The following is a 144,179-nucleotide window of genomic DNA, read 5'->3' on the forward strand; positions in this document are numbered from 1 at the left end:
CAGCTCTGTATAAAATTTGCAAATTAAAACTAAGTGTAATGAGGATTGTGCTGACGAGTTATCACATGGACATGATTGTAACTCACTTGCCCAGTCATTCGTGTTGGGGAAATGGACAAATCTATGTATTGTCCCCAATCTAAATCTTATTAATAAAAACCTATCAAAGCCACCAGGTACGAATATTAAATATGGCTGCAAACTAAAAGTTGTTAGAACCATCTGGTGCTGTAGAACGCTAGGCTTAATGATTCCCCCCGATAGTCTTAGGCTATCCAGGAAAGAAAGAGCCTCTTTTCTAAGATTTTTCCTGGAAATCAAGGTGATAGTGCTTGGGTTAGTAAAATATTCCGGAATGCCCATATCTTTAGTAAAAACTTAACCTATTGTATTTTTTGCGCACCATCCAGCCTGAGACTGTCCTGTAATAGGTCCCTGTTTAATTTAGTCTCATCCCTTGACCAAATACTGTGCCAAAAAAGCATTGGCTCCAATTTTATGAGGTCGGATATATATGGGAGACCCAACTCGGCATGACAGGCATAGGTGGAGGTACTAGAGGATGCTGACAAAATATATTTTAAAAAAGAATTCTCAACTAATTGAAATAAATTTGTGTTGGCAAAACCCCAAATCCCAGCCCCATAAATAACAGTCGAAACGAATTTTGCTTTGTACATTTTCAGAAGTTCCAATGGTGATTTCCCAATTTTTTGACAAAGCTTGCAAGAGCAGTCGTTGTTCTAATTAATGCCAGCTTTTTAGCTGCAACTGCTTTAGCCCAGGTGTCATTATGGCTAAACAAAATGCCTAAATATGAAAAGCTGTTAGTCGGGGCTATTGGATTTCCCTCCACAAAAATATCCCTGCACTTCTGGTTCCCACAACCACATCTCATTATAAAGGTTTTTGAGATGTTAATTCTGGGATCCAGATCCTTAATAAAATTAAAGAAATTGTTTAAGGCCTTTTGTAGGCCAATCTGAGTATGAGACATAATCACTGCATCGTCCGCATATAGCAATGCTGGAATGGGACGATTACCTATTTGTGGGAAATCTTGGGCATCTTTAAGGAGTGCCTGTCCTAACCCATTAATATAAAGGTTAAAAAGGAAGGGGGCTATGACACAGTCTTGCCTAACCCCCCTCCTGATAGGGAAAGAGGCACTGCACTCTCCTCCCTGGCCAAATCGCACGCGTGATTTTGCTCCATTGTAGAGGCGGCGGATAAAATACATAAAATTTTTATCAACCCCCAGCGACTCTAAGATCTCCCAGAGCTTTGAGTGCCTCACACAATCAAAAGCAGCCGTGAGATCAACAAAGACTAGATACAAATTTCCCTTTTTGGCCCTAATATACTTCCCCATAAAAATCGGTAGATTTAGGCTCTGCTCCACAGTCCCTAGTCCTTCACGAAAACCGTATTGGATATCAGATAAAATTTGGTTTTCCTCTGTCCAAAGCTGTAGGCGTTCCAAGATGATACGTCCCACAACCTTGGCATCTAATAAAGAAATGGGCCTGTAGCAGGTGGGGTCCTGAAGGTCCTCCTTTTTAAAGATGGGACAATAATGTATTCCACCCAAGTTAGTGGGAAAGCAACCTCACAACTTGCATTGATTATTTGTGTAATTATGGGTGCCCACAAGGTGACATTGGACTTATAAAAGTCCACATGAATCCCATCAGGGCCCGAGGCTTTCCGGCCTGCACTTAGGGAGCGTGCCCTGCTTACTTCGTCAATACTAAAGTGTAAATCTAGTGACTGATTAATGATTCAGGGGTTGTCACTATCAAGGCCATTAATGGTGCATTGACCATTATATATCCTGGAAAAATGTTCGCTCCATTGACCCTCTGTAATGGCTACTTCAATGGTTGGAGCCCCACCCGAAGACAGAAATGGTGTTTTAACCGCTTTCCAGAAGGCGGCACTGTCTTTCGTTTGTGAGGCCATAGTAAGCAGCTCCCAGGCTTCTTTTCTAAGGACATTCTTCCTTTCTAAAAGGGCCAATTTGTAGTTCTTTCTGGCCAGTCTGTTTTTGGTGATATTCCTTGGGATATTGTGCAACTCATGTTTCAGGGAAGAATGTGCACGGGTGCAGTTTAAGTCAAACCACCGCTGGGGGACAAACTTTTTGCCACCTTGTTTAAGTTTACATCCCATACCAGGACTACTACATCTTGAAATGAGGATAAGATACTCTCAGGGGATTCTAATTCATTCAGGCAAGTGTCAAAGACCGATCTACACCTTGTAATTAGTTGTTTATGTACTGCGTCAGGATCCATCATGTTCCAACGAAGGGTATATCCATTGACTTTAGCAAGTTTTAAATTAGCTAAGGCCTCGTCTACCACCTGTTAGTCTCATCCCTTTCTACTCACAGGGAGTGTAAACGTAATACATAGAGGAAAGTGATCACTCACTAAGTTCATATCGACTGAAAAGGTGAGCAGTCTAGAAGCAAAAAGGTTTGATAAAAAAATATAATCCATTGTGGAACAAAGGCCTCTGCCATTAAAAGTCTGTGGCATCAAAACGGGTCGAATGCATAAATCATTGGCAAAACCTAGATCTAAGTTAAACACAAGTTTGTTGAATAGATCCCCTGTGCTTGAATGACAGGAATTAGTATTACTCATGCCTTCTTCCACATTAAAACCACATATCCTATCATCCTCATGGGGATACAGGGCACAGTTAAAATCCCCACACATAGGTGCCTATTACGATGGCGGAATTCCCGCATCCACCGGGCCGGCGGAAGCCACCGCCGGCCCGGAGGATGCGGGAAATCCACCGCGGAGCCTTGAAAGACCCACCGCCATATTAGTATGGCTGGTGGGTCTTACAATCTGTCCTCCGCTTTTCCGCCGCGGGCGGATTCTGCCCGCGGCGGAAAAGCATTAACATGGCTGGCGGTGTCTATCAGACACCGCCATCCATATTATGATGGAGTACAATGTGTGCTTTTCCACGGCGGCTTTTCCGCCGTGGAAAAGCATACGGAGCTTCACTTCGGGGGCCCGTTGCGGGCCCCCTGGGTGAAGGGGGTGTGGGGGGTGCACATGGGGGGTACCTATGGTACCCCCCTGCATTTGCGTGGACAAAGCGGCAGGCACCGCGCGGTACCTGCTGCTTTGTGCACGCAAATGCCGTGCATGCACTTTTAACATTGCGGCGGGTGCAGCTTGAAGCTGCACCCGCCGCAATGTTAAAGCTTGAGGATGTGACCGCCAGGGTGGCGGTCACATCCTAATTGCACAGGAGGGAACTCCGCAGGCAATGCGGAGGTTCCCTCCTACGCTATGGTGGCGGACGGACTCAGGTCCGTCCGCCATCATAATCGGCCCCATAATTAGCATTTTCTCAGTGCCATTTACATTACACATAGTTCTTAATTCATTACACAATGTTTTAACCACCTTAGAGACGTTGTCAGGTGGAATATTATTATAAAATCTACCAATTTCATAGAGTGAGAAATAGTTAAATAGAGTTAGCAATTGATAATAGGGCGACTCAATGTGGGACTCAATCTTAACAAAATTGAACTTATTAGATACGTATATACAGAGCCCACCTTTGGCTCTGCCATGAGAACCCCCTATTGCTTGGGTGTTAAATGTTCTATAGCCATTCATATGAATTGAGTCCTTCAGCCATGTTTCCTGTAGACAAATAATTTCATATTTTAATATATATTCATACCATTGGGGATTGCTGATCTTGGTTCGTAAACCTGATATGTTCCAAGATACGAGGCTACACCCAGTATTCGCGTTAATAGAGGAATAGCTGGCTACCCCCAGATCAGGAGAATTGCTAGCTTCATAACTGCTCTGCTGCCGTGCTTTAAACCGTAAGTTAGGTGATACTTGTGGTAATATCTGGGCCCGAGGAGTGGAGCCAATAAGTTTGGCCTCATCCCCGGTGGTATGCGCAATTAGCAAATACAAGGATGAGGTCTGCGCCCGAGGACAAAAAAAACATTATCCTGGGCTTCATCCACAATACATTTCCTGGGAAATATAGGATTTGGCTCCTCTGCTAGTGTCTGAGGTCTATTTACTTGCATTAAGGCCCTACCTCCCAGCTGCCCAACTTGCCCATCAGTAGATCTTTGATAATTTCTTTCATGGGGGAGTCAGTCAATATCGTCCAGCGTGTTAAAGATATCAAAATGATTCCTAATTGGGACTGTATAGCTTGACTGACTACCATGGGTATACTCCTGCTCCCTAGAGACTTACCATGGATAAATAGATGGAGGATGGAAATACCCCAGGGGTAATATTGCTAGCTCATCTGATCTAACTGGCTCTTTATCCGCACTGTCCAATATTAAGTGGACAAAGACCGGGACCTAAATGATAAGACAATACAATCCCCTTTAAGTGACTTCCTGGATTGACCCACCCAACAAATTCTACGTGCCATCTTATATTCAGAGAATAAAGATTTGATGTTGATCTCAGTCCTAGCACTAACAAAATGGAGAGATTTATTCCGCAGAGTTGACCAGTACTCATTATTACTAGTTGGCATCATAGGGACATTTGCCCACACCACGGTATAAGGGGTTACTTCTGGGGGTAGATGTTAATTTGTAACTGGATTCTGGGCAACCACATGAACAAGAGACTTTCTCCTCGTCGGGTTTAAGAGCTGGTCTCTCTCAGATTGAGTACAAATATCCCTACTTACATTATCACTAGATGGTTTCTGTAACGATAAGACATGTCCCTGTGCTACACCACTCATGGACGAAGAGGACACTGCACTTCCATTCTCCATGTTACCAAGACCTGTAACGGGAATATTGGGCCCAGAGGACCTGAGAGAGAAGCCTAGATTAGAAATTGGTTGACCCTTATTGAATCCACTACTCCTTGGTTAACTACTAAGCGAAGTATCCTCACTCCTCCTCCCAGGGTTCTCCAATGATAGTTGCGAGGGAGTCGATATAATAATTTCAAGGCTAACTAACCTGGCTTCAATATGGGTGAGTTTTTGGACTACGGGATCTAAAAGAATGGATAACATTAGTTCTGGCTTACGTAGAAGATCCTCTTTTATCGGATTATGTGAAGATTCCAAGCTGGCACCCTCAATAAGGGCCGATATCTTGCCTTGGGTCTGCTCACTATTGGATAGGCAGGGTTTCCGGCCTGTGTGTTTCAGCGTGGACTGAGCTGGTTTATAACTACCCTGCCCTTTGCTTTTCTTGGATGGGGACACAAGAGTATGACCCTGCCCAGTCTTAGCCTACTGGCCCCTATTTGTGACTTGAGACCTATGCATTGTCTCATTGATAGCCGGTGCCGTCACAACCACTGGCCCAGAGTCTGAAGAACCGGGTTTTAGAACCCAGCGGCGCCAGGGACACGCCCAAAGTCTTCGGGTTCTCCTGTCTTGGCAAACAGAGACACAGAATACTTCTAGGTGGCGTCAGAGATCAAATTTATTAGCTGCAGCTAGTAACAGTAACCCCAGCAATACAACACGGTGTACAACTCAAGAAACTGTTCAATTTTCATAGAGCAAGACATCACCTTTTATACACAATATTCTCATTATAAATGTACACCCACTGCGCAAAATTCTGACCAATAGGACACATTTTCTAACTGAGTATCACATTAACAAAAACCCAATTTGCAGCAACCCAACCCAAAAGTTAATTATTAGGACTGTCCCAAATTCAATTTCCTCAAGCCGGACAAACCCATAATTGAAAGCACTACCCATGTAATGAAAAGTCGTAAGGAAAGAAACAATTCAGATGTTGATTAGGATAAGATATGTGCAAGGAAACTAAAGGTTAACGAGGTCCTGAACATTAAGGGGCAATCTTAGACAAAGATCAACCAGAGAAATTGGCTTTGTGAAGGGTCAGTTTCAGGTGAAGAGGTCAGCGTCCTGCAGTTCACTCACAAGTCAGAAAAGGGCCTGTTTAATGCATACATGAACAATGAGGCCCATGCAACTTTGTTCGTTCGGTTACCTCCACGGCCTACGTGAGGGCAACACAAAATGGCGTTATGAACAACGCAAACAAATGGAGTCCGGTCCCGAAAACCACGGAACCTCAAGCCCATAACATCCAGTCCATTTGTGAGGGACGGAGTTTCCTCAATCTCCTCCACACTAGATGTTGGCAAAGTGGTGGGAAGGGCATTTCGCCTGAGTGAGCACTGGGGATACAGAGATAATCTCCTTTCAGTAAATTCGATATCATGAATTAGGACAGATTCAGCCCTTAAGAGGAAAGCATCCAGGGTCCCAGCAACCCCCTGCCCTGTTATTGCCTTTTTACTCATGTTAAAGTGCCGAAATTGAGAAACCCCTAAGTGAGTCAGGGCAACTCTTACAACAGTACCTTATCAGTAGGGCCCAGCGATAAATCTCCAGTCACTTTGAAATATGATATAGCCCTGCCCGGCCTCCTTCGGTATTGGACGGGCCCGCCCCTGGCCCGGGCACGCCTGCACGTGTCCCACGCTGCGGGCGCCCCTGGAAACTTTTAACGGCGCCTCCTGGCACTGTGGTGATGCTGACGGCTGCACGACGACGCTGGGCACCGCAGAGGACCCTGGGGAGGGTAGTTCTTACTCCCGCTCCACACCAGGTCCGCTCCTCCGTCTCCCGTGCTCTGGTTCCATAGGCAGGTAAAGGTAAAGGCAGGTAAAGCTAGCTCCAATTGGGCGATGACTCATTTCAAGAAGGGTGATCAAAAATAGGAAAGAAAAGAACTAGCATGCCTGAACTATTTATTGCATACATACATACAGTGATATTTGTTTGCTGTGTGTCATGACACTGGGGTCTGATTCACGAAGGTAAACTTCCACTTTTATGTATGTTTATGATATTTTGCTATTCACAAAGGTATATAACAAGTATTATCCTTATGACTGCAGAGTCTCTGCATTCCTAGTGGAGACCGCACAGAAAAGATAGGACAGTCCAATTTTTTTATCCGTGGATTTCTGTCATGAGTGGGGAGAAATCACAGTCATTAAGGATACTGCTCGTAAAATACCTTTTTGAATAGGGAAATAAATTGTAAATTTAAGCAAAGTTTTTGTGAAACAGGCCCTGTGTTTGAAAGGTTAAGGCTGGCCACAGTGATAACAGCTTATTTATTTATTTTATGTCATTTATATCTCATAATCTCACATAGGACAGGCATCATAGTCATTTCCAGGGGTCTATGATGTCATTTCCAGTAACAGGATCAGTGCGCTGATTAGTGTTTTGAGGTATTAAAAAATTAAAATTTTGGGGGGTCACAGATTGTTGGCAAATAGACAGTTTAAACATTTAAATAAACTTTAAAAATAAAAGCAGCCCTAAAATATGTGTGATACTTATATGCGTGTGAGCGTTCCATCCAATAGACAGATATAAGAATTACATGGACCAAGTATTCCATATATCTGTATGTTTGCATTTTTACGTCGAGCATCAGCACGCATGCGCTGTCTGCAAGACATGGGGTAATCATTTGTACTGAGTGTAATCCCGCCTGCTGCTCGTCATAAATTTGTTACAAAACAGAAAAATGATCTGAAAACTGTGTTCTGCTTTTTTTAAAAAAATCTATTTGAATGGATTCCCGGCAACTGGTGGTATTTAAAGGCCCTCTGTTCGCCTCTCGGGTGGTCATTCTCTTTTCCACTCCTCCACCATCCTCTCCTTCTGAAAGGTAGGTTTGCTTGCTTCACTTTGTCTCCATAGGCACTAGAACGGATTGAGCGTGCTCTGAAAATGCAGACACAGATATTGGCATTTTCTGTTCTTTTTTTTGCATGGCTTAGGCTCCGTTTTCCCGTTCTTCTAAAATGAAGTTCTGACAAATAGAATTTCCGCCGAACTTTCATTAAAATAATTCTAACTAACAGTGTTCACACGAAGCCCCTTTTTAATACTGATGCATTGAAGTTTACCACTTAATAGTATGACTGAGAATTCGAATCAAACTAAACGTTACAATTTGCACTAAATTAGTATGATGCAGAGGAGAGTAACGTAGGTGCAGTAAATCTTTTCTCAGAATTGTAAAACAATTCCATTCTTAACACAGCAGATGATTTCTCTATAAAAGGCGAGTTTCAGGTGAGTGAGACAACAGAGTGCCAGGTGATCGTGCACAATTTAAAATCTCAGACTTAAAAAAATAAATTAGTAAATTAACATGGCAAACCTAAAACAGAGCAACATACCTTTGCCAGTCTGAAATGCAAAACCATTGCAGCATTTTGAAGTCAAATTTACTTGTTTTATTTAGCAATGAGGGACACATTTCTGTTTTCTCTCAAAGCACGCTTGTTTCATCAAATGCAAACTTATTCTTTCAGCAAGGCCAACGAAGAATATTTTGCGATGTATATCCATAAATTTTTACCTCCAGCGCAATGTCCATGACAACCAGATGGGCGCCGAAAAGCCGTAATATGTTGTGGCAGCTGTAGTGTCTTGCATAAAATTATATTTAAATCTACACATCTCTGTATGTTCAGCTTCGAATCAGGTTTTGGAGGGTAGCAAGTTACACCGTGAAGCAGTTCAAGGCTGGGATAGTGTCTTATTTCTATTGCTGCTTTATGCAAAATGTTTTGGTGTTATGTAGGAGTGACCTGGGAGATGCTCTTGTCTTAGGGTGCCGTGCATAGTAATATGATAGTTATAGTCAGGGGCACTATATTTATGCGATGCTGCAGCATTTTCCTCTTAATTTAAAATTTGCCACATAATTCCTCCCCGCTACACCGTTTACAGATTTCAATAAGATACTTTCTAGTTATAATGCAACAAAAATTACTAAAAGCCCTGCAGTGGTAGGCCCTTTGCAATCCTTAACTGGTCATCTTCCAATTGCTGAATACTGTGGTAAATTGATAATAGTGATGTTAAACTTTAGCCCCAATATTGTTAAAGTTAACACAAAAGTGAAGCAGTATGGGACAAAATGTGATGCACTGCCACCAGATAAACGTCCAATCTCACGCTACTAGGAACACCAATGCCTCCCATTCCGGAAGAATCAATTGTTCAATTTAACTGCACTTCCTTAATTTGCCGTGTGACTGCTTCTTTACAGGCATTTCTTATTTAATGTGCAAGTTTAGTGCTTATTTGCAGGTGTCATATAAGTGTGCCAATTAATGTGCAGTACTGGTACTGTTTCATTTGCAATGCCAATAGCTCAAACATTCACTAATGCGAGACATATTGCATTGTAAATGCTTGTTTTTTAATGCTATCACAAGCACTAGTCACATCGCACAAGGAAATATAATTTTACGTAGGGCCAAGAGACAATGTGAATTGCTTAGAATCACATGATGTTGAGCGGACGCCTGACTCGAATCCTGTTCCCCAGTCCCAAAGTTGGCAGCGCTGCTTGTTACGCCACATTCCTTACTTGGTACGCCACATTCGCTAACTACTAAACTCTTGTAAAGAAAACTGACGTTTTCAAACTTAAATTGGCCTTCTCAGTGTACGCAATTACTGGCGTACCTTACAAATGAATGTCAACAAAATGTCCGCAGATGCCCCTTTTCAATTGCATACATGTAGGGGAGGCAACAGTGGTCGAAGAGCTGGACGCGGACAGCAGAGTGTGTGAGCTCCTGGTGGTGTGTGTGTGCTTACTCTAGACACACGTCAGCGCGGGCCCCGCCTCCCCCTGGCTCCAACCCAGGACGGCGCTTTGCGGCAGCTGCAGTAAAATGAAACGCCGCTGACTGCACGAGGAGCACCACTGCCGGCCAGGCCCAGGAGAGAGAGCAGACAGGCCCGCTGTCAGCCGCCCTCGCCCGCTCAGCTGACTGCCTCCCTGTCGCTCTCCTCCTCTGCTGGTCTCTCTGTCCTCGGCCCTCACCCCCGGCTGCCATGTCTCTCCCCCGCGGGTGCCTGCTGCTCCTGCTCTGCCTCTGCCCGGCGCTGCTGCCAGCCCGGGGGGAGCCCGAGGACTCCGACCTGGCCAAGGAGGAGGAGGAGGACCCCCACGGAAAGCACCTCTACAACGGCGAGATGTTCACTCACGCCATTACCGAGGCGCCGCATTTCATCATGTTCTTCGCGCCCTGGTAAATATGAACAGATACGTTGATGCGAAAAATAGCACACCTCCTTTAAAAACAAAAATAATCTCCCACGCAGGGTTGCTGACTGCAAAGTACATGCATTCCTTAGCTAACGTGACGCCTTAGAAAGTCGCTCGCAGAATTTCAGCCGAATTGCAATGTGTTAAGTAAGAACAAGTGCCCCCTCTATTTATCACTGAATTAAGTTGATTTCGAGTTGTGTTAAACTACTTGGTATACTAGAAAACTAGCTGTAAAGCATATAACTGTCTGATTGTAGGGCTCCTAGGCGAACCAAGGTGTAGTGTTAGTCGTTAAGCCAGGAGCTACACCCCTGCGGGGTTTGCTCGGGCATTCGCTGCTGACGTGGCGGCACCACAGTCACTTCCTCTTCAGGCCAAAGGGGGACTGGGGTCTGAGGGAGCGTCGAAAAGGTTCCCTAGACCATCGCACTATGATGAATACTTTAGTCCAAGTCCACGCGCACACCTCCACGTCACAGCATTCCCTGTTAAGCCGGAAGAGACTTCATTTTTCGCCTGACTTAGATATTTCTCAACCTTATTTCAACTTTCTCTGCTAAAATATCCCTCAACGCAAGCCAAATACTTTTCACACTTTCAGTACTGCTAACACCTCTCACATCCACCTTTTGCAAGGATCTCAACATCCAAGTGTGCAGCAGTGGGATTTAATCTCTTGCCCAGGGGATCATTTCAGAGGCTACTAGGCTCTGAAATGATCACCTGGGCAAAAGACATGCTAAGTACAGTTATGAATTGTCATTGATCAATAACGTATAAAAGAGGGCGTTTATACACTCACAATGTGGTAGACTTTCCATGTGAAAAGTGCCGTAGGAACATTAAATCTTGGACTGAAGCAAATATGGTAAGTTAATGGTCGTGTGCGACTGTCGAGATTTGTAAAATGGGACACTGAGTGAAAAAGTTGCCCTAGCTTCGAATGACATTGAGACCGATCTATGGTGTGGAATGTTTTAAGTGAGTTTCGAAATCTCTGCACCTAGCTATTGCTGTGTACGTAACTATGTTACCATAGCCAACATGCGTATTACACGTTTATACATTTAACAAAGGAGATCTTAATATATTGCCGAACCCCAGAGGGCAACTCGTAAAAACATAAAAGTAACAGGTTGTGATGAATTTTTCAGTTTTTGTCCTTGGTTTCTGCAGTGATATTACAGGATTCAAGCTTGAGGAATAAAGTTACTAGACTATTTACGTTTTGTCCATGCGTTCGAAGTACATCCTGTTGCGTTGGGCAATTTTAAGTGAGGCAAACTGGCAGGCCTTCCTCTGTGGCTTCCACCAGGAAGTTTCCTCTCTTACTGGTAGATTATAGATACCCCCCAGCTCGGATTGGACCAGCTGCATTTGACTGCTTAAAATGTAGTGATTATGTTTTGAGAGTGTCTGGCTACCTACTCCAGATTGTACCTGCCCCCACCACACACACTCAGCTATGATCTGTTTCTTTCGTATGTGAGGGCAGCTTGTATTTACGTTCATGCTACACATTCTGTGCCCATTGGAAACTTTCTGTACTGATGCCCATTAGGCATCTGTATCAGAGAAGAACTCATGTAACTGTTTTGTGATAGGGGGCGAACATTTGCTGTTGTATGCACAGTGCTTGTTCAGTGTGCGCAATGGATATGCCTCTGATCAGTGCTTGGTTTGAAAAATTGCCCGCAACCAATGCTGATGTATGTCAGTCTTGTTGAATACCAGTGATTCAGTCTTGATTCCACCTCATGCTTCTTTCTTCCACCACAACATAATTCATGCCCCTTTATTGCACCCATTCTGGTTCTGCCGCATCCCTTCTTCTTTCTCCCCTTTTCAGTGAACTTCGTTATTCTCTTCGTCCTCCGTCCCACCCCCTTTTTGTTTTTTTTCTTTCTTGCGCTGGGTCAAAGTCTAATGAGGAAAAGTAAGTGCCTGTTCCCAAAAATAAGAGCTGGTGGCCCCCATCTGCAACCACTGGATTAAATTATAAACTGCCCCTGATGCTATCAATCATTTTGCCTTTTGATTAGTGACAAGCTGTTTACAAAACTTAAACGTCTTAGAGAAAAAAAGGATAGGACAGGTGACTGAGTGTTCTTCCTCATACAGAGTTTTCAGACCAGTGACCTCTGCAGTGCCAGGGCAATATTTCCTATGTTTGGTAAACGAGGATCCCCTATTTTTACCTTGTGCTATCTCTTCTATTTATTAAACTAGCGCACACGTGTTTTTTCTTACATACAGAATTAGAAATGATTGGCATTGCCAATGCTTTTTTAACGTGAAAATACCCCCTATTAGAACATTGGAATGTTGGGAGCTCCATTGAAAACAATGGAGTGCTCGGGGCTTATAATGGCTGGTATAAGCCTGGAGCTTCAACATTCCAATGTTTCTTTGTTCACAGCTCTGGCTGTGAACAAAGGCTTCTGGGAACTTGAGGGGATTCCAATCCCCTCACGCTCCCAAAAGGCTTTGGTTTTTTTTGTTAGAACATTCTGTTCTCTAGTGACAGAATGTTCTAATAGCCCTTCGTAGATGGGCTATACCGCTATTAAAGTCCCTCTCCCTTGTTAAAGGCCCTCGCCTTCGGCTCAGGGCCTTTAACGCTGGAGAGGGCCTTTAATAGCCGGTATAGCCCTCTACGGCGGGCTATAAGGCTATATTAGAACATTGGAATGTTGGGAGCTCCATTGAAAACAATGGAGTGCTCTGGGCTTATAATGGCTGGTATAAGCCTGGAGCTCCAACATTCCAATGTTTCCTTGTTCACAGCTCTGGCTGTGAACAAATGCTTCAGGGAGCCTGAGGGGATTCCAATCACCTCACGCTTCCAAAAGGCTTTGTTTTTTTCTTAGAACATTCTGTCCTCTAGTGACAGAATGTTCTAATAGCCTTATAGCCCTTCGTAGATGGGCTATACCGCTATTAAAGTCCCTCTCCCTTGTTAAAGACCCTCGCCTTCGGCTCGGGGCCTTTAACGCTGGAGAGGGGCTTTAATAGCCGGTATAGCCCTCTACGGCGGGCCATAAGGCTATATTACAATTTTGAAAGGTCAACATCTGCAGTGATAGTCTGCGTAGATGTGTTGACCTGATGTTTCTAGTAAACCCCAGTTAAGTGTAGTATAAATTATCAAGTAGATCTTGATAGGACTGTGTACCATACATCTGGTAGGTTTTCCAGCAATGCATGGGTATGCTTCCAAGTGAAACAAGCAGGGGCATCTCAGGACATGAGTTTTTAGGTCTTCCTTAGGCTGCTTTAATTTCTAAATGATAAGGTAACAATCTTCATCAGTTTGTTTGTTCATCTGTCATTCACGTTTTGCTTCTGCCCACTGCTGCATACTTCATGGCACAGTTGGCCCGCACACAACAGCAAGTGGCTCTAGTAGTGGTAAAGATCGTATTTTTCCTGATCACATGTGCCCATCAGCCTAAAAAGTTTGCTTCAGTGGGCCAATATTTTACTTTGCCAATTTTTTTTCCTTTACTTTGTTAGCACACATTTAATTTATTTTACCCATCATTGTCTATTCAACCTGTGTCAAGTAACCTGTTCTCAGGTTGCAGTGTTTAAAAGTCAGTAGTACCTTTTTCTTTGTGTGATGTTTTCTTGTGATTGCTGTAAAACGAAAAAGGGTTTCTAAACCTGTTTAGGAAGTCCCCATACTATTCTATAAAATGTTTTTATTTTTTATGTATATAATCTTTTTGTTTAATTGCTAGCATGTGTCCACCATGTTTAGGTGGTAACATATTTTTTATTTTTTTGTGGCACATGCTTACATAGCAAAACATTGAAAGAAAAGATTAACCATCACATTGTCAATATCAGATCTTTCGGGTTCCTGGGCTTGAAGCTACTAGGTTTCAGTTGAGCTAGAGCCAGGACACCTTCGGGCATACCTGTGCTCAAGAAATTAACATAACACTTATGTCAATTTCTGTTGTATCCTTTGGGGCATGAACTAAGTACTGAACGTTTTGGTTTGATTAGTGTCTTTCCAAGTCCATCCACTGCTCGCTGTGATTCAGGTACTATTTTTTTTTTTCTTTCATCCGTGTTGCTGCTTACTCTCCCCACCCTCCCCACTCATCCCACTCATCCCACCCTCCCCACTCATCCTAAGACGGCTGGCCAAACCGACATGCACCTCCGTAACTGCTTCCGCGATGGCCCCGCTCCCAAGACTCTGCACTAAGAAGTTGTAAAATAAAATGATAATAAACCTGTTTATATTATAGTTTTATTTTCCATTTTTTTTAAGCTTCTGGCAGAAGGGTGTGGGGCTATGCTTCTTTGCCTTAGCGGAGGATCTACAGATGTCCTCACAACAGTGACGGATATCCCGTCTGCTGAAATATAAATCCCATTATAGCATATGGGATTTAAATTTAGCAGATTGGATATGCTCACAATTGAGATGGGGTAACCCTTCCGCCGACATCTAAATCTTGTCCCTAGTGTGGCCGTGCTGGCCCCGGATACTCATATTTCTTAACTTCTCCAAAGGGCCAAGTATTTGGGTAGGCAGTCTTCATCCAATTGACTCAAACATGTTGGAGATGCATTTGTTAGCCACATTTTCCCAAGAGAGACGTGTCCTGGTACCTCCTGGCCCAGAACTTGTTGCAGGCTGAAGCATCGAACACCGACAATGTACTCTGCATGCGCGAAATGTATTTCGTGAAGTTTTGTGAAAATTGCTTTCTTCATATATGAAAAATATACACATTTCGCACAACCCCGGCATTAGCCTTCCCACGGTGGCCTAAGTCATTGGTTCTTGTTGCTTAATTTTATGCTCCAAAATAATTACCAACTTGGAGTACGTCCATTATCAAACATTTTGCAGGAATAAACGTTTTTTTGTATCCGTCCACATTTTGGTAAAAGCAGACTTTCTTTCTGAAATTGCGTTCCTTGAAACAAATAAAAAGCCACACATCTGCTGAAAATTGGATATGACAAATATCTGTTTGGGTCATGAAATGTGCAAACTGAGGAAACATCTTGATACTGCATCTAGAGTGGAGGAAGTCCTATAGTTGTTTACACTTGGTAAACTGTGCATCACAGGGCTGTTGGCAAAAAACAGCAGGATACGCAGCCTTATATTAGCAGTTGTTTACACAAGGAGGTGTCTGAATGTGGAATACCGACGCACTTGAGAATGATTCCCGGCTTTGAAGCGTTCTCATCGTGTTCTCAAGGGAAAAGGCCTATTTCTTTTTCCTGTTCTTGCTCCCGTCTCAAAGGCGCGCACCTAGACTCAACAGAAATGGCCTTTATCTCAGTAAACATGTTTTTCCTCTAATAAGCTGCAGTCGCTTGCGTTTAAAACCCTTAAAAGTTATAAACCAGTAGCTATTTAGACTTTTTGTGGCGTATGTCTCATATGAGGCATAGCTGCATCCACAAAAGTGGTATTGTAATTGCATGTGTATTTATATTTCTTCGTGTGTGTGATAAGTAGGAACAACGATCCTATACATAAGAGTTCTTCATACGTCTCATGGGCTGCTAATGTGCTTTGTGACTGGTAAGTGTGATACTCTGTAGGATGTACAGTGAGACCTTATGGGAATGTTTCGGTGTTGTGCTAGATGACTAAAGCTGTGGTCAGGTGTTATAAGAGTGGATCCAAGAACCAGTGGGAGTGGGGACACTGATGCTCTAGGCATGAGATGGAGCGGTTCAGAGCGTTATTGGTCTACGAAGCATATGAGGGTAAAACGCTCGGGTGTTGAGTGCAGGTTAGTTCAGAGAGTACCAAGTATGAGCCTCCACAAAGGAGGCTTTTTGCGCGAATGTTCGTTCCTAGGATGTAGAGACCTCTGGTGCTGATTCCTGCTTAGGACAAGTATAACTATGAGCAAAAGAGAAGGCAAAGTAGAGTAAAAACGAAGAAGAGTGATCTGTGTGCTGGGCCATTGTGAAGAAGGGCATTTACGAGCAATTTCCCAAGTTTCTGGAAAGGGTGGCTTGGTGTCAAGGCCATAGGAAGGAGGGGTTGTCGAGTTAAATTGGCCTACATTTTTTGGAGGCAAATTATTTTACTGTTTAAATTTGTGTCGTCAGAGAGCCTGTTATCTTTGTTTAAGGAACTTCGGGATAGACCTCACCTTTACTTAGATCCTAATTATGAGTGGGCTGGAGTTTTCGGACCCTCGCGCAGGGGTTGGCATTTCAAGTTGTGCAGAGCTTATCCATAAAGGGTGCTCCCTTTGTTACATTTGAGCAGGTCAAACCTATGGAATTTAACTGGGGAAAAGAGTACAGTACTTGCAGCATGCAGGTCATGTTATGGTAAGCCCAAAAAGCCATATAATATTTCACCCAAAACTCGATATAATTAGAGCGTATCTCCCCAGGTAAATTCTGAATCCTGGGGAGATTCAGAATTTCGCTGGGGAGATTCGCTTTTACCAGGTGTGATAAATACCCCCCAACCGCTGGGGCAATCCTAATCCCCGCTTAGTTGTCACCTCTCAGGAGGTTCCGATTGCCCAGCTTAGGTATTAATCTCAATATGGCTCTTTCCCTCGTGGCTTCAACTCTAGACGGTATGAAACTTGCTTTGTTTGGTGCACCATTAGGAAGGAAGTGATAAAAGCATTACCTTTCAAGAGTGCTATATTTTGAAAGCCCTGTACTCTGAAGTATTGTAGTTGCTGCTTGTAAAAGACACCGTATGTGAGCAACCTTAAGCAGTACCTTTGTGTAGAAATGGGCACATTGTTATTCGGATAATGTCTATATTAGAGGACTGTATTAATTATCCCATAGTTTAGTCTAGTCCTAGTGCCTACTTTTGCAGTGATTGGTTTATTGTAGTCAGTATCCATCAGTATTGAGTGACATCATTATGATTGCATAGGATCAATTTGTAGCATAAAGCTCCACAGATTACTTCACTTAGACTGGGTATAAGATATCTCGTATGTATCAGAAAATGCCAACTTGTAAGTGGCTTGATGCCAGCCTGGGTGTATACTTGTTAGATTAGTACTCAAGAATAAGGAAGTTGTATAGCTCTGCCAGCTGCTTATCTGATTTTACTGGGAAATAAACACCCAAGCGTTGAATTCGCTTTGGAAGTTCATGGAGGCCAAATTGAATGGGAAACACTTTATCGGAGTTCTAATAAGTTTGTTTCCACTGTTTTATAATTCTGCCTATTTATTTCTAACATTGTCTCTTGTGGTGTTTTGCTTTACGTTTGTCAGCTAAAGAGTATCTTTTTTTATATTTCGAAATTGCACTTGATTCTTTTAGAAGTTAATTTATGCTCACAAGGAACTTGCAAACATCTAAATTGTGTTCTGCTTCTACCAAGCTCCTCCCCTAGGGCCCTTTTGTGTATCACCCCCAAGCTGTCTTTCACATTTACACTCTGGGCCTAGCATTAGCCTACACCTTTTTGATTTTGCTGAAAGTGTTCACTTCCTTCCTTCAGCACTGTTCGCAGCAAATTAAAACCAACTCCTGTCTCTCGAGGCAAACAAGTCACACTTGGGGTCCCGTAAGCATCAATCTTCTCACCTTCCCTCTTCAATCTCTTCATGGAACCCCTGGCAATCATTCTGAAACAAGCGGGAGTTAACTACCACCTAAATGCAGATGACACTCAAATTTACTACAAAAAAAAAAAAATACAATCACCTCAATATCACACTAACCAAGATCCAATCTTTGTTCAATGCAAATCACTTAAAGCTGAACCCAGACAAAACAGAACTAATACTGTTCTCTCCAAAAAGTAACCACCGACCAATCCAAGTCTGGCTCAAGAATCTTGATGCCCTAAACTGCTCCCTCGTCCTATCCGGTTAAGTCACTAGGCATTACCCTGGACAAGAACTTATCAATGAAAGACCACAGCAAAAACTCAGCAAAAGGTGCACTTTACTCACTTAAACACCTCAAGAAAATTAAACCTTTCATTCCCAAGATGATCACAATACAATAGTACAATCCCTAGTCCTCTCCAAAATGGACTATGGGAATGCCATCCTAACAGGAACACCGAAAGCTTACCTAGCCCCACTAAGGTCAGTCCTCAACATGGCAGCCCGACTCATTACTGGTGCAAAAAGATTTGATCACATCACACCAGCTCTCAACTCCCTCAACTGGCTTCCCATGGAAGGTAGATTGTGTTTACAAACTGGCCTGCTTCACACACACAACCCATCACTCACTTTCCCCCAACTACCATAACAGCAAACTAGTAAAAGCTGGAAAATCCAGAACTCTGAGAAGCTCCAACTCACTTCTTCCCATCCCTCCGAAAGCGAAAAGGAAAACCACTCCATGTCGATCCTTCTCTGGTAATGTACCCAGGATGTGGAACTCACTCCCTAGAGACCTCCGATGCAATTCCTGCTTCAAAAGGGACTTGAAACTCCATCTCCTCAACAAATTCTTTACTGTCCAAGGTCAACCAACCGAGACTCTGATAACCTAGTTGACTCCACCTCACTTGACCATCAAGGATAGGTGGTTACCTGACTGTCCCAACCACCTACTTTATTTAGTCTCCACCCCCCACCACCGTTTGCCTAATTATTACGTTTTTGTTATTTTTTTGCTTATACTTTCTTGCTTCCTTAGTTCATGCTATATAATGCAACCTTTATCTCACTGTTTTTGACTAATTATGCTTTTGCTTATATACTTTTTGCTTCCTTAGATCATGTTATGCAACCTTTTTTCTCCTGTGTATATGTAAAGCGCTCTGATAGCCCACGAGTCAAGCTAGCGCAATAAAAAACTTTTATAATAAATACAAATATTCTTACTTGTGAGTACTTTCAGACCGCCCTGGACATCTTGTTGGTTTTCATTCACATTTTATTTCTGCCCACTAGAGCTTGGGCACTTGGTCGGCCAACTTCAGCCATTGGTGTAGTACTCTTTGAGTGACGGCAATCTGCCCTTTCACAAGGAACAGTTCCCTTAATAATAGAGACTTCAATGCCAATCTGTGCTTTTCAATACAGAAAACCTGCGTTGTTTCCTGTTTGCAACGTTTTAATAGGATTCCCAGCAGGAAGCATGCAGACTCCTCATTAATGTGTTATACACTATAATGGTACTCCTATCAGACCCTTCAGTAGTGGTTGAAGGGCGTAAGCAAGTGACGGAGTGGGGGTTAAAATGCCAGCTAGGCCACAAATCGACTTCGTGTTTAACTGTGTTTAACATTGAAACCCTGTGTGTATTTGTTTTGGTGGTGGAAGTGTTAGCTTGGAATTAACACTTGAAATAATCACTGCTAAACCAGGCATGTATCTCGTGTCATGGCTTTTGAAGCTTTCCTTACTCCACTCCACCCGAAAATAAGTCCTCTTCTGACCCCTGGACAGAACAATATTGCATAACGTTGGTTTGCTTACTCCACTGGGCTTAAATGAGAAATTTCATTCAACATACATTATTTCTCAATATTCTCTGTATGGCGCCTACAATCTCAAACTCTTGATCGTGTGTGTGTGTTGTGTTTTTTTTTTTTTGTTCCTTTCATTGGTGTGTTAGTTTTCACATCTTTATATCCAGATGAATCGCCTCTTCTAGGTGCCATCTTCCCTCGGATCAAAACCTTAACAGTTAAGATCCAAAACGTTTTGAATAGTTAAACAGCATGACCACTCGTGGATCAAAATTGCTGGAAAGTCTCCGGTGGGTATTTTTGGTTTCACAAACTGTTTGGGACAATATTGAACACAATGAGCTGCTGCTTACTCTGCGCTCCCAAGTAAATGCTTACAATCTTATCGGCGCCGTGGTCTTCCATAGTTCATGCTAGTAATGTGTTTCATTAAAGAGATTGTATGCTGTAAAGCCATTTACAGCCCTAATTGTGTGGCCTTCTACCCAAAGGTGTGGCCATTGCCAGCGTCTTCAGCCAACTTGGAATGAAATGGGTGACAAGTACAACTCCATGCCGGAAGCCCGGGTTTACGTTGCAAAAGTGGATTGTACTCAGGACAGTGCGGTATGCACGGAGCACGGTGTTCGAGGGTACCCCACGTAAGTACAGAAGGATATGGAGCGATGTTTATTTTTTTAAATGTTTGTCTTCCTTCATATTACACAATCCAAACAGGTTTTCACTTGACGCGTGATTTCATTTTTTTGCTTTTATTTTAAAACCTCAGGCTGCATTATAGGAAGAAGGCAGAAATACATGTTGGTCGAAGAGTGTGTTACACCATCCCTTCCGTACACCTAGAGTAATTCAGTGAAGCCAACGGCATTTTAGTTCTCGCACTATCCACAGAGGAGGGAATTTTTGATGGTGTTTTCAACCCTTAACAGAACACCAGCAAATCGGAGCATTTTAGGCCACTTCTACAAACCGCTTTTAGCTGTCTGTTATTGAAATACCTATTGCTGCCAGAGCATTTTTGCGCAAGGAACACATTTATATTCTTTTTTTTTTTTTTACTACTCTAAGTGGCGTCTGCCATCTTGGAACAGTAAAAAACAAATAATAAAATGGTACACGCATCATTCTGTAGGTGTGCCTATACTGTGGTGCACCTGCAAAAATCCATAGCAAAGTTAATAGGTCACCAGTGCAGGAACTACAATCTTTGTCAATTCTTGTTTATTACCTCTGAGCACCAGAGCAGACACTTGGCTTTTTTGGAAATACTTCCCGAATACTAAACCCATAAAAGGGTTCAGAGCGAGTAGCTGGGCCCTTGTAGGAAGGTAAACTGGGTTCACACAACTCTGGGATGTGAAATACCACAGGCCTCCCTTCATTCCCTTAGTGAACCCTTACTTGTTTGTCCTTCTTTGAGCTATAATGATAATGAAACTCGTGTTGGGATTAATTGTGGATGGTATTTTACCAATACAGAGCTGTAATACTGTGCCTGGAGTGGTAACGGGCTTTTGTAATTTTGCGGTTCGGATGGCACTGTCAATCCTATGCTTAAAGACTTTGCTTTACAAATGGCAAAAGATTTTGTCCCTTTCTATATCTGGTGGATGGCACTGTGCTTATCCTATACTTAATTTTTTTTAATGGAAAAGCGGACCTTTGATGTGACCAAATTCAGTGTCGCTGGTGTTGTAGGATGCTCTATACAGGAGCTGCTTGCCACTAAACTTGGTAACTACTAACCGAGTGTTCTGTTTTTTTTTTTTTTTTGTTTTGTTTTTTTTTGCATATAAATTGTTAGAAATGGAGGCCTCTAGTGGCAGTGGCTTGCACCTTGTCCAAGTAGGGACCCTTTCTTCAAGTCAGGGTAAGGAGATTGCACAGCAAAGAATAACCGCTGCTCATCCCCTTGGTAACTTGGCACAAGCAGTCAGGCTCATATCCGAAGCAGTGTGTAAAGCGTTTGTATGTAAACACACATTAACACAGTGAAAACACTACAAAAGGTCACCACACCAGTTTAGAAAAATAACCAATCTTTTATCGAAGACAAAAACAACGACAATCCAACATACATAAGCAAAGATAGCACTTAAAAAAGGTTTAAAATAGTTCAGTCATCGAAAACTTTGGATGCGTCACTTTTATCACAAAGTACCTGTGATGCGTCAAAATCAAAGACTAAAACGGCGCAGTGGAGGTGAGGGTCCAGAAAAGCAAAACGTTGCGTTGATTACTTGCTCCCAGACGAGGTGATGCGTCGCTTCCATACTGCAGCACAGAGGTGGTGATGCGTCTATTCTTTACTGTCACGGGAGGTGATGCGTCAGTTTCTGGACACGTGGCTCCTGTTTCTTCCTGCTGGACTACGTTGATGAAGAATTGGTCGCACTAGTGTGATGCGTAGAAAATCCGGACACACTGGGTCGATGAGGTAGTGAAACTGCACGGTGGTGGTGCGTCAGGAAAAACAGGTGGATGCTTTGATTTTCTTGAGTCCTTTGCAGCAAAACCACCTCCAAGGGTCCAGAACTGGTATTTGGCACCAGTTGGCAGGACAGAACTCTCAGCAGAGGATTATAGGGGCTGCAGCCGAAGTCTTTGATGGCACTGAGACTTTACAGGAGGTAAGCACACCCAAGCCCTTGGAGAACTGTGGCAAGCAGGATACAGAAAGCAAAAGCCAGTCATTTCACTGCTTAAGACAGAAGCAGCAGGCCAGCCCACCACAGCAACAAGTAGAATGGCAGTGCCCCTCCTAGAGCTTCTCCAGGTCTTCTTCTTGGTGGAATCTCCTCTTAGTCCTCTTAGTCCAGAAGTTTTGGAGTCACAGGTCCAATGTTTATACCTCTTTATGCCTTTGAAGTAGGAACACTTGAAAGGAAAGTATTTTGTAGTGCATGAGAACCTGCCTTTTCCTGACCTGGCTCCAGACACAGTACAGGGGGGTAAAGACACCGTTGTGTGAGGACTGGTGCAGCCCTAGTCAGGTCTCATTGACATCTCCTCTCGCCACTAGAGCTCAAGAAGACCCATCAGCCTGGTGATAGGCCTTCAGGATATGCAGGGCACAGCTCCGCTACCTTTTGTGTTACTAGAGTGAATGCATAAACAGCCCAGCTGTTACCCTCCCTTAGATGTGGATTCCACAAGCCGACAGACACAGAATATTAAGGCAAAAAAAATGCTCACTTTCTAAAAGTTTCACAAAAGGGTGGTGGTGAAGGACAGAGTATCTGAATTAAGCAGAACACTCCTACCCATGTCAAAAGATCAGGGCTTGATCCATCACCGTTTTTTAGCTCACTGCACCATCCCAGCTCAGAACCTGGCTACATGCAAATTAGTCGTGACCCTGGCCCAGTGCATCATGGGAACAGGGCAGACCAAACTACCAAGCCAATTCTTTACTGGAAAGGAAACAAGCTTCCGGGGACCGGTTTCTGGCATTGCAGCCGTCTTCGGCCCGGCTTGCTTGAACCCTGATGGTGCAGTGAGCAAGGGACTCACATCTGAGTATACCCTACCACACTTATGGTGGCCAAAACGATTCACAAAAGGGGGGTGGTGATGGACAGAGTATCTGAATTAAGCAGAACACTCCTACCCATGTCAAAAGATCGGCTGTAATGCCAGAAACCGGTCCCCGGAAGCTTGTTTCCTTTCCAGTGAAGAATTGGCTTGGTAGTTTGGTCTGCCCTGTTCCCATGATGCACTGGGCCAGGGACAGACTAATTTGCATGTAGCCAGGTTCTGAACTGGGATGGTGCAGTGAGCTAAAAAACGGTGATGGATCAAGCCCTGATCTTTTGACTGGGTAGGAGTGTTCTGCTTAATTCAGATGCTCTGTCCATCACCACCCCCTTTATGTATCACTTTCTAAAAGTGGCATTTTCAAGCACACAATTTAAAAACAAACTTCACTAAAAGACCTATTTTTAAATTGTGAGTTTGGACTCCAAATCTAGACCTATTCCCAATTGGAAGTTAGACTTGTAAGAAGTTACACGGCCCTTCCAATGATAACCTATGGGAAAGATAGCCCTTGCAATAGTGAAAACGTAAATTAGCTGTATTTTACTATATGGACATGTAAAACACACCAGTACAAGTCCTTCCTTTCAAATACACTGCACCCTGCCCATAGGGCTACCATGGGCCTACCTTAGGGGTGCCTTACATATAGAAAAGGGGGTTTGGGTCTGGCAAGTGGGTGCACTTAATTAGCTTTTGTTTTAGAGGCCCCCTAGTAGCTTTTGTTTTACAGGCCATGGCCACCCAGAGTGCACTTTACTAGGGACTTGCCAGTAAATCAAAATGCAATCGTGGACAAACCAATCCCCATTACAATTTAGATCAGAGAGCATATGCATTGTAGCAATGATCAGCAGTGGTAAAGTGCCCAGGGTCCTAAAGCCAACTAAAACAGGGCAGAAAAAACAAGGAACAAGGCAAAAGGTTTGGGGCTACCCTGGCAAACCGGCCAGGTACAACATCTATATATATGAAAATGGTAATCTGCTAGCTTTAGGGCATGGTTGAGTATAAATGAGCAATTATTTCGACTTTTATTTTTTATTTTAGTAAATGACCACATTTTAGATTTACTTTCAGCATTGAATTTTGTGGGGCATGTATTTGCCATAAAGCTGTTGAAAACATTGCGCAGACTAGATTACTCTTGGGACCGAAAACGCTAGGGACGTCAACACATTCAGGTTATTGTTACTTTCAGAACTTTTTGCCATGGATGAATCCCGCGGCCATTGCTTATTACCGACTTGTACACGAGGTCACTGCTTTAAAGCAAGCGGTAATACTGGTATGGTTTGCTACGTGAAAGAGCTGCCTGGAAGCTAAAACGAATTGCATGTGGGATTTTCCTGAATACTAGTTTCTGCGAGACAGTAATTTTAGAAGTTGCTTGTTGTGTCTCTCTAGTATATCTCATGGTTGTCTTAGTCGATATTTAAAATGGTTCTGATGCAATGCTACTGTCAGATGGAAGAATACTACTACTTGTTAACTTTGGAGGGGGTTTTATTTTCTTGGCCAAAAGGCAAGCTGATAATCTACTAAAAATAGATAACCTTTGTGTAAGCATTTTTGGGTGACTCTAAAATTAGTAAATGTGTATCTTTTTGTTTTACCCTCATTACAAAGCACTTCCTAGTGGGGGGGTTATCCCACTGAGTTGAAAGGTAATGGTTGAGTTGATTAAAGTGGCTTACTTAGTTCTGCAAGATGCATCGAAGAGCGAACATCTGTTTGCAGTATGTATAAAATGTATAAAATATTTTATTACGCGCTCTGCTACTACAGAGTATCCTGGCGAGATATGTAACCTTTAGACAGAGCCTAACCAGATGGAGAAAAAAAAATCAACTAGATACTGAGATTAAAAAGGTGGGTTTTTAGCCCCTTCTTAAATTCCGCCAGTGTGGCTGAGGATCGCAGAGAGAGCGGCAGGGCATTCCAAGAACGAGCTGCTTGGACAGAGATAGACTGACCACCCAATCTCACATATCTGACCTTAGGCGTGAACATCAGAAGGAGATTAGCTGATCGGAGGGCACGGCGAGGAGTGTAAAAAGTGAACCTCTTGTGCAAATATTGTGGTCCTTGTTGGTGCAAGGCGCGAAAGGCCAGGACCAGTGACTTGAACACAATACGATGGGCCACCGGGAGCCAGTGGAGCTTTCGAAGATGGGCAGATGCGCTAGTTCTTCTCGGAAGATGGAATAGAAGTCGAACCGCCGCATTCTGAATGATCTGCATTCGATTGATGAGGTATTTAGGGAGACCACTGAAGAGGGCATTGGCATAATCCAGCCTTGATAAAATCAAAGCACGCAAAACCGTCTCTTTTGCTTCCCTATGAAGCAGCGGAAGGAACCAGTGCCAACGATCTGTGGTAAGCTTGGGAACTGATACATAGACAATTATGCAAATATAGTAACTTGATAAATACTTTGGAGTTGATCATATTGTGTCTTTCAATTGGCTTTCAAAGTTGACAGCAAATTGCTTTCATTTAGTCTAATTGTAGCTGGCAATATCAAAGGAGTTTAATTTGCATGTCTTTATATGTGTTAATTGGGTGGTTCAGTAAGCTTATAATGTGCACACAATACTTTGTATTAGATTTTCCTTAATTGTTTTTCCATGTGACTTAATGAGCTATGGTAAAAAAAAAACTTTTGTTGATGATGAATGACTCTGCATCCATTTCATAGTACTATTCAGTCTAGTCCAGAAGCATGACCTGTAAATGAGCATCATGGCATAGAGTAAAAAGAGGCAAGTCAGGTCTAGCGTGTTTGCACATTTCAGAAGAGCTGTAAAGGGTTCTATTTGCTGATATGACATCACCTCCGTGATCTTGATCTGCAACTGGATTATCATTGGTATCTGACTACACTGTAATCTCAATGACCTCCATAAGGGTTGGAATGCACTTGTCTTATCTTTGGTTGGCAAAATTGTAATTTTGTTGCTGCTCTGCATTTCCTTTTGTTAGTACAATATTTTACACCAGTCTCCTGACGCATTATTGGGTTGCTTGCTACTGACTGGTTCCGCTAATTTTGCATGGGCTCTCAGTTGCTTTTTGGGGAGGATTCAAGATTGTATACATGTGCCATTGGTCTTTTTGTGTAGCCAATTATCTTTCTGAATTCATGTTGATAATATAGTTATCCCAACAGAAGTTGGAATGTCAAGATTCATCCTCTACAAACTGCTAGACTCCAGAAATACAGATGGGAGAAAGAGGAAGCAAATTGGGGTTTGTTGTATTTTTGACATCCACGCTGTAGAAGTTTCTCACTTTGTGACCCACAACTGCATTTTCTCTCCTAATGGAAGACTTTACTCTTTGTACAAGGTTACCCAACCTACTGGGAGTATCTGAAGCTACTATTCTTCTGGGAATTACAACTCTTTGTGTGGCATCATAAAGCCTCTTTTTGAAGCTGCACAACCTATAAGAACTGTAATGTAACAGAACTCTGTAGCATTCTGTTGGGCTTTGTTTTATTAAAAACAATGCACCGTGTTCTATATGACCCAGTTTTGCAGTCTGATCTTCCCTTTCAGCAGTGGCATCAGTGAATCTCTGATAATCTGCCGACTGGGCATCCCTGTACATTGAGCATCGTAAGAGAATGACCTGAATCGGGTAGTTCTAGCTTATGAAAAATCGCAATAACATCGGAGCCTTTTCAGTATGTCTCGTGGTTCACTGGATCACACGCTATAAATATGTCCATCACCACCAACAAACCAAATTATTTGTTGCTAGATGTTGATGTTATCAACATTTTATCTCTGTTGGATAGTAGATCGAACTTCTCCCTGGGTGGACATGAAATGCCACCGGATTTCAGGGATATATATATTTTTTTTTTTGCAACTGGGGAGAAATGAAACAGTAGGGAACGTGAGATCTTTATTGGTGTATCCACTTACCATTCGCTTATGTTTTAATCCGCCTCCTATAGAAGAGCAGATGCTCAACAAACCGAAAGAATAATTTATTTTTCTAATTCGGAGTAATTTGTGAGAGCTGGCTCTTGTCTTGTTTGTAGGTCCTGCACAATTGCCTGCCTCCCTTCTGTCTCCCTATCCTGTTATCCCACATTTTATTCTGTCTAAATCGTAGCATGTGTGTGGCTGGCCACACCATAGCAGGATTCAATTGACCAAAACTACTCTAGTTTCACAATTTTATAGATGCACACAATTTGTCATTGAATAGTATATCAGCCGTCCTTTACCCGAAGTCCCCAGGGAAACCTGCGAACTCCCGACTCAGCAGAAATCTAGACCGCCCGGTGGGTCCAGGAAGGTGCTACCTGGGCCAAAAATGCAAGACTTTCCTACGTAGGAATTCCTGCTTCAGAGACCAAAAACTGCACCCATCCCACAGGGTAAGTCTATTGGCAAACTGTCTTTCGAAAACATGTGACCTAGTTGCGATTGTGGGCTTTGTCCGTCAGTGCGTGAAGAATACTGATTTGTGAGAAGTGTGAATATACAGGTTTGAAGAACATTTGCTACTGGCAGCAACTCTAGATCAAAGGAACCCCTGATATGATCCCCCTAGTTGAGCAATCAAGGGGTAAAAAAATTCCCCTTGCTGAAAATGAAAAGTCCCATATGTTAGGGGAGTGCTGCAAGGACTTGTTTGAGGTGCAGCTCATGACAGCGCTATAAACACCCATTCTTTGATGCAAACCTCACCTGATGGTGGATGGAGAGGTAAAAATGGCAAATTTGAATTCTGTTGTAACCATTCTAGAAGAGGTCATTTGACTGAGGATTCGGAGTGGTAGATCCTGTCAAAGAAAAGTAGTATATTTGTACAGTGTGTTGAAATGAAGCTGGCTACTTACTACATTGGAAAGCATGTATTGAAATGACCAGTTATGTCATTTAATTTTGCCTCACTTCGTGCCGAAGTAGTGCTCGCAAGCAAGGTTTTACTGCAGCGTATATCCTGCTGTGTAAAGAACTTGTAGGTAGCCCCTCTGGGTATGGTCGATTAGTTTGACAATCTGTTAATTCTCTGCTATTTTGCAAGAATTGCTATCAAGTGTATTCTGGCTATTGATTAGCCTGGCTAAAGGTATCTATTTGTTTGCAGCGGACTTGCTCACTTGCCCCTCAAAAAGAGAATTTCATACCTTATGCGAGGTAGGTCAACTCACTTTCTGTGGATTCTATGTCGAACAGTAGCACTTCAGAAGGTGGTAGTTCCCAGGATTCCCCCCCCCCCCCCTCTTGCGATATTGCCAAAAAGGGGTGTTGAATTTGGCAGCCCGCCACAAATATTCAGCAAATTGGGAAGCCCCACTAAGGTCTAACAGGAGTTTGGCTGAATTGCTCACAGATTCAGCCACACCAAAAGTAATGTCAAGGCTAGATTACACAATGATTCAAATAGAGAGGTGGGCTTCATTCAGAACGTGACTTTATTACCATGAATGATAATAAGCCCCCCTTTGATAAAATTTTTCAATTTGACAGTGGCAATGTTCTCCGATGTATCTGAGAGTAACTTCCAAATTACAAAGGATCCATGAATACCAGCGAACACCGGGCTGGCTTGAGTTGAGTCAATATCCAGGCTGCTGCACCATTTGCAAATAAATCAAATCCTGGACCTAGGTGGAAAGACTGATTTGTTTATAAATTATTTTTAATCATTGCTTGCTGTGGCATTGAATTTACAAAACCTAAAAGGGCGACCTGTACGACGCCAATTAAAGCTTGTTCAATAAGAAATGTAGAGATGCCAGGAAATCCTTGCTTTAGACCCTTAGCTGGAATAATATTCGTTGTCCTCTGCTTGGTATGCCAAGGGAGGATTCGAAAGAACTCATCACTGTTACAGGGCTCTCAAAATCCCAAAAATGGTCCTAATCCTGCAGGACTAGTACCTTAAAAAATGTCCTCGACCTAACTGCAACCTACTTGACCTCAATAAAAATGCCTTTAAATCTTGTCACATTTGTTCCGTTTTCACAGACAGAGGACAAAAGTTGGTTTGTTTGCCTACTCGCCAGAAAGGGCGAGAAGGACCTAAAAACAGCTCGACCTTGTTAAATTTAGCTTGACTATGCGAGCGGTCGAGTGGAATTTTCGAGCCCTGTGTTAGAAAGTATATCGATACTGGTATTGGCTGTAAGCTGAGGTGTCGGCTATATCTGACGAAATGGACAGAAGTTTAGAAACAGGTAGCAGTAGGCATCAGATCCTCTGCCTTTACTGTTATTTGTTGTATTTTAGAGCATCTATTCTTTAGAGCACCTGTTAGCAAGCTTTTGACTTCTATGGGGTCCCACTAAATCACTACTGGCAGTCGGGAACAACGACTGAAGCAGTTTCTTTGATTTGAACCTAAAATACAAAAACAAGTATACATTAATCAAGTTTACATATTATGAACGGTTCTACGAAATTAATACAAAAAAATGGAAATTGAATTTTATTTCTAAAAGGTGATGCATCATGCTAGAATTTAGCATGCAACTTTTTTGGGTGATATTGCATGCTCTATTTGTTTAGATCCATATCCGTGCTTGATTATCCATATTAGATACTGTATGCTGTACTTGGCTGCTCCCCCAAATCAAGCTAAAGGTAACGCCTTCATTTTTGGCTTCCAATGTCAAATTCCTTTACATTTACAAAAACGTTTCAAATTTTCAATTTTTGCTTTTTTATGTATATTTACTTTATTAATTGGTATTTAATTTTCAAAATCTTTGCAGACCCCCTAACTAGGTACCGCGGACCCCCGGTTAAGAACTCCTGTTGTAGAGTAACACTGGTTTAGCTGCTAGTGAAGTTTAAACCTGAACACCTAAATTGGTGCAAATTCCTATGATTCACATGCTTAGAAACGAGTTTGTTACTCTTGACTGCTGACTATTTTCACGTTCAAAGAATTGCCAGAAGTTTTGCACTTTGAGGAAAAAAATTGAAGGCACTTGGGCATGATTTCACATTATCCTGATTTAGGGGCGGTCTCCGTTACGTATTTGAATCCTATTTTAAAGACAAGCCGACTCCCTACATCTAGACAGGAATTCTATTGCTATGCAAAAGAGGTAAAATGTTATTAAATTACCACCAAGTGTCTTTATTGGATAGCACCGGCACCCTGAATGTTAGTCCTTAGCAACGGATATAATGGCTTCATAGATCAAAGCTAGTCAGTCAAGGAAACTTGCATGGGCTTTATGCTCTCTGTAGGGTCTATAGAACAAGCCTCAAGCTGCTGGCAACAGAAAACGAAGCAGCTTTCAACAACATAGACTGGTCTCCCATTAGAACTATATGTCAAAAACATTCCCTTTGGGCATATTTCACACAGTCAAATCCACACCTCCATTCATCCAGATGTTTCAAAGACTAAACCCAAATAGTGTTGACCGTACCATATGAAATAAACCAAAAACATACATAAAATCAACCCATGGAACGTGAGTTTAAAGATTCATAATATCCTGACATAAAATTCTAAAATTCATCACCATGCCAAATCACAATCCAAGTTCATAAAAATTGCTCATTCAGTGCCCCCCAGCTAGATGAGAAGCAGAACGATATAGGAGTCAAAAGCAGAAAGACAAGAGGATGAGAAATTTATAAAATGAACAAAAAGGGCAACCACAACAATTTCTAAATAGTCTGTGTATAATGACCAATTGATTTTACCGAGTTACCACTGGCATATACTTTTTAACAAAAATAATTTTTGTTTTCAATATGCTCCTGTATCCATACAATTTGGTCTATTTCCAGGCGTCCATGCGTTTCGGTGGTATAAGCCCTATATTAACCACCTTTTTCAAGACCCTAATGAATCCTCACATTCAATTACAAAAATCTGTCCCTGCTGTGCTTGTTTCCGTGATGTTTAGTACCACGGTACCCTTCGTTTCTTTAGAAAGGGGGTTAGCCCTGTCAATAGGTGATATTCTCCGGAGGTACGAAATCCTTTTGCGGTTTCTTGGGTGAACACCTCTTTGTTTCTACACCGCAACCAAGTTGCCCACTCAGTATTAGGACTCTGAAATTCTTTAGTATCTTCCCACTGAGTATAAATAGCTAAAGGATCTTCACGGAGCCTCTGTATTAGTATTTAAATAGTCTCCTTCGATCGCACTATATTTTGAGCCTCCACTGATTGAAGGCCATCTCTCCCTCATTGGTTGGGCCCATGTATGGTGTCAGATCAGGTGGCGGTGTTGGAAACAAAATGAGTAAACTTAAAATTGCCAAGGAACTGATACTGTTACTATTTTTGTTGCCCTTAATGAATATAGCCTTAGTCACAAACATTACTCCTGGTGAGGGCAAAGACAGGTTAAGGCACAATAGGGGTTAGATTGGAGTGTACAATTGTCTGAACCCCCTGTAATATATTGAAAGCCAACCTGGTGGCTTCCCTGGCTATTAGCAAAGGTGGTTTCTATACAGGGTCGCAAGCTTTGTGCATGTTTCCTATACACTGACTGTTCTTGTTTTGAAAATTGAACATGAGTAACCCATGTAGTAAAGGGTTCCTTTTCTTTAGACCGTGCATCTTCGTTCGTATTGATCTACCACTTTAAAACTCGTGGTGGCCCAATTTCGAAATGTTTATTAGCAATACAAGCAAAAAACAGGCTTCTCCATTCTTTGGTGCAGAACTTTAAGGGTTCTGAACTTAAACCATTGATGCCAAGAAACACATTTCTCACAAAATTTAGAACCCTGCCTCAATCTGCTTCCGTTATGCTGTTGAGTGACTTGGGTTTAAACAATGTAGTGTATAGTGCTGTGTTCTAGCCTGGCTGCTCTGTGCGAGACTAGGGTCCACCTCTATGGCTGCAAAAAAGGGTTTTGCAACATATTCAACCACAAATTGCCTTTTCACTGGCCAACACCCATTACTCTATCTGTTGGAATCTGTTAAAGATCAGTTCTGCGCCCACTGTACCCCCCCCCCCCCCATTTTTCCTCCCCTGTACACGCCCTTTGGGATGACCGGTCCTCATTATTATTATTTTTTTATGTCCCTGCTTCTTACCTTCTATACGCTCATGATGACTAAATCCTTTCTCATTCCTGCCCCACTCTCCTCTAGTTGCACATATCCAACCGTCTCACTGCTGTTTGCTTCTGGTTGGGCCTTAATTCCCATTGCATGAAACTTTTCGAAAAATGCGGCTCTGTATCGATCTTCCTTCACCTGCACTTTTGTCCTTGCCTACCTCTTTTCTCTTTCTTCATGACTTTTTTTTTTGTGTGCCTCATTTGCCGATATCTTGATGCTCTGTTCAATCTCCCTGTGAGTCACTAAAGAGCTACGCAGCCCTAAATGTACAATAATTCTGCCTGCACATTCCATTCCTTGAAGGCAAAGAAGTGATCAAGTCACTGATAACTCCATTAATAGACTGATGCAGCAGTTTACTAGAAGGCCGACCTGGATACTGTTTCCGACCACTGTGCAGCAAATGCTCAATTTCACCAAGTGAAGTTTAGCCTTGCAAAAGACTTACTTCACTCCATCGTCAAGTAGCTCACGGGTTATCTGAGCTAACTGCACTCTGCTGAGTATTTGCATTGGTGTTTAAAGCTGTCTTCCCCCATATCACCAGTTTACCTTCTTGACTCTACTAATCAGAACCTTATAATTTCACCCAAAGCTCAATGCACTGCAACCTGTTTCCGTTTCTTATACCTACTAGTAAGCTTCCAGTGAAGTTCAGTTCCTGCTGACATCGAAGCAAGCCCTGAAGTCGTTTCCTACAACTAGAAAGCAAGGAATGATTACCGCTCATCAATATCCTCTGTCTCTGTAAATGCATATATTTGTTCATGTGTATAATTTAGAAATTAGCATGTTTGTCATTTGCCCAACTTTACTGTTCTGTCAAACAGCATCTCAATCCTCACCAAGTCCGATTAATGGTAAACCTTTGTAAACCAATCAGTCACCCCTTTGCTGTTTGTGCCATCTGTATAGTATGTGCAGCATTTCTGATTGTAATGCTTTGGAGAAATCAATACATTTGTAAGTGTTATAAATACTACATTCGGGTTGGTTTTAAAGTACACCTTTTATAAATATTTCCGCGGAAGGGAGCTCTGTGTTGACTGGCCTGATTTCTCATATCCACAATACCTTTACATAAGGTTTAGGTTGAGGATTTTACCACTCAATATTATTGCCAAATGGGGGACCAATCATGCCTTCCTTTGTATATGCCGCTGTCAAAGCCAGGAGGGTGAATTTAAATTCTAATTTATTTGTCTTGTTAATGATTCCTGTTGTAGTAGCTGGTGGAGACCTATTTTGAAGGATATTAGAACATTGGAATGTTGGGAGCTCCATTGAAAATAATGGCGTGCTCCGGGCTTATAAGGCTGGTATAAGCCTGGAGCTCCAACATTCCAATGTGTCTTTGTCCACAGCTCTGGCTGCGAACAAAGGCTTCAGGGAGCCTGAGGGGATTCCAATCCACTCACGCTCCCATAAGGCTTTGTTTAGTGGCAGAATGTTCTAATAGCCTTATAGCCCTTCGTAGCTGGGCTATACCGGCTATTAAAGTCCCTCTCCCTTGTTAAAAGGCCCGAGCCGCTGGAGAGGGCCTTTAAAAGCCGGTATAGCCCTCTACGGCGGCCTATAAGGCTATAAGGCTATAGTAAAGCATTCAATATGTGCAAAAACAAATCCAGTTAAAACTGCAATATTGCATTGCAAATGTATTGTGAAGTTCCTATTGCTCTAGAACTGTTGTAGTAAATTGTACGCGGCGCTATTCGTCAATTAATTAACCCTGATTTGATTTTAAATGTTAGATTTTTAGAACCATTTTAATATATTCTTAATGCTTTTTTTCTTTTAATCGACTGTTACTGTTGTGTTCCTGTAAAGATTTTATAGAGCCATCCAAAATCTTTTAAAAACACAAATTACATGAGAAATAGCAATGTGTTCATTTGTATGATGCCTAAATGGCACTTGTGTTATTCACTATTTCCTCAATACCAAACAGATGTGGTGTTTAGTGATGCACGTGAATTGATATGCTTCTAAATGCTCACAAATGATCGATTTCTTGTTAATACATACTTTCAGATTGAAGTTCTTCAAACAAGGCCAAGAAGCTGTGAAATATCAGGGCCCTAGGGATTACCAGACTCTAGAACGTTGGATGTTGCAGATGGTGAATGAAGAACCTGCTGTAAGTGTTCGTTTTTCTTTTTTAATACTGGTTTTCTCCATTCAGTCATATTTCAGAGCAAAGATCTGTGTGAAATATAGTAAATGCTCCCTCCCATCTTTCTCCCTCTTTGCCTCCCTCCCTCACACAGACATCTTACGTTTACTAGCTGTGTCTTAAAGTTGTCCTTAATAATAAAACCAAAGTATACAGATTTGAGTAGTAATACATGATTGACCAGCTGTTCATTGGCAGCAGGTGCTTATTTGCATACCAGTACCCAGATTGCTTTCAGAGCTCTACACCCGTTGTGCTGCGGTTTTCCTACATCTTGTTTCTGAATGTTAAGTCCCATAAAAAAAATGAAATGAAAGTTCGTCCTCTAGTTTTCTTGGAGATGTTGAAGGTCTCATTGCCATATATATCTTTACTCATATTTTCATAGATCGTTCTTTGAAGAGTTATCATAATAAATAATGCATACTTATTTCCTAATGTTGTTGGTTACGTTGTAATTCCATCTGCTAACATAACATCCATCCATAAACTAATTGAAGAGATGCCAGTAAATAGGTTGCATGCCTTTGATAAATTCGAGCAATTTCTTTTGACGTGGGATATGTGTTGGCCTGCGTCTACCCCCATTTCCCTTGCTGTAGATCTTTTAGTGTTTGCTAACTTGCATACAGTGGATTGTGACATTGGTAACACGGTGACTGCTTCCTGTGCCTGTTTTTACTGCACTCAACCTAATTGGCCAGAAAAGGGAAAAGTTGGTATGTGCGAGCCTTTTTGCGTTACCTACTCGCCCACTTGTATGCAGGAATATTCAAATCCTATTTATTTAAAACGTGTTTCTTTCACTTGTATGCATCTCCTGAGTTTATTAGTCGTTATACAATCTAGACTATAAAATGTATATAGTAATTTGCTAGTGACTGGTAAAGAGGCGTGGTGGCGGGCACCCTTCTCTTTAGTGATGTACACTTTTCCCCATCTTCTTTGCATTTCCAAGGCAACAGAATTTCGAAGGGAGGGAAGAAGGGAAAGTGGATCCAACTCCTCGTTCTCCAGCACTCTTACAAGAGTTTTGCTTTTTTAAATGTCTCAAAGAGATTTTACTACAAAAAAATACATCAGTCTGGCTGCCCAGGGGTCCTTTTCAGCTTTCGGGTTAGTTGTAAATTGAGGTCTATGTTGTTCGAACAACTGTTGAGGTTTAGAACTGGAGGTTGTCGTTTTTAGGTCGAGGCCTCGTCGCACTGCGTAAGCAGTGGGCGGAGTCCGAGATTTTATGTTTTGGCTACAGTGGGGCTTGAACCCGCCCCTCTTCTCCATTGGCTGGCCTTGTAAATGCTGGCCAGCCATTGGAGGAGAGAGGCGTCACTCTGTTCAAGCCCCTTCTTTTCCAGATTCAGGGGCGTTTCTCTCTCGTTTTGTAAGCCCCTCCCCTTTTCTAGTGGTGGGCGTTACATCCTCCCTCTTGCCGAGGTCCATGGATTCGAATAAATGCTTTTGACTGGAAGTGTCGTCGCACCGAGCGTTCTAGTGTACCCTGAGGGCTGGTTGACGCTGCGAAGAATGACGAGCAGGACGTCCGAAGCATAAAAAACAAGACCATTAATTCCTCACTTAGACGCACAGACACATAAACCCATGACCCGGCCACCGATGCAAGGCCTGCTGGGCTGGGTGTTTGACTCCATTAATCTCAGTCTCGCGCTTCACCACCGGCTTCCAAACCTCAGTCCCCCATGGCAAATGCTCAGGCCCTTGGAGACCCCACGGGGTGTCCCCGTGTTTGTACACGAGGCCGTGGTCTGCGCGGGAACAATTACTCCTACTTAATACTCTCACTTCCAGCCACTTAAAGCCAGACTCCTAATTAAAATCTCACTCGCTCCGCACCACTTGCCAAATGTAGCATAAACCGACGCACGAGCTTCACACCCAGGAACAGGCGGCCTCCCGGGGGCGCGTGCAGGGCAGCTGGCAGCCTGAGCATGTCCCAGCACGCTCCTGCGGGTCACGGCTGGGTGCAACACTGGCGGTGCTCCTGAGGCACCTCTGCAGCACGTGCTGCCCCTGTGCAAGGCAGGGGCCCAGCTCACGACCCTTTCACTCACCCACTTTTTATTTCCCTCCTTCCGCCCTCCCTTCCTCACCAACCTCCACTAACCCCCATTCCTTCTTTGCGCACTCCCCTCTTCTTCCCCCGCTCCCACTGTTCCTCATTTCTATCCTATCTCTTTTCCTTCCCTCCGCCTTCCTTGATTTTTCTTCTTTCCTTCTTTCCTTCTTTCCCGTCTACCTTTCCTCCATCCTTTCATCCGTTCTCGAGTCCCGTGTCCCATACCCTTCTTCCTCATACCCCCACCCTTTCCTTCTTTTTTTTATTTCCTCATTTCCTTTCCTCCTTCCTCCCACCTTTCCTTTCCTTTCCTCATTTCCTTTCCTCCTTCCTCCCACCTTTCCTTTCCTCCACAATCGCTCCTTTTTGCTTCATTTATTCTTTTCTCTGTTCAACCCTTTTCCTGTTAGTTTACATCTCCCCCCCCCCCTGCACTTTGGTTTTCCTCTTCTTTTCCCACCCACCCTTTAACACCCCTACTAGTTGTTGATTACCCGGTTTCCCCTTTCTTTTCATTCTTTCCTTTCAGATTCCTTCTGCCCCGTGCCCTCCGTCCTGCCCCCTTGTCCATTCTAATCTCTTTTACTGCCCGCCCCCTCTTCCTTTCGCCGCTCGCTCACACAGTTTGCCCTTTTCGGCAATTCGCCCTGTATTTCTTTCTTTCCACCCCCCCCCCCCAGCATTTCCAGCCTCCGGATGCCCCATTTCCTTAGGGTTCAATTCTTGGCTGATGTCCCCCCTCCCACCCCGTGTGCCCCTTTTCACCAAGCGCTGCTCTCCACCTTCCTTCGCTGCTCTTCCCACTTGTGCCCCAATGCACCGTGGGTCCCACCTTCTTTCCCTGCCCTCCCCGCCCACACCTTGTGCCCTTTTCACCAGGCGCTGCCCCCCCCTTGCCTTGGGTTCCACCTTCTTACCCCCAAGCTTGTATCTTTTTTCACCAGGCGCTGCCCCCCCTTGCCTTGGGTTCCACCTTCTTTCCCCCTCCCCCGCCCCCGAGCTTGTATCCTTTTTCACCAGGCGCTGCCCTCCCTTGCCTTGGGTCCCACCTTCTCCCCCATCGACCTTGTGTCCTTTTCACCAGGCGCTGCCCCTCCCTTGCGTTTCACCTTCCTTCCCTGCTCCCGTCCCCACCTTTTGCCCCTTTTCACCAGGCGCTGCCCCCCTTGCCGTGGGTTCCACCTTCCCCCCCCCCCACCCCCCCCCCCCGCAACACCGATCTTGTGTCCTTTTTCACCAGGCGCTGCACCTTGCCTAGGCCCCCCTGTGTCCTTTTTCACCAGGGCTGCCCTCCCTGGCCTCGTTGGTCATTCTGCGCCATCATCACAGTGCCCTGTTATGTGTACCACTGTTCCTTACATTTAGACGTAAGTATCCACTTTACAAGAACTGGGTGGCCTATAGGGCACCATTCTGTTTGCTTCAATACCCCTATGAATGTCATGGTTAAAAACAAAAATCTGTAAGCAAGCAGATGAGCAGACAGAGCAAGGTGTGTGTGATTTCGAAGCACACGTGCAGCAGTCTGGGGTACATAATGCTAAATGGAGATTTGTGGTCCAAAAGTTCCATTAGAGCTGCAGATGGCAAGTTTTTCCTTCCATTCTAAGCTTACGCACTGAACACGACTTACGTGAGTGCCCGGCCCAAACAGGGGCCACCAGGGACTGGAGGGTTAATTTAGCTGAGTAGTCAGCAGCTTGCATCACGTCAGCCTGCTCCCCAGATTTTAAGAGGAGACCGTAATAGTGTGCACACTGCACACTGAAAGGAAATGAGCACGGCGTGCAGCTGACAGTAGGAGTATCTAGAGTGAGAAAATTCTTGTGAGAGAAGCAGGCCTACAGGGTTTCCAGAGGGCCTGCAAAGCGGGCAGCTGAACAATTTAAAGGTTGGTACTTGCAGGACAACCACTAACAGCTAGGGAATAAACAAGTGATCAATGATGGGGCAGAAACTTCCAGGGAGCCTGTGCTTCCGGCCCCACCCTCAGGGTCCTCAGAATGGTTGAGGTAATGACAGTGTGTACAAGCCGTACACAGCACTCGCCGCCCATGCCCAATTGTTCAGCTAGAAGCCTATAGCATTTAGTTAAGCCTGGTAGAATGATTGATTTTGTTCTTGAGACATAGAGGCCTTACTTGCTTTAAACCACTGACCGCTCGAATGATCAACTCAACAGACTTGCATCGCTGCCATTGCAGTTTCTCTCCTTTAATAAAATTGCTACATTTGTACTTCAAGACGACTTTCCCGAGTTTAGTTATTATAATTTGTGCTAGGAGTTAGTGACCGGATATATATATATATATATATATGAACACTTCATCCAACTCCCACAGAAAACTCCATAGTAGAAGGCACGGACACGAGGCTGCATGGATAAGGCATCAATTTAATTATTTAGCACACCCTCAACCCATGAGGTAAAAGAAGAGACGCGTTTCGCCTGCGCAGCAGGCTTTGTCAATCTACTTGGCGCCTTTATGCACACATGTTTTATACTCCCTCCCTCTTGAATAAATAATAAACATGAAAGACATACTGTCAGGTAAGTTCACACAATGCATGGCAAAAAGAATAAACTGCCTGTAACATACTTAAACACTCACCAAAGCACAAGCTCGCAATATTGGTAAAGCGCATGCTGAATATTGTATAATATGCACAGTGCATATCTTAAACTGCTACTAAAAATTACCACTGTACTGGCAGACATCACGGACATTGTGCGTTAAAACATTCAAGTGGAAATATTTAAACAGCAATGTAAATGCGGCACCACTGCAATTTCTCTCGTAACGCCTGAACTTGTAAAAGAAAATAACAATAATTAAAATCAAACTGCTTAAAGTCATTTGCTAGTTTCCAAGAATCAGTCTCAAACCCACACTGAAAGTCGCCCTTGATCACAGCTTCGCCACATGGCGCCCTTTGACCTCCATATTATACGCCGGATAGACTGAAGAAAACTTTGTGAAATGCTACTATTTCTATAGCAGATCTTCGAGGGCATAAACACAGGACCCTGGTAGTCCGCACTCCAGGGTTGCATTGTGCACCAATTACGACCTGCCAAATGTCAGCATAAATGCCATGTCATCCATCACAGGAGTAAATCATATCGGGACTACCAGTCCCAGAATGCCACACGATAGTTCAGAAAGGGATCCAAAGGAGTATCCGGCTATCTTAAACAATTCGAGGTCAAATCATGGATGCAATATGACCAGGGTCAGGGCAAGAGTCTCGAAATCTGAAAGACGAGCAGTATTTGAAATACAGTAATTACCAGGCACAAACTCCGGGTTGAAGGGGGCTGAAGGAAAGAAAAGGATGAAAATGCCAAACACACCTCACCGCTTCGGCGTAGGCCTCCGCAGTGCCCAGTCACCAGTCCTCGCCAGACTCCTGGGCAAGGCTTTTCTTGCTGTGAGTTAAAGTCCCTGTGCTGGCAGTCGCGTAAACCGCCCCGCTACAGGCCCAAGTCCCCCACAGCTGCCATCCTTGTTCCTCTTCCTGGAAAACGAACTGGGGGCCCAACCCTTAGCACTCACGTACTCCTCCAAAGACTTTGCGGTCAACAGGGGAGAGCCACAGACGACTGGTGTTCCGTGATAAGCGTGAAGACCGCTCACGCTGCATAAAATGAACACTTCATCCAACTCCCACAGAAAACTCCATAGTAGAAGGCACGGACACGAGGCTGCATGGATAAGGCATCAATTTAATTATTTAGCACACCCTCAACCCATGAGGTAAAAGAAGAGACGCGTTTCGCCTGCGCAGCAGGCTTTGTCAATCTACTTGGCGCCTTTATGCACACATGTTTTATACTCCCTCCCTCTTGAATAAATAATAAACATGAAGGACATACTGTCAGGTAAGTTCACACAATGCAATGCAATGCATATATATATATAGCAATATTAATATCTTTCATCTCTTTCCGTCTGAACATCACATTTGTTCCACTCTCTCATGGATCTCTCCAGGACCAGAACTATTTGAAGTGTGACTGAAATCTAATGGCTAGAGTAATCTATAGCTTATAAACATTTACCTCGGTTCACAACACAGAAACCCTCAAATTGCCCATATTGTTAATCCCTTTAAGTGTCTAATCGCAGGGTTCAACAATTCTGATATCAATCTCACCAGGGATTCTAATTTAAATGGAATTATGTCAACCCCAGTAGATGGTCATACTGAATGGATGAACAGTCGGTGGTCTTATTCTTGGAGTGCTCCAGTGGCTCAAAAGAGATCACATGGCTGTAGTTTTGTTGAATTTACTAAGGTCATTACAACAAGAGCTTTGTATTCTGGGATTCCTTCAGATATGCTTTGTAACTATATACAAGAAGGGCCGCACTAGATTCATGCACTGCACGTGTCCTTTTTCACCAGGGCTGCCCTCCCCTGTGTCCTTTTTCACCTGTGCTGCTGTCCTCCCCACCTCGTTGCTTGTGCTTGCTCCCCTGCGCCCGTTGCTTGTGCTCGCTGTCCTGCCCCCCCTTGCTGTCCTGCTGTTGCTTGTGCTTGCTCCCCTGCCGCCGGTTGCTTGTGCTTGCTGTCCTTCCAACCCCCCCCCCCCCTCCTCGTTGCTTGTGCTTGCTGTCCTGCCCCCTCGTTGCTTGTGCTTGCTGTCCTGCCCTGCTATTGGCATTGTAAATGACAATGCCATTTACTTGTTTTAAAAAAAAAACATAAGTAAAAATGTCATGAGCAATGCCAATAGCTCTAACTTTAAAAATGCCGAGACCATTGCATTGTAAATGCTTGTTTGTTTTGTGCTGAGACGCTCTGTGTTTAAAAATAGGCTGTTGACATGCATTTCCAGGAGTTCCTTAAGACATCCAGTTGTGGTGGTCCTGGCCACTAACAGGAAGAGGATGGAATTGTAAGGTTGTAAATTTGACGGCTAAATTGATATGTGGAGTAGTAATGCAGTGTTCAACGATTGTGAGGAGCAGATGCAATTGTGCACTACCCTCCTCCCTTGTAATACTGGTAGAGCAATAACCTCACTACAAAGTCTACCATTATAGAATTTTGCCTGACATTTTTGTAGGAGATCATTGCCACGTTGTCTTTGTTCCATTGCTCGGGTCAGTGAGTTTAACAGATGCTGGTATGCCAAGAAGCTTTGAACCCAGTGCCCAGTACAGTGTTTCATTAAGTATCCTGATCAAACAAGCGATTGTTACAACCAGTTAGGGCTTGGCTGTCACAGCTGTCACTTTATTCTGTTTTAGGTTGCAGTAAATCTTTCAGGCTACTGAAGGAACTGAATAGGTTTCTGCCATTGGTAGTTCACTCTCCTTCTGCTGCACACAGGGTTACGTGTGGGTAGCTTCATCCTCTCTTATGGCACTTAGATCCTTTGTGTCATATTTTGGTGAGCCTTCTGGGTCACAGGCTATATTTGTATTTGTTGCCAGACAGTAAATACACCAGAGCCTCTCTGGTCCCATTACAATGTATCGTATGCCTCTTGTAGCTGGGTGAAGGGTGGGAAGATGGCATTTCACAGGGGCTAGTGGAATGGAATTCGGATTATATTTTCTGGCCATTGGATCAGTTTTTCCCTAAATGTTTGATAACCAGAAGAACGAGGCAGCCAGGATTTGTGTTCTTACGATAACAGCCAGTTCTAGTTAGCACTTCTCTGGCGATGGGGGACATGATGTGGCACGCTGGGAGCAGATGGCATTCAAACTGGAGCTACATTGGTTGCTTAACAATAACTGAACGTGTATTTTATTCCAGAGCTTGCCAAATTCCATCTATTCTGATATCATATATGTAGCATACATGCTTGACTTTAGCTTTCTTTCTAGTTTCCAGCTTTTTACAGTCTTAAAAAAAACAATAAAAAAAAAAAATTATGCGGTGCCTCTTTTTTGTTGTTGAGAGAATTGCAGTGGTTCATTCAGTGTAAGGTTTTTGACCGTGTTTAGTATGAATTGCCATTTTCTTCTAAATATCCTTGACCTATGCAGAAACTACTTCGAAATGCAAATTGAGACCCAGTTTCCTCTCTAGTTGTTAGACACTGGGCAAGTTACTTGTGAGCTGGTGACAGGGCTCAGTATTACTTCTCACGTAGATACCCATACACTTGACAATGGTTTCCCTTTTGATTAAGGCCACGAACAAAGACTCTAGTGTAGTGACTTGAGGAGGAAACTTTGAGGATTTGGGGAAAACGATACAGTCCAAAGATGTCCGTATGTCCTACGAAAACCGCTTCCCCGGGCAATGGTGGCAAAGCTGCATGTGACAGAGTGAAATGTCTCCACAGGGCTTCTGGGACACGTTGTAAGATTGTACTCATAACCGCACATGAATATGTTCTGTTATTTTACAGTAATGATTGGAGAGGGTGAATAATTGATTCAGTTTCGGAGCAAAATATGAGGTATGCCTGAGTTGTCCTGTTGTACGGATTCTGCATTAACTTCTGTTTTTCGTAATAGTTACCTGATTTACTGTTATTCGGTGTGTATTTTAAGGATATAACTTCGTTTTCTAATCCTTTTAGTAAGGTTTCAGATTTCGGCTTGCATTCGTTACCAGCTCTGTGTAATACAACCATCATTTTTCTCTCTACAGCAACCAGAGCCTGAAGTGGAGCAAGCTAAGGCCCCTGAAGCAAAACAAGGCTTGTATGATCTTACGGCAGCCAACTTCAAGATGCACATTGCAGAAGGTAACTTTATGGATCTCTAACTTTTGTTTGCATGTGTTGTCATTTAAGTAGAAACAGTTAATCAAACGTTTTTGTGCCTATCATTTGACTTTGTAGCGTTCTATTTCTTGTGAATTGCAGTCTTTTCAATCCCAGTAGGTGGAGTTTAGTATTTTGCTCCCTTTCTTCGGTTGTTTCCTCTGTAGAAATTGCGACGGCCCGATCATAAACCCTTATAAGCTCATAGATTGAAACTAGATGAACTGCATAACCCTTTGTATGCGAGCAACATTTTAATACTGCTTCATAAAGAGTTACTTTTTGGAATTTGTGGTGAAACGAGAAAGTACGTTGTTCCCATGGATGAGAGGAGAAAAAAGCGAAGGGGGGAGGACTGAAAGAAAATTTGGGGAGACGGGCAAGGAAAGCTGTGTTAGTTAAGAACAGGTGTTGGAGAGGACCATGCGTGATTGCACAGGGATAGCTCCAATAAGGAGCAAAGGCCCTCACACACCCCGAGGCGTGTCATGCTTCATTGTAGGGAAGATACTCGTTGGGCCGGCGCTTGTTTAGTACATTTCTCAAGGATAAACAGTACTTTGTTGCTTTTTAATATAGGTTACACTTGGCAGTCTTGACTTTTTTCCATTCTGACGGTGTCTGCCTTCTAAAGAGCTTTGCTCACTGGTACAGCATATGCATGCTGTGCTGTAGGTGGCCATCCCCATCACTGCTCGAATGCATGCCCTAAATACTTCGCTTTTTCCACCAAGCAGTCTATATCAGACTCTCCTTTTTGTGCTCAGTGCTTTTTCTTCCCACCCCCTCCCGATTTCCCCACTTCGCGCGCGTCCTACTTTCAATACATTGAGTTGCTTCCAGCATTCAGTTAGGCATTGAGGCCCCAAGCCACTGCTGTACTGAGGGGTTAAGCCAGTCTCTCCTTGGGCGTGCAGTGTTGCACATTAATCGGATCACGAAGAAGTGTCTCTTACTGATCTATGTGGACCAGGGGAATCTCGGTTTCCGCCTTCTCCAGGGACTCTTCTCGAGTCCAGCCTGCCACCTTTGGTCAGTCGGTCTCAGGTCCAGTGTGGCAGCATCGGCCCCCACATGATTCTTCTCTACCCCTATGATTGTCCGTGTGCATGTGTCAAGGTGATTGCCACCCGGTCAGTGATCCTTGGCACGTGAGACTTTATGGATGCATAGAGTACTCTGCCTCACCCCTCCTATTCTTGTTTATCTACTGCTGACTCTTCAAAGTTATGCGGATGGACCACAATATGGGAACTCTCTATTTACCTCTGTGTTTGAGTTTAAATGTGGTGAAACCGACCCAATCTTGGCTTGTCAACCAGAGCTGAAAGCCAGGGTGGTGATGGTTCACGCAGAGGACAGCAAATCCCACTTCTACATTAAGAAATCAGTGGACACTCACATTTGTTAGCTGCCTGTAGCTCTGTGGGAATGACTATTGCAACAACTCCTATTCTCCTACATAAATGCAAGCAAAAACACCTCAAGCAGGTGTCTACTCCCCACGTGGAACTCTCCACCCACTGATTCCTTTCTATCTCCCTTTAAGTACAAGTGTGATCAGATTTCTCCTTGGCTGGGCAGAGGTAAATGGTTTCTCTGTGCTGTTCCCCCAGTTCTTTATTATTAGCATCACACTTTAAATAATTAACATTCCCCATCATCTCGCACGATCTTAACAGACGTTTACCAAGGTTGTTGAAAATTGAACAGTGTATTGATGAGTTAAAAATCAATGTGATTATGGCACGTTTCAAAAGTTTTGCTTAGACAAAGTAGGCAAAAGGTCACACACAAACTTCTTTGATTCAAATGCTCTATTTGGGCTTTCAAAGTGGAGCCTGCGCTATGTGAGAGGGGAATGAGACAATTGTGTATATGACTGTTATTATTAGGGTTCAGAGAGGGGGTTGGGTATGTTCTATTGACCACGTTTGCTGTGACCTTGGGTTCAGTTTGCCTGCAGAATCCATTGGAAATTTACCCTTTGATTGCTGCGAAATCCTGCCAGGTAGTTTAGAAAGTGTCCCATCTTCAACTACTTTAAACTGCTAAGAATCTTAACTGCTAATGTTTGGTTTTGTAAATCGGTAGAAAACCTCTGTGCATCATTAGTTGGAGACTGGATTCTACAAAGGCATTGGTGCCCAACACTAAATCTACTTTTGCAATTTAGTTTTGAGTTCCTTTGGGTGTTTAAAAAAAAAAAAAAAAAAGTTTTACTTTAGGTCTGTTTGTGTCTTGCTTTTGTGAAGTCAATGTCTTGAGTGTGATGTTGTGAAATGTATGGGAGTAGTCCACCAGAGGTAACTTTGATAGCTCATTAGAGGATTGAGCTCCAGTCATGTTCCCAATGGGGTGTTTCATGTGCGTCTTATGGAAGTTGCTTACAAATAATTTCACCTGTGACTGTGGTTGAACAATTATCAAGTGCATCTACCACCTTGATGTGTTCTTTACTTGAGATGAGCAACACATTCTGCTTGTAAGGTTGGATCCTTAAAACTGACAAGTACGTTTTGTGTGAAGTGCAACTCACACAATGAATTCAGTTCTACAACCGAGTTTGCCTATGCAAGTGAAAAATCAGATTTGACCTTTTTCATGTCCCAAACAAAAGTTTAGAGTCCATCTTTTCAGAGTTCCTTTAAATGGATTTGCTGTAGAATAATTTTGGAAACATGGGATGTAACGTTGATGGAAGTAGCCATAGTGTCTCTTGAATTGTGTGTACACCCAGGACTTTGTGTTCATGTTGTATTATCTGCATTTCTAAAAATGTAGGCATTTTTCCTAAAGTTCACCTGAGCTTTTATGAAACCATTGTATTGTTTTCCAGGCAGCCATCTAATCAAATTCTTTGCTCCATGGTGTGGCCACTGCAAGGCTTTGGCTCCTACATGGGAACAGCTTGCAACTTCATATGAAAATTCTGAGGCTGTAAAGATTGGAAAGGTAGGTAAAAAAATAGTTTTCTAGTAGACTGGTATCACTTTTCTCTGCTAGCTTATGCGATGACCAGGTTGATGGTGATTATGGTCAAATAGCCCTTGCGTCTGCCAGCACACAGCTTCCTAGCCCCAACCCCAAGGTTTGTGCTGGCATTGAGATGGCTGTAGACCCTCAGATACCCATCCCTTTGACCTCAAACAGCTTCTTCGCTTTTAGTCTCCCCACACAGGTCATTGCAGCACAGGTTGTTGTGTGACTAGTTCAGATCAGCAAATTCTTAAATACAGCAAGGAGAGCTCTCGCTGTTCCTCCACTGTAGTTGAGTCCACGCCCCAATTTTAATGGTCTTGTGTAAGAACTCCAAAGCCCATTATCGGCTTACGATTGGCTGAAGGACTAGCTACATGAGATGAACCAGAAGGAATGGCTGACCAGGAACACCATAATACCATAACACAGAATGCTGGTAAAACTGCGAGTCTGCTGCCTTTTTTTATTTTTAAGTTGGTCTACCAATCCTAGTGATAAACTGGACCATCCAACTCTATTGAGGGCATTAAACTAATCCTATTTACTGACCTTGCCTTAACACCATATCACAAACTGCCATTCCCTTACCTAAAACATCTTGCATCTAGAAGGCCACCATTGGTCTCTTGCTTTACCATCTTTAGTATGCCAATGTACTCTACCGTGGTCCACCAGTGCATTTACTACAAGACTACAAAGGATTTATAACTTGGCAACAATACTTTTGTATTCTTTCTTCTACATCTGCACTCTTGGGATCACATAACAGTGCTTTGCAAATTCTCCAATGAAGTCCGTTAGTTGGCAAGATCTCACTTTGGTCTGTCAGCATTTCACACCAAGATCTCCTCTGAATGCGAGCAGATTTCCTTCAGTAAAAGCTGCACTGCTACGAACCTAGCCCGGGCCATGTTTTTTTCCCATTCAAAGTTCCCGGATGTTGCTGCCAGTCACTGAAGATGGCCATATCTTGTTACAGAGCGGTCTTAAGACGTTGCTGTTCCATCTCGTAACTTGAAAAAATATCAAGCTACAAACATGCCTGCCATCTTTATCACTCGATGCTTGAGCGTTGTATTGGACTTTTGGTCAGCAGTTTATCTTGGTGACCTATCAATATTTATCATCCATCGTTTGGCAGAGCTTTCTATGAACGCAGGCCACTTTCATTTTCTGTTTTTATGGGAGTACGTAGAACAGTTAAATAACATGTACACCTTTACAACAATCCAGTCCATTACATTCTATGCAAGCATGGCCTGGGGCTTAAGTCTCTCTGCCATCTGCCCACTCTCATTTTCCAATACATGTTTTGGTGACTTTAGTTACAGTACTGCGGGAACGAGTTTGCTGCAGCACTGTTGTAGCACAGTTTCTGCCTCCATGTGATTATTCTTCCACATAGGGCACCTTCAAGCATGCATATTGCTTTAAATAGTTCAGGAAGTGTGCCCCCTCTATTCTACTGCAACTCCTCTCCAGATACTTGAATCTTATGCCAAAACATCAACCCTACAGCAACATGATCATGGCATGCCCGTGTTTCCAAAAAAGACTCCCAACACACTCTAGATATATAAAGCTATAGATGTGTGATTGGTGTTTGCCACCTTCTTTGCACACTAAGAATACAAAAGACTCCCAACACACTCTAGATATATAAAGCTATAGATGTGTGATTGGTGTTTGCCACCTTCTTTGCACACTAACAATACTTCTTGTTTGCATATTGGGCCAATTTCTAAATTCTAACAGCTCGTGTAAGTAATTCTATTAATGTTCCTTTCCTCAAAAATAATCACATGCTAAACTCCTTTATAAGTGAGTTACAAAAGTGTATAATTGCGTTATAGAAGTTTCATAATATAAAGTAAAATGCATATTTAAAAAAATCTATTTGTGGATACATATTGCAGTCCTGTGATAGTTTTGGCCCAAGTGGTACATTGCGTATCGTTCTTAATGTATTGTTTTTCATGATTATTCCTAGGTGGACTGTACCCAACACTATGAACTCTGCACTGGGAATCAGGTCCGTGGATATCCAACCCTCCTCTGGTTTAAGAATGGAGAAAAGGTAAAGACTTAAATAAGTAGATGGCAACAAAAGTTTATGTACTAATTAAAATGTTAAATACATTGCTTTCCTTTTGTAGGTAGTTGCGCACTTTTAGAATTACTGAGGTTTTTCATTGACTAGCATTGAGGATATGGAGTCTATATTACATAGAACCGCCCTCCATCACGAAACTGCCCTCTTGACAATGTTAACAATATATATTTTTTTAAGTATTTATTTCATAGCATTCCTGCTTGCTTGCAAAATATCTACATTCCTCAATCTGTCTCTCACGGGCATTTGCCAAGACTGCAACGTCTAAAAAGGGATTGCTTTTTAGCTCTTGATCCTCAAATTTGAAATAATATTTATGAATGTAATGTTTGTTTTATAATTCTATTATCGATTATACACCGTGTGGGTTTTTGTTGCACAGATTTAAAAAAAACATTTTTTATTTGAAATTCTGCCTGAATTCTTCCCATCCCAAAAAATTATATTAAAAAAAAACTAGAGACGTCACGGCACTAATCACATTTGTAACTACCACTTGTCTTTATAGTCTGCCTGTGTCCACCACAACCATTGCTTCGCACTAAACCATGTAACATTGTTGTGAGCTCTACAAAGCAGTTAACCGTATCAGCATATTAATTACATATTCACTAAGGAGGTGATATAGCAAATTTGGTCAAAGGATGGCTCCGTGAGTCGAACACTCACCGCTCCAAATGTTGTTAAATTAGGTATTCTTAACTTGGTTGATAGTAGGACTGGTTATTTACCGCTGTTGTGAGTGACAGAAGTGTCGTGTGTAATGCTACGTAAATCTTTTTGTTTTTCTAGCTTTCACTTGAGTCCTTTTAAGGCCCCTAGGCTGACATGAATATTTATTAATGTATATGATTGTGCGTTTGCCTGCCTGGTACCATGGTCACGAAATTTCAGTCATTCACATTGTCTTGTCCTGCTGAAAACTCTAGGCTACTTGAAAGAAGGGATTAAGAATCCTCTTTGTTTGAACTTCGACATTCTATCATTTCCTTTATTGACTTATGAACAATTCTTGTACTAAACAACGGACACATAGAAAATCTTTAGGCCTGATCTGAAAATCAAGTTTCTTATTTGTATTTGATGGCAAGAAAAAAATGTTTTACATTTGATAAAACTATTTAGCAATTGATGTGTTAGTTTGTTCAATGCACATTGTAGTTTGTTTGCTTAATTTATCGCAAACTGCTATAATCTCTGGCAATTTCTGCCATTTTGCGTAACATGAAGTTAAACCATTATTGCACATCACATAATTTTTCCATCTGTTGGGGGCCGGGGGGGGGGAGGCGGGACCAAATATTTCGAGAGCACGAAGACTGCATGAATGAACAGAATGCGCTGCAGCTCTCATCATGGACGCATAAATGCATTGTGCACTAGAAAATCGGGCTAAATGCCCGGCATGCAGTATGCAGTTCACTTAATTTTTCCAACATTTTGCCTAAATATGCTAAAGGAAATTACAAAAATTTCTCACACACCTTCTACGGACCTGTTGACTCTATGCATGCCATTCATTTTATTAACCACATATTTCTGTTTCTTTGTGGTTTGCTCTGCATAAGTATTAGAACCTGTTATTGGTAACAACACACATTTTGAACTTTGAGGGCCGAATATGTTTACTCTAATTACAATCTTTCACAGGTGGATCAGTACAAAGGGAAGAGAGATTTAGATTCTCTTAAAGAATACATTGATTCCCAGACAAAGGTTCCTGAAGAGGTCGTGGAGATAGTTGACGAGCCTACTGCTGAGCCAAAACAGGATGCAGAACCTTCTCAAGATGAGGTGTGTGCAGTGACTATCTGCCAGATTTGAAGTTTTTCTGTGTATTCCAAGCACACCATGTAAGCAAAAACTCTACTATTTGTCTTCTCGAAGAATTATGTTGATTCACCCATCGATATGCCATAGTGTAATAGTCATCTCCATTGGAACATTGCTTGCCTGAAAGACAAGCCTGCTCCGCATTACTGCTGTTTGCGAAACCCTGCACTTGTGTAAAAGATGGTGTTGTGATACAGGTATCAAATTGCAGTCCTGCTCTGCAGCCCTTTATTAAGGTGCCCCTCCCAGAACATACTGAACAATAAGTAATGGTGAAGGTAACATACTGCAGCCCTTCAAAACGATCTGTTATTCAGCATTGATATGTTAAGACAATGCAATACAATGTAATGTGTTGTGAAGACGTTCTGACCAGTCATGCATTCACTTTACACTGAAGCCTTACAAACATCATGAAAGTATCTTTGAAGTTGTAAGGATATATTACCAGTAGTTTTAAGAAAGAGGAGCGCAATAGACACACAATCACATATATCTATCAGTAAGTATCTATAATGCTTGAAAATAGAAGAAATGTTCAGTAGCTTACTGCTGTCATAAAAAAAAAAAACGCAAAACAATTCAGAAATGAGGATGATGCCCAAAGTAGTCTTGGCTGATCAACAAAAGAATTTGTTAAATAAATTGCATTGCATAACTGCAGTGATAACTGCTGTACCTAGAGTTCGGTAAACTAGCTCATTCTTCTTTTTTCTTCAAATTAACGACTTCATATAGTTGTGAACTCCAAGTACCCTGCTGCTTTTTATCTACAAAGGTTGCATTATGAAGAGACTTCTTATCAACCGTATTGTTTTGCTTTTCTCAACAGTCTAAGGTGCTGACTCTTTCTGAAGCTGACTTTGACCAGACAGTTGCTACAGGTCTTACTTTCATAAAGTTTTATGCCCCATGGTAAGTGTTTACATTTTTATTTTTACAGTTCTTTGGCGGAGCTAGAAGTGCTGCATCTTTTTATTTTGTATTTTTTTTTTTTCCAAAACATTTATTGATAGAGAAAGCAGTTACAAATCAGGCCAAAAACCAATAATACAGAGTCGGGCAGAGCAAATCAATCAAGCCATAAAAGTGTATCAACCCGCCTCCCAAACCTCCCGATAGTCTATGTGCCATCTTAGCACCAGGATAAAAGAGGTCTCATTTTTAAAGTTTTTAGAAAGGAACAGGATCAGATGCCGCACAATCCAGTAACACAAAAGCATGGGGCATCACAACTCAGGATATTTACAGTCAGGACCACTGCAGGCAGGACGTTGGCGTCGACGCACCTTTAACAGGATAAACAATAAGTAACCCAATTCGCCCACCAATACAGTATAAGCCCGCTGCAACAGAGAAACGTTATAAAAACATCCACCCCTGTAATCTGTACTACTAGGACGCACGGAGAACAGCCCATCACACCGTTCCCAAAAGAAAGAAAAGGGAGGAAAAGTGAAAGACAGCCAAGAGAGACAAAGGAGAAGAAAGAGGCCCTAGAAACATAAAAAGGATTTAACAATAGTACCCCTCCCCTAACCCCCCACCCTGCACCACTGCTAATAGCTACGGCCCCCCCCTTAACAGCGTGCCTGTCGTCCGGTGTACGGAACCCGAAATATAGAAGAAAGAAGAAATATAAAAAAGGAAATAGAAGGGAAAGAAAAAAAGGGGGTATTGGGGGTTCCCCAGTACAGGTCCCCGGCTCCCCCTCCCCCCCGCATAGTCTACATGTACATCAGCTCTGCGCAAAATCTCAAGGCACCCATCGAGTCAGAACAATAATCGCCCCGCCAGTTCGCCCAATCACAAAATCTCAATAAGGGCCCACCAGTCCGCATCTAAAGGATTGAGCACTACTTCGTAACCCAGCCCCATCCGGCCCCAATCAGAGACGTGTCCCAGTTCCCACAACGTGTAGTCAACAAAACATCAAAGTACAATAAAGAAGGATATCCGAAGAAAGGCAGGAAATCTTGCCATACACCGGGACACAACACATTGCACAGCCGTTCACAGCCCACGACCGTATCCCATGCAGCAAGACAAAGTCCGATTCAGGATGAGTAGGCAGTTCAATTTATCTGGGTGACACGACGGTGTCCGCCACAAGGGAACGGGCAACAAAGAAGTCACCACACGTCGCCTATCCGATGGAATCCCCGAACACTCCATGAGTCCATGAACCAAGTCCCATGCCAACGATGCCCCTTGTAAGGATCGAGGATACCCCACACCACAGCGTCCACTCATCAGCAACGTGTAGGGTCCCGTAGAGACACCCTTCTGGGCCTTACCACAGATTGTAGAGGGAGGCACCGGACGAGGGCACACAATGAAAACATCGACGTCAGGCTCTCTCGTACCTCCACGCACGGCAGGGTCTGTACACCACACGAACCCGACCCACACGCCGTGTCGCCGAAACTCCGTGACCCTGTTGAAATGCGCATCGCCATCGCCTCTGATGGGCAGGGGTCCAAGAGATTATCACCACCAAACGGGGCGCACAGCATAAAGACCACCAGAGTTCACATCAGAGCCGCCATTATTCGCACCAGCCGAGCGACCCCCCCCCCCCCAGTCGCTCACGGTGCAACAGCCCTCTCAGCCGCCACACCGAAAATCTCATCCGTGCCACCCAATGCATACGATTGGCTCCAAATCGCCATGAAGCAATCGGCCCGGTCAACCGATGCGCGGGACACCGTCAGTAGCAAACGGGACATATCAATCCCCAGCAGAGAGATAAAGTGCTGCGTCACACGTCCACATTCAGGCAGGCGGCATTCGGGTGGGGGGGGGGCGCCGTACGATATGAGGGGTCGGCATTCAGCGACGGAAGTTAGGTTGCAGTCCAGGGCGGGTTCGAGCACTTCGGTGGGTAGCTGGTCATTTCCGGGTCTTCACGTCCGCTGTTGTTCCACTCATGGCAGGCTACAGTATCACGTGAGGTCCCAGCTCCAGGACCTGTGTAGGCCACACCGACCGGGAAGCATATCTCCGTCCCCGAAGCTCGTAGAGCCTCCGGAGTACCTCTCAGCAGGACAGGTCCTGTTCAAGCATCCAGAAAAGTGACCGCAGCACTGCACCGACAGCCAGATACAACAGCAAGGGGAGAGGGTCGACGGAGCCGGGAGCCCGGGCGACCATCTTGGCCGCCGGCCTGGCTCCGCCCACAACATAGACTGCTGTGCTGTAAGGCATGGGAAGGAAATTACATTCAGGGCATTTAGTGGCGGGAGCGGGTTACACGGAGGACACAGGTGGTGGAAGCAAAACAGAAGGCAGGGGTTGACGCACACTGATGCGGGAAAGCAACACGAATGGGACAGAAACAACGAGGGAGACAGCTGGAAAACCCATGCAAAGTCCGTGATTAAGCAAAAATAAAAAGTACTTTCCTAAAAGTGAGCAGTGAAAACAAACCAGTAAAGAGGCTATGCTTCAAGGGAGGGGCAGATCCAAGACTGACAAGGCAAGCCATTGAATATGAAGCAAGCAAATGAGTGACAATAACGCCAACCAGTGGTAATCAAGGGCAGGCTTCATGCTCAGTGTAAAATCTGGTAAGCTGACAAGAAGTCTTTTGCAGTCAGACAGCTAAGCTGTCTGTCGTGTTCAACCTAAAAAAGATTTGACTGAAAAGGCCAATTAATTCCCCCTTTACCCCAGATAAATGAAACTAATCAGAAATTTGGCACATAGGCATTGTGTACTTAGCAGGATTTTGATAGTGCAGCACTTGGATACAAAAATGAAAGCACTAATAATGTAGAAGATGCTCTAAGGGAGTCCACCCCAGATGTCCCTTATATAAACTCCAAACCAATACCTATATTACTTTATGCAGATGACACAGTGCTCATAGGACGTACTAGTTATGCACTGCATCATTTAGTGCTGGATTACACGCAATATATGAACTCCCTGGATATGAAAGTTAATTATTCCAAGTCCTTTATCATTGTGGTCGGTCCGAAATTGCGGAAACAACCCCAAATTGTCAATGAACAGGGGAAAATGGGAGTCGTTGACTTTTAATTATTTAGGGATCATGTTTGATAGGCAAATTAATTGGCAAAACATGATTGTAAATGGAGCAACCCAGATAGAAAAGAATATCGGGGCTTTAGGTTTATAAAAAAAAACAGTCTAAAACCTCTGGATGTTATAAAAACAGTGTATGAAGCAAGACTGTGTAAGCTGCCACTTATGGAGCGGCCATCTGGGGAGTCAGAGAATGTACAAAACTCCAATCAATTGAAGATCATTTTTAAAAAAAGTTACCCTCATTACCGAAGTCTTGCGCCAATTTTAAATGCCATATGGAAATGACAGCCCCCTACATTTCTGATAAAATCTCTCTGACGCCAATATTACTGTGGCACTCAATATGGCTAAAGGAGACCCTCACACTGACCAGAGATATTATAAGTGATGTCCTGAAACTTGATGGTGTGAGTAAGATAACCTAGTTACGATATGTTGAATCTACTTTAAAAGCAAACTGGCTACATCACCGTTTTTTAGATCCTATAAGCTGCTGTTATATTTCTAAGAACGATCTGAAAGCCCAGCTATTATCTAATATGCAGATTGGAAGGGAGATCTTAAATGCCAAGTTGTCAACAGTTAAAATATATCTAACTGTACCGAGTATCTCACAAATGGGGGAAAAAACCAACGTACCTAACTTTTGTAACTAATCTACAGCATAGGGACATCCTGGTGAGATTCAGTCTAAACTATATTCCTCTAATGTTGGGTATCTCTGGTAATGTTTATGTTGCTGCCGATCTCCCACTCTGTACTTGCGATAATCCGTCAATACAGAATGATATGCATTTTTTGCTTATTTGTAAACATTACCATAATGAGAGGAAAAGGTTTATCATCCCCATTTTGCAAAAAATGAACTTTAGACCATGTCATGTGACCTTTTACTATTTACAGCTGTCGTCTGACCCCTTTATCTGTTTCTCTGTGGCATCCTTTTTTAACTACTCTAAAGAAGACGTTCAATCTGCGGATCCAATTGTAATATGAACTTTATCAAGTATGAATTTTTATCATAAATTTTGAAATTGTATAGCTATTGTATCTTAACAATTATCGTACTGTAAGGATGTGGAATGTTTTTATCTTTTATCCTTTTATACATGTAGTATACTTTTATGCCTTCATCATGTTGGCGAAATAAAGTTATTCTGACTGACTGAAAGCACTATCACAGTATGCAGAGCAGCACAACTTAGCAGGTTGTTTTTTTGCTTGAACGGATCCTTTAACACAGCTCTTGACTCTCATCTGGGTTAGAACATCTATTTCCTTAACTTTTTTTTTATCAAGGAGAGTCTGTCCTGAGCTCTCCTTTAACTCACTCTGCTTGTCTTTTTGCAATACGTTCTTTCTGTGCTGGAAAGAAGTCTTGGAAAGGAGAAACATGGATTGTGAGGTTGCATTTTAGATGTTATGTTATGTTAATGGGTGTCTTATATAGCGCACGGCTACTCCGAGGAGTCTCCCGGCGCTTTCTGACCCATGGCTGAAGAGGAAGAGGAAAGGAAGGGGAGCAAGGGGACAAGGGAAGTCCAAATTATTGAGTTTTCAGGGCTTTTCTGAAGGCCAGCAGATTTGAAAGGCGGCGCAGATCAACGGGAAGTGAGTTCCACAATTTAGGGGCAAGATGTTTAAAGGAGCGGCCACCAATCCTGGCTTTACAGACGGGTGGAACAGATGCTAGGCCAAGAGATTCCGATCTAAGAGATCTAGTAGGCTTGTAGAAGAGAAGCCGCTACTGAATGTAGTGGGCTCCTACCAAGTGGAGCGCCTTATGGGCCAATGTAAGGGCCTTAAATGTAATCCGCTTCCTGACAGGAAGCCAGTGGAGGGAATGAAGCAACTCCGATGCCCTAGCGTGGCGGGGTAGGCCAAAAATGGCCCTGGCTGCAGAATTCTGGCCTACCTGGAGTTTGTGCAAAAGGAAGTCAGGCAGAACAAGGTAGAGGACCATGGCGTAGTCGAGCCTGGAGCAGATTAAGGCCTGTACCGTCAACTTCCTGTGGACCAAAGGAAGCAGAGGGAGGAATTTGCGCATGTTATTTAGAAGTCAGACATATATCAGACAGATACTTCTAAAAAGGCTGAAGAATAGAGATGGAGGGTAAACAGCCCTCACAACAAAGCTGCCCCCCCGCATGCAATTACAAAGCGATCGTTACAACGACTGTGTTGTAACAACGCCTGCCATTACCCCGCAAGTCGAAGCAACGACTTGCGACGGGGAGAGCAGGTGTTGGATTTAAAATAGAACACCTTCCCTACTGTCCGCACAGACTGGAGTTGGAATAATAAATTATACTATTCCAACATCCAGCGGCCCCTCCGCAAGTCATTGTTATGACTTGTGGGGTAATGGTGTGCATTGTTACAACGCTGTCTTTGTAACAACCGCATTGTAATTGCATGCGGGGGTGACGGAATGCGTTAAAAGGAGGTATATTCGAGATGGAGCTCACTTGAAGAGAGCTCAAAGTTCCCACCTGCATGTTAAGACCCCTTGTGCCATCAAAGCCTCTCTCAAAGTTGCGAAACTTTGTCAACTTGGACTGTGCCATAGAATTATTCACATTGATAAGTCTTTGCTGTTAAGCCATCGCTCAAGTCAAAAGCCTAGCCTTCTAGCACATCAGTGTCTTGAACTCAGTGTGAAGATGATGGTATCTCAGTTATCCGGGCATGAGAAACTCTCTACAAAGACTGCAGTTGCTTGGCCTCTTCTTCAAACAGTACAGTCCTGTGTATCTGAACAGCCCCTGTGTTAGGCTCAAGTACTGCAGCCATGGCAATGACCATCAGTACTAATGCATAGGCTGTAACTCCCAAGGACAAAACACCATGGAGTAGCAGGCTTCTATAGACCACTCTTTCCATTGATTCAGGCATCCTGTATGGCACCATGATCATGCCACTCAGCTGTGAGTACAGACAGCACCGTTTTATATTCTGGGGTCTGACTTGTCTGGATTCTCTCCAGTTGATGTTCTACAGTTAGTGAGGTCTCAACATGGGATGGTGAGCACTAAATATTGAGATTTCTCTCGTGCAAATGCAGACATCAGTAATTCAACAAACCGTTCAAAGGTTTCACACATTAATTCACCCATGAGAATTCTTGAAGAACTGTGGAAATAGGAAGGAAGGAAAATTCATATCTCCAGACAAACCACTCTTGTTCTTAAGAGAGGGTACTCGGAGGGGCATTCTTTTTGTTTCAGTTAACATTCATTTGTTTGCTTCCTCAACATCAGCACCTCCAGACTAAGAAGGGGAGAGCATTTGAACTCTTCAGGCAATAGGGTTCACTAAATGGCAGTGATATAACATAAGGCGCGAGTCGCACAGCCCTTTTTAACGACCATTATGATTCCCTCTGTTTGTTCATATTGATGATTCCAAGGAATGTTTGTGAGAGATCTACAGTAAGGGAGGATAACCTGAAGTGATCTGTTCTTGTCTAAAGATCTTGTGGCTTTCATGGTTGGTTGTCTCTCACTTAATATACTCCAAAAGCACAGCAGGAGATAGACAATGTCCATGTCCCTAGAAGCAGATTATGTCGAGCTATTGTAAATGAGAAGATAAAAAGAGACCAAAGTGGTTTGGTTAGCAGAGCAGGAGAAAGTGTCAAACAGTTCAGCTGAGTAACTATGGGAAGGGTGTCTACCGACAGCAGTCTCACATACCATAAGGAAGGAGCCAGCAACACCAAAAGCAGCATCAACACTTCAAGCTGGCCTTTACCTCCAAAGGCAGACTCATTCGTAGAACCAAGGGAATCTGAAATCCTCAGAGAGAAAGATGCCAACAGCCACTTTGCACCCATCTGAAAGCAGCACATTCCAAAAATGTTTCCGCTCGGCATAGCAAAAGGTAAATGGGTGATGGATAATGTGGAGGAAGGCTCAAATGATGGAGAAGTTCAGCTTTAATAACGCAAATGTTTTCAAAAGTTAAGAATAAAGGAATGTGCTCCTCTTGATCCAAAGCAGCATTCCATTGTAGGAGGCCCAGTGTCCCCACTGGGTTCTGATGAAAGCTTCATTGCTGGTTAAGGTTTTCATAACCAAAATTGTACCATTGAGATATGCTGGAACTTAGACTGGTCCATCTAGCTTGCACCCCCCTCTGCTGCCCACTACCTTGACTGTATAGCACCAAACCACCCATGCTAAACAGGCACCACTCCTGACATCATGAGTATGTGATGAAGTACAGAGTACTTGGCCATTAATTCCTAGGGAGAGACACTAGATGTCAACCGTTTTTCTGTTGCAAGAAAATAAACCAATACGGTTGTGATTGTGTTTCTATGTCCCTGAGGTCAGGAACTTACATATTGGTACGCTTTTCTGCCAGGTGTGCATCTATAGTAGTCGGATTGAAGAAAGGCACATTCAGGATTATCTTCATTGCTCCTAATTGGCCATGTCTTTGATGCTATCCCGGAATTCTTCTCCTTTTCCATCTTTTCTCCAAAGTGTCTGGCAAGACCTTTCACCAGAGCCTTCTGTCCCTGAGCGGATACATAAATCTCCCTCCTGGCTGAGGGAAAATACTGAAGGATGCAAAGAGTCTTTCAAGATTCTGTGCTTTCAATTAAAAGCAATTCTTCATTTATTTTCTAGAAAAGCAGAGTGATCTAAGGCCATGTCAAAAAGGTAATAGTTGGATTTGGCAATATTTCTCCTTTAATTTTCTTCTAAAAAAGTGCATTTTGTTTGATACTACTTTTTATCGTAAGTTTTTGAGGCAACGTTCTTCTTCCACGTGCCAGTGAATTAAATTTCTTCCAGAGCCTTAGCCTTCTAGACAGGATTGAAGGTGTTCCTAATAATCTTAAATATTAAATATTTTGTTAAAATGTTTGCCCCACCAGGCAAACCGGTATAATAGATACTATACAAGCCTGGCTCAATTACACACCTTGACTGTTTTGAACCCCAACTTTCACCAAATGCCATATTACTTGTATTCACGCTGGACACCACCGCTTCCTCAAGAAGCATAATGTCAAAAAACACAAAGGCTTGATACCAGCTCTCTATTCTAAATAAAGTCAAACTCTTTTTCTTGCAGAAAGGGACTTCAGATGCAAGAGTACAAGGGCTCAAACAGCAGTTCTGGATGGTGGTAATACTCTACCGTATGTCTCCCAGACTCCACACTGGCTCCTCTCATCCAGGGCCTAAAGAAATAGGATCACAGCACCTTTCATCTTGTTGGCTATCCATTGGTACCCATTGGTACCCCTTGCTGGCATGCATGGTTTTCAAACCTAGCTGCATCCTTTACAAAGGAATCACAACCAGCACTCCTGCTTATCTTGCAGACAATTCACAATCTCTGGTGGTTTATGGCTAACCCACAGCCAGGACACCATCGGACTGCAGACTAAAAAAATTTTTAAATTCCAAATAAAGGCAATAGGCCATCCGGACCACCCCAACATTGCTTCAATTTAGGAAAGATTTTTAGACTCTCTCCTTTGAAGAACACTACATCGCAAGGAATTAAACATCCTCAACTCTGCTCCATCTCCTACTACTTGCTGATTTATAAGTTTGCCTTTGACCATGCACAGTACTCCGCTGCCTTTTAAATAGGTTTTCGCAATGGAATATATATACATGCATAAATCAGCAGCACACTTCAAATCTGTAGTAGCAGCTACGCTATTCTGTAGATGAGGGAGTGTTGATCAAATAGATGTCCCCCATGAGTCTCTAAAATAGAATGGCATTAAGAGCTACTCTTATCCTGTTCCCTACTGTGGGTGCTAAAAGCACATAAGTATTGTGGTGGGAATACAAGTTGTATATGTGAATTATACCAACCGGTGTTAAGGCTCCGTCAGGACAGTTGCATTACCCCCAAAACCATCCATAAATTAAAGTTTAGCAGTATTGTGTATGGGTGCTGACCATAGGCTGCTCTTAGGTATTGCTTAATGGCGTACAGCATGTAATGGGCAGCAGGTTAATCAAACTCAAAGAGGAAAAGGCACATAAGGTGCTCTTCCTTGATTGGAGTATGTACCCAATAAGACGAGGTTACAGTGTTAGAAATTAGGAGAGCACGAAGGCGACTGGTTATGGATTACAGGGGCTTTGGACTTTTCAGAAAGAGGCAGGAGGTAAAACAGGCAGAGGTGTAAAGGGAATGTTCTAGTTGCATCCATGTGGCATGACATATTTCTGCCCAGTAGGTCGGAGAAACTAAAATGAGAACCGAGAATTACAACCAGTAGGCAGTTAATTTTTCTTACTAAAAATTAAACCACACTCCGTGGTAAAATTGGTGTATCCTTAGAAATGGGTTCTTCAGCAAGGGATCCGCAATTCTAGATATAGAACAATTTCTGGTGTGCCCTCTTGTTGCTGACTGTGTACAACTGTTCCTGCCAGGGATTTATCCTGTAGAGCGATGGTGGGAATTACCCTAGTTTGTGAATTGATAGTTGTGACCAGACCTTTTCTATTTTGTCACTCGATTGGAGGCCTACTGGGCCCCCTAATGTAAGTTCTGCTTCTATGCCCTAACTCGGAACCTAGTTTGTGTATGGCACATATGGTACATGCTTTGTGGATCCCCCTGTCCTGTGCACAAGATGGCGGTGAGCTGCCCCCTCGCCCATAAACGAGGGAAACTTATTGCTGACATTTCTGTAGCTGGATGGAAGAGATCTAGGCACTGGCGTGGGGACAAAGGAGTCGAGTTTCCTTTCGTAATTCGGTTATGCCTTTTCTCATGAGGAACTGCTAATTAATCTTCCTGTAGCACTGCCGTTTGGTAGATGGTGAGAATAAATTCTGGCACTGCAATCTCTTGCTTAGGGTGAGAGGCTGGCCACACCTAAATGGTTCCCGTATGTTCTTCACATGATCACTGTTGCTTATGATGGCCACATGCAGAAAGTCCACACCTCTGTCTCTGTTGCGGGTACACCAGGCTGGAGCCTACCCCTTGTGAGCAGCATTCCTGTACGCAAATATTTTATCTGGAGAGTTGCCTGGAAAATGTACTTGAAGAAGAACCACCCCAAACGGGTTCTGAAATTGGAGACTGTGAATCCATACCTCCTGTCTGCTTTGACTGAATAAAAGTGAAAGCAATGGTCCCACTTGTTCTTCCATTGAGGATGTCCTACCTATATTTATAAAAGACACTCATCTCCTTGAAATTTGACTGCTTATGTCAATCCTAAAAAAAAGCCAATGTACAACTTAACTCCTTGGAACAAAAACTGAGTCGTCTTGTGCAAAAGTCGCCTAAATAAATGGACTTATGGCAAAATTACATGAAATGCAAATCCTTTATTCTATGCTGCATTTTAGCACAAAGTGTCCTTGCATCAATTTTAGCTGTGAGGGCCCATTCAAACAAAATATAGCAAACCGCTGCTTGTGTTCTGTTCCTGCAATTGTGGTAAGCCTTTACAGCAAGTTGTGTGTTTGCTATACATTTTTACCTCTAACAGCTCGTAATTACACAAAGGGTATAATAGCATAATTTCAGGAATTTTGCTAAGCTTGCTAAGCAAGCATTATACAAACCTTTAAACAAGCATTTTTATCTCGATGAAAAGCAGTTTAGGTGGTCTTCACTTCATTTTCAAAAAGTTATTTTAAAAATCAGAATGATCGCACTTTATGTACTTCAAACAATGGACATTTATTGTTTAGGCAATCTACACTCAATCGGCTTAAACATTTGTGCAGCAACAGTTAGGTTCTCATTTTAGAGTTTCCTGCAGCACGTGTTAGACTAAGGTACTGTTGTTCACAGGACTATGTTCAGCAGCTAACATTGGCACCAGGGGTCGTCATAGATTTGCTCCGTGCACATAGCAGTTTGGGAAAACTTGACTATAGTTGCAGATCTTCCAAGACAAAGGTGCATGTTTGTCATGCTGTTCATTCAGTAACACCTGACTTTCTCATTCAGTTCGTCAGAGACATGTCTTTACCTCTACTGTAAAGTATAAGGCTGAGTAGGTCTTGGGTAAATCTTTCCAGAGTGTGTATTCAGTAATTCTTGTGGATCCAAAATTTAGTTGCATTTGGTCTTAGGGTTGTTAGATGTGTTTAACCTTTTGTTTTGTTCCGGGTCTCTGGTATTGGTGGTTCTGTGGTTTTCAGGGCATTGCCACTGTATTACATGAACCTTAGGTTATTTGAGCTCTGGCTCAATTCATAAAGTCACTCACTCCTTCGCTGTGCAAATGTAAGCGGAATAATTTCAGACTTCCAATTCTAGTACTACCTCCTGTATTGTTTTTACTGAGGTGTAATAAGTAATACAAAAATACCCCACACTTATCTTGAAATGCAGTACTGGGCTATAACATCGCACCCGCAATACAGAGTCCCTGAAACACTTGTCCCCTCCAAATGAATAGAGCTTGTTCTAAATGAGGAGTAGGAAAACCATTTTAATTTCTTCAGGTTTATAGTCCATGATGCTCCACTGTAGGTACTTCAGAATTGTTTTAAAATTGTTGTTCATTGAATTTTGCCTAGACTAGCTTGAAGTAATTAAAGCAAGACACTTATCAATTTGGTATTTTACTGCTTGCATACCTGTGAAAGCTGCATAAGTCTTTTTAGTATTAAACGTTCTCTCTTCTATAGCTGTAGAGGAGGCAACCCATGTCAGGTCTATGGGTTTCTTCAGATAATGGAGAACTTGCGTGGTTCCCCTGAAATCCCCCTGCAAATTTGCACATTCAGTTTCTTACTGATTATTAGGTCTCGCCTAGACGAAAGCAAAAAGCAAAGCTTTTTGCTGTCTAGGGAGACTACTTATGTCGCCACTTTCCAGGGATTCCGGGGAATGTGGACAGCAGAGTGTTACGAGCGTCTCCTGCTGGAGATTCTACCTCGTGAGCGCGCACGTCGTCACTCATGCATGCGCACAAACAAAGGCATCCACACACTGCATATACACACACGCACCCCCCCTTAAACATACACACACGCACACAGACAGACGCACGCACAAACACACTCAAACAGACACACACACACGCGTACACCCCACCCCCACTCACCCCTCCTCTTACTCAACTTACCTGTTCTGGCGGTGCACGGCGGTGGCTCCTTCTCCCGGGTGGCGGTAGCGCTTTGCGGGGCTCTCTCACCACATGAGAGCCCCGCCTTCCCCATGCGCCCGGCCGCTCTTCACCCGGTCCCCCATCTCGGGACCGGGACTCAATGCGGAGCCTTCGTGGCTCCTCGGGCAGCTCTCTCTGTCTCTCGGCGCGATGGGGCGGGACTTCCGGTTGGGGCCGCGCTGGCATTGGCCGGCTTCCCAACCGCTTCCGGGTCGTCGCGGGCAGCGCGGCGGCCCGGCACAGCCGTGATGCGTATTGTTTTCGAGGCGTGCTCACCAGAGAGTCATTGTGTGGGTGATCAGGTGACCATTCCTTATTCTGGCAGTCCGAAAACACGGGTTCAAACTTCAGTTCATCAACCAATAGTTCTGCTGTTGTTAGCAACAAGAGCGAGATTGCTGCTAAATGTGCTGTTTTTATTTTTCGAATTAATTCAGAACTGAAAATCGGGACTTTATGGTTTGTACTTAATTTCATCCATATAACGGAAACCTAGTGGTGTTTCGTTACATGTTGCATCTTAAGCGCAAAAGCATTTTTTTTTTGTACTTTTACTACTGAGGAGCAAGAAAGACTTTCACAAGCAAACCACTTGGCTGTAAATACTGCACCAGGAAGGCATGTGTACAGCAGGTTATATAGTACAATCTGGAAATCCCTGGCGCCTGCATAAGGGGCCTGAGGGGGCGAGTCCACCAAGAAAGGGCAGGCAATGAATGGCTAGAGATGCCCAAAGTGGAGTCAATTATTTTGAGGCCAGATTATCAGTGTATGAGGTTTATAGCGGGCAAACCTAGTCACAGAGTACTGACCTTGCAGTTTTAAGTGGAACTAAAGAGTCCTTATTCTTTCCGCTGATGACTGAGCATTCCTGAGACTCATTATGCGGCGCCATTTTGGCAAACTGTTAAGTACTGCATAAAAATAACACCCCCCTCTTGCACCGTATTGTTTAACATATATATTTTTTATTACTCGTCAAAGCAAATGTTCATTCAATCCTGCATTACTATCCCGATTTCCCCCGGCATTTAGCCATAATCCGTAAATGCATCAAACAAGTATTGGGTCCGATAGCCAGTTCCATATTGGCATTGTAAATTGCAATGCCTTTTATTTTTGTGTTAATTATCAAAACAGATAAATAAAAGGCATTGTCATTTACAATGGCATTAGCTTAAACTCGTTTGGTATCTCTTGCCAACAGCAGAAGGGGGTATTGTTTCCTATAATGAGCTTGGAACTCACCTATTTCTGCTGCTAAATCCCTCTCACCCGCAATCCCCGTTCTCTTGAGCGTTTGCAATGCAATAAGTCTCGCATTTACGCAAGTTTGAGCTATTGGCATTAAAAATAACAATGCCTTTTATTTATGTTTTAAGGAACGAAACCAAAAAAAGGCATTGTCATTTACAATGTCAATAGCTCAAAGTAGCGGAAATGCGAGACCTATTGCATTGCAAATGCTTGTTTTTTATGTAGGCTTTTTCTACTATCAGTTTATGTACTTTGCAGGCTAGGTTTGCACCTTGAAAGTGTCTATTGGCAAGTAGGCGATCCACACGCTTCCCCCAAACATTAATGCTGCAGTGAAGTTGGCATCGAGCATAACAACATGTCTTTGAAGCATCTGTAACACTCATTCTCACACCACCATTGCTAAGAGGTGATACTATGGTAATGCAGTGTACTTCTGAATGCTTCTGACATAAACCATGTTCACTTTTCTAAATTGGCATACCCCCTATGGTGCAACACAAGAACCAATAGCACATTGGTCCACCTAGAAAGGCATTGACTGATCAACCCAAAGAACTAAGGGCAGCTGAACAAGATCCAGTTAACCTAAAAGACTTTGTAAAGCATTCAAATGTTATTGCACTCCTATTTGAGTACCAACTATAACGAAGGCATGCCTTAGAAGATTAGCCACTTTGGCTATTGTGATGACAATATAAAGCGTGGACTTGCCTGTGCAGATGTAAAAATCTAACCGCTTTCTTCATTTGTCTCCAGGTGTGGTCACTGTAAGCATCTAGCACCCACGTGGGAGGATCTTTCCAAAAAAGAGTTTCCTGGCTTAACTGATGTCAAGATTGCCAAAGTGGACTGCACTGCAGAGCGTAACCTGTGCAACAAGTTCTCTGTAAGTCTGCCAGGCGACCGGTAGTGAAAGATGCCCATCCATCCAGCTGGTTGGCTAATTGTTTTGCATGATTTGAAATTGCTTGCTTGATTGCACATAGATAGCTGAATTTTGGAAATCGTTTGTTTTTGTTGCACCACACGCATCCATCGCCACTGTAAGGATTTCAATTGCATTGATGTTGAAAAAAGCTAATAGTAAATGACTTTCTGCTAGAGGGGGAATGATGTACCATAATATATTTTAGTATATGTGCAGCCAAAGCAAGCACCAAGAATGAGATACCTTGCTGATTGGCATCCAGTTTATTTTGGATAAAATAATTAATGGTAATATATTGTTTTCTATTTTGTTCTGAACTATACACCTTGTTTTGACTTCCCTAATGGCCTTCCATCGCTTTTAAAATGGGGAAACGGTAAAAAAAACATATCTGATCAGGATTAGATTTGCTATGTGGATTTTGTTTCTATTTTTCCCTTAAACCATGAGGCCTGTGCAAGGGGAGCTGTTTCAGTGCTATAATCGTCATTCAAAGAGAGAGAGATGGAAACATGGAAGAAGTCCATTGTGATCACTGCTGGTGTTTGAAGATCAGCTTTAAAAAGTACGGAAATGGACGTCCTAATCTTCAAGACAACCCATCTTTCTAAGCCTCAGATTCGGCTGGATGGAAGAATTCTTTCGCTCGGACTCAGAGGCCATTGCCATGTCTGAGCAATACAGCTGTACCGAGCATAGCCTCCCTCTGTAATATGGATGCCTGCTTCTATGACGTACAAAATGCCAGTGGCCTGAATACTCGTCATCGTTTACAATGGTAGGATACCAACAGGCACTTTGGAGTTACCCTCAGAGGAGGCAAAATCTAACCTTTTGAAGGTTGTCATCCTCCACAGTTACAGAGCCCTTGCTCTCCTTGGACGAGGTTTTTCTGGAATTGGTTCCGGATGCATTGGACAAACCCTTTTTGTCCCAGTACCCCATAGACCCATTACCTGACAACGCAGTGCCGGCCCAGGTGATTTACATTTGTGGTAGCTAAAGCCCTCCCCAGAAACTCTTGTGGTCCAAGTTTCTAGTTCAGAAGTTAATTCATATGCCTTTCCCACTGCATCTCCGGACCGAGTTTAATAAACTGAACTCTGTCGGCTGTAAAATCTACTTCTCTGGTGGCCTAGTCCTTTTTACAGAAAAGGTCATCTATCTCCGGGGCTGCTCACACTTAGTGGGAACTGGCAATAAATGTAAGCATTATCCTACTAATCGGAGTGAAAAGTTCTTATCTAGTCAAGGAGCATGGCAATCACCCTGTGCTGCCAGGCTTAGATGCGTTATAAAGAGGTCCAGATAACCAGCTATTGCAAGCTGGGGGGTGGCCTTCCAGTCAAGCAGTTCCAACAACAATATGACATTATTGAGGCTGCTCAGAACACAATCCACACAGCAGAACCAACTTTTGCAGCCACCCCAAACACTACAACACATGTACAATTATTTTTGGAGGAAGGATGAATATTGGGATTCAATCACCAGCATTGGATCCAGCACACCCCCATACTCTGCCAGTTCGGTGATCTCAAATCATCTGTGACCTCCCACTGCTTTACACTACCATCTGTCTGTGGCGGGGAGCATCTTCCACTTTTACAGCATTTGGGAAACCATCTCAATGGATCGTAGTATCATCGAGCTAATTTGCAAGGGCTATGCTCTCGCATTTCTTTTTTCACATCTAGAACACCCTACTCTTCACCAGGATGTGCTGTCAGACATGCACTTTGATTTTAGAGGCAGAAGTCCTCACCCGAGGGCCCTAGAAATGTGCTTCTGGGAGAATGTTCTCTTCACTTCATGGGCCCTTATTGCAGCATGCATCTTATTGGTGCAGATAGCGGATGAGGGCCCCATTGTGGTGCCTAAGAAAACAGTAGTCCCAACGTAAAAGTGCCTCTACTGGGATGCATATTTTAGTTGTTACATCAGGATCTGTCCTGGTAAATGGTTCTTCTCCAACCTTTTTGTGAATAATAACCTTCTTCAGGTACAGGCTGTTTCGGTCGCACTGGTCTTGGGTGTCTATTTGGTATGGAGTCTGCATCGGAGCAGTGCTTACACATAAACGTGCTGAAGCTGTTGGCAATCCTTGTCATGAAGGCATTTCTCCCTTCCATCTCATTGACCACTATTCAGATCCTGTTGGTTACCACTACTGCTGTCCATTATATGAACAGACAAGGTGTGTGCGTTTATTGACCCTGTTTTGAGTGATGATTGATATGTGGTACTGAGCACAGTGGTGGGGAATTTTCCAGCCAGTGGTTCTACTTGTAGGTTCCAAGAGGGGTAGCTACTTTTCCCATTAGTCAGTCCATCACTCTAAAAAAAGAAAAAAAAATCTTCTTTCTCCCTAATCATACCCACACTGAGAAGGACCTGCAAAGAAAAGGAGCGGCTGTTTTCACTGAACCCCAGACTAGCATTATCGTATTCCATAGACCACTCCACAGTACAGAGCAGATGATCACTTCTTTGTGTGGCTTTGCTGAGCCAAAAAGAGCAAGGCAGTGACCAAGTGCAGCAGTTTGCATTGCTTTATCCTCAATATGTATATATGCAATGCCCTGGTCAAAAATTATCCTCCAGAGGGCATTGGTGCCTAGTTCACTAGGGCCAGGGCTGCTTCTATTGCTCCCACCAGAGGGGATACTGTAGAAGACCTCGCCTGTGTAGCCATGTGATCCTTTTTGCTTACTTTTACGAAGCACTACTGCCAGTCTCCTCAAGCAAGCAGGGACACTTTGGCTGGGATGTATGACGTATTCACACATGCCTTTACAACGCAAGCCTTTTAAGTGCGGGCAATACAACAAACATGTTACCATGTGTTCCATTACAACAACTTGCTGTAGGGAAGCGCTAGAGTTTTGAATAGTATATATCTGAAAGAGACACGTTAGTGATAGATTCCTTACCTTAGACTATCCCCAGGCGTCAGACTGGATCCGGAAATTTTTGCGTAGCAGTACCCTTGCGCGTCGGTAGGCGTCGTCTGCGGCTCAGCATCAGTCGTGGGCGCCGTGATGACGTCGTCTGAGTACTTAGACGCCGCCTCCGCGTGCTGACGTCAGTTCTTCTTTTTTCCGTGCCAGCAGCGCAGATCCGGAAAAAGTGGTACCTTAGTCACTTTTGACTAAACTTTTTTGATCTTTTGATCATCCTTTTTCGAAGTCTTCGACTCCGATCGGTGCCGGTAGGGATGCCAGGTTTTAAGCCCTGTGAGGATTGCGACCGGCTGATGTCAGTCACCGACCCTCACCGTCGGTGTCTCCTCTGTCTCGGCGTCGACCACGACGACAAGACCTGTTCCGACTGCCGGGCCCTGACTTCGAAGGCTAGGCGGGAGCTGTCCCGTAAGCGGCTCGAACTCCGGCAGTCGGCCCCGCGCCGCGAGAGGTCCCGGTCCGGACTGAGGTCGAGGGACCGATCGCGGGAGAGGAGCCATCGGAGCTCCGGGAATCGACATCACTCCTCCGGGTCGAAGTCGTCAGGTAAGCACAAGAAGTCGAAGAGACGTCATCGCTCTTCCATCTCCCCCCTTGTGGAAGGCCGAGATGCGGCACGTTATTCGATCCGGTGTGGACTGGATACCACCAACTCTCTGGGCAGAGCGATGGCAACGACGGTGGCGATTCGTCGCCACGTCTGGTTGAGGTCCGCCAACTTCTCGGCTGATGTCCAGAATACTCTCATGGACGCCGTTTGATGGCCGTCGCCTTTTTGGCGACAAGGCAGACCATGCGCTTGAGCGCTTTAAGGACTCCAGGGCTAACGCCAAGTCCTTGGACCTCTGCCCCGCGCCAGCAATCTGCTGCCTTTCATTCCTTACGTGGCCATGGAAGTGGTGTACCCACACGTGCTGCCAGCCACGCTCCGGAGGGTAATACCCAATGCGGTGGTGGCCGTGGAAACCGCCGTGGCGGCGGTCGGGGAGAATAACTAGGTCAGTCCACACCTTCCCCCGCAGCATCCGCCTCAAAACCCTCCTAGTCCGTGCTTTCAGGCCCATGTGACGCCAGTGGGGGCAGGGTTCGCCATCGCCTCCTCCACTGGCGCAATGTCACATCGGACAGGTGGGTGCTGCAAATCGTCCGAAGGGGCTACTCCCTCCCCTTCGAGGCGACCCCTCCAGCCATGCCACCGCAGTACCACCGCGTATAGGGGGATCATTTGCAGCTTCTGCAGGTGGAAGTTACAGCCCTCTTGGCCAAGGGGGCCATCGAGCGCGTTCCTGGGTCAGAAGTAGGGTGTGGTTGCTACTCCCACTACTTTCTGGTACCCAAGAAGGGCAAAGGGGGCCTACGCCCTATCTTGGACCTACGGAATGTCAACAGCTTCCTCCGGAAGGAGAAGTTCAAAATGCTGACACTGGCTCAGGTCTTAGCTGCCCTGGACCCAGGAGACTGGATGGTAGCGTTGGACTTGCAGGACGCTAATTTCCACATCCCCGTCCTGCCGGCCCACCGGCACTACCTGCGGTACACGGTTGGCCACGAGCACTTTCAGTATACCATGCTCCCCTTCGGCCTTACCAGCGCCCCACGGGTGTTCACAAAGGTGATGGCGGTGGTCGCAGCGCATCTGTGCAGGTTAGGGGTTTCAGTCTTCCCCCTACCTCGACGACTGGTTGTTGAAGGCGGGCTCGCCCCAAACGGTCGTCAGCCACCTCCAGACAACGGCAGACCTCGTGCACCAGCTGGGGTTCTCCCTCAATGTGCCGAAGTCACACCTGTGCCCCTCTCAGAAGCTCCTTTTCATCGGAGCGGTTCTGGACTCGGCGCAGTTTCGGGTTTATCCTCCCGAACAGCGGGTCTGGGATATTCAGGCTCTGATTCCACTGTTTCAGCCTTTATCCCGGGTCTCAGTCAGGTTGACGCTGCGGCTTCTGGGCTGATGGCCTCCTGCATCCTACTGGTGCATCACGCCAGGTGGCGGATGCGGGCTCTGCAGTGGGACCTGAAGTTTCAGTGGGCCCAGCATCAGGGCAACCTGTCAGACCACGTCCTGATCACGGAGGGCACTGCGAGACAGCTGCAGTGGTGGCTCACGGACCGCGATTGGGTCAGCGGCAGATCCCTCTCCCTTCCCGAACCGGAGCACGTAGTTGTGACAGATGCGTCCCTCCAGGGCTGGGGAGGCCACATGGGAGAGGCGGAGATCAGAGGCCTCTGGTCTCCGGCGGAGGCCCGGCTCCACATCATCCTTTTGGAGTTGCGGGCGATTCGTCTAGCACTGAAAGCATTCCTCCCCTCTGACCGGGGGAGTGTAGTGCAGGTGTTCACGGACAACACCACCGCCATGTGGTACTGCAACAAACAGGGCGGGGTGGGGTCGTGGACCCTTTGCCAGGAGGCTCTGCGCCTCTGGCAGTGGCTGGAACGCCAGGGCGTGACCCTGGTGGCTCAACACCTGGCAGGTTCTCTGAACACCAGGGCGGACGAGTTCAGCCACCGGTGCATGATGGATCACGAATGGCGTCTGAACTCGGACGTGGCTCTAGGCCTCTTTCAGCGATGGGGAGAGCCTTGGTTAGATCTATTCGCCAGCGAAGAGAACGCGCAATGTCATCAGTTCTGCGCGTTGGAATTTCCAAGGCGGCACTCGCTCGGAGTCGCTTTTCGTCGCGAGTGGAGTTGCGGTCTGCTGTACGCCTTTCCGCCTATACCACTTCTGCCCAGAGTGCTGAAGAAGATCAAGCGCGACCGGGCCCAAGTCATCCTTGTGGCTCCGGACTGGGCACGAAGGTACTGGTATCCAGAGCTACTCAGTATGTCAGTCGATTCCCCCGGTTCGTCTGCCTCTTCAGGAGGACCTTTTGTCGCAGCAGCAGGGGACGGTCCTCCACCCGAACCTGTTCAGTCTCCACCTCCATGCTTGGAGATTGAGCGGCGACAGTTGAGGCCATTTGACTTGCCTCCTGAAGTCTGTAATGTCATTCTGGCAGCCAGGCGTCCCTCCACAAAGTCTGTATACGCCTGCAGGTGGAACAGATTTGTGGCATGGTGCACAGCAAAGGCTGTGGATCCTCTTGCTGCCCCTCTCTCTGAGGTTCTTCTCTTCCTTCTTTCTCTTGCCCAGCAGGGCTCTGCTCTGAGCACTATCAAGGGCTACCTTTCTGCCCTTTCAGCCTTTCTGAGGCTGCCTGATCAACCTTCTTTGTTCAAGTCAGCTATTGTAAATAGATGTTCGAGGCATATGGGCTGCAGATAGTACATTTATGAATAGATCGCCATCTGGTGTTGGGCTCTGATTGCACTTGTTTTTCTCTTGGAGAAGTCTTTTGTCGTCCCGAGACCGATGACTTCTCCTTTGGGTGCTAGTGCGCATGGGCATAGACTCCATCCTTAGATTGTTTTTTTTTTTCCGCCATCGGGTTCGGATGAGGATCGAAGCGCTCCGGATGGACTTCGACAAAAGAGTTATATTTTGGCACGTATTCCCTTTCCAATTCGACGGTATTGTTATCGAGCGCGAGTACATTTCCATTTCGACGCGCTTCGACGTCAACAACAAGATTTCCAACTTCTACGTCGATGAGACCAGTCCAGCCGGGAGTCCATGGAAAGGACTCCATTCAAGAAATGTCCAACGTGTGGTGCTAAGTTCCCGCACAAGGACCTACACGAGGTGTGCAACCTCTGCTTATCCCCTGAACACGAATCCAGGGACTGTGAAGCCTGCGCGGCATTATCCTCCAAGTCGACGATTAGAAACCGTCGAGCCCGAAGACACGAGGCGTCGAGAATGCAGTCCGAGGCAATCCCGGAGCTGTTCGAGGCCCAGCACCCCGAAGAGGAAGAAGATGAGGACGAGTCAGGGTCGGAAGCGGACGAGTCTGACATCGAAGAAATCGACGTTCATCAAACCGTGAGTGACGACGTCCCTTTACCAAAAAAACGACCCCGCTCGGTGTCGACCCCGCCTTCGAGCCCGGTCCAACAACCGAAAAAGTTTCCGACGCCCAGCCTTTGGGCTCGGCAACGAAACCGAAACACTCGGCATCCCACCATGTCGGATCCGAGAAACGGCCCACCTCGACATCGACACCGAAGCTCCATACAAAGGAAAGCTCGAAGTCGAAACATTCCATGTCGAAACCAAAACTGCTTCGACGTCGAAGACTTACTCGACACCGAAAATATCGGATTCGAATAAACTCTCGGTGCCGAAAACACAAATTGACAGTCAGAAGCAAAAGCACCTTTCGGAACTAAAAAACTTCAGTACCGACACAGTAGCATCAGACAGATCCAAAACAAAAGACTTTGTTTATTGATCCACAAACTGGCAAGGTGGTGACAAAACTACCTAAAAAGAGGAACAATGAATAGTTGGACGACACAACTCCTCCTCCTAAAAAGAGAACAATGGGGACAAATACAACTCCTCCCCTTTCTCCAGTGCCTAGAGACACACCCTCTTCTCCTCTTCCTCACACTCTGCCAGCTATTCCTTCTACACCACGCCCATCTACACCTCAAACAGATGTAGAAAGTGACATAGGAGAGGGGGAGCATCCTAGGGATGATGAAGACACTGTCCCAGAGGACGCAGACCCATGGGAAGATTATAATGTAGTGTCTATAACGACCCTGAACTGTATCCCTCAAAACCTTCACCACCTGATGATAACACAGGTTTTGCACAGCTAATTAATAGGGCAGCAAAATACCACAAGGTAGAATTACATGCGGAACCTCAAGTAGAGGATTTCCTTTTAGAAACACTACCTGCTGCACAAAGAACATCAGGAACACTACCAATGCTTAAGGGTCTCCTCAATCACACATCAGAAATATTCAAAGACCCTGTGAGGGCTAGGGTATTAAACCCAAGAATTGTATCAAGGGACAAATACCTCTAGACTCGCTAGCGGTCACAAACGCTCGTAAGAGAGCAAACTCATTAACTACAGGAGAGGCTCCTCCTCCTGACAAGGAGTCTAAGTTAATAGATGCCTCTGGCAAAAGAGTAGCATCCCAAGCGACAAACAGCTGGCGCATAGCTAATACGCAAGCGCTACTTGCACGTTATGACAGAGCTCACTATGATGAGTTAGAAAAACTCATTACACATCTCCCTAAAGAACATCAAAAGAAGGCAGATCAGCTTATACAAGAAGGGAAGATAATAACTAATACTTCCATTAAGTGCGCCTTAGACGCAGCAGACACTGCAGCAAGATCCATAAACACCAGCATCATGCTAAGAAGACATGCATGGCTCAGAGTCTCAGGGTTCAAACTAGAGGTACAAACATCCTTATTGAACCAGCCTTTTGATGGGAAAACACTTTTCGGCTCAGGCACAGATGAGGCGTTAGCCGTTTCTGTATCCTTCTTCATCTTTTCTAAGTCAATGGGAGCATTGCAACAGCCAACTCAAAGGGGTTCCTTTCGTAGGTCCACTTATAGAGGCGGATCAAAGAATACAGGCACAAACCAGCAATCAACCTCTTTTACACCAACATCACCCAGAGGTAAATCTAGAGGCAGTTACAGAGGTAACAACAACAAGGGTAGAGGCCGCAGAAATAACAACCGCAACTCTCCTACCCCAGAACAGTGACTTCATACAGCTCCCCCCAGACCATATAACACCGGTCGGGGGACGCCTATCCCAGTTCCCACCTGTCTGGGAAAACATCACATCAGACAGGTGGGTGAGACAAATTATCCAACATGGTTATTGCCTAGAACTCACAGCTACCCCACCAAACATCCCCCCCCCAAACAGCGTCCAATGAGTCAAGATCATCGAACACTGTTAAAACAGGAAGTACTATCACTACTAGAAAAGCATGCCATAGAGAAGGTTCCACAACCCAACGGGGAACAGGAGTATACTCTCTATACTTCCTAATTCCCAAAAAAGACGGGTCTCTAAGGCCAATACTAGACCTCCGACCTCTCAGTGCATACATAAATTCGGAACATTTCCACATGGTTACGCTCCAACTAGTACTTCCTTTACTGAAGAAAGGGGACTTTCTTTCTACACTGGATCTAAAAGACGCTTACTTTCATATCCCAATTCACAAAGCCACAGGAAATACCTCAGGTTTGTGGTAGAAGGACAACATTATCAATTCAAAGTCCTTCCGTTTGGGGTCACAACAGCACCAAGGGTGTTCACAAAATGCCTAGCAGTGGTTGCAGCTCACCTAAGAAGACAACAAATACATGTCTTCCCTTACTTGGACGACTGGCTAATAAAGGCCAAGTCACAAGAAGAATGTCTTCAAAACACACAAAAGACAATTCAGTTACTGCACCAGCTAGGGTTTACGGTGAACTACACAAAATCCCACCTGCAACCAAACAAGGTTCAACAATATCTATGGGCTACTATAAACACAGAAAAAGCCAAAGTATACCCCAATCCAGTCAGAATTCAAACAATGATCTCATTGATTCAAAGAATTCAACCACAACACTCACTAACAGCGCGAGTGTTCATGCAACTATTAGGGATGATGTCATCTTGCATACTGCTGATACCATATGCCAGACTACAAATGCGTCCGCTGCAAGAATGTTTAGCAACACAGTGGAATCAGGCTCAAGGTCAGATTACAGATCTGGTGTTGGTAGACGACCGCACACATCGCTCTCTGAAGTTGTGGAACACAACAAACATTTCCAAGGGGCGGTCGTTCCTGGAACCAATTCCACAAGTGATACTAACAGCGGATGCATCGCTCACCGGATGGGGAGCGCATATGGAGAAATATACAGTGCAGGGAAGATGGAGTCTACAGGAAAAAAGACTGCACATCAATCATCTAGAACTACTAGCAGTGTTTCTAGCATTACAAGCCTTTCAAATGCACATTCTCAACAAAGCAGTCCTGATCAGAAAAGACAACATGACAGCAATGTATTCTATTAAAAAAACAGGGGGGAACGCACTCTCTCTCCAACTATCCAGACTAGCGCAGGAAATTTGGAGATGGGCCATTCCTCAAAACATCTATCTGTTAGCCAAACACCTACCAGGAGTTCAAAATCAGATAGCAGACAGTCGGAACAAATACACGAATGGGAACTGCACGACCAAATACTGCAGCCATTCTTCCAAAGATGGGGACAACCAGAGATAGATCGCTTTGCCACTCATCAGAACGCAAAATGCCAAAGCTTCGCATCCAGGTACCCACACCACCTGTCGCAGGGCAATGCATTATGGATAAATTGGTCCAACAAATTTGCATACGCTTTTCCCCCCTCTCCCACTAATTCCATTAGTGGTTCGAAAACTGCAACAACATTCAATGACCATGATACTAGTAGCACCCACGTGGGCACGACAGCCGTGGTTCACCACGCTCCTGCAACTCTCACAGGTGCCACATCAAAAATTAAGAATTTTACCCATGCACCTTACACACAAACATGGAGAAATAATGCACCCAGATCCCAAACAACTGAACCTATGGATCTGGCTCCTGAGGTCTTAGAATTTGGATACTTAGATTTACCTCCAAACTGTATGGAAATCATTAAGCAAGCGAGACGTCCAACCACCAGAGCATGCTATGCTGCAAAGTGGAAAAGGTTTGCGGTATACTGTAACAGTAACAACATCAACCCTCTGGACGCATCAACAAAAAATATTATTTGCTACTTACTACACTTACAGCAATGTAACCTTGCTTACACCTCCATTAGAGTACCGGCAATTAAAGCCTTCATGGAAGGCCTCAAAAAAGTCATTCCACCTTCCCCGGTCTGGAATCTCAACATAGTACTCACCAGACTAATGGGACCACCTTTCGAACCTCTGCATAGGTGTGAAATACAATTCCTTACATGGAAGATGGCCTTCCTTATAGCCATTACCTCCCTCAGGAGAGTGAGTGAATTACAGGCATTGACAATACAAGAACCATTCCTACAGTTACACCAGAATAAAGTGGTTCTCAGAACAAACCCAAAATTCTTGCCTAAAGTAATTTCAGCATTCCACATAAATCAACCAGTGGAACTACCAGTCTTTTTCCCAAAACCAGACGGTAGCAGAGAGGGCCCTACATACATTAGATGTCAAAAGGGCAATATTGTATTACATAGAAAGAACACAAACATTCAGGAAAAACAAACAACTATTTGTAGCCTTTTCCCCAACACATAAGGGCAATCCTATCTCTAAAGCAGGCATTGCCAGGTGGATTGTAAAATGTATACAAATATGTTACATGAAAGCAAAGAGAACATTAACTGTTCCTCCTAGAGCTCATTCTACACGTGAACTAGGGGCATCTATGGCATTCTTAGGAAACATTCCCCTAGATGACATATGCAAGGCAGCAACTTGGTCTACACCACATACCTTCACAAAACACTACTGTGTTGATGTGCAGGCAACACAACAAGCCAGAGTGGGCCAAGCTGTACTAAAAACTTTATTTCAAACTGTTGCAACAGACACTGGTGACCACCGCTAGGGAGGTAACTGCTGTATAATCTATTCTTAAATGTACCATCTGCAGCCCATATGCCTCGAACGAAATATGCTACTTACCAGTATGCATCTGTTCTTGGCATAGAGGGCTGCAGAGTGGTACATGCCCTCCCTGCCTCCCCGGAAACCTGTGTCTGTTCCAACACTATCTTATTTAGATACACTTACATGGGCATCTCTTTCTGTATTCTATTACACTACTCCATCTAACCCTACTATGGCAAAACAATCTAAGGATGGAGTCGATGCCCATGCGCACTAGCACCCAAAGGAGGAGTCATCGGTCTCGTGACGACAAAAGACTTCTCCAAGAGAAAAACAAGTGCAATCATCCGAGCCCAACACCAGATGGCGATCTATTCATAAATGTACCACTCTGCAGCCCTCTATGCCAAGAACAGATGCATACTGGTAAGTAGCATATTCCTTCTAAAGGGCATCACACACACGTTCCCTCCTGTTCCGTTTGTCATGCCTCATTGGGACTTGAACCTTGTTCTTACATTTCTGATGTGCGCTCCCTTTGAGCCACTTCACAACTGTCCTCTCTGCCTTCTAACTCTGAAGACTGCTTTCCTGGTTGCCGTCACCTCTGCCAGGAGAGTGAGTGAGCTCCAGGCCCTTTCTTGTACTCCTCCTTTCCTTTCTGTCCATCCGGACAAGGTTGTGTTGCGTACTAAGCCATCTTTCCTGCCCAAGGTTGTCACAGCCTTCCACATCGGGCAGTCCATCACCTTGCCAACCTTCTTTCCGCCACCGCACTCCTCTAAAGAGGAAGAGCGGCTCCACCGTCTGGACCCAAAACGTGCGCTCTCATTCTACTTGGATCGCACACGCCAGTTCCGGGTGGATGACCAACTCTTTGTTGGTTACGTGGGGGCTAAGAAGGGGAAAGCAGTACACAAGAGGATCATCTCTCGGTGGATCATCTTGTGTATCCAGGCATGTTACTCCTTGGCTAGAAAGGAGCCCCCTGTTGGATTGCGGGCTCATTCCACCCGAGCCACGGCGACTAAAACTGTCCTGGGCCGGGAGTGCCCTTACAAGACATCTGTCAGGCAGCTACGTGGGCATCGCTGCACACGTTTGCAAGACACTACTGCCTGGACAGCCAAGTCCGGAGGGATGGCTACTTTGGCTGTTCTGTCCTTCAGGACTTTCTGGTGTGATTATTGGTTCGCAGACCCACCACCGGGGTTGGTATTGCTGGGGTATCTATTCTAAGGTAAGGAATCTATCACTAATGTGTCTCTTTCAGATGCACAAGTTACTGCTTTTGTAACAATATCTGTAAGAGACATTAGTTAGTGATAGATTCCTTACCGCCCACCCATCCTCCCCGTTCTGCGAACTGATATCTAGGGTTAGGGTTTCACCTTTCAGGGCCCTAGTTTCAATGGCACCAGTGTTGGTTTTTAACATGGCTCAGCGCTTCTGGCGCGGAAAAGCTGTCTCTAAGAACTGACGTCAGCACACGGAGGCGGCGTCTAAGTACTCAGACGACGTCGTCACGGCGCAGATGACGGACGCGGAGCCGCAGACGACGCCTACAGACGCGCAAGGGTACTGCTATGCAAAAATTTCCGGATCCAGTCTGACGCCTGGGGATATTCTAAGGTAAGGAATCTATCACTAACTAATGTCTTTTACAGATATATCGTTACACAAGTAGTAACTTGTGCTTTACTACTCCAACTCCAGTCTGTGCAACAGTAGGGAAGGTGTTGTATTTAAAATCCAACAGTGAATTCCCTATAGCAAGTCGTTGTAATGAAACGCGTGGAAACAACTCTATCGTTGCAGTGCCTGCGTTGTAATGGCGCTGCATTATTCTGACTGCGATGTAAACACAGTTTTCTCTCTGGCTGTGCAGTTGAGTATGATTATATGGCATGATCTGCACTATACTTACCTCTTGTAGGGTATTGCTTTGGGCGCATTCATTACCTTTTGATAACAATAATTCTGGTGGTAACTGCTCTTGTGCCACAGCTTCCCAGACCTTTTACATTCTTGCTGCAACTTTTATTTGCAACATGTTCGCTCAGAGCCACATGTTGGTGGCTGCCTACAGCTCTCCCTTGAAACAGGTAATCTCAGGGTCATCCCTACCACAGGGGGGGCTCATGTGCACACTTAACCATGTGTAAACCACTACTGGCTGTTAACCCAGTCCTTCTAGGACAGATAGATAAACTAATGCTTGTTTTTTGAATAGTAGACCAGTGTCCACATCACACCGGCTTTTGTTTCCAGAGGAGAGTCGCTGCATTACACCACTTTGGGCCATTTTACGTGTAACGGGGCGTTTGAGGGTTTTGATCTGCTACAAGCAGCCCATCGTATAGCACACTGAGTGACCCAGCAAGTAAAATACAGTGGAGCCCAAACTTTCAGTACTATGAGCTTAACTCCTCATAAATAATCTATTGCAAGAACACATATACTCCTTAAAAAGGAAGGACATTCACAGCAGCTCATATTTTCTATCATGAGATTTTTGAACATTCATTATCTTTAGAGTATTTATTCACAGCACAATAGGCTTTCTTATAAAGCATTCCTGATTCCCTTAAGAGGAAAGTGCCCCACTGCCTTCCTACACGCCAGGCTAACAAAAACAAAGGACAAATTCATATTCTCCATTACCTCGTGTCCATCTACCACCTAATTTGTCAACCTCGTGGGCTGTTGAGCGAAACAGTGCCATTGCTTCTTCTCCACTTGGGGGCATATAGGGGCATTTCCTTGTCATGCTAGTTTTTAACGCATTTTGCCTGGTGGTGGGCTTCAACCGCACCGCACATGGCTCAGGAGCTAGATGTTGAAGGTCCTGTGCATCAAATAAGAGCAAGACACAACTAACCACCTATCTTTCACCTTATCAAAATGCCTTCTGACCCAAAAGTGCTCCAAGGACCACTCTGTAGTTAAATAGTATTGCTGCAAGACCAAAGGCTTTCCTATTTTAACTAGGACTTAACACCCAACTTCTCCAAGAAGACAGCACAGTACCAGTGATTATCATAAGTGCCTTTATTTACTTATGTCCATGTCCACTCATGGTATTTTGACACCTTGCCTTCCTACCTGGTTTAGAATTACCCGCTGTCCACAAGTATGGCTTAAAGCCGAATGCGATCATATTAAATACTCTATAATCCCTGTCCTCGTTATCAAGTGTCTGTTGGCACTCTAGCTGTATCGCTGTCCACTTTGTTTTTTATTTTTCTCTCCGACTTCTAATGTAGAACGCAAAAAGATGCTTTTTAAAGAGCAAGTTCCCCTTTCCTTGTTTGGTGGGGATGCTCTTTTTCTACTGAGTGAATGTGGTTTTATTTTATTTTGTTGCCACTAGTTGACTGAAAAAGATCTCTCTGCTTGCCACGTATGGTATTCACAACAGACATTCATTGGATGCAGCAAGCAGGGGGGGGGGGGGACCCACTGAAAGCCTGTTTCATCTCGATTAAACTGCAATTTGGAGAGCATTTCCTCATTTTGTGCCTGTCTTAATCAAATATCCCAGAAGAGGCATGTACTAGATCAAGGCCTGGTGCATTTAGGTACAAGTATTAGGTTTTGCTCAAGGTCACCAGAGCAGCAATGCATATTGCTGCTACTGGACAGAAGTTTGTCTTTTTGCCCCATGTCAGTATGAAGGAATTGCTCCATGACCGCTTAGGAAGAGCATCCTCCGGTTGCACCTCTTGGAGGGAAAGCATTGACTCCTTAAACTTGGTCGCTGTGGTGCAATACCAGATTCACTTTTTACACCGTATTAGTTAAGGAAGGTGCCACAGAATGAACTTATTAACCTCAACATGTAGCATTGGAGAACCGTGGGGTACATCTGGCTACTAATGCCAAATGCCACAAGGAGGTTGATAGACGTTTGGTTAAATTCCTTCTGTCAGAGATGGAGTGAATGTGCCTCCAGGATCCTCATAAGTGTTACTTGTGTAGCTGCAACCAGGAAAAAAAGATGTTTCTTTCCTTCTAGCAGCTTTCTTTTAAGGCATTTTGATGAAAATACTTAAGGTCAATTTGAAATAAAGGAATGTCATGATGGTATGCTGCTGTAAGGAATGAAGAAATGTCGATGTCAACACAAAAATGCCAGTTTGATATGGCTCCAGAAAGGGGGATGAAGTCTGCAAAATGAAAATACATTCAGTTAACCTCAAAAGTTGCAAGCCCATGTGCAGAGGCAGCTCGGGGAAAGAGTACATCAAACAGCAGCTATATTCAGCTATCAAAACTCTCAATATCAACTCTGACCAAGACAACAACTAGAGATAGAGTTTACAATGTCTTCCTGTAGTAGTTGAAAAACATCTAACAAAGGAATCCGGGAATCCTCCTTCTCCACTCCACGGTCTAGCATTGATAAGGTGGGGTCATAATGACTCTATCCACCCAGCAAGATAGCTATGTGGTAAATATTGTACAAGAGCAGTTATGATCTTGTCACCTGGAATGTTAGGGGGCTTCATACGCCAGCCCGCAGGTACGGCACGTATGTATACCTTAAGCGGCACGCTGCGCACCTGGTGCTCCTTCAGGAAACTCCTATCTCACAGCCAGAAATTCGCAAGCTGCAGCAAAGGTGGCTAGAACAGATCTTTGCCACAGGCTACTCTGCATATGCCAGAGGAGCGCTGGTGTGGATACGCCCAGGCCCCCACTTCATATCTGAAGACACTGACATAGACCTGTATGGCTGATATGTGCTTGTAAAAGGTTGTTTGAATCGCATACAGGTAATACTGGGCTCCTTCTATGCCCCGAACACTGGGCAGGACACCTTTTGGCCGACGTTGACTGGCTTACTGTCACGTTGGTGTGACATTCCCTGGCTCCTGGGAGGAGACTTTAATGCAGTCCTGGACACGACACTGGACCGGTCATTTCCAACATTGCAAATACCGATGGCAGAATGTGGGGGGAGTGGCTGAGCAGATGGGACTTGACGGACGTATGGAGGGCTCTCCATCCACAGACACGCAGATACTCCTACTACTCGCATCCACACACTGCACTTACGCATTGATTGCTTTGTTGCAAGCGAGCCGCTACTCCCGAAATGCACTGAGGAAGAATATCTCGGCAGGACGCACTCGGGCCATAACCTGCTGACGCTGCAGGGAGAGGCAGGGCGACTCATTACTCATGTGGCGACTGTAAACACTGGCCTTGGAAGACCCACCATTTAGAGAGGCAATAAGCGCTGCGCTGGGTACCTATTTCGCCAACAATGAAGGGTCTGTTGAGGATGTGGGCACCTTATGGGATGCCGGCAAAGCCAGTGGTAAGAGGCCATAGCATGGGGTTGAGTTGGAGCATTAGGAAGCAGCTGGATGACAAAGTAAAGCGCATTGAAGACACCTTGACTCGTCTGGAAGCTGACTTAGCGCAAGGCGATGATGTGTACCGCGACATAGAGGCGCAGCGTGCTCAACATGCTGAGGTGATAGAGCAATTAAGCTGCCTGAATTATGCTTCACATGCTGCACATGCTGCACACCCACATGCAGCGGTGGACAGGGCAGGCAGGCTGTTGGCGTGCATGATTAGGCAGGAAACCACACGGACCCCTATACTGAGGCTTCGGTCTGCGGAGGGGACGCTACTTGGTACACAGCAAGACCTACATGGTGCGTTCACCAGCCACTACACCAGAATATACGAATCGATTAACTGCGCAACACTAGCGGACATAGATGCATTCCTTGCCTCTCTACCCTTGGGTCAGGTCACAGATGACCAAAGTGCTGAGTTAAGTGAACTGCTTACACTGTTGGAAGTGCAAATGGCCATCAGCTTGTTAGCCACTGGCAAGACACCGGGCCGGATGGCTACCCGGCTGAGTATTATAAAGCCTGTACACAGGCCTTGGTGCCACGCCTACTGGCAATACACCAACCAACCAAGAGAGCGATTTACAAGCAATGCTTCTATCTCTAGAACTCCTTTCTCTTTGAAACCAAATTTGGTGGATCCCTTTTTCTCTTCCAGAGGAACGGTTACCACTTAAGTGTAGACAAATATACCAAAACGCCCAGGAGAAAGGAATGCTTCCAGACACACGGCTAGTTTCTTTGCGCAAGCCGCACAGAGATGCGGAGCTCATGGGGTCCTATCGCCCGCTAGCACTACTCAACTCTGATTATAAGATCCTCGCAAAAATACTTGTGAGTAGGTTGGCCCCCCTGGTGCCGCAATTAGTACATATGGACCAGAATGAGTTTGTGCCAGCGCGCAATACCGTGTTAAATCTGAGGCGATTCTTTCGTGTGGCGCATTATTCAGGGAACGGCTGGCCACATGCTGGGTGCCTAGTGTTGGACCTCGAGAAGGCTTTTGACACCCTGGTGTGGGGGTTTCTGTTCGCTGCACTGCGTCGCTCCAGCCAGGGGGAATGCCTTTTTTAATCTGGTCAAGTTGCTCTACACATGTCCCACGGCCTGAGTCCAGACAGGCCTGTATGTCTCGGGGCATGTCTCCATTAAACGGGGTACGAGGCAGAGGTGTTTGCGCTCCCCCCTGCTATTTGTGCTCTCCATTGAACCATTGGCGGTGGCACTTCGCTCCACGCAGGCTGAATGGGTTATACCAATAGGGGACGGTATACATGCCATCTCCTTATATGCAGACTGCCTATTGATTTATCTTAGGGACGTGGGGCAGAGACATGAAACGGTTTTAGCCAAACTCCTTTAATTCGCTTTAGTGTCAGGCCTGAGGGTGAACTGGGAAAAGACGTGCTTATACCCTTTCGCAGTAGCCACACCCAGCCCACACCTGGTCATCAATGGCAGTTTATTCCCGATCATCCATCGAGAACCTTGCGCTCTGGCACGACATATCTGTTAACAGTTCCCAGAATCAGGAGAGCGAGATTGGGGGTAAATATTTCATACCTTGGACCCAAGCATTGGAATGACCTTCCTCTTCCATTAAGAGAATGTCTGAACCATCTTTTTTTTAGGAAATTACTTAAAACCACTATCTTCTGTTTCTAAATAACTAACAGTCTCCCCTTGAATAACACGCACCCACATGAGCGCAGAGATACTCCTCCGAGTCGATTCTGTCACTATACAAACCCATAAATAAATAAATAGACGTGTCCACTGGCAGACCGAGGCGTTCCGGCATCTGGAGATCCGGATCTATAGACACACAGGTCCTTCTGGAGGAGAACCTGACCCGAGCTGTCACAGCTATACGGGCACAGATGGCTTTCTGGTCTACCCTGCCACTGACATTTCTAGGCAGGATTGCGCTACTAAAAATGGTGGTGCTGCCGCGCCGCCTTTACTATTTCACAAACTTGCCGTTACACTTTTGACCACTATTTTTTAAAACTCTGGATATAGTCATACAGCAATTCATATGTCATGGAGCGCGCAGCAGAGTGTCACTAGCTAAAATGTACCAGCTGTCCAACCATGGTGGACTCTCACTGCCAAATCTGGAACAATATTACTTTGGGGCGCAGCTCCAATGATTAGCACGTTGGATTGGCGCACACCAGCTGTCGGACACCGGAACCTGAGCTCGCACATGCTCAGATAGTGACACTGTTTCGGCCAGGCAGGCAGTGCGCCTACGCAGCTTTTGATAGGACTGGCATATCGATGTTACCGGGGCAGTCTCTACATCGCGCGAAAGGTAAAGCCGTATGCGCCATCACTCCCGATCCTGGGTACCCCCAGAAGACTCTGGGCAATAACCAGTGCAGAGCTCATGCCCTGGGAAGATGCAGGTGTACAGACGCTGTCTGACTTGTATAGGGATGGGCGGCTCCTCCAGTTTGCAGAACTGAGGGTTCGGACCTGCCACAGGGCCAATTCCTCCTACATACTGCTATAGTTCGCTCACTTGGCATAATGTGGGGCGATGTGGCGCAGGAACCTGCCACCCACTTAACTATACAGTATCTGCACGAGCTGGGCACAGGCAGGCTCTTGTCATTTGCAGAATCCCTCCCCACACATACAGCTCTGCAGCTTCTCTCCCTCCGAGCTCGATGAGACGCGGACCCGCCACTGTTCGGGACTGGGAAAATATTCTCAAGAACCCTGTGCGAATACCTCGGAATGTTCAATTTCGCCTCCTACAATATTCTATAATTCACAGAGCTTATCTAACACCGGAGCGCATAAATCGATATTTTGATCGCACTGCCAAATGTGCGAGATGCGACTAAATAGGAGCAGACCTACTGCTTATGTTGTGGTCATGCGTTGCCATCCGTACATACTGGGGCGCGGTCACCAGTTGCTTGGCTCCGTGCATGGAACTGGACTGGACTGGACGTGGGATCAGTGCGTCTTGGGGCTGTACCCCAGATCCAAAAACACAAAGTGACCTCCATCAACATAGACTTAAGTCGCCAAGAGGCTGCTCACACACAGTTGGAAGTCTCCTGACCACCTGGCAGTGGAGGCCTGATACCAATCACTACTGTGCTGGGCGCAGGCGGAAAGCGGGACTCTTAAACGGGAGGACGTTCTAGGGCTGCGTAAGTAGCCGTTAGCTGCGGTGCGGGACGCAATACTATCTGACTTTGGCATAGCCTGGCAGGACCACCTGCAGTCGCCACCAGGAATGCCTGCAATTGACAACGGACATGCGAGTGAAGATGGCCTATAACCTAGGAAATGTAAGGTAGCGATCACTGCCTCATCCAGCCATACTGCATGGGCTCACACATACATTGTTGGCATCCCCTCTTATGTATATATATTAAGCCCTCACACTGCTGGGTATACCATATGCCTGGTATGTATTATGTACTAGGGGGAATGGGGACTACGTAAATAAGATCAATAGATTAAATGGTGTGTTGGGTCATGTACGTGGAAGTGGGAGAATTGCGGGTGCAACACAGGTGGGCATATACAAGTTCACTGTAAGTGGTCCAGGTGTAGGTTGTTAGGTTTTTATGTTACGTTGTTGACTAGGCATTCAGTAAATTGATAACAGTACACTGTGATGTCAGCCGATTGCTGGACGAAGATCACTATAACCGTTCATACCGTCTGGCGTGTATGTAGATACTGAGCGAGCTATATCTGAAAAGCCATGCTCTGTCTTGTATTAACAATGTTGATCAAAGCAGAGAAACGAAAATAATGCACTGTAAACTGCAAAGATGTTGTAAAATCCAATAAAAACAAAGTTAAACAAAAAAAAAAGCAGTTATGGTCTTCGGTTTAACGCTCTTAAGCTAACATCCCACCTGCAAAGTCAATGAAATTAGCTTGTATGAAAGACTACCGCGGTCATAAAAAAGCAAAAGGATTTACTCTAGCTGTTTCCTAAGAAAGCGATGGTACATAATTCGGATATACTCTGTACCAGAAAACTGCAAACTGATCGGTTATATCCATGTTTGCGTTATGGGACTTGATGTCCCAAATATATCTTTACGACCCACAGTATTGACACTGGTTTGCTATCTGGAATTGGAGCCATTACTTTGCACCATAAGAGTAGCAGTGCCAAAATTCTCTTCAATAAGATACTCTTCCGATTTTCTCTTTCTTATGGAAATTCACTTCGCAGCCCAAAGGCTCTTCAATGGTTTTTTGTTTCAGTGTGTTAAGGAGTTCTGCACGTTTTGAGGAAGAAAGTGATCTTCTGTGAGAGGCACAATAGGAATGGGTTGTGGGGCCCAGTTTGACGCGCAGCAGAGAGGGTTCTACTTCTCCTCTCCAGTCTGCTGTTTGCTATCTTTTTCCTTGCTGCTTTCTTTGCCAATGCACAGTAAGCAGTGGGGCAAGTATTGAAAACGATCAGTGGTTAAGGTGAGAGGGGCTGAACTAGTCTTGTAACCTAGATAAGATGTGTCCCAGGTTTTACTAGGGCAGCCAATTGCCTTATGAAATCTGGATTGACTGAGAAATGAGGTGCATAATGTTATGTAAAAAAACACGTTTTTTAGGTCCTGCCTATTGTGTACAATACCAATGTTCGCAGAGGGTTTTGGATCACCCCGTGGCTTATGTTTGGTTGCCTTTCTTGTCCATCTCATTTACCAGTATTTCGTTCAACAGCTTTCCTTCCACTTCTTGTTTTTGTTTGATCCCTCCCGTGAAGCATAGTGTCTTTGCATATTCATTTTTTTGTTGTTTTTTTTTGGTTTTCCTCATACACCATGATGGGCATTCTTGACGGGAAATAACACGTCCTCGCTTGATTGGTCATCCTATTCCGACCCTGATGTTTAAGACCAATTTAGAGAGAAAAATGTAAATCCCCCAAGCCACTACTGTTTTCTTAGTCCACTCCATTTCACACCACAACGGGGACCCTGTGTTACTTTGGAGAAAAAGAACCAACAGTGCCCAGGAAAATCATTGGAACACCATCTACCTGTTATGCCAAGCCACGAGAGCCGCCCAGATCTTATCATAACTTGTACTATCACATGCCATGTCATATTCGCTTATAGAAATTATATATTTCAGGCATTCTGTGAAGGTTGGGGAATTTGCATCTTTCCAGGCCCTACATATTTTGCACCTTGCCAGGATGATAACATAAAAGATGAATTCTGTAGAAAGTTCATTTAGATGGTAATCTGCAATTTCAGAGAGAATAGTCCTCGGGGTGACTTCCAATTGTTGATGGAAGACATCCTCCAGAAATTCCTGTATCTTTATCAAATAATTTCTTATCTCCAGACAATCGACAAACCTATGGAGATCAACCGCGGCCGGGTGCTTACACCTAGGGCAATGATATTCTAGGCCAGTGATCATATCTAGTTTTTTAGGTGTTATGTATACCCTGATTTCTTTTGAGGGCAGCAGGTTTAACTACTGCCTGCAAGATTGTAAAAGAGTCCCCCCAAATGTTGTTAATGTTGTCAGTGTTTAGACTGGTGACATTACCCCAAAGTTTTTGTAATTCAGAATCTGTAGTATGCTCAGCCTCTAGCATAGCCCAATACCAGAAGGAGACCTCACGCTTCCATCTACCCCTCCTTGAGACTGAGTCGAATTTTGAGTTCAATTCTTCAAAGTCCCAAGATATGGTTGCCCACCATAATTGTCCCAGCAGTCATACTAGAAAGGGACTCCAAACTTAAAAGCTGCGAATCTTTCTGCAAGTCTCCCAAACAATTTAAACTTGCCAGTTCTCAGGGGCCGGGACAATTGATCATTGAGACAGACTGGCGTACCGGGAGAATCCCAAATCGGGCCTGGAATGAGTAATGGGGGATGTTTAGACTTTTCCTAATATATAGCCAGTTCTTCAAAGCTGCACCTAGGATCTTAAGCCTCACTTTTTTTTTTTTTAAACTTCAGATCCCCGAATTTAAAAAGAAAGAACTCTTGTCCCAGGGGAATATCTTGCAATAAGGCCTTAAAGAGTACGCCTAGTGAAGGTGCATCTGTCCTATTAGCCAGTATTCTGAAGTTCTTAAAATGGAATGAATGACGGTAAATAAGTATGTCTGGCAAGGCCAGCCCTCCTGTATTTAAACTTCTCCTTAGTTTTTTTCCAGGTGATTCTTGGGGACTTATTGTTCCAAATAAAGGAGCCAATTTTTCCCTGTAATTTCGCGATATCCGGCGTGGGAAAGGATAAAGGAATAGAATTAAATAGGAAAGTTATTTTTGGCAAGATGATCTTTATCAAGTTGACCCTCCCAAAGATGTTTAAAGGGAGGCTGTACCACTGTTGAAGCAAGCCACAAACGTCCTTAGAGACTCTAGCTAAGTTTATTTTTGGTATATCATCAATTTTTTGGGCCAGATATATCCCCAGGTACCTCATTCGTGGCTTAGCTCCTAGTGTCCCCGCATCTTTGTTCCACTCCATGATCTCGGTTTTATTTTTATTTATCCTGTACCCCGAAATTTCCCCAAATGACTCAGCCTGGTCTACTAATCTCGGAATGGCTTCAGGTGGATTAGAAGTAAGCATAAGTAGATCATCGGAATATAGGGCAAATTTTAGTTCCAGATCTGCGATTTTAAAAGGCTTAATTACGGGATCAGACCTAAGCTGGCAGACAAAGGGGTTCAATATATAAATTGAACAATAGAGGTGACGGGGGCACCCTTGCCTGGTGCCACGAGAAATTGTTACCCAGTCTGTCAGAAGTCCGTTAACTAAAATGTTTGCTCGAGGGCTGGAATAGAGGGACCTAATTGCTGTCAAAAATTAATTGGGAATCCAAACCCCGATAAAGCCTTCCACAGATATGACCAGTTCACTTGATCAAAAGCCTTGGCGGCATCTATGGCTACAAGAGTCGGCGGAAGCTTCTTATCTATTGCAACATCAATTGCCGCGATAGCTTGAAATGTTAATTCATTTAGTTGCCTATCTGGGATAAAGCCCCTCTGATCCTGGTGTACAATGGTTTTGATAACACTAGCCATTCTCGCCGCCAAAACCCCCGCAAAGTTCTTGTGGTCGGAGTTCAACAATGAAATCGGTCTATAAGACTCAATTTTTGAGGGATCTTTATTGGGCTTCAAAATCAAGGTAACAGTGGCTTCAGACCATGATTTTGGAGCAGTCTCACCCAAAAGGTAGATCTTATTAAACAAAATCGTTAGAACGGAAACAACTTTATGAAAAACTATCAGGTATAGCTCTACTGGAAGCCCGTCTGGACTAGCTGCCTTTCCCCTGGTCATTCTCTTGACCTGAATTCTAACTTTGCTCTCACTTATACTTGAACTAAGAAAAGCTCTATCCGCTTCCGATATATGAGGGAGCTCTAGCTGGTTCAATCTATCTTCAGCTCTCTGGAATAGAGCAGGTGTCTTCCTTATATAAGCCTTGCATAAATAATCTCGCCTCCTCCCTGATTTGATCTTCATCGTGACTGATAGTTCCTGTACTGCGCTGAGAGACTATTGATCTGATTTTTTTAACCCTGTCTGCCCTGGTTTTCCAGGCCAGAAGGCAACCACATTTTTTACCCTAGGAAACATTTTGAAGCTTACTGGCGTCCCACTTGTCTTTTAAGATCTTATCTAGGCTTGCTTGATACTCTGCCCGTAAGCCGTCTAGCTCAGTTTGTAGCCGTTGTACAATATTCAGCTGATCAGCCGATGCCCTCTGGAGCTCCTGCTCTTTTAACTTAATCTTTGAGAGGCGCTCTTCCTCCATCCTCCTCATAAGTTTATTCCATCTGATCATCAGAGTGCTTAATAAATCTCTGAGACAGGCTTTAAATGCCTCCCATACCACCTGATCATTTGCGGAACCATAGTTATGCCTAAAATACTCCCCTGCCTGATTCACCAAGAAGAAAGTGATCTTCTGTGAGAGGCACAATAGGAATGGGTTGTGGGTCCCAGTTTGACGTGCAGCAGAGAGGGTTCTACTTCTCCTCTCCAGTCTGCTGTTTGCTGTCTTTTTCCTTGCTGCTTTCTTTGCCAATGCACAGTAAGCAGTGGGGCAAGTATTGAAAATGATCAGTGGTTAAGGTGAGAGGGGCTGAACTAGTCTTGTAACCTAGATAAGATGTGTCCCAGGTTTTACAAGGGCAGCCAATTGCCTTATGAAATCTGGATTGACTGAGAAATGAGGTGCATAATGTTATTTTTTTTAAAACGATTTTTTCTTGCCTATTGTGTACAATACCAATGTTTGCAGAGGGTTTTGGATCACCCCGTGGCTTATGATTGGTTGCCTTTCTTGTCCATCTCATTTACCAGTATTTCATTCAACAGCTTTCCTTCCACTTCTTGTTTTTGGTTGATCCCTCCCTTGAAGCATAGTGTCTTTGCATATTCTTGAGTGGATGGTCTATATCTTCCATTGGAATATATCAGTTACTTTATTCTTGTCTTTCAACATTCCATAACATTTCATGTTTTTCTGCTTTTCTTTTTTTTATGTGCGGCTCCCCCATTACATTCCCATCCCTGGTGCTTTCAGTATAGCTCCCCACCCTTCCCTACTTTTTATTTTAAAGCACAGCAATAGTTATATTTTTTCTAACGTTTGACTGAAGTGCAGTCTTTATTGAGTTTGTTGATCTCCTGCATTCCGTATGTTGCATTAAAGCCCAAGCTTTGGCCTACTAAGGCAACATTTATGCCCCTGGAGACTGGTGGGCTGCTGCTCTCATTTTGTTGACATTTGGGGCAGAAAGTTGTACTCTGAGTTACTAGAAATATGTCTCTTCTTCTCAAGGGCCATACATCTGCTACACTGGCTGCTGCTGAGCACCAAATTGCTCTAGCACGGTTTCAGTTCTGAGCCCTATAGAAAGTAATTAAGTCATTTGGGGCTTGGGATGCTTTTACATTTAAACTCTGACACTTTCTTAGTCTTTTAAATTTTGTTCAATTTCCTATTTGATAAATTAACTGGCCTGTTTATAAAGATTGAAAATATTGAATTCAATACACAGTATCAAGAAACCACATAATTGTGTTTGCTTTTCTTTGAAGTGATTTGTTTTCTACTTTTTTTGGTTTTCCCATGCTTTACAAACTACCACTGTCTAAGCCAATACCTTGGCACTCATTATAAAAGCATGACCTATAGGTTATTCCTCTGCTTGCTAGTACTGCTGATGCCAACGTACATGTTAACCAGTTGTTTTGGAGGCACTCTAGGGGACCTAGGAGGAAGTGTGATTTAGATCTTGCCATGGTGCCTAAATGACAGTTGACAGAAGATACAAAATGGCACAAGAGAAAAGCAAGTGTTGCAATTTATTGTGGCTTTGCAGCTTATTCTTGGTGCTACTGTAAAGATATGGTTGCCTTCTGCATCTTAAAGAATTAAGCGAACAAGTTGGCTGTGATTTCAAAGTTCTCCTTGCATCTTGTGTGAACTTGTATAAGCTGGTCAAATCCTGGCAGCCAGTTCTACTCCCATAAACAGCACAATTGTTTTATTACCCTAGTTAATGAAATTAAAAGGTATATTGGTGTAAAAAGTATCCACAGGCTTCTTTTCTTAAAGAATGGTGCCTATGGAATTTCATGTGCGCCCAGTTTGCTCTGCGAATTGCATCAGGTCAGAGAATGTTCAGTGCCAACTGCCTTTATTGATCAAGTGGGTATGGTTTTTGTTGGTTTTACTAAGGTTTTAGAAAGGATGCACATCTGAACCATTACTGAACCTTGTTCTTTATTCTATGTTTTAGGTCCGTGGATACCCATCGCTGTTGCTATTCCGTGCAGGAGAAAAAGTGGAAGAGCACAACGGAGCTAGAGACTTGGAAACGTTACACAGCTTTATAATACGTCAAGCCAGAGATGAACTGTAAAAACAACTAAAAAAGTTAAAAACAAAAAACGGACTCCTCTTGGTCCCAACAAATCTTTTGTACATTTATCTCAATCATGTGAAACGGTTACAGAATGGACATCTTTGTGTGGGGTATTGCTAGCGACCAGGGGTTTAACTTGAGATTATTTTCTTATTACTTTGCGCACAAAATCTCATTGACGTAAATATGAAAATGTGTGAATTATGGTATAGGGCCCTGTAAGATTCTTTAATTTGTAAGCCTCCATGAACCTTAACTCTTTGTAACAACTGAGAGATGTTCAGAAACCCAATTGTTGCTTATCATTTTATGTTCATTTGTGCTGTGAAGGTGTTGGTCTCCAAGTGCTTGAATATCAAAATGATGAACATTCCTAGATGTTGTCCAGAGCCATGCTAGATGGGGCCATTACATTTGAAATATTTTTGAAGGGAATACATTTGTTATTTCAGTTAGCCTATGGGAAAACGAAAGTAAGTCATCCTATTAACACCATTCTTATTTTTGAAAATCTTTTGATACTTCATTGTTTTGGCAAAACGGACTCGGACACTACTTAATAATCTATGCCTGAATGTGTGTGCTGTAGAAATACAAATTAGTCTCCTTGTTGAAGCATAACAAAACATCTCAACAAAAGGCAGAGTAGACTGAAGTGAGTTTTTGTTTTCCTTTTACCATTAGAAAAACATTTCAGTTTAAGCAGAAGAATGTTTGTATTCTAGGGCATAATGTGTTACTAGTGACGTCAGAGGTGGGTTCATTGATCCTACTGCGTTGTTATCCATTACATTACTATAGCCTGTAATCCACCCATTTGATTTTCTTTTTAAGTTGTGGGGTTGGCAGTTAATTAGCTCAAAGCCAAATAATTTAAAGCCCAACAGCAGCTGGGAGAGCGTAAGTTCCATACATCTTCCTGTCTGAAAGCCAATTGGAAGACTGGTCCTAAGAGACTAACTACTTGTGCTGTACCCAGAAGTAGTTGTTTTTGCACGTGGAATCTTATTTAAAACAAGAACACGTGGGCTTTTCAACAAGTATTGGTTTCACTTAAAAGCGGTGAGAAGTATTTTCCAAAGTTAATTATGTATTTCTTTTAACAGTCCCTCCAAGCTCTTCTAATTTAGCCACATGCCAAGGACTCCATCCTTATGGTTTTGTACGATGCCCAATATGTGTTTTAGTTACTGATGAAGGCTTAATGTATAACTGAATGGGGCAGGTGTGCAATTCATGGGGTGTCTTAAAGGATCCAATTTAGTGGACCTGAAACCACTGTTAAAATGTTGATGGACTCTTATGCGTTATGGATTGTGATTTCATTGTATTTAGAAGATATGCACATGGCCTTACAACTGCCTCGGTAGTTGTATTTTTTGGGGTTGGGTAGGGCATATATTTGAAAGTGGTACATTTGTTTACACAATGAATTTCGAAATAAACACTTTTTAAAAAAAACATGTCTTCTGTTTAATCATGTTCATAAACCAGTCCAATACTAATGTGAAATGAGCATTGTGGAGAATATGCTGTATTATCTTAAAGTACAGGACATGTAAACAAGCTTTCTGCAACTTGTATCTTTTTGGGATTCACCTGCTGTGCATTGTTCTGCCATCTAGTGGTTGGGTCAGAAAATTTCCACTTTTGTATTTTTGTTTGTTTATGGGCTTCACCAGACTCCCCAGATTCTTTTTTCCACTGTTAAGTCTGGATGCTTGCTGAAGGCTCTCCAACACGAGACTCCTCTGATATGGGTTGTTGTGGGAGGCTTACATGGGCAGCCTCAAGGTACGAGAAGTCTGGAAGGAACAATATGCAGTACACCCCTGCAGTAAACATATGAGAACATATCAACATCCTGGAATTAAAAACAGTGTTCCTAGCAGTAAGAGCCTTTCAAAAAGAGCCATTGAAGAAAGAAATGTTGCCCCCAAACGGACAATACCACTACCATGTTTTACATTTAAAAACGTGTAGGTATGCATACCTTACCCCTATCAAAGCTAGCCCAAGAAGCCTGGAAGGGGGCAATTCAGAGGAAGATAGCACTTGTAGCAGGAACAGACTACATGGCGGCAGACAGACTGAGCAGACACGACTCATGCTCCCACGAATGGGAACTAAACCAAAGTGCAATAAGAAAGATCTTTCAGCAATGGGGAACACCAGGAACAGATCTGTTTGCAACATCACTGAATGCTAAATGTCTAAGCTTTGCCTCCGACAACTTCCTAGCCAACCCCTGGGGAAAGCATTGAATTGATCAACTGGTCCGGGACATTTGCTGATACCATGATTACACAAGGTGATCAGCGAATGCAGAATAAGCAAGATTATACTAATTGCACCACAGTTGGCCAAACAGACATGGTTTTCAGAGTGAATAGAATTAGCACAAGTGAACTTAATAAATTGCCAGCTCAGCAGGATCTGTTGTCCATTGAAGAAGGAAGGTTATTATACCCAGAGTATTTGAGCCTAGCAGCATGACTCTTTAAGACTTAGAATTCAAACATCTAAAATTGCAGAAAAGCACAATAGTTGTTCTAAGAGAAGCAAGAAAGCCAAAAACAAGAAGTGCTAATATGGCGAAGTGGATGAGCTATTCGCTATGGTGTCTTTAAAAAGGATTATGGGGAAAACACAACACAAGATAAGATTGTGTTAAAATATCGAACATCTGCTCGGGGGCAAGCGAATATATGCATCCTGGAGGGTACACCTAGGCGCAATAGTTGCTTACATATGAAGCCATATTTGAACACGTTTTTTCACAGCACCAGTAATAAAGAGGTTCTTAGAGCGAAGAGGATTGCACCACCCAGAAAGATGCCTGCACCCACATGGAATCTAAATGTGGTTCTCACACAGGTAATGAAGGCACCCTTCAAATTTTAGTACGAGGCCTCATTACAAATGCTTACCTTAAAGACTGCATTTCCATTGGGTATTATGTTTCTGCGCAGGGTGATTGAAATGCAGGCACTTGAACTACAGGAACTATACTGTCAGGACAGCCTTCATGACAGAACATGAGGATGTCCTGTCATGACATCCTCATGACAGGATTGTCATGAGGACAGACCCACAGTTCTTGCCGAAGGTAATTTCACAATTCCCTATGAATCAAAGCACACACATTTCTAGGTTGTTTTCACAAACCAGCGAGACCCGCAGAAAGAACACTGCACACATTAGACGCAAGACTCACCATAATTATTATATTAAAAAACGAAACGGACTAAGCAACTATTCACATTTGCATACCTTTTTCTGGCCAGACCAGTAACTAAAGACTCAGTTGCAAATTGGATAGCACAGATTATCCAGTATTATGGGTGTCTTTCATAGATTCACATGCCTGAATCATTCCCCGTCGTCGAGATGGGAGCCCCGGTAATAGAAAAGTAATTACCTATAGACATACATAGAGAAAAATAGGTCTACGGGTCTTGCCTTAGTAGCCTATCCATGTCCTTTTGTAAAAAGGACCAAAATCCTGAAGGTAGCCAATCAGCTACCACCTCCCTCTAGAACCTTCCTGCCAGGAGCCTCAGTCTCTCAGATTTTCTACCGCACGTTGTGCTAGGGAGTCCCCACCTGAGCTCTCCTCAGGTTTCTTGGATTTATCACTTTTTCAACTGAAAATTTGGATTTTTTCACTTCTACTATGGCTGAACAACAGAAGAAAGGATTATTTAGAGCCTGCTCCTCTTGTGGCAAGAAGAGACTACACATTGATGACAAGCATGAGACTTGTCTATACTGCCTGTATCCGGATCATTCTGTCAAAGAATGTAGGATTTGTAGAACATTCTCTACCAAAACTCTTAAGGATAGAGAAGGAAGACTGCTCCTCTGGTTAAACAGACTAAAAACCAGAGATGATGATGTGCTTTCCTCGGCAGGCAGTGACATGGCTTCAGTCTCTTCAAAACTGTCCTTAAAGAGGCCAAGGGAGGCTTCCCCTGGCCATTCAGACGTCCCTCACAAAAAGACTACTACCAAGTCTTCTGAGGTAAGATCAGACACGTCTGTGAAGGAACCGGCAACCTTCAAAAAGCCATCGCAGTCTTCGTCGACGTTTTCTTCAAAGAAAACTACATATGTCTCCACGTCGACGACGACGATGGCGTCGTCCGCCTTTGCTTCAATGACGACGACCACCCAATCGTCGACGATGGGTAAGCCACTGTCGTCAATTGTACTGATTAAAAAGCAACAGTCATTTGTTAAAGCTTCGTCGACGTCGCCATCGACGACGACATCGACGACGATTAAACAAAAGTCGACGACGCCTTTACCGTCGACGATTAAATCGCCACCGACGACAAAAACACCGTCGACGACGATGGTTTAGTCGTCGAGAGCATCCTCGACGACGAAAGTGCCGTCGACGACCGCGTCGACGACGGCGAAGATTGCGCCGACGACCACACCGTCGACGACCACATCGCCGACGACAGCGACGACGACAAAAGAACAGTCGACGCTCGACAAAAGACAGTCATCAATACCGTCGACGACATCGTCGACGACGACATCGTCGACACCATGGAAAAAAGCGGAGTTGATTCCCTCAAAAATAATCACCAAACTCCCTATAACACCGGCTTTAACATCACCCAGTAGGGTTCAAAAACTACCACCAGCTCGCTTATTGCAAACTGATAAATCTGATGACGACCAATTTGAACAGGCTACCAGTCCATCAGACCTCAATGTCAAATGCCAGAGTACTGACGATGACGGAGATGTCATCTTTACGGAGGAAACTACGCACGTGCAAGAACACACTCGAGTAACTCCGATGATATGCCTACCAGCTGAAATAGTCTCTGATTTACAATTCTTAATCACAGACTACAAAAAACGATTCCCTGAATCACCAGCGGCCTCTTCCACAGAGAAGCCTCACGAGTCGTCCAGACCGCAACAATCCCCAAAGGCACGACCAACACCTTTGGTTCTTCCACACGGAAGTCACGCGGTACATAACGTTCAATCTTCTGAGGAAGAAGAAGAAGATGTCCCTGAGGAAGGAGAGGTTCGAGACGACCTCTCACATAACAGAGATGGCGAGGATTACGTCGCTCATTCTCCAGCCACGCCAGAACCCAACACTTCAGACTCTCCACCAGTGGATATAGGCGGATTCCACAATTTGATTGAGAGAGCGGCCATCAGATTCCACATGACCATGGAATCTAAGGAAACGGATTGTTTTCTCTACGACTTTAAGGATCCTATAAAAAAAGTCGGCGAGGTCAGTTCCCATAATAGACTACATCTGGGAACAAGGTCAGCAGCTCATGCAAACACCTGCTTCTGTTTCAATAGTGGTGCCTAGATTGGATAAAAAGTATAAGGCACCAACATCTGCACCAATTTGCCTTAATACACATCCCAAGCCGGATTCTGTAGTCACTCAAGCCGCCCAAAAGAATTCCAGAAATCCATCCTCTCCACTGTCAGCACCACCAGACAAGGAGGGCAGAAAATTGGATGGCATCGGCAAACGCTTCTCCACAACGTCAGCCATGACTGTAAAGGTGGCCAACGCCATTGCTCTGCTAGGCAGATACAATAGGCAATTATGGGAAGATATCGTTCCATATCTGGCGGAGGTACCCGAAGATCTGAAGGATGAAGTCCAGTCGCTCCTTCAAGAAGGTCAGATGTCCGCCTCGGAGATAATTGATTCAGCTGTGGATGTCGCAATGACAGGCTTTAGACAGCTGGCTGGCGCAGCTGTTTTGCGCAGACAAGGATGGCTCAAAGCGACGTCCTTCCGTCAAGAGGTCCAAACCAAGGTTTTGGACATGCCCTATGACGGACAGCATCTATTTGGGGCAAAAATAGATGAAGCCTTGCAGACGATCAAGAAAGACACTGACACTGCAAGAGCTCTCGGGACTTTACAATTCAAAAATCAGTCCTTTCGAGGGCACAGAGGACGAGGTCAATCCTCATACAGAGGATCATATCAGGGAAAATCCTCTTACTCCTACAATCCAAACCGCTCACAATACCAACGACAGCAACAACAAGGTCGTCAGACCTCCTACGGGAGAGCGAACTTCAGGGGCAAATCCCAGAAGAAAACGACCGGCGGACGACAATGACCAATTCCCGCAGACACTCCCCACGCCGTTGTGTCCTCTCAGGATTGGAGGAAAATTGACACACTTCCTCTGCAACTGGAGATCAATAACGACGGATCGGTGGGTTCTACAATTAATCCAACACGGTCACACATTGGAATTCAACTCCATTCCACCATTAACTCCTCCTCGCAAACTTTCACACAGGCACCTTCGTTTGCTCCTACAAGAAATCTCTTTAATGCTGAAGAAGGGAGCAATAGAACGAGTTCCATCCACCCAGAAAGGGAAGGGATTTTATTCCCGCTTCTTTTTAATTCAGCAGAAAAAGAAGAAATGGAGGCCCATTCTCGATCTCAGGGCACTCAATGCCTTTCTAAAGAGCCAATCGTTCCGAATGGTGACGATCCAGGAAATCTTAGGATCCTTAGAGGAAGGAGACTATATGACGTCTTTGGACCTACAGGACGCATATTACCATATCCCAATTCACAATCGCCACAAAAAATTTCTTCGCTTCGAAGTGGCAGGTCAACATTACCAATTCTGTGTCCTACCGTTTGGCCTCAAATCAGCGCCACGCATTTTTACAAAATGCCTGGCTCCGGTGGCAGCTTTTCTGAGACAGCAGAATCACCAAGTCTTCCCCTACCTAGACGACTGGCTGGTGAAAGCACCATCTCTCACAGGCGCGCCGCAGTCTTCAACCGCCTGTCTCGATCTTTTCAAGCACCTAGGTTTAACTCTCAACTTAGAGAAATCAACCTTACAACCTACAAGAATTCTAACCTTCCTGGGGGCAACTCTAAACACAGTTTCCTCCAAAGCCTTCCCATCTCAAGAACGAAAACAAAAACTGATGGCTCTAGCTACCGCAGTGTCTTCAAAAAAGTCCATCAAAGTCAGAACTTTCAAATCCCTTCTAGGGATGATGTCTTCTTGCATTCTTCTCATTCCTCACTGTCGGCTCAGAATGCGCCCCATTCAGGAGGCTCTGAACAAACAATGGACCCAATGTACAGGCTCTTTAGAGGATCGCATAGTCATCACTCGACAAATAACAGAGGCTTTGCTGTGGTGGAAGACTAACAAAAACTTGTCCAAAGGTCTAACGTTCTTGATACCAGCAACTCCTCCCATCATAACAACAGACGCCTCTCTGGAGGGATGGGGTGCAGTCCTGCAGGATCTGCAAATCAGTGGCAAATGGACAGACAGAGAGAAGACTCTCCATATTAACCTCCTAGAACTGAGAGCAGTTCTTCACTCTCTTCAGGCATTCCTCCCTCGCATAGAAAATTCGGCAGTGCTTGTGCGAACGGACAACACAACCACAATGCACTACTTGAACAAGCAGGGAGGGACGCGTTCACTGACACTGTCTCCAGAATCGCAAAACATCTGGAACTGGCTACTGCTCAACAACATCACATTAACAGCAGAGTATGTCCCAGGAAAGGACAACGTAATAGCCGACGCTCTCAGCAGACAGAAATCTCTGTCCCACGAATGGGAACTGGATCAACAAGTTCTCAACGACATCTTCTCGGCATGGGGGAAACCACGCATAGACCTCTTTGCCACCAGAGAGAACGCCAAATGCCACAGCTTCGCAAGCTGGCATCCCCAACCGAGGTCACTAGGAAATGCATTTTCCATCGCATGGCGCAACGTGTTTGCGTACGCATTTCCGCCATTTCCCCTGATCACCAGAGTCATTCGGAAAATGAAAATGGAACACTGCACCCTGATTCTCATTGCCCCATACTGGCCGAGACAACATTGGTTTACGGACCTCAGTCGCCTGTCTGTTCGACCATCAATCCAACTACGTCAACATCCAACTCTTCTCTCAATGTACAAAGGCCAAGTACTCCACCCGAATCTGAAATCTCTCAGATTATCGGCATGGCTCCTGAGTACAGAGAATTCTGTCACCTAAACATCCCGCAGGAGTGCAAGGATGTCTTAGCTAAAGCAAGAGCTGCCAGTACAAACAAAACGTATTCCTTGAAATGGAAACGCTTTTGTGTTTGGTGTTCAGACAACAATATCCATCCTTTCAGAATAACTCCAGAGCAAATACTGCCTTATTTACTACATTTGGCACAAACAGGGCTTGCACATGCCTCCATTAGAGTCCATCTAGCAGCAATCTCACGCTTTACAAGGACTTCCAAAGGTCCCTCACTATGGGCCAACAGGCTTATAAAACAATTCCTTAAAGGACTCTATAGATCCTTTCCAAGGCCAAGACGTATACCACCAACGTGGCACCTTAATATAGTACTCAACCAATTGATGAAACATCCATTTGAGCCCATACATAAGGCTGATCTAAAATACATCTCATGGAAAACTGCACTTCTTTTGGCCTTAACATCAGCAAGAAGGGTCAGTGAGTTACAAGCACTTTCTATACAAGATCCTTTCATGCAATTCAGAGAGGACAGGGTCATTCTAAGAACCAATCCTCGCTTCATTCCTAAAGTCCCCTCGGACTTCCATCTCAATGAACCACTTGTTCTTCGCTCATTCTTTCCGAACCCCAGTACTGTGGCTGAAAAATCTCTCCATTCTTTAGACCTCAAAAGATGTCTAAAATTTTATCTGGACAAAACGAAACATTTTAGAAAAACAAATCAACTTTTCATAGCCTTCAGCAGACCTAGAAAAGGCATGCCACTCTCTAAGCAAAGCATTTCCCGATGGATATCAGCGGCAATTGCCTTTTGTCACGACAAAGCAGGACGTCCATTGCATTCCACGGTCCGAGCACATTCCACGAGGGCTGTGTCCACATCGGCAGCATTATTCGCTGGAGTACCGATTCTGGACATTTGCAGAGCAGCGACTTGGAAATCGCCGCATACATTTACCAGGCACTACTGCCTGGATACGGAACTGATGCAGGATGCAGCCGTGGGCCAGGCTGTACTTCGCCATCTATTCCAGTGAGATGAGCCTTCCTTCTTCCCACCATCCTACAATGGTATGCACATTTATTTACTTTATTTATTGTATTACTGATGGCATATAGTCGCATGATATGTTTTATCTCAGACTACTTCTTATGTTCCATCGCAAATGTGCATAATGTATTGCTTGCTATTCTGATTCAGGCATGTGAATCTATGAAAGACACCCATAATACTGGATAAGGAATGCGTTACTTACCTGTAACAGCAGTTATCCAGTATTGGTGTCTTTCATAGATTCACATGCAACCCTCCCACCTCCCCAGGAAGTACTCATCTCTCACTCCAGAACATATATTACGTCTACCTAGCTTGGTGCGTACGAAAATCTGAGAGACTGAGGCTCCTGGCAGGAAGGTTCTAGAGGGAGGTGGTAGCTGATTGGCTACCTTCAGGATTTTGGTCCTTTTTACATAAGGACATGGATAGGCTACTAAGGCAAGACCCTTAGACCTATTTTTCTCTATGTATGTCTATAGGACATTACTTTTCTATTACCGGGGCTCCCATCTCGACGACGGGGAATGATTCAGGCATGTGAATCTATGAAAGACACCAATACTGGATAACTGCTGTTACAGGTAAGTAACGCATTCCTTATTCAGCTGTGCCACACGTTTGCTAGAGAAATTGAGTTCAACACCTAAAGCCTATTCTATAAGAGAAGGGAGGGAGCATTGCATTTCTAGAAAATTTCCTTGCAGGAACGTAGTATGACAACAGCATAGTCATCTGTTCACACAATCACAAAACACTATTGTATAGACATACAAATGAACAAGAAAGTAAATAGTGTAACACACGGTCTTAAAACGTATGTTTACCAATCTAGGCCCATTTTCAACACAACCATTAAAATTAACAACCCCCTACAAAATCGATGCACAGAATGTGATTCCAGAAAAGATGCACGCTGCAAAAAGTATAGTTTCTTACCTTTAGGTGAGGTTTTGCAGCTTGGAGTATTTTCTGGGTTCACAAACGACCCACCTACCTCCACCAAGAAGATGGAAGGGAGAATCAAAATACCAGAGGAAAAAAGAATCTGAAGGTGACAACCAAAGAGGGGAGCTTCCGGGAGAAGCAGTGCAACGTCACAAAAGACACCAAATGGGGTCCGCCAAGGCCCAACAATAAATTGAGAAAACTACAAAAGAGTGGAGAAATTCAGATCCAGTCACTAGATGGCAGAATAATGCCCACCTTGTGATTCCCGAAAATTCTTCAAAGCGCAAAACCAACTGTTATACCAACAGGTGAGAAACTATGCGATTCTTGCACATTAGCCACAGTTTTTTTAGGCAGTACAGAAGCAGATGTGATCACTTAGAACAACATCAACATATTTAACCTGTTTTACTTCGAGATTATATTGAAAAAAGGGTTTGTTTTAAGTGTAAATTCTGGTTTTGTTTGTGTGTGCTGTACGGAGCAAAAAAAAGTTGTCTCAGTCTTGTTAATACATGCATAAAGGCACATCGTAAAACTAAATGCCTTACTTTTGAAAGATAGGAACGGCATTTGAAGTGTAAGAGAAAAGAATGTAATTTGGACATTACATTTTACAGTCAGATATAATCTGGTTACAGCAGATTCCTCACCTTATGAATAACTCACAAAATGTTATCATGAGCAGTAGCCCACCAGTGCTACTAAAGGGTGCCATGTGATTCCAATTACTATTTAATTTGTCCAGAATGTGACATTGACCTGTAAAGGCGCTGCCTAGTGCTCTGTCCTTTCCGGTTTTCTGTACCATGCCAGTACTTGCCCAGAGCTTTTCTGTGCTTTTACTGAAATACCTTGCAAAAGCTTAGGTGCTGGCTTTGGTCAAATAATACCTCCTAAAGTTTCATAGTTCAAACCCCATTGATGACCAATTTAGATGGCTTTTTTTGGATCTACTCAACATCTGATTATGGTCTTTCTGGTTCAAACCTGATCCTTCAGCCTTTGACTTGCTGGAGCGCGACTCCATTTAAATAGAAACTGTTCAACATCTCTATCTCGCACCAACAGCATTGATCCCCTACTTGCTGAGTTTTTTTTCTTCTCTTCAACAGTTTGCCGTTGAATATGAATATCAGGAGCTAAGCATCTCAAAAATCATATTACAATAGTATTTCTAAGATCGGAAAGGTTTTTGAAAAAAAATGTAAGGGTGTTATTTTCATTAACTTCTTTGCTGCTAGGCCTTTTCCCTCCCTGCGCTAAGCCTTTTTTAATTTTTTTGGGCTATTTGGGGTAGTTTGTGTTTAGGCCCCAGTAACTTTTTGACCACATAAGGTATCCTCACCTAATTTGCTTCCTTTTCTTCCAACATCATGGGGATTCTAAAGGTACCCAGGGTTTGTGGATTCCCCTGGTGGGAATCCAGAAATTAGCCAAAATACAGCCTTTTCTTTCTTTTTTCTTTTTTTGAAAAATGGGAAAATGTGCAGCACATGAGTATTTTTTCCTACAATTGGTATCAACAAATGGTTTGTGGGGCTGAAATCACAATTTTCTCAGCTTTTAGGGACTGACAGACTTTTGTCAGAAAACCAACATTCTTTACACAGTTTTGGCATTTTACTGGGACATAGCCTATTTTTGCTATTTTTTTATGCTTTCAACCTTCTTCCAGTTAGTGGTAGAAATGGATATGAAAGCAATAATGGATCCTGGAAAGCTATACATTTTAGAAAAGTGGACACAATTCAGAATTCAGTTAGGGGTCATTTGTGTACATCCTTCAAGGTTTCTTTATAGAAACTAACCGCTGAATATAGGAAAAATTGAAAATTTGTTAAAGAAAACAGCCATTTGTGACAACGTTTTCACCTATAACTTCTTCTAATTATGACAGCTGTTTGAAAGCAATATACTGTTTCATCCGCTGGATCTTTCTGGTTGTGGGGATATATATATAGTACTTTTAGGTTCACCAAGAACCCGATGAACCCAGAGCCAATAACTGAGCAGCGGCTTGCAATGGTTTTTTATTATGTACCGGGTATATAGTAATTAATTTGGGATTATATGTACATGGAAAAATCTGTATGAAAGACACCTATGTATTTCTGAAATTAGAACAAAATATAGAGTTTAGAAACTGTAGATATGTGCACATTTCCGAAATTGTGAGTACCTAAACTAGCATGAGAATTATAGGACGTTTTTCAAAGTGACTTTTTTTACACATGGTCTTTCATTTGGGAGGCAGAAAGGCATCGAAAGTCTATAGGTAATAACAGTTGCTCCACAATTCTGTGTTACCCTAAGTCTCCTGATAAAAATGATACCTCACTTGTGTGGGTAGGCCTAGTGCCCGCGACTGGAAAAGCCCAAAACGCAACGTGGGCACACCATATTTTCACAGTGAAAACTGACAAATTTTTTGCAAAGTGCCTAGCTGCATATGTTTAACCCTAGCTCTGCTGGCTCATAGAGAAACCTAGCAAACCTACACATTTTTTAAAACTAGATACCCAGGGGAATCCAGGATGGGATGACTTGTCTGGCTCTCACCAGGTACTGTCACCCGAATCCCTTGCAAATCTCAAACTTTGTTTAAAAAAAAAACAAAAAACATTTTCCTCACATTTCAGTGGTGGAAAGTTCTGGAATCTGTGTGGATCCACACAATTCAACTCACCATGCATTGTCCAAAGACTTCTGAGGAAAATGGTACCTCACTTGTGTGGGTAGGTCTAGTGCGTGCGACAGGAAACAGCCCAAAATGCAACATGGACACACCACATTTTCTCAGTGAAAACTGACCCTTTTTTGCAAAGTGCCTACCTGTAAATTTTGAACCGTAGCTCTGCCGGCATCAAGGGAAACCTAGCAAACCTATACATTTTTTAAAACTAGACCCCCAGGGGAATCCAGGATGGGGTGACTTGTTTGGCTCTCACCCGGTTCTGTTATCCAGAATCCCTTGCAAATCTCAAACTTTAATATAAAAAAGACCTTTATCTCACATTTCTGTGGTGGAATCTTCGTAGATCCAAAAATTTGCTACCACCCTGCGTTCCCCCAGGTCTCCATATGAAAATGGTACTTCACTAGCATGGGTGGGTCAAGTACCTGCGACAGGCAAGGGCCACTAGCATGGGTGGGTCAAGTACCTGCGACAGGCAAGGGCCCAAAACGTATTGAGGAGACATCAAAAGGACCTATCCCAAAACAACCTGGTTTTGCAAGGGGAGTCTTATTCCTTCTTAGAGGGGGTAGGGTTGCCCCCACCCCTGGCGTATAAAAATAAATATATGGGCAGAAAGGCTGTCGGGTGTGGGGGGGGGAGTAAATGGGTGAGGAGCAAAGGCCCTTGCCCAAGAGGCCGCTCCCCTCTCCCTGGTGGCTAGTGGGTGATCCCTGCTTGGTGATCCACTAGGGAAGGGTACCATTGCAGTGGGGAGATTCTCTCCTTTCCAACGATACCCCTTCCATCTGTTTTGGTGCTCGTTGGCTGAGATAGCCCCACAAGTACCGAATCTGAGAAACTGAAACTAAGTTTCAGTTTCGTTTCGCGCCATTGTCCTTGCAAGGAAATCACAAAACGGGCCTGGGGAGATTTGGGAAGCTCTTCGCCCACCTCCCCAGGCATAAAAAATGGGAAATTCCTCTGCTGTCTGCAGCAGAGGGATTTTCTGAGCATGTGCTCATGACTGAATGGTTCAGTCATAAGCACAGGAGCACTGAACCATTCCGTCATGAGTATCCAAAGGGTAAAAAGGTTTAGTAAGATTTATTTTTCTTCAATTAGTTAAAGTATCAGTCAAAATGCAGGATTTATAATATAAAAATAATTACAACAAATCATAACTAATAATGCAATCAGGGTGTTCCATAAAGGAAAATAATCCCTGTTCTAAAGAAAGGGGTGAAAACGGTGTGAGAAGGAACCCGTAAAGAGTTCAAGTTCGAGAGACGAGATTGAGAGCATAAATCTTAGTTAATTGTCAATCCCAGCTGAACTTCCCAGAAAGAGAGGTTCACCAAACTGCGTCTCAATAATAAAGCAAAAATAATCATACATTAGAAACTGCAATCCGGTCGGAAAGGGATGGCAATTCAGCGTTCAGCATATTACCGTTGGCATCCAGCATACAGATAATGGGAAGCGTATAAAGCACGGGTCTGAAAAAAGGGACGTGGAAAAGTATCTCTGTAGTGGAGTTTACCTACTCTAGAGAAGCGTACTAATTAATATAAACAGTCAAAAAGAAATGTTGCAGTTAGTGTTACATCTTCTCCAGTCCAATCGGCTTTCAGGGTTTTTTTAAGAGAACAGACTCCTCTTCTTTTATCATAAATCCACACAATGAACTTTCAAAGAATTATAATGAAGCATGAAACATTAAAAATGTCTACATATGAGGACTTTCAATTCTTAGACCTCCTTTCCCATGGGAATGACCACATTCTTAACCTTCTAATTAAAGAAATGTTATGTTAGCTAAGCAATAGGCTATGTGAAATAGAAACATCTGCTGCAACAAATATTATTCAGCATCACATGTCTTCATTATAAAAAACAGGAAACTATGTTAAAAGAGCGACATTTTCTATTCATGCATTATATTTAGCATGTGAAATAAGAATTTTATATTCAACAATAGTGTTTCTAGCCAAACATTTGAACATGTTATTGTTAATCAGGAACATTCTGCAATGTGATGTGCAGCTCTTATTAAAGACTTCTCTGGGTAAGGTGAACTTTTAAGCAGTTTGAGCACATCTCGGCACATTTGGTTTAGTAGCATGTAAAATGAAGCTTGCTTAGACATTTTGAAGCCTAGTACGAATAGGTATGCCCGCACACATGCTTCACACATTTTAATGTCTTGTCATTTCAATATAAGTTGCATGTTAACCTTGCGCATGTGACTAACTATTTTGTATTTTAAAAACTTTCTTTCAGACTCCTGTCCTTGGACTCGGGCAGTCAAGTTGTGGAAATCCAGCCAATTCTTTACTTGGAGCCTTAAATGGTCCTGTCCCCTCCTTAAGGTATGTCACCAGAAAGAGAGCAGTACCACAAAGGTTCTTCCCTTAAACACGAACACTAAAAAGAATAAGCCCTCTTCTGCCTTGAGGGAATTGCCTCTCTCTCATTACCATTTTGATATTTGGCAGCGCAGTTTCCTAAGCCTTTGTTACATGGTTCTAAAGAAACTTTCTTGCTCGGTCTGCCTACCAGTCACTGGTCAGGCCTTTCAGCAGGGCCGTGCTGACCTGCCTTCTTGTCAGACTGGGCCACTCCTCAAAGTTAAGCCCAGTTATTTGGGCTTGGCGTCCCTTGCCTTGGAACCACCTAACTTAGTGATTCCACAGGCTCTGGCTTTAGTATTGTTACTAGGGAAAACTTTGCCGATGAAGATGCCGACTGGAATAAACTCCGTTCAGATTATGATGTTCCTGGTGCAGATTCACAAGCAGTTTTTTGCACATTCTCAGTCCTCAAAGACCGCAGAAAAAGTTTAATTTGACATAGAAAAGGTAAACCCTTCCTTGGAGGAAAAGCCTGTTGAAGACCCTCTGTCAAGAGCCCAGATATTTGATTGAATTAAATATCTTTTCGTTTCACACCCTGATGCTGTAGACATACCTGACCTGGACTTTGAATGCATTCGGTTTTAAATTGATGTAAAGTGAGTGTTCAAAAATAATTTGTGGAATTTGATGTTCTGACACGTAATGAGCGATGTGAGGGAAATTGCTGCTGTTTGAAGAGAATTGCTGCTATTTAAAGAAATTCTGCGTTTAGGTAAATTGCACTTTATTCGGTGGCATCTGAAGGGCTTTCTTGACTAATTTTGGAGACATTTCTTACACTTTCACTTGGAGTGCCATTTTTCCTCCCACTACTGGGGCCATTGCTAGGACGCATTTTTGATTGGTGAGTAGACTTATGTTATTTGACCAGCTCCCAATTGGCTATTTAAGGAGACCCATGCTGCAGACGTAGCAATGGCAAGCCTGTCTGTGCCTGGACTACGTACGGTGCCAGCATTGCTGCCTGTTCTCCCCTCTCATGGGTTAATAGTGCTTCCCTTAAAAGTAAACTGTTTCAATTGTGGCCCTTGTCATAAATCTAAGCCATATGATCACTGCGATGAGGACTCCGACTATGCGTGCAAGATGTGCGGCTTCACTCTTAATTCTACGCGGAATGCTAGGCCAACTCGAGCTGTAACTGTGTACCCTTGCTCCCTGAGGTGATGCATGGATCTGTCGATTATAAGGCCTGCCTTAATAATTGCAGGCCCCTTTCAAAGCACTTGTCTGACATATTGCTTCTGCTATCAGATAGCACATGGGACTTCATATTTCTCACTGAAACCTGGCTGAAGGAAGGTTCCAACCCTGACCTTGCCATGGCCATCCCTCCACGTTACCGGATTTTGTGTGCTAATGGAGGAGGGGAGGCAGGGTCGCCATCATCCTCGGGGACAATTTTTAGGCCTCCTCATCTGCGCTGGGCCAAATCGAGAACCTCAAGGGCCTTTATATTCTGTATTAAAATAACACCCACATTTTCTTTTTCTGGCTTGAAGATTTTATTAGTCACTGAACTGCCTCCAATAGCTTTCTCCCACAACTATGTGATAGTATCCCTCAACTGTCATTACAATATGCCAAGTTTACTGTTCTGGGGGATTTTAACACCCATGCAGACATTAACTGCACAGACGCATCCAAGCTGATCCAGACTTTGGCAGGGCTCAACATGATCACGTCACTGCGCCCAACCATAAAGCAGGCCACACAGACATAATTTTTCCAACATTTCTTGTTTTCGAGCCAGCGACCCTGAACGTTTGGTTTGACTGACCATTTCCTTGTTCTCTTCATTTTGGATCGGCACACTTGTTGAAGACTACGGCAACACAGGAAGAGATGACAGCAGAATGTTACAGAGGAGCTTCTTGTGCTCTCTCTTTAATCATCTCCCTCATTTTTCGGCAACCCAGACTGATGAGGTCTTGTTCAATCAATGGATCACTAAGGTCTTGGGCCTTCTAGCACCCCTTAAAGCTCATATAGCTAAAAGATCCAAGCCACCTGCTCCCTGGTTCTCCCCCATCTTAAGAGCAGGGAAAAGATTATGTAAAAAGCTAGCAAGCAGCTTAAAAAGACGGTACCAGCACTATTGGAAGTATCGGAGTCTCTAAGAGAAACACTGGATGGAAGGCATTTCTGCTACAGTCTGTCGGCAGTGTTCCACTTGGTGTTGCATACCACCATGTTGATTAGATTACGTGAATTTGGCTTTAAGGGCACGTTTCTTTCCTGCCTAAAATCCTTCTTGGAAGAGCTTTCACAGCAGGTTTTTCTTCACTCTTTATCTTCCGCCTCCAAACCCTTGATCTATGGGGTGCCTCAGGGCTCTGCCCGCAGCCTGCTGCTGTTCAGCCTCTATCTGACCCGACTTGCCACCCTGATCAAATCTTGGGGGGTGAAAGTGGCTTCTTACACAGGTGACGCGCAACTGCTGTTGTCTTTACGGGTGCATTCTGAAGAGGCCCTTCTCAAATTCAAAGAGTGTTTGAAAGACGTAGGTCATTGGATGGAGTCCAACTTTTTAAAACTAAATGCGGACAAAACAAAGATTCTCTACTTCAGCCGCAATGCCCTTCCTTCCCTGCAAACAACTGCTGGCCTGCAGACCTTAACCTGTCACCTTCGGCAAGAAATCTGGGAATTCTGTTTGCCTCCGACCTCTCCTTCACGATCGAAATCTTACAAATCTCCTCAGTCTACTTCCTGAAACTTAAATCTGTCAGGAAGCTGATTCACCTGGCTCCGGAGGAGACCCGCAAAATTGTGGTCCATGTACTTGTGACTTAGTCTTGACTATGCCATTCGCCCCAATCTGCTTCTGCCCGCTTTTCTGACCCACAGACTCCAGATTGTTCAGAATGCAGTGGCCAGGTTGGTCCAGCGGATCCCTTTTCGCCAACACATTTCTCCCTACTTAAAGCAGCTACATTTGCTCTCAGTGGTGTAAAGGATTACATTTTAAGGATCTCACCCTGGCCTTTAGAGCCCTTGAAGGCAAAGGTCCTCTTTATTTGAGAAATAGACTTGGCCTTTACCACCAGAGAGTTCTTTGAGATACAATAACATCCTGCTTATGCTTGGTCCTAGATTTGCTAAAGTTCAGCCCGGAGGCAGTTTATTCACGGTACAGACGACCAAGGCTTGGAATTACTTACCGACCAAACTTTGCATGGCCCAGTCAGTGCAGTGCTTTAAAAAGAGATACAAGCTTGCCTCTTTGACCAAGATTAGGCCTGATAATCTGGTACTTTCTCAGAAACTGCTTTGAGCGCCTGGACGCTTCCGCCGAAGCTGCCAAGCAGTATACAAATGCATTTGATCAATTGATTGCACAGACTAAGATCATTCGGATGAAGGTTGGAGGCTTCCTCCTTATCACATGCACGCTAGACTCTACCTAGACATACTAAGTGCTAGTGGTTTTGAAAGATGCCCAGAAGATGATATTCCATAATGTTTGTTCTCTTTCAGAGGAATTCTGTTTATTTGCACACATTGTATGTAAAACAGTGGAGATGCTTGAATTGCCTTTGACTGCAGTCCAATATATCGACTGAAATCCTGCAGCAAACCATTTAAGCCATAGTACGAGGCTTTGCTGAAGTCGGACTGGCCTCCTTTGAGAATGTCTTTTCAGCCTGACCGTTCACAAACATCTTTTGCTTGGTGCCATAGGCCATGATTGATATACTTATTAACTTGTTCTTCTCTGGATAGTTTAAGCATTATCTGCAAAGCTAAACATCAGCACTGTCCCTCTGGATAGTCCGCTTGAACAAATTGATTCCATGGGCCATAAAGCATTTGCTCTGGGCAGTTTAGTCCTGCACACTGCTAACACCATGAGTCTCCCTGAAAGGTATGTTCACATCTTATAGAAATTGTAAGGATGGCAGGGGTGAGTCTTTCTGACCGCTTGAAGTAACCTTTCTTGTCATTGGTGAGTGACTGTGTGGATGCCTCAAAACAGATCCTTAAATGTAGCTTGGGTTCTGCTGATGCTATGGCCTGATCCATAGATATAATGATCACTTTCCACAGGCACACCTGAATGTGTTGCACAGGTTTTCAGGTGATGTCCGGCTACTTTAAAGGACATGCCTTTTTATGGCAAGAAATATCCCGTTCAGTGACCCTGCTATCACAATACATTTTTTTGTAATGAATTCCTAAATGTAATTTCTCTGTACACTACATGAGTAAAGAAACCATTCCAATGCGTGAAAAGATGCTACGGGCGACCGTGCATGGGGGAGTGAAAATAAGTGAGCAATGTGCAAATAAAAAACAAACCTATGTTGCGCATAACCAAGAAGTATTTTAGCCATCAGGACATCAACTACAAAATGGAATCTCACAAAAAAATAAATTGGGAATCAGTGCAAATATGGTTAAGACTGAAAAGTTGACGTTTCGACCCCTATCATCACTTAACGGTGTCTTCCTCAGGGCAACGTTGTATCATCCTAGAAAGAGAGGTAAGAATCGTCAGAATATTAAAGAAAAGGACTTAGGTGAAAACCATCCTACTTCTCACCTGACCCATAAAGGAACACACGTCAATGCAATGTATAGAAAACAAAACCGGACAACCAATATTTCCCAATTTGGACATAAATGACCTATGAAAGGAAAAACTGGTATTTCCAAAGCAAGAACCTTGCAGGCAAATAGTAATGGGCCACCAGAAGAATAACCTAGAAAATTAAAAACCACCCGGGCATTGTATTATGAGCAAAAAACACGGTGGAACAGCATAAAAGCTAAATAGAGGGACCGGAAAAACCTGTGAAGTGTCATTCACAGACTTGGAGAATTAGTAATCCATAAACCGCAAGAAAAAAAAGACACAGCTGCATAGAGGGTCTGGAAACACCTAGGAAGTGACAGTCACTGTGCAAACGAAGGTAATGTGCTCCTCGAAAAAAGAAAGCACTGCGGGGAATTAATCATCTATAAACCCACGTGCCAGAAAAGTCAGCAGTGTGTGTTGAGAGCCATCAAAAGGTGTATCACAGCACATAACCGTAATAGGCATCAACCCCTAGTAACAGGACGCATGCATCCGGTTTCAAATGTGCTGGGTGATCAGAGAGAGCGGGTGTTCGCATGTCCGGACATCCTGTTGGCACAACCTGCTTTTAGAATAATGACGGTTGTTGGAAGTTGAGGTTGGATGGCAGAGTTGCTAATGGCACTGCATCCCTAAACGTGTTTTGTAAATTCAGGGACAATAATTATTTGAACTTTTTATACTATTCAAGAGGAAATTATCTGGGCCTGGCGTCTGCTTCTTCTGCTATGGCCTCGCGTCATCCTATGTGATTTTTATTTTATATTTTGGAGTTTTATATAGTGCCCACTTGGCTCAATGGCAGAGTGCTTTCCGTGAACACCAAATTACAGAACACAAAATATGGTACTCCCGTACTCGCCTGTCTTGCACGTCTAAGGTCCAGAATAGGTACTAGGGGAGGTAATCTGTAAGGAGGGATGTGGTTAGTTCTCAGTCTGTTATTTCTATGATGTCTAGTACAAGAAAGCAAAAGACAGGTGCAGTTTCTATTGCATTAGTAACCACAAGATCACACTGCATTTGGTCTCTGGGGCCATTATGAGGTGTGGGACAGGTTTAAAGGTTAGCCATGGAGATAAACTGGCCAGTTGAGGGCATCCATATTTGTCTGGACTCGTCTAGATAGTACTTTTGCAAGGTCGTCCTGTCCTTATCAAGTTTGTTGCTGCAGTCCCTCCACTCACGTGGCAAAGGCACTTGCTCTAGTTTGACCACTCTAGCCTCTAGGTCAACATTTGTTTTTCTTTTTGGTTATCCTTTTATAAATGTTCTTGCTGTGCCACGAAGCGCCACTTTTCTGACTGCTCATGTTGTACCTGGTGAGATCTCCGACTCCTAGTTTATCTACAAGTTAGATAAGAGTTTGGCCCACAAGAATCCAGAAAAGTTTATATATGTGAAGCATCAGGCAATAGGTCACCACATAGTGCACTTTCCTTGTCAGCCATTACTGATGACCGATATCACCCTTAGAGAATGTGGGCACTTGCCATCTGGTAAAAGTAGGACAATATTAATCCATTCAAGACAAAAGCTTCTGCGCCGCAGAGACCTGTGTGCGCCCTCATATGGGTTTTTCATAAAAGCCATATGTCGCAGATACCTATAGAGGAAGCACAGTCTGCAAGTGGGGGTGTGTCTGTTATGGTACCACGCGTATCCTTCTTCTGGCTCATAACTGCATTGCAATCCCCATCAAGGACAGTCAGTCTGCCAGGGGCCCCAGCAGGAAACTGTGTAAGGTAACTGAGGGCATTTTTGGCTATCTGTGGGGCAAATGTGTACACTGACAACATTGTTTTGCTAATCATCCAACTTACCTCCCACTGAAACTGCAGCCGTGGGTTCCTGTTGTCACCTGAAAAATTATCCAGGGGAATGACCTGCTTATCTATATGGCCGTTCCCCGAAAGTCCCCCGGCATGCAATAAGTTTTATACTCTGTGGTAGTCAAACTACTGTCGAAAAGCACACCTTGCCCCAATGAGATTATTTTCCTGCACGAGCAAGACTGAAGGTGAATGTTTAGCCAATTGCATCAGCGCCCTCTCTTAATTTTTTTTTTAAGTATATTGACATTCTATGTTGATACCCTAAGGGGGCCATGATTTTTTTTAAACCTATTTTATTTATTTACATAGTACAACAAAGGCCATTATCAATGGCAAACACTTTAGCAATACAGGAGACATGTAAACGGTTTCATATGTCTGTACATTATATAATTAGTGGCATGCGTATATTAATCACAGTACATTATCAACAGTAGTAATGAGTATGTCTTTATATTCGATGTGATAGTTTCCTCAATGAGAAGTAACCCCACCCCCAGCCCGCCACTAGTAACAGAACAGCGTCCCATACCCTCCCCTCATCCCCCAGACTCATTCCATCTTATTACATAGGAGTTCTAGCCAGCATGCCTATTCTATGTAGTACATTAACTCCTTTGAAAGATGTGTTGGACCTACACCATTTAATGCCGCGACTCTGAAGCCGGGCCACTCCTTGTCTGCACCTTTAGATGCGTTGTTCAGTGTGATTTACCCATTCTAATGTATTGTAAGTTCCGTGGCTATAAATACCTCCAGTATCGCATTCCATTCCAGCGAAATAGGATTCTTTCTCAACCCCCTATTTTCTTCCTGCCTAATCTCCATATTTTCAGCTCCATCCCATCTAATAACCTCATCACGCCATCGCTGTACTTTCAATGCCTTGGCAGTTTTCCAACTCATTGTGATTGACTGCTTGGCCAGGATCAGTGCCAGATTGGCAAACCTATTCTGCGTTCCTCTCTTCTTGTGCTCAGGGCTTAGTCCTAATGTACAGTAAGCACCCCCCCCCCCCGGGGGCTATTTCATGCAGTCTTTTTTGCACCGTGGCCCAGAAGTGTGTCAACCGCGGGCAAGCCCACAACATATGCAATAAGTCTGCGTTTGATACCTGGCAGTGAGGACATGTCTACCAGGTCTGGAAACATTCTACGCAGCTTATGGGGAGTCAGATCAGCTTGATGCACCACAATGGACTGAATAAGCTTAAATTTAGGATTTGAGATATCTTCTTTGGGTACTCTAATATTACCCCCCATTCTGTCAGCTCCCAGCCTATGTCTCCATTCCATTTGTCTCTAAGCGCCTGTAGTGAGGTTGCAGCGTGCATTTGTATCCCCATTTATACCCATCTGGTCAGGTGTCTCCCATTGCCCATTAGATATTGCATATCCACCAGCTCCTGCGTTGGGGGTTCTTTACCGCCTAGGGCCCAAGTATTCCTAATATATCTGCCAAGGCTCGCGTGGAGAAGATTTAAAGTGTTGGGCACACCCTGCTCGCTCACAAATGTATTATGATTCATTAGCATATTATCTGCAAATAGCAATCCAACAGTGTTTACTCCTTCTACTGCCCACATGGATATGCATTTGTTAGTGATGATCCTAGACGGTCTAGGGAGTCACAGCAGTGGGATATTTGGGCACATGGGAGCAGCCCCTTTGTGTAGTAGATCGCTTTCCTCCAGTATGTCGGAGCCACCTGTAATAGTGGGGGCGCTGTCATTGGGGGTCTACGATTCGGTAATAACTGTGTATAGCGCTCCTCTTTCCCATGTTCACCTTGTCATCCCTATCTCTTGCAGATGGCGGCCCGCAATCCAATACGAAAGCCATTGTAATTGACTAGCGTAACAGTATGCTTTAAACTCTGGGACACCCTGCCTGCCTTTGTCCGTGTCTAACTGTAGTTTTGACAATCCCATTCATCTGCACCCCCCTTCCTCAGATCAATTCTATCAGTAATGTATCTATCGTTTTAAACATGTGTGCTGGTACCATTATTGGCAGATTTGTAAAAATGTATAACAATCTGGAAAGCATTACCATTTTAGAGATGGCTGCTCTTCCTGCCACAGATAATGGCAGGGATGTCCAGAATGCTACCTGAGTTTTTAGTGCTGTAATCGCCCAGGTCAAATTACCATCCAATAGGTCCCTTGCTGCCCTGTAAATGTGAATGCTGAGGTATCTGAAAGTGACCTCTGTTGTTGGGAACGTCCAGTTTCCAAAGCGGAGGGGGTTTACTTGTGTAGTGTCAGTGAAGAAGTATGCATACGATTTGGACTCATTGATGGATAATCCTGAGTTTTTGGAAATTTTTGAATATTGTGGGAATAGGCTCATGATCCCCCTTAAGGTTGTTGAGGTAGAGTATTATGTCATCTGCATATGCAGAGATAATGTGTTTCAGTCCTGTCACTAATCCCTTTGTCTACTGCGACAGCCCGCTTGATGGCCAGTGGTTCAAGTGCTAGTAGGAAGAGCAAGGGTGATAACAGACATCCTTGCCGAGTAGCTTTCGCTACTCTATATTGTTGTGAAATATGGGCTCCCGTGCGGGCACGCGCCGATGGACTCATATACAGTTGACTTTCCCACTGCACATATTTTTTGGGGATTCCAAACCTCGTGAGGGTTCATAGCATAAAACTCCAGTGTAAGGTATCAACCGCCTATTTGAGGTCTAGGGACACACACCCCATCGTGGCGGTATCTACTGCTGCCCGGGTCATCACTTGGTGCAACCTTCTAATGTTGAGGGCTGTGCTCCGTCCAGGCACAAAGCCACACTGGTCCATGTGAATTAGTTTTGGTATGTATTAGAGAACCCTGTTTGCTAGGATTTTACTTAATATTTTATAGTCTGTGTTTAGTAGTGAGAGAGGGTGTTATCCTGCCATATCCTTGGGGTCCCTACCTGGTTTCGGGAGGGATGTCACCAGTGTTTGAAATGTGGTAGGTGGGAGGAAGCCCATTTCCATCGAAATTTGGTACAGTCTTTGCAATTGGGGAACCAATAATGCTGATTATGCCTCATAAAACTCCACCGGCAGCCCATCTATTCCAGTTGTTTTGTTGCGATGGAGATCTTTAATACCTGCCCTAATTTCAGCTTTTGTGGAAGGTTTTGCTAATTCTTTTTTATGGTCTTCCGTCAGTTGGGGGAATCGTAGTCCACTCCATTTGCTGCAAGCTAGAGGTGTCCATATTTTCTGTAAATTAATTAATGATGGCTGTGGATAGTGTACTGCGGAATACAGGATCATCGAGGAGCAAAGGTTGCAACTTCCAGGTCGGGATTGGTATGGGAATTTTCCCCCAGGAGAATGTGACCTCTTGTGAATTGTGGTCAGACAATGTTTTACCTAGATATGTAGTGTTGTCAATATTAGTAGGTAAATGTAGTGAGCAAAATACTCTAACTATACGTGTATGTAACTTGTGTGGTGGGGAATAAAATGAGTACTATTTCCTGTCGGAATTACGTGCACGCCACACATCACACATAATCCACCCCTCTGCCCACCCGTTCAATGCCTCTGCCTTTTTTTTTTACACCCGGTTCCTTGCAGTGGTGGGTGCGAGCGGTGTAGTTCTACATCCAGTACTGTATTGAGGTCTCCTCCTAAAAACCAGGGGTATTCATCCCATCTAGTCAATGCAGTGTTAAGTGTCCCCAGGAATCTGTCTTGCTCAGAATTTGGGGCATATATACTACCCAGTACTTTGTATTCTCCGTCTAATGTACCATGGAGTAACATATATCTTTCATTCAAATCTATTCTTTGCTCAATCATTACAAAAGGGGTGCCATTTGTAATCCATATTGAAGCCCCACTGACCTCGCCATTTCTTCAATTTAATGGCCTTGGAATGGGTAAGGTGAGACTCTTGAAAAAAGACAATTTGGGATTTTCTCCTATTGAGCTGAGCGTATGTTCTATGTCTCGTATGCACAGATCCCAGTCCTCTAACGTTCCAGGATGTGCATGTATATTTACCAGATGGAGCCATCTGGTGTTGGATGACCTATTCCTCTAAGCACTCCCGCCCTTGCTCGCTGACTAGTCAAGGAAACAATCATGAATGAGTCTGCATCCATATGTCCCCTAGTAATTACCAATACAAGGTTCCCCCACAAAACGATAGAGGACCAAACAAGAATAGCAAGCTCAACATGAACCCTATGCATCTTGTAACATTGTGCAGTTGCCATGGGGGAGGTGACAACCGCCATCCTTTGGATTTGCATTGTACAACACATCTTGATATCATTTCCACTGGCCGAGCCCGGGCCCTATCATTTTACAATTATAAACTTCATTGTGACCATCCACAATCATGTTTAACCATACGTATACTCATCTGTGATACCATGAGACCTACATGCACTAATCTTGCGCTTTAGCCCACATAGTCATTTGCAGTCTGTGGAGTGATCAAAGGGAATAAAGCCACACTGTTCTCAGAGTCTGAGTGTAGATTTGTTTCTTCCAGTGAATCAATCTATTCAGCTATGGAGTTCCCATCTTGGTCGTCCAACTCCGCTGCCGCTAATATTGCTGATTTCTGGCTTCCTGTTATCTGTGCTGGAGAAGGGTTCGTTTTTGTAGCAGGGCAAACTTTCTGGCCTCTCCCCGTCTTGTTTCTCCCAGCCCTCTGGGAGTTAAGTGGCTTCTACTGGCGTGCTTGCGATGAGATCTGTGATGCACTCAGTGACAGTGTAACCTCCCCCCATTCTGCTGCTATAAAAAAGTGGGCTTTCTGTTCATAGACAACCTTCAATCGGGCAGGGAACAATTAGGAGCATTATGAGCTTGGAGTGTCTTTTTTACATCCAGGAATGTGGCTCTCAATCTCTGCACCGCTATTATAAAGTCCGGATACAGTGAGATGCGTTTATTTTCAAATTGAATTGGGGCATTTTCCCTGGCAGCGCATAATAGTGTATTGCGGTCTTTATAATTCAATATATGCACTATTATTGGTCTGGGTGGCGCTGCGGAAATGAGAGATCGAGACGGTACTCTGTGCGCTCTTTCTACGCTGTACAAGTCAGTGAGACCCTCCGGCGCCACATGTTCACGCAACCTTTGCTCTATAAATTGGGTGGGGTTTGAGCCTTCACTTTGTTCCGGTAGGCCTATAATTCTTACATTGTTGTGTATGCACCGCCCTTCCGCATCATCAACTCTGTCCTGCAATTCCGCAAGTTGACGCCGTAGCTGCTCAATTTGTGTTGCATGAACTTTGTGTTGCGGTGCCAATTCTTCTAGCAACAACTTATTATTCAGTTTCAGTTTCATACGTCTTTATTTCGATTTTTACATCATAAAAGACAATTTACAAAAAGGGGTTAAAACCAGATCATATTTACATAAAATTTAACAACATCATATTTCATCCAGAATTTATCATTTTAAGACAAGAATTAAACAGTAAATTTTAAAGACTTAGGATGAAAAGGAATCCATATTTAAAAGTTATAGTCTATGTACATGAAGTTGTCTAGCTCTGATAACCCAGGCCCACCCTAGGTACCTTGCGACTCCTATAACCACAATCTCTGAGGTGTTTGTTCTTAGAGCCCACAATGCCTCTGCACTCCCTCCAATATTCAACTGACGGCAAATGGGCCTAATCCATTTATTCCTAGGGGCTGAGTAGGCCGGACAGGCAAAGAAAAAATGACCCACACTCTCCTTATGATCATTACACCAGGGACAGTACTCCGTTGTATAACCATCCCATTTCTTGGTAAAGGACCTCACTGGTAATGACCCCACTCTAAACTGATGGTATAATTTTTTGTCCAGGCTCCTGGTAATAACATCCCAATAGTTCTCGAGTAGGGGATCCAATTTGTGCACCAGGAATCGGCCCGTTAGGGTGGTAGCATCTGACAGTGCAACAAATTGGATTCTAACAGAAGCCCAGAAGAGCATTTTAAATTCTTTTTTGAGGGAAACACAGTAGACCCCGGGTTAGCCCACAGTTGGCTAAGTCCCATACTTTCCAAGATTAATTTCACCTCCCGGAGCCATGGGATATTGCCAGAACCCATGATTGATCTCACTTCCGCTAGTTCGTTAGCAAAGAGACTTAGATCCGGCGACGTCCAGATCCGTCTCCACAATGCTACGAGCCGGTACCGTGCCATCTCATTTATCGGCTTACAACCCATATCCAACAAAAGGGGTTTAATTGGTGTGGATTGGGGTAAGCCTACCAGTTTACGCAAAAATTTATTTTGAGCTCTTACTAAGGGGGTTAGATCCATATAACCCCATAGATCGGCCCCATACAAAATTGCAGAGCTAATTTTTGCTTCATAAATCTTTAGTGCTGGCAAAACCCTTTTAGTCAAAGACATTCTTTGCTCCTGGATTAGGCAACCCGTTAGGTGTACAGATCTTAAGTAGAGAGCGTCAACCTGTGGGTTCCAGCGTAGGCGATAGTCTAAAGTCACTCCGATATAGGTCATAACATCCACTTGTTCAAGGGCGACTCCATTCATGCTGACATAGCTTTTGATGGGGCGATTTTTAGTTAAAACCATAAATTTGGTCTTGCTCACATTTATTTGCAGATCATTTAGTTTGCAAAAATCCTCGAATCTGTTAATCGCCTTTTGGAGACCACTACGTGTCTTAGAGAGGATTAATGTATCATCTGCAAAGATGAGCAATGGGAACTTAGTCCCGCTCAATATGGGTGCATCAGTTGGAGTGTCAGCAAAAAATGTCACCACCTGATTAATAAATCATAAAAAAAGGGTAGGTGCCAAAACGCACCCTTGGCGGGCACCCCTCGTGACGGAAAAACTATCCGTTACCTGCCCCTGTCTCCCCCACCTCACCTTGGCAAAATTGCCCTCATGCAGTCTTACCAGGATTTCAAGGAGTTCGGATGGCAGTCCTAGCTTACCTAGGACAGCCCACAATTTTGCCCTGGGCACAAGATCGAAGGTGGACTTAAGGTCCACAAAGGCGGCATAGATGGTCCCTCCGCCCAACAGCACCACCTTCCAGTATATCAGAACAAATCGGAAGACCTGGTCGATGGTGCTGGTGCCTGATCTGAATCCAGCCTGTAATGGTGAGAGAATACTCTCCATCTCCATCCACCCTTGAACCCTGGCAAGAACCATCCTGGCGACAATTTTCTGCAGGGAATCTATGAGACTTATGGGGTGATAGTTACTAGGGACTGATCGATCCCCCTTTTTAAAAAATGGGAAGAATTTCCGCTCCTTTCCATGACTCTGGGATCCTTGCCCCCTTGACAATAGCATTAGCAACCTGAGTGATATAAGGAACCCAGAGTTGGGGGTCAGATTTAAATAAGTCAGCCGGGATACAATCCATCCCGGGAGCTTTCCCTGCTTGAATCGACCGGAGTGCAGACTCAGTGTCATCATTCGTAAACACCAAAGGATGACAGAGAGATGGATGCAATGGGACCCAAATCACCGGGGCGTCACAACGTTCACATTCAGGGTCTTTAAACTGGGACGAAAAAAAGTCCACCGAGACATGATTAACTGGGGACTGTGAGTCTGGGTTTCTGCCCCATTTAACAACTTTCCAGAACTTAGTCTGGATAGAGGAAAGACTAGCCTCATATAATTTATTATTCTTCACCGTCTACGCTATTTTAGTATGATCAGCTTTCAGTAGTGTGAAGCGTGTGGTTAGGGCGCTCAACTGTTGTGCTATTGCTGTTCTTGAGGTACGCACTTCTTTCATAAGTAAATCCAGCTTGTCAATAGGATTTCCATGCGCTGTTGGCGAGACAAAATCGTGCTCAGAGCATTGTCGGTTTGTTTTGCATTGTAATTTCTGACCCTCCTGAAGTGAGGGGATCAGACTGCTTGACCATGGTTCGTCCCATCCCTCGTCGCGGCAAAAGCTTTAGTCTGTCCTTGCACCTGTTCAGTTCATAAGACCCAGCTCCTTAGTCTGTGCACACTGCCTTTAGAAGGTAGATCCTCCGCTGGCTATTGGCCCTCTTACCGCAAAGCTTCCTGGCTATAGACAATGCTTATATTCAGGCCTCACCTTTCTGTTCCTTTGTCAGCCAGCGAGGCTCAGTTTGTAGTGTATTTCCGGTTTGTGTGCTCCGTGTTGTATTTGGGGCCCAGTTTGGCTACAGAAAGGAATGCATAACCTTGCTCATTACAAGTTGGTATTATACAGTTGGGATGAGGGCCCCTGTGCTCAAGTTCTCTATGTCGTAGTCCTGCTATATTTTCGGAGCTGCGCTCAGTTTCGGCCTTCGGTTCAACGCTGTTGGTGGCCTCGCCGTTGATCTCTGTTCTCTCCTCGATTTCAATCCCGGTGCCGCAGTCATCATTCTACTTCAGTCTTGTATCGTTTAACAGGGAGCCGCCCACTCCCCCTAGTACAGCGCCCTTGCCCTACGGGCTGCCCAATCACAGCGGGTTACGATCTTCCTGGGGCCTTCTGTATCCTTTCTTCCCCGCTCCACAGACAGGCTTCCTGAATTTACAAGTAAAGGCCGTTCTGCTGCCCTGCAGTTGCTCCTGCAGCTAGGCACCTCCCAGGGCTACAGGTTTCTTTATCGGTGCTGTGCTGTGCGTGTACAAGTTCTTCAAACACACCGCAAAACCTCAGGCGTATTTTCCTTACCTTTCACCGCCTTCTGGGCCCTGGCTGCTACCTCTGTGCAGTGCTTGATTCCTCCTGTGGCCCCGTATACGGTCTGCACTCGGCCCCGGTCTCGTGACCCAGCCCCTCAAGTCGGTTGTTCCACAGCTACGCACTTCCAGGGGCATCCGGCATCTACACCATGGCGGTGCGTGTGTTTCATGCGATGTCTTCAGGCCCATGTGTAGGCCTGTTAATTTGACTGCTTTACAGTTTGGCGCCTTGGCATTGCAAGCAGAGGCCATTCGCTTCCCTTCAGTTACTCCCGCAGCCAGTCATCTCTCTGGGCTTTCGGTATCTTTGCTGCTGAGGTGCAATGTGTGTTTAGGTCCGCCAGTCACACTACAAAACACTGGGTGTATTGTGCTCAGCCTTCATGGGCGTAGAAAGTGTGGGGGATGCGGGGGACATATCCCCCCCAGATTTTAGAGTGTGGGGGACAAGGGTGGGGGGTCGAGGGGACTAAGGAATTTTCCCTCTCCCTTCTGTTATTCGCAGGGCCATTAGTGCGCGAAAGCGCTACCTAATGGCCCTGTACTTGACCTGTGACCTCACCTGCCTTCAGTCAAAGAGGCCACCCGCCCTTTGCCCTTTGTTATTCTGCAGGAAGGCTTGGCCAGTCTGGGAAGGGCAGAGAAGGAAAAAAGCCTGTGTCTCTTTTCCGTCATGCCCAGTGAAGGCAAGGGCAGTGTCCGCTTCTCCTGCTCTGCTCTGGCAGCTTCCCTCCTCTCTCTCTCTCTTTATTCCTCCATCTCTTTCTGTCTCGCTCCTCCTTACATGGTGATTTCAAGAGACAGCTCTTACCTACTCTCTCTTGCCTCTCTTTTTCTTTATTTGTTCCCCCATGAAATGGATCCAAAAAAACGAGCAGAACACTTTGGCTGGAAATGTCCTTATTTTCTGACAGGGTTCTATTCCAAAGTACAACCTCGGGACGTCGAGAAAAAAGAATTAAAAGAAGAAAAATAATTAAATAACCAAATAAAGCTATACAGAGTGGTCAGAAGACAGGCCAGATTATTATTTACACCCATGCACCTTAGCGCTGCTTTACAGAGTTTTCCAGTGAAGCGCTACTTTATTTTTATCTTCTTTCTTTGAGCAACAATGTTTTCCCAGGGTGGGGAAGTGCACCATTTATAAAGGGACTGCAATACCTGGTTGAGGGGTGGACTGGAAAACGTTTAATATGAGCGTTTTCAACAGTTTTAATTATTTTAGCCTATAAGATGTGTACCTCTGCTCTGTGTTGAGGGATTGAGGAAAAGTCAGCCCATAACACCCCTGATGCCCAGGCTGCTGGCGCAGGATGCCTCTTAGTTCTCATCTTGAACAATTACCAAATAAAGAGACGGGCGCTGGAAGCAGGAAGACAAGAATAGAGTTTTATTTCTCATGAGGAGAGCCTGTCATTTCGGACACTCGCATAGTGTCTTCAGGAGGTGCTCTAACAAGTTCTCTGAGGCTTCGTCTTTTATACACATGTTTATGATGCACAAACATTCCTTATTACAATAAAGACGCTTTGAAGTGGGAAAAGGCATGCTTGGAATCCCAGCTTCAGGCCTATTCCCAGATGTCATCCTCCCCTCCTGAATGTAACAAGAGATTGTGACCTCTCAGCTGGACATTCCTACAGGGCACGAGGGCAGGAGGGATGATCAGGTCAAAGGTTGGTCAGGTGATAAGGTCGGACACTTGGTTGGTGTATCACGGTTTTGTTATGCTGGGCAGGGAAAAGGGGGATGTACATCCACGAGGCTTGGTCTTAGGACTTGGGACCGGGTCGAGAGGTCAAGTGCAGCGGGGGGGGGGGGGTTGTCAGCTGAGGGGAAGGGTGTTCCTGGGAGGAAATGGGGGTGTGTGGGTCAAGCAGGAGTGCTACTTCTAGAGCAGGGTCACGCAGAGGGAGAGGGTCTTGTGGCCGTTGCATGAGCAGTGCGCGCGGGGAGGGGTGTCGGGGGTTTAGCAAACGGTCAGAGAGGCCATGGTGCCTAAAATAGCTGTTGTGTACATATGTGCATGGGTCTTATGCTGGCGGGATAACACAGTCAGTGTTTCGTAATTATTCGTTCTGCTTACAACAAGGGGTACAGTGAACACATATGAACGCCGCTTATGTACACATACATTGCCATTTTCAACAGTCGCCGCTTTTTTACATAAGCAAGTTCAATTCTATATAGTCGATACGATAGGCAGAATGCAATACATGTTAATGTACATTTGTTGGGTTCTTCATACAAGTCTAGAGATCGATATTATACTTTAGTCGGGGTTAATCAAGAAAAACGTTCAGACACATTATAGAATCATGTTCTGACTTTCTCTCCGCTGACATCAAAATACAGTAGAAAGAGCTCTGATACCTTCGGGTCTTGTCAGTGCTATAAGAGACCTTTGGAAAACTAAATGCATGAGTGATCGATGAAACATTTTAGAAAGCAATACAAAATGGCTGAGGGAGGAGTTCAAGTTGATACAAGCAATTTGGTCAATGGGGTGAGTAGAAAGTTCAGGAAGGGGGGTTTTCGTCACAATGTCTTTTTTAACAGAGTCTGTCTTCTTTTGTTGGCGCTGTTGAGCACCGGCGGTGGAGCTATAGGTCCAGCTCGGATTCATCCTTACACGTTGCAGGGTGCGATCAGTCCTCTGCTGTTAGATCACAGTCCTGTTTCTTAACTTATTTTCTTAGGGGTGCCTCATGCTGGGCACCTGCGTGTCTTTCTTTTTCCGTGGCAAAACCTCATTCTATAGTCAAAAGTTATGCGAATAGTGTGATGTTGTTGAATAATCAAGGGAAGAGAGGGCGGAGTGGGATCAGATCTTTGAGCACATCAAGGGACCAAAAGGAGCAAAAGATGACGAGCAGGCAGGCCCATCAGTCGGGCTCAAAAAGGGACGGGGACTTCAGGCACGAGTGGGTCAGCAAATCGAGGGCTTCAAGGCGGCCCTTTATTCCTTCATCTGCCGAGTTTGAGAGTGGTGCCTCGTCCCGCGTCTCGTTGCTCGGTGGCTCCACCTTTGGTCGCGGTCACACGTGCTTCATGATCTGTGGTCAGGCTGTGCGTCACGTCCAGCTCCTCTCCTCCGGTGATTGCATCTTTGAATGGGTAAAAAATAAGTTTTAGAAAAACTGGCAGGAGAAGACATTTATACATCTCAATTCCGTCCCCAATCCTATGTAGGTGGGAGATAAGTTCATCGGTCACAGTCAGAAGTCATCACTTATGGAGTATGTAGGAGGGCATTACCATTGAATTCATAAACCTGTTTGGCGTTCATTCGTGACGTATGTGGAGAGAAATTGGACCTTTATACACAGTGTATTATATCAAACTCAAAATCGAGTCCTTATGTAGAGACTCGCCCTTTTTCTTTTTTAACCCAAGTACCGACAATCTTACATTTCCCTTTGGGGTCGGCTAACTCTTGCAAGCAGGGGCGTTATCGTCATGAAGAAGGGGGAGGGGGCAGATGTTAAACATGCTTTTCTTGGGGAGCGACTGTTAATCAAGGTCATCAATTACGCTTCGAGAGTAGCTGACATGAAGCTGGGGTTAATCGGGGGAAACGGGGGCGCTTTGGACAGGGAGCTGGGGTCAATCGGGAGAAGCGGGGGCGCTTTGGACATCCGCACTTAAGTGCAGAGGGGTGAAGTGATCGGTGCATTGGGAATTGCATTTCTAGCGAACTGGAAAACGGAAGGCCATTGACGTTATAGTCCCCCTATAAAAGGCCAGATTAGGGGACATCCGTCGTCTTACCTGTCCTTTCCTTCATTACCAACTCGGGTTCTATCGTTTTGCAGAAAGGAGAGGTAGTAATATGGCAAGTCACAATCGTTTTTAGTTCCTGTCAATTTTGCCGACCACCTTTGTGTTCGAGGAGACCCAATTAAGTTTTGTGCCGGGGGGGCACAACGTCACCATACAAGGAAAGAGGGACCAAGGGGGCTTTTTATATATATATATATATATATATATATATATATATATGTTACCACAAATTGCCCTAAGCATTTGAGAGACACTCGACAGGTCTCTTCCCTCCGGGCTTTCAAGTCGGCATGCTTTTCCACCTCACATCAAAGTGCAAACGCCCGACGCGTTTCGGGGAACCACCCCCTTCCTCATGGGCTGCAGGTACACAACACTCGAAAACGCACCATGTTCTTTTCGACCTTTTATTTAACAAGCCCCTATTGTGGGCGTGTGCTGAGTGCATCGCCACACACTGATTTCTGGTACTTGTGGTCCAATGTGGCGCGATTAAAACATTTGACTTTCAGTAAGTTCGAGTGTTCCGTACTAATTATGCATAGTCAATTATAAACCTTCGTAGGCTGTGTGGCGGGCAGGCATGCCGTGGTTCCTTAGAGTCCTGTGCTCGATAATCCCAAACAGTTTGGAACTAAGAGCCTCGTACTGCTGATGAGAACATCCTTTTGTCAGCAGCTGATGGTGCCATCTCCACGGCCGGGCCGCCGTGTGCATAATGTTACCACAAATTGCCCTAAGCATTTGAGAGACACTCGACAGGTCTCTTCCCTCCGGGCTTTCAAGTCGGCATGCTTTTCCACCTCACATCAAAGTGCAAACGCCCGACGCGTTTCGGGGAACCACCCCCTTCCTCATGGGCTGCAGGTACACAACACTCGAAAACGCACCATGTTCTTTTCGACCTTTTATTTAACAAGCCCCTATTGTGGGCGTGTGCTGAGTGCATCGCCACACACTGATTTCTGGTACTTGTGGTCCAATGTGGCGCGATTAAAACATTTGACTTTCAGTAAGTTCGAGTGTTCCGTACTAATTATGCATAGTCAATTATAAACCTTCGTAGGCTGTGTGGCGGGCAGGCATGCCGTGGTTCCTTAGAGTCCTGTGCTCGATAATCCCAAACAGTTTGGAACTAAGAGCCTCGTACTGCTGATGAGAACATCCTTTTGTCAGCAGCTGATGGTGCCATCTCCACGGCCGGGCCGCCGTGTGCATAATGTTACCACAAATTGCCCTAAGCATTTGAGAGACACTCGACAGGTCTCTTCCCTCCGGGCTTTCAAGTCGGCATGCTTTTCCACCTCACATCAAAGTGCAAACGCCCGACGCGTTTCGGGGAACCACCCCCTTCCTCATGGGCTGCAGGTACACAACACTCGAAAACGCACCATGTTCTTTTCGACCTTTTATTTAACAAGCCCCTATTGTGGGCGTGTGCTGAGTGCATCGCCACACACTGATTTCTGGTACTTGTGGTCCAATGTGGCGCGATTAAAACATTTGACTTTCAGTAAGTTCGAGTGTTCCGTACTAATTATGCATAGTCAATTATAAACCTTCGTAGGCTGTGTGGCGGGCAGGCATGCCGTGGTTCCTTAGAGTCCTGTGCTCGATAATCCCAAACAGTTTGGAACTAAGAGCCTCGTACTGCTGATGAGAACATCCTTTTGTCAGCAGCTGATGGTGCCATCTCCACGGCCGGGCCGCCGTGTGCATATATATATATATATATTTATATATATTACCTACTGGCGGTCGCCAGTAGGTATATATAGTTAGGATTTTTTCCCTATGGGATTTTTGAAAATTCTATGTCGAATAACTTTGGCGTTTGAGGACAGAATTGGCTGAAATTTTCAGGAAAATGGAACATTTTGTTTCTGAGCAGCCCCCGGAAATTTGGGGGGGGTTCGTCAAGGGGGGGCCGAGAAAAAAGGGGGGTCCCAAAACGTGTTTTTAACATTGAGTTTTCCATAGGGCGGTTGGCCTCACTTTTAGCCCGAACGGCTGAATGGATTTGCACGAAACTTGGCAAAATTGTAGGGACTGGTAGCCCGATGTGCCTTTGCTAGGTCTCAATATATGTGCTTCAGTGGATTTTGAGAAATTAACGTTTAAAAAAAGATATATATCTGTAAGCGCGCTCCGGGCAGCGCTCCGGTTCGCGGACTTTACGCGTACCGAAACTTCGCGTAGCGAAGCTGATTGGCTCTCCGGTGCCTGTCAACATTCTAAACAGTCCGGAGCGGCCGCCATCTTGTCTCTCGGTAGGATCGAGAGACAAGAGGAGTCCAAAACAAAGGGGGAAATGACCATAAGGGGGCATAGTATATCCTCCCTGACCCCCTAGGTTTAATGTGGAGGCTTTAAAAGGGCCCCGCGGGGCAAAAAAAATAAAAAAATGTTTTTGTTTTTTTGCGTGGGTAGCGCCCGGTTCGCGAACCGGGAAGCGTTCTGGGCAGCGTACTATAATGAAAAATGAATGATAGACTTTTCAAATACTGTATGTTAATTGATTGTTGGTTTTGTTGATTATTTTTTAATTTTTTTATTTTTTAAGCAATTATTTATTATTGTGATTGTGTTTCAAAATTTAATAACATTTCTAACATTTAACTAGTTTATGAATTACATATAAAAATGATTAAAGACTCAAACAATTTTTTAATATTACATACAATTTTATTTTTCGGATTGTTTTTCAAAATTTAATAGAACGTCTAGCATTTGACTGTCCGATATGTCCTCTTGTTGAGTGAACATAAGTTCCCACATTTGACCGTCATCATAATGGAGTAAATGATCGACAGATTCTACACATTGAAGTAATTCATAGTCCCGTGACTCATCCATGAATTCTAAGTCATCAATGGGTTCCATAACTTGTTCATTGTTGCTGTCCAGAACAATTTCGAAGGAAACATTCTGCTCACCTTCCATTTTATTGCTGTAATTTGCATAACAAATAATTATATCAGTAGAGATAGGGCACTGTTGGGTTTAAGTTCAGACAGGTACTTGTGAGTTTATAACAGAGAAGTAATCTATGGGCACTGTATGGTTTCAGGCGTGAAGTAGTACTATTAAAAAGTGCCTGTGAAGAAGCCTAAGTAAATTCATAATTATACCACAGAAACCTAAATCAATCCATATTTATAATAAAGAAGCCTTTCTCAATGTCTAACTCTTACAGAGGGATAGTATATAACTATCTGAAAATGTTTTCAAATTTATAAAATAATATCTCACCTTCTAAAAACAAGTTTAAGTTGTGAGTGAAAATGATCTTGCAATGTAGTTCAGGAAGTAGTAGTCAAAATGGCTGTGTTTCTCTCTCTTCCTTTATATATATTCAGGTACATAACCAATCAAATGTCAGGTAAAAAAAGTAGAAAATGAAAGTAACATTTTAATTGGTTGTCAATTCCAACACTTCAGATGTGTTTTGTGAAGTAATTTACCTCAGGGTATTTAGAGAGGTCTACAGGCTAAATGGTTAAATGGAATTTCAATCAAATTTGTGAAAATGGTAGGGATTGGTATGTACTATGAGCTAATCTATATTTGGTGAAAGTGTCTCCAGTCGCTTTTCTGTAAACTACTTTCCCACCTTTTTTGATGGTGCGCTTCCCAGGGAGCGACCCGGTACGCGAACTGGCGAGCGCCCCGGTACGCGAACCTTAAGCGTTACGGGAGTCCACCATTTTGTGTTTCGGTCGACTTAAGATACAAGATGGAGGGCAAATAATGTTCAGAATGGGTAGAAGGGGGCACGGTAGACTTATTTTGACCCCCTAGGTTTTCTGAGGGTGGCTGAGGAGGCTTATATGTGCGAAAAAAAAACATTTTTTTTAAAAATTTCGCGAGGTTAGCTCCCGGTTCGCGTACCGGGAAGCGCCCCAGGGAGCGTACTTTGTTGAAAATTAGTGAAAAATGTTAGAGTAAAATAATAATTGTGAGTGATCAGATGTAGGGTAGCTCTGAGAAGAGCTTTTGGGTTTATGGTACATTTAGGTACTTATAAGTAGGTACCAATGCACAGTCTTAAATTCAGAATGAAAATTCTGTTGCCCTCATCTCAGAAGTGAACTCCATCTCCTCTGTAGATATCTTGCATGTAGTAACGCAAGTTATTGTTGTACAGGGAGCCCATTCCATGGTCTCTCATGTAAGCTGAAACAGATTTGTTTACATGCTTCCTCGACTTCTCAATTTGTGGACAAAATTGGTTTGACCACCTCCATTTCTGTCTTTGGCATATATTTGAATATACCAAGGCAGTTTGAGGAAAAAGTGCCATCAATTGCTCAAAGGTGTCCTTTAAAAGCATTTCCAGACCTAACCCAGTCAAAGTGCCCAAATCATTACCTCCACAGTGCACAATTAACAGGTCAGGTTTTGGCAAATGCATAAAGGTTTTCACCAATGGTATCAATTGGTGACATTTTAATCCTCTGTCGCCAAACCACTTAATTTCCACATCTTGTAAATTGAGGTTAGGTAAATTCCTGTTCTCAGCATACCTCTGAGCCCAATAGATGTAACTATGTCCAACAATCCAGACAGAAAACATGGTGAGAGAAGGTTCTCCTGCAGTCAGATGAAGTGTGGCAATGAAATGGCAGTTGAAAAAATAAGAGTTTAAAATGAAAAAAAACTGTGGAGTTTCTGTGTTAATGAAGCAGTAACAGTGATTGGTGGATTTTGATTGCTGAAAACAGAAAGTTAGGGTGCATGGATGAGTTGTTTGAAAGATGTATTTTGAGTGGTCAAGAAAAAATCATTAAATGAAAGAATGCACTGGATATGAGGTGCACTGAGAGTTCAGAGTTCAATTGCAACATTGTTGTGTGAACTTGCAAACACCAGAAGTCTTCCAAGAGGTGGTTGCCATGCAGAAAAGGCATGAAATGGCAGAGGGGGGAAGGGTTTTCATTTGAAAAAAAGTGAGGGAAGAGTTTTGATTGGGTGACATGAGAGATATGTGTGAAGAATTACAGCATTTCTGTGCTTTTGATAGCTGCAGACTCTGGAGTGCATACCTTTTGCTCTGCTGAAGACAAATTGGTGTGTTTCTGAGACTGTTTTGAAACTCAAAGTATTTGCTAAGGTGAGAAAATATTTCTTTAATTTAGATAGAGAATAGTGTGCTTTAAGGAGAAAATTATGAAGAAAGTTGTGTTTTTCAAATGTTGCTTTGTCTCAAGTGTTTTACAAATAGATTTTGTTTCTTTGAGAAAATGTAATTGGAGAAAATGTGAAGTATTAGTACTGACAGGGTGTTTTTCTGCATAGGAGCTGTGGAGTCTTTTCAAATTATGACTTGAAAATCGTTTTTGAGGAAAATGAATGGTTATAATATTTCTGACAAGGACATAATGGTGTATGCTTCTTTATAAGGCAATTGACTGTCTCTGATGTTATTTTTCCCATTTTAATGTAAGACCTTTCTCTGTGGCGCAAATTGCTTGTAAATATGCTCCCACCTGTGCATGGCAAATTTAGATTTTGAATGTTTGTGTTACATAGCCATGTTAAAAGTGATACAAACATGCTGCAAAGGCAATCAAAAAACGCTTTTATGTGTCTTAAGGACATTTTAAGTCATTTTCCCATGTGCAGTGTTTTGAAATTATGATTTGAAAATCGTTTTTGGGGAAAAGGAATTGTTTTTAAATTTATGACAAGGACATAATGGTGTATGCTTCTTTATAAGGCAATTGACTGTCTCTGATGTTATTTTTCCCATTTTAATGTAAGACCTTTCTCTGTGGCGCAAATTGCTTGTAAATATGCTCCCACCTGTGCATGGCAAATTTAGATTTTGAATGTTTGTGTTACATAGCCATGTTAAAAGTGACCCAACCATGCTGGAAAGGCAATCAAAAAACACTTTCATGTGTCTTAAGGACATTTTAAGTCATTTCCTCATGTGCAGTGTTTTCAAATTATGATTTGAAAATCGTTTTTGGGGAAAAGGAATGGTTTGTAAATTTATGACAAGGATATAATGGTGTATGCTTCTTTATAAGGCATTTCAGTGTCTCTGATGTCATTTTTCCCATATTACATTAAAAGACCTTTCTCCGTGGGGCACATTCCTTGTAAATATGGTCACACTTGTGCATGGTAAATTTAGATTTTGACTGTTTGAGTCACATAACCATGTTAAAAGTGACCCAAAAAAATTGCAAAGGCTTTCAAAAAACACTTTCATGTGTCTTAAGGACATTTTAAGTCATTTCCCTGTGGGCAGTGTTTTCAAATTATGACTTGAAAATCGTTTTTGAGGTAAAGGAATGTTGTTAAAATTTATGTGCGCCATATGCCCCCAAATGTCTTTTTCAGGGGTGCAGCAGGGTGTTCTTGAGACACCCCTGCACCTTTGGAAAAATTCGTAATTTGTGATGAGCTAATTGCTAATCGCAAATTGCACCTTCATTCCTATGGGCATCCTGGCCCATGGAAATGAATGGGTAATTTGCAATTAGCAATTTGCTCATCGCAAATTAGGAATGGTAAAGAATCGCTATTTATTCCTTAAAATTCGCTATTTTGGAAATGCAAAATAGTTTGATGATACATATGGCGGTTGATCTCTAACAAGATAAGAAGCTTAGGGATACATTTATGATGACTGGCGCAATGAAGTGGACATCACTTACTTCATTGGTAGAGCTTTACATGTATTATCTCCTCTGTATTCTTCATCAAGCGTAACTTTAATCTGCAATCCTGAGTAGGCCTCACCTTAAACAAACCTCTGGATAGGCCACACCTTATCGTCATCATGAATTAATCATTTAAAATGCTAGGGACAGATTTATGATAGGTGTATGCCTCTTTTGCGCCACTTACAAAACACTGCCCACGGGGAAATGACTTAAAATGTCCTTAAGACACATGAAAGTGTTTTTTTAAAGCCTTTGCAATTTTTTTGGGTCACTTTTAACATGGCTATGTGACTCAAACAGTCAAAATCTAAATTTACCATGCACAGGTGGGAGCATATTTACAAGGAATGTGCTCCATGGGGAAAGGTCTTATAATGTAATATGGGAAAAATGACATCAGAGACACTGAAATGCCTTATAAAGAAGCATACACCATTATGTCCTTGTCATAAATTTACAAACCATTCCTTTTCCCTAAAAACGATTTTCAAATCATAATTTGAAAACACTGCACATGTGGAAATGACTTAAAATGTCCTTAATTCAAAATTTGCTATTCCTTATTTTGCGATTGCACTGAAGGATTTGCAAATTTTGCGATTCCTTAAATGCAATGTATCAAACAAAAAATATGTAAAAAATGACATTAAGGATTTGGAAACTACCACCAACTTCTAGTTTGTGGTAATTTGCGAATTCTTTTCAAAAAGCTTTTTTTCCAAAAAACAAAAGGTGCCATATGACGCCAATACATGCCCTTAGGGCATGTATGTGCGCCATATGCCCCCAAATTTCTTTTTCAGGGGTGCAGCAGGGTGTTCTTGAGACACCCCTGCACCCTTGAAAAAATTCCTAATTTGCGATGAGCTAATTGCTAATCGCAAATTGCACCTTCATTCCTATGAGCCTCCTAGCCCATGGAAATGAATGGGTAATTTGCAATTAGCAATTTGCTCATTGCAAATTAGGAATGGTAAAGAATTGCTATTTATTCCTTAAAATTCGCTATTTAGGAAATGCAAAATAGTTTGATGATACATATGGCGGTTCATCTGTAACAAGATAAGAAGCTTAGGGATACATTTATGATGACTGGCGCAATAAAGTGGACATTACTTACTTCATTGGTAGGCCTTTACATGTATTATCTCCTCTGTATTCTTCATCAAGCGTAACTTTAATCTGCAATCCTGAGTAGGCCTCACCTTAAACAAACCTCTGGATAGGCCACACCTTATCGTCATCCTGGATTAATTATTTAAAATGCTAGGGACAGATTTATGATAGGTGTATGCCTCTTTTGCGCCACTGTGCGTCACTTTTATGATGCAGCGGCGGTGCAAAAGATTTGCTATGAGGCGACAAAATTACAAATTGATGCATTTAGGCAGATGTGTCATGGTGTAAAAAAAACGTGCCACATGAAACCGATGCAGCAGTGATGCAAAAGATGCACCATGTTGCAAGACAGGCCTCACTTGGGGCCATATGTATCAAGCTAATTAGCATTCGCAAAGATCAAAATTCTGCGAATTTCGGCCTTTGCGAATGCTAATTAGACAAATGGTATGTATCAAACAAGTTTGATGCAAAATAAGGAATAGCAAAATTTGCTATTCCTTATTTTGCGATTGCACTGAAGGATTTGCAAATTTTGCGATTCCTTAAATGCAATGTATCAAACAAAAAATATGTAAAAAATGACATTAAGGATTTGGAAACTACCACCAACTTTTAGTTGGTGGTAATTTGCGAATTCTTTTCGAAAAGCTTTTTTTCCAAAAAACAAAAGGTGCCATATGACGCCAATACATGCCCTTAGGGCATGTATGTGCGCCATATGCCCCCAAATTTCTTTTTCAGGGGTGCAGCAGGGTGTTCTTGAGACACCCCTGCACCCTTGGAAAAATTCCTAATTTGCGATGAGCTAATTGCTAATCGCAAATTGCACCTTCATTCCTATGAGCCTCCTAGCCCATGGAAATGAATGGGTAATTTGCAATTAGCAATTTGCTCATTGTAAATTAGGAATGGTAAAGAATTGCTATTTATTCCTTAAAATTCGCTATTTAGGAAATGCAAAATAGTTTGATGATACATATGGCGGTTCATCTGTAACAAGATAAGAAGCTTAGGGATAGATTTATGATGACTGGCGCATCACCAGGGATGTGCCAGTCATCCTGCGCCGCTGTTCCGCCACCCATGGTGTGCTGCATTTACAATGCGGCGCAGCATGGGGCAAAAATGGCACAGATGCGTGACGTATCTGTGCTGTAAAGGTGGCGCATTGCTGGAGTTGTATCGCAAGTGCGATGCAGCTCCAGCAAGGCTCAGGGGTGCCCCATCTCCACAATGTTGCGTCAAGACCTATGCCTGCTTAAAGCAGGCGCAGGGTTTTGACGCAGCTTTCTCCTATCTGATTGTAAATGCGGCACACCATGGGTGGCAGAGCAGCGGTGCACGTTAACTGGTGCATGCCTGGGGATGTGCCATTTAACATAAATCTGCCCCTTTACATTTAAGTATGTGCAGGGGACACAGAGTCGGTGAGGCTTATCCAAGGTTAAGAAGAGATGAGTCCTGTTCACTGAAAAATTAGACATAGGCTTCACCTGCTCAGCATCGCTGGACATGGCTAAATAATAGCTGCAAAATGTTACTCTTGTTAAACAATTTTACTATTATAATCTCTGAGATTTGTCTCTTACTCTGCAACATCTCATTGTTGTTATCTTTCTTTAAAGATAAAGACAACATCAACATGAGCGACAATCAGCAATCAGTTGATTTTGACCTCATCATTGAACTTGTAATTGAAACATCAGTGGATGTTGATCCCTTGGATGATTTAAATCCTGAGGATGAAGAAGAACGTGATGAGGATGCAGATTTGTCCGAATTATATGACATAGGTTGGGAAGCTGACCTGCTTGATCCTATGGAACTATAAACATTTATTTTTAAAATTTATAATAAATAAAAAGTAAAAATGTAAACCGTATAATTTAAAAATAAAGACACCTTCAAAAACAGGTTATGTGTAGTGTCTTCAATAAAATATTAAAATATGCTCATAAAATTAGATCAGATTCACATATAAGATAGCACAGGTAACATGAATATAAATTCCATTTCTTTTCTGCTATTTCTGTATTCTAAAATTGCCATGCACTAAAAAATCTTATATGTAAAAATGTTAAGTAGTGTTTTAAGTTTTTGATTACTGTTATTGATGTACTGTTGGGTAATAGTGGTTAATAACATTTTTTAATATATTTTACCACAGATTCAACTGCAGATCATTTCAACATTTCACCATGCCAACGAAAGAAAGACTGAGAAAGGCTGCAAAACGTCAAAGACAGCAGGTGATTGAAAAAAAGCAGCAGTCCTCTAACAAAAAGATTTGTCAAGTCAACAAGAAAGCACCGGGTAAGAGTACAAAAACATTCATAAGAAATATTTGTAGTAAAAAAAATATTACTACAGAAAATGTTTCAGTCCAGAAAAAGAGAAGCAATTCAAATGGAAAGGAAAGGCCAATCAAAAATGTTACTGCTAGAGCAAGAGATAACTCTGTGCATGATAGTAGAAGGAAACAACAGTTTAGGGACATTCGTAAACGAATGTTCCGCAACAGGATAATTGGCAATTTGTTAAAAAATATTAAGAAAGGTCAACAGAAAGTGTTTTTTTATAAGAGAAAAAAAAAGTTGAGAAAGTTATTGATCAGGCATTTGAAATTAAACGTAAGTTATTTATTTTGATAATCAATAGAATTAGGAAGCTAAACAAGGCAATTTATGATTTCAAAAGAAATAGTAGATGGCAGAGAATAGTTAATCGTAGTAATTTTTGTGAAGTTTTTTCTGGAGAATGGATGCATAGTTCAAGCTGTGAGGCATTTTTAATGAGGAGAGTTATTTCCAGGATAATGATTTGGTGCATGCAGTTGACACCAGTGGTCGTGCTTATGAAGTGAAAGATGGTTGTCCAGTTGAAAAAGAAAAACTTGTGACAACAGAGGCAGAAGAGGTGTTAGGTAATGAGGTTTTAGGAAGACGTGCTAAGGGTCCTGTGTACACCTGGAAGTGTAGTAGTATTTGCAGTGTGCGACAGGATTCCATCAATTTGCTTTGTGATTTTGTACGGTCATTTAATAAGAAAAGTTTGAAGCAGAAAATAAGGTTGTTGCAAGAATTAGATCCTTGCAGAGTGAGAGAAGTGACAGGTTTGCATGGTCATTCACTGGCTTGTCTTTCCAGGAGAGTATGCCAGAGTGTTTTTCATCATTTCAGGATGCTAGCAGTGCATCATAATAAAGTGAGGAAATTAGTTAGAATGTTGTATTATGCTAAGAGTCCAGCAATTATGCTTAAAAAATTATGTGCTGCTCTTTTGCATGGTTCTGAAATAGATGTGAAGAATATATGTGAAGAAATTGAGTTTTGTTACTTTGGAAATAAAGAGGAGAATGTTGAAATTGACCAAGAAGAAGCGGGTGATGTGGAAGATAGTGTACAGGTTTCCAGTACAGATAATTTCCAGAGGGAAATTGCCACGTTTCAGGTCAAATCAAGTGAGAGGCCAAATTTCACTTGTGTGTGTTGTCGACGCACTTATTATAAGAATCAGACTAAGTTAGTGGATTTATATGCAAAAAGTGAAAGGGAAAATAATAGTGAATGGAAGGATTTCGCAACATACTTGATGGTAGAAAATTGTTTTGATTTGGGATTGGATCAACGTGTGTGTACTTATTGTTTTTGCAAATTAAATCAAATCCAGATGCCTGCTAGAGCAGTTCATAATAATCTGGAATTGGTTGAGATTCCTTCTGAATTGAAGGATTTAAATACTTATGAATCTATTTTGATTCAAAGTATCCATCCCTTTCAGGCTATTGTAAGAATGGAGCCAAAGACAGGGAAATTGCCTCCATCAGATTTACAGAGAGGATTAAAGGGAAGAGTTGTTTATTTGCCTCTAGATTTGAAGAAAAACATTAACACAATTGGAGTAGAAAAAGTGGACGAGGAACCTCTGGTTATCTTAGTTAATGGGGTTCCCACAAAGAATAAGAAAATATGGCAAGATTTAGTAGATGTTAGGAAAGTTAAAAAGGCAACATTGTATTTGAAAAAAAATAATAAATACTATAAGAATGTATATGTTGCAGAAGAGGAAGTAAGTGAGGAAGAGGATAGCGATTTGTGTGCTGGTCAAATTGAGAAAGTAGAAACTTCTACTAGTGAAGAAATATATGAACATTATAGTGTTCATCCTTTGCATTCCAAGGAAGTCATGGGGAATGCTATTGAGTTGTTTCAAATGAAACAAGCCAAAGGGAGTCCCATTAGTGTTTGGGAGGAAAGTTTGGAAGCTTGGTGTTTCCCACAGCTTTTTCCAACAGGTCAGGGAGGAAGATATGATGAGCGACCTCATCAAATTCCTGCTTCTGAATACCGGACTTTGCGATTGTATGCAGGAGATGCTAGGTTTCGACAATGCATTCCTTATTTGTTTCATCTCCTGTTTGAAAGCGATCTGTCTGGACTGTCATATGCAGTGAACCACATCTTGAAAAGTGGTATACACATGCAAAACATCTCGGCAAGTGACTTTATGGATAAAGTCAATGTCCAAGACAGTATTTTGGATTCTCACCTGATTAATCTCATGGCGTGTCAGCGTGGTACTAATGAGTACTGGTACCGTCGTCATGGTGATTTAAAATGTATGCTGAGGAACTTAGGTACTCCCACATGGTTCCTCACTCTGAGCTGTGCCGAGTATGGCTGGGAAGACTTACTTGAATTTCTACGAGAGGCAAATGCTAACGTAGAAAACATCGAATTCAAGACACCCGGAGAACTGTGCTCTTTGGATCCAGTCAATGTATGTAGGTACTTCAATCATAGATTTGAAGCTATGATGTCTTTCATCATGAATAAGAAGAATCCACCTCTTGGAGAGGTGTTGGATTTCTTCTGGAGAAAGGAGTACCAAGCAAGAGGTGCTCCTCATATACATATGTTGCTGTGGATCAAGGATGCACCTAAATTTGGAACGGATCCAGAAGACTCAGTGATGAGTTTTATACAACAGTATTCTACGTGTGCTGTTCCAAACGCAAAGGAGAAGAAAAGCCTAAGAGAAAAAGTTCTGCGTTTCCAAAGCCATCGATGTGGAAAGTACTGTCGTCGTAAATTCCGAAACAAGGACAAGTTCTACACCAAATGTCGTTTCGGCTTTCCACGACCGGTGATTTCTAAAGGAAGAGTAAACAGTTTGATGTCTTCGCTGCGACATAATGTGATGAAGAAATCACCTAAAAACACATACAATTTGAAGAGGAACGAAGAGTCCAAGTACATCAACGACTACAACCCGGTGATTTTGTCCATGTGGAATGCTAACATGGATATACAGTTTGTGGCTGATAACTGTATGGCTGTGGCTCGGTATGTGACGTCTTACATCACCAAAAAAGAGAAGACAGAATTGAAGGATATGTGGGAGGACATTTCCCATGAAAAGAGCCTCAGCAAGAAGTTGTACAGTTTCAGTCTGAAGATGTTGTCGCATCGAGAAATCGGAGCGTACGAATGTTCTGACCGGTTGTCTTCAGTAAGTCTCTATGCCAAGTCCAGGAGTATCATTTGGGCGAGTCTTGGTCTTGCTGCAACGCGTAATCGAGTGCTCAAACCTGTGCGGGAAATTGAGTATTTGGCGGAAAAGGAGCCAAACAGTACCGACATTTTGAAGACCAACATGTTGGATACATATTATCCAAATCGAAGCATTCACCTCGAGAATGTTTGTCTGTATGAGGTTCTTCAAAATTACATATTCAAGAGGAACATCAAAGAAGATACTGAGAAAGGAGTGTATGCTGTAATAGGAAGTGAGGGATGTCTGGTCAAGCAAAGAAAATGCCACTTGGTAAACCATCGAAAATTGAGTGGCGAATCTCTTGAAAAAAAGGAGTTTTTCTATTTAGCACTTTTGCAACTTTTCAAGCCTTGGCGTGCAGAAGAGGAACTGCTTGGAGATTTTCTCTGTTACGAAGACTCTTTCAATGCCGCCAAGGAGACCATAGAATGTCCTGCTTTTCCCAAATATGTACAAATGTTGAATGCGGAAATTGAGCAGGAAGCAATGATTGCAGCCGAGATTGCCAGAGACAGTTCTCAGGACAGTCAGAGTTCTGCTTCATTGATTCAGGATCCACTAGGAGGACCTGTTATCGAAAATGAAGCTGCCACTGCTATGAATGAAGTGGAAAGAGCCATGGCACATGCTCAGGAGGATGCGGTTAACTTAGAAGAGTTGGAAAGACAACTCAACGTTGAGCAGAGGAAAATATATGACGAAGTTACCATGCAAATTGATCATGGATTAAGTCATGACAAGAAAGAGTGCTCATGTACGTCGTTGAAGCCTGTCCGACTGTACGTGAGTGGAGAAGCGGGAACTGGAAAAAGTTTCCTCATGAAAGCAATTTCATGCTATTTGCAGGAAAGGACAGAGTCATCGCTGTCTTGTGTTGTCACCGCTCCAACTGGACTGGCAGCACATAACATTAAAGGGATTACTTTACATCGTTTACTGATGCTGCCAGTGGAGCATGACAACAAATTACAATATCACAAGCTATCTGGAGATGCTTGTTTTGAAGTTTCAAGAATCTTGAGGAAAATGAAACTTCTTATCATTGACGAAGTAAGCATGGTTTCCAATGTCATGCTTGCCTTTGTGCATTTGAGAATGCAAGAAGTTCTCAAAACAGAGTATGATGTGTTATTTGGTGGCAAACACATCATTGTTTTCGGAGATCTTCTGCAGCTGACACCAGTGAAAGGGCAACCTGTGTTCAAAATGCTCACGCATGAAGATACCAGGAAGTGCCTAGGCAGCATTGGCAACGTCAATATATGGTTAAACTTCAATTATGCTGAACTGCATGAAAATATGCGTCAGGCGAAGGATGAAGTTTACAAGACTATTCTACAAGATGTTAGAATTGGAAAAGTGACCGAGCATGGGAAAGAAGCTTTACATGCACGATTACTGTCAAATTTATATCCAGAACAAGATGTTGTGCCTGAGAATATTTTTCAGAAAATTACTGAGAAGAAATCTGGAATATGTTTGATGCCAACTCTTGCAGAATGTGCCAAATTCAACAACAAAATGTTGCATTTAGAAAAGCAAGAGATTGTGAAACTGGAAGCTATTGACAGAGTAGAGCATATGGGATCAACAATTATTTTGTCTGAGAATCTGAAAACAAAATTGGATTCATTAGAGAAGAGTATATCTAAAACTGCAGGTTTTGAAAAGACTCTGAATGTGTGCTTGAACTGCCGTATAATTTTAAGAAGGAATTTACACGTTGAAAGAGGTCTGGTAAATGGATCAATGGGTAATGTTGTTGATTTTGTAAAATACAGAAATAGAGATGGAATTGAATTTTTAAAAATTAAATTTGATGGCATTGAGGAAGTACAGCTAATTGGTCGTTGTTCTGCTAGATTTTTGCTTGTAAAAGACTTATATGTTCGCCGTAAGCAGTTTCCTGTTTGCTTGGCATATGCGGTGACAATCCATAAATCGCAAGGTTTAAGTGTAGACAGTGCATTGGTGAATATTGGCAGTTCTGTGTTCAAGGAGGGTATGGCATATGTGGCATTGTCACGAGTTAGAACTTTATCGGGATTGTACTTGATTGAGTGTGATGTCACAAGCATTTGTGCGGATCTAGATTGTGTTAAGGAATACAATAGGTTAAGAAGAGAGTATGCGCCACATTTGCCTCAATATCCTTTGTTTGAGAAACGTGTGGTAGGCCGGAAACGAAGAAATGTGACCAATACTGGGGAGGTTGTAGCAAAAAGACGAAAAGTCGATGAACCTGAAATTATAAGCAGAAACAAAAAGGATTCTGTTGAAGATGTTGTTGGTTTTCAATTTGAAACAGTTCTGGTGTCAACTGCTATGCTAATGTAGTGGTTAATGTTTTGTTTTCTCTAGAAAATGTAAAAGAAGAGATTGTGGTCAATTCTGATCAAAGATTTTGCAGTTTGTTAAATTCTGTGTTAGAGAAATGTAGCACTGATAGAACAAACATAGAAAGTGTGTCTGAAATTCGAAATCTGTTAGACAGATGTTCAGGCCAAACACAATTCTCTCAAAATATTCAGCAAGATTGTCAGGAGTTTTTAATGTATATGCTTGATGTATTGCATGCTGAAGGTGTAGATGTAGATCAGCTGTTTGGGCTTTCTTATCAATGGCAGCATGACTGCGAGAACTGTATGGTATCAAGTACTACTAGTGTAGACTCAGAAAGATTTATATATTTAACTTTGCCAGACAGTAAATCAGTCTCCTTTAATAAGCTAGTAAAAGCAGCTGATCACAACATGGAGTGTAGCCAATGTAAATCTGAAATGATGTCCACATTATTTATACGAACATATGGCCAGTATGTCATTTTAATGTTCCAACGATGTAGGCCTGATGGAACAAAATTGACAACTTTAATTAAAAATTTTGTGGCTTCGCAGTTGTCAATATCAGGAAGGACTTTTGTAACTGCAGCAATTATATATCATGACGGTCCTTCAATAACATCAGGACATTACACAGCTTATTTAAAGTCTAGAAATGGCTGGTCATTCTGCAATGATTCTGTTTTAATTTTCAAAAAAAAATTGCCGTATGACCTTAAAAACTCTTACCTGGTGTTTTTAAAACCAAAATTTTAGGGAAAGAATCTCGGGATGTGCTCTGTGGAATTTCAAGAAGTTCTAATGGCTCCTACATGATTTGGCCTTGAGGATGAGTGTAGTTCAGAGACATAACTTCTAACCATAAGACTGGACGTCATGGAGAAATAAGTGCACTTTGAATGAGTTCAGAAAAACTATTTCTTTTTATAAGCTAATTGAAGCAGCCAATCAAAACATAGAGTAGAGGGAATGTAAGTCTGCAATGCTGTCTACTGTTTTACATTGCTTTGTGATTAAAAGTGATGTAGAGAATTAAATAATTGTAGTAGTCATAGAGGTAGTGTAAGTCTGCTTCATAGTAAGCAGTATCAGTGTCATAGGAAATGTAGAACATGACTGAGCAAGAAGGGGAAGATATTACTATTCCAGGATTGTGAAAATGATCTTCAACATTTTATTTCTGAAAGTTGCAGAAATGCCAAATGACGGGATTGGCTTACAAGAAATCCAAGAGTTATAAATGGCTCTGACAAGATTTGGCCTTGTGGAAACTTGTGGTAGAGAGCAAGAAGTCATTTATTGCATGTAACATGTTTTTAAAAACGATGGAGGTTTTCTTTCAGAAAGTGGCGGGCTGAAAGTAATAACAGCACAACAGAGTGTAAGCTGTTCATAGGACATCCTTTGACGTCATGGAAAGTAAGTTAACTTTAAGGAGTTCTGAATTCTGATTTGTTATGTTGTATATATCATTTTGATTGTGTTTTTTTTTCCCCGCTGTTATATGATGAATACCTTCAAGTCACTGTTTTTAGTGAATTTTGATACATTCTGAGAACAGCAAAAATAAACCATTTAACAAGTATAATTAATTCTGTACTGTTTGCATTTATGATGTATATGTAGAACTGTGTAGGAGGCATGGAGAAGGTGAGGCTTCTGTAAGTGTCAAAGTTGTTGCATGCAGTGCTGCACTTCTGCGTACTCTTTCATATGCTGGACTACATCTGCACAATGAGATACCTAAGCAAAGGAAACACAAGTGATGTGATTGTGAAATGAGCAAAAGAAATTGCACGTATTTCAATTACATCACCTGTGTTTCCTATCATTACGAATCACATTGTGCAGATCAAGTTTAGGTCTGTCCAGGGAAACAGAGGAGGTTTGGCCTTTGTTCAAGAGTGCAGTGGACATGACTCACTTCATTGGTAGGCCTGCAAATGTATTATCTTCTCTGTACTCTTCAACAACTCTAAATTTCATCTGCAACCCTGAGTAGGCCTCACCTCAAACAAACCTCTGGATAGGACACATCTTATTGGCATCCTGAAGCAATCATTTAAAATTTTAGTGTCTTGCGACACTTTTCTGAGACAACAGCAATGCAAAAGATGCACCATGTTTTAAGATAGGCCTCACTTCATCTGCAACAAGATACTGTTAGTTTAAAATGTATATCTTTAGGACTGTGTAGGGGGCCTGGAGAAGCAGAAGCTTCTGTAAGTGTCAAAGTTGTTGAAAAACTGTTTGTCCTTCAATCTTTTCCCTTGTCTTTTGTAATTTTTAAATACATGTTTTAA

At 43.5% G+C, this 144,179-nt stretch overlaps 1 protein-coding gene across 2 annotated transcripts; it reads left to right on the top strand.

Moving 5' to 3' along the window:
- The first annotated feature begins 9,712 nt into the window (after positions 1-9,712).
- TXNDC5 (thioredoxin domain containing 5) lies at positions 9,713-93,639 on the top strand. 2 transcript variants are annotated; one of them, XM_078688083.1, is made up of 10 exons: positions 9,713-10,109; positions 20,033-20,182; positions 34,186-34,297; positions 43,020-43,116; positions 45,974-46,089; positions 48,107-48,193; positions 49,880-50,023; positions 50,895-50,977; positions 65,256-65,385; positions 92,051-93,637. In XM_078688083.1, exons 1-10 carry the CDS (start codon positions 9,913-9,915, stop codon positions 92,171-92,173), a joined length of 1,239 nt encoding a protein of 412 aa, XP_078544209.1. In that variant the 5' UTR covers positions 9,713-9,912; the 3' UTR covers positions 92,174-93,637. The 2 variants fall into 2 exon arrangements, with proteins under 2 accessions (XP_078544209.1, XP_078544210.1); XM_078688084.1 differs by having other exon boundaries at positions 9,715-10,109; positions 34,186-34,291; positions 92,051-93,639.
- Positions 93,640-144,179: the final 50,540 nt, after the last annotated feature.

Source organism: Lissotriton helveticus, chromosome 4_1 (genome assembly GCF_964261635.1).
Source record: "Lissotriton helveticus chromosome 4_1, aLisHel1.1, whole genome shotgun sequence".
Taxonomy (NCBI): Eukaryota; Metazoa; Chordata; class Amphibia; order Caudata; family Salamandridae; genus Lissotriton; species Lissotriton helveticus.

Coding starts and splice junctions, on each gene's coding strand:
- TXNDC5 (XM_078688083.1), top strand. CDS start 9,913: ATGTCTCTCCCCCGCGGGTGCCTGCTGCTCCTGCTCTGCCTCTGCCCG. Junction 10,110..20,032: donor ATCATGTTCTTCGCGCCCTG/GTAAATATGAAC, acceptor TTCTACCCAAAG/GTGTGGCCATTGCCAGCGTC. Junction 50,024..50,894: donor CAGAACCTTCTCAAGATGAG/GTGTGTGCAGTG, acceptor TTTTCTCAACAG/TCTAAGGTGCTGACTCTTTC.